Source organism: Urocitellus parryii, unplaced genomic scaffold, assembly GCF_045843805.1.
Source record: "Urocitellus parryii isolate mUroPar1 unplaced genomic scaffold, mUroPar1.hap1 Scaffold_440, whole genome shotgun sequence".
Classification (NCBI taxonomy): Eukaryota; Metazoa; Chordata; class Mammalia; order Rodentia; family Sciuridae; genus Urocitellus; species Urocitellus parryii.
Genome location: NW_027553923.1, coordinates 10,201 through 154,379, shown reverse-complemented (window position 1 = coordinate 154,379; position 144,179 = coordinate 10,201). Strand labels below are relative to the sequence as shown.

The 144,179-nt window shown below is 39.9% G+C and overlaps 3 protein-coding genes and 2 pseudogenes across 3 annotated transcripts; 3 read left to right on the top strand and 2 right to left on the bottom strand.

Annotated features, from left to right (window-relative positions):
- The first annotated feature begins 4,847 nt into the window (after nt 1-4,847).
- Nucleotides 4,848-5,252, top strand: LOC144252503 (protein FAM156A/FAM156B-like). The gene has a single exon (XM_077794780.1). It carries the CDS (start codon nt 4,848-4,850, stop codon nt 5,250-5,252), a length of 405 nt encoding a protein of 134 aa, XP_077650906.1.
- Nucleotides 5,253-12,950: 7,698 nt separating this feature from the next.
- On the bottom strand, nt 12,951-13,355 carry LOC144252502 (protein FAM156A/FAM156B-like). The gene has a single exon (XM_077794779.1). It carries the CDS (start codon nt 13,353-13,355, stop codon nt 12,951-12,953), a length of 405 nt encoding a protein of 134 aa, XP_077650905.1.
- Nucleotides 13,356-42,133: 28,778 nt separating this feature from the next.
- On the bottom strand, nt 42,134-56,607 carry LOC113178243 (protein VCF2-like). The gene is made up of 3 exons (XM_077794778.1): nt 56,486-56,607; nt 52,919-53,018; nt 42,134-42,361 (listed from the first exon to the last, which is right to left on the bottom strand). Exons 1-3 carry the CDS (start codon nt 56,605-56,607, stop codon nt 42,134-42,136), a joined length of 450 nt encoding a protein of 149 aa, XP_077650904.1.
- Nucleotides 56,608-58,741: 2,134 nt separating this feature from the next.
- Nucleotides 58,742-63,547, top strand: LOC113178242 (zinc finger CCHC domain-containing protein 2-like; annotated as a pseudogene).
- On the top strand, nt 63,547-136,284 carry LOC144249011 (zinc finger CCHC domain-containing protein 2 pseudogene; annotated as a pseudogene).
- The last annotated feature ends 7,895 nt before the right edge of the window (nt 136,285-144,179 follow it).

The window sequence follows — 144,179 nt, the reverse complement described above, 5'->3', positions numbered from 1 at the left end:
TGTCTGACGCACAAAGACTGGAGAGGAAGGAGGCTCCTGGCAGCAAAAGAAGCAGGACCTAGGTCAGAGGGCTTAGGGCCACACGTAGGTCTGAGCTCTTGCTCCGTCTTCCCTCCAGTCGCACTGGGCTACACAAGGCCCCAGAGGCGCTGGGCTCACTGAGGTTCTGTGAGCTGCGCACAGAATTTTATTTCGAGCATTATCAGTGCTCTGCTTAGCTGTACTTGTCAGGGCAGTAGCATTTAGAGAAAGTTGAAGTGAAAACTTCATAGCACCTTCAAAGCTTCAAAATAATATATCCCTCCCCAGATGTGCTCTGTTGCACTTCGCCAGGTACTTGAGAGAGGCAGAATTCCATGAAATCCTGGAGTGAGGAAACCAAACTTTCTTTCGGATAGAGAATCTTATCACTGTTCAGTGAGCGCAGGCGTTCTGAGGAGTGCCATTGAGACAGCGAGAGCAGGGGCCAAAGAGGAGAAAACACCAGAGATCAGGGCTGGGTGGAGGTGATAAGGAGAAGCTCTGGTCTTACTGTGTGAGGAGTTGATTGATTGAGTTTGGGTTAGCAATTGGTCAGGCACAGTTGAAAGGTGGTGCATGTTGGAAATGACTCTCTGATTATCTACTGCCTGGGGATCTCTCCTTTATCTTCCCCTTCTCTGCCTCTCTGCCTCTCCAGGCCTCTGTCCTCAGTGCATGCCCTAAGGCCATGTTAGGTCACGCCTCCTTTTAGGGTCTTCTCCTAGTCACAGAGCTGTGAGAGGTAGTACTTGGCCTTCACCTTCCTGTCCCCTCAACTCCCAGCAGAGTCACATGGTAACCATCAAGAGTTTGCTGACAAGAATGAATGCAACCTTAACCTGCTTCTCTGAGATATCTTGACAAAATTGAGGAGAAAAACTGAACTCCCCTTGCTCAGGACTGAGAAAGTTTTGAAAGGCTTTCATATCTTTCCTTTCCCTTTGATCCTAGGAAACATGAAAGGCCAACCTCTCTGCACACTCCTTCTACTGTGAAACCAAATGACTTCCTTCTCTCTCCCTCTCTCTTTTTGACACTAGGAGAACAGTGGGGATGTTCAAAAGGATCCTCCAACACAAGTCATTGGCTCTGTCGATGCCCAGGCCTCATGGCACATGCAGATTGCAGAAACCCATGCCCTTGCACGTTGCTCAACCTATTTTTAAATGGCGGCGGGTGGGGAGTTGGGGACCATCCAAGAAGTTTAGCAATTCTTCCATCAGGACTTTGAACATGAATGTTGCAATCATTTTCTTCAAGTTCTGAAAAGGGAAGCCGTTTGACATTTTGATTGCAATTGTGCTGAATGTGAACATTACAGATGCACTGGTTTGGAAACAAGGCTGCATCTACCACCGTGCTGGTGACTGGCCTTTGATATATGCCCCCTCACGTGCTGTAATACAATTTACCTTCCAGCACATACCACTTCCACCTCCACCACCGCATTCAATCTCCCTGTCCTGAGTCCCTGAGGTTAGAAGGACATGAGACCTGTTGCTAGAGAACCACTGCATGGAGCGGCACCCTTAATGGGGCCAAGGACCACTGCATTGTGCTCATGAGGTAGATCTGTGATGTTGGCTTGGGCCTCCTGTGGCAGTTAAGGTAAAGTCGCCTTCCCCACAGCAGCCACCACACCCACCATCCTCCAAGTAGACTTGAGTCTCTCCAATCTTAGAAATCTACTCCCGAGCTGCTCACGAGACATCGACCATTTTCTTTTGCCCAGGCTTTCAGAATTTCCATTAAGGTCCCTCAGTTGTTCCTCAAGGAGTTCTTCCCCACTGGTTCTCTTGCCTCTCCCAGGTAAACCATCAAACCAAGTATCATTCCCAACAGTATTCGTCTAGACAGTAACACAGCAGTTCTCATGGTGTGCTTTTATATTAACTCAGGGTTTGTCTTCTTACATACATTTTCTTTAAAACAATTTTCGTTGAGGTCCTTTGTTTTTGTCATTGATGCATGTTGTTTCACCAAGAGAGCCAAAAGGAAATATTAAAACTTGCATCTATTTGCAATATTGTTATATGCATGTTTATACACAATATACAAAACTGTACTTGACCTCGGCAACTTAGATGAGACACATGCCTCCACCCTCACACACAGATGTAAAAGAGTTGGCAAGATTACCCAAGGTTACCTGTGGGTTATTTCTTTTCCTCTCTTTACAGTCTAATCAATCTAAATGTTTGGATTTTGTGAACACGGACCACCTTTAGTTTTCATGTGACCCTACTTTGGAACAATCCTAAACCTTTTTCAATCAAGAGAAGATGTTGTAGAAATATGCACTCTCCCCCTCGGAGATATCATGTATGATAAAGCAGCTTCTCCCTTCAAGCACCCTTTCCTGAGCCAGAATTAGATCTTGTTCCTTCCAGAAACTTTAATCGTTTTTATTTTCTGAGAGAGAGAGAGAGAGAGAGAGAGAGAGAGAGAGAGAGAGAGAATTTTTAAATATTTATTTTTAGTTTTCGGTGGACAAAACATCTTTATTTTATTTGTATGTGGTGCTGAGGATCGAACCCAGAGCCCCACGCCTGCCAGGCGAGCGTGCTACCGCTTGAGCCACATCCCCAGCCCTCCTTCCAGAAACTTTAAAATCAGATTCCTGCACTCTCCCTCTAGAAAACGCTAGGAATTTTGCTGTGATTGTTTTTTGTTGTTGTTGTTTGTTGTTTTTTAAACCAGGAAACTGGGAAAGCCTTAAAATCTGCCTATCGCCCCCACTCCAGCCCCCAACCTTTCACTCTGATGCAGCTTTCCCCAGCATCGGCAATATTTTTATTTGAATCTTGTGATGGGAAGTTCACAGGGGCTAGAGCCAGAAGCTCCACGATTCCTGTCAATGTTCTCCTGCTCCCTGGCTCTATCAACCTTAGTCCTGTCACTACTTCTTCAGACCTTCCTTTTCCTCCTCTATGCAAAGGGCTTAGCAGTTTTTATTCCAGTGTGGACATGTTTGACACACAGTGATTGGAAACCAACACTGCCATTATCTTCCATTGCTATTTAGAAGGAAAATATGTGATTGTAGCGAAAGAAACAATAGTTCATGGAGTCGTATACGCATTGTTAATGCTCACCACTGAACACAGAGAGAGTGGGGGTTTGAAACACTTGCAGAGTGAACTTGGGACTTGGCGAGGGGTCACAGAGGGAGCTACAGAGGAATCCAGATCCTCCTTTCTGCCTCAGGGCTCCTCCTCAACCCGGCTGTAGTGTGGACCTTCTGTCTAATATGGTGGCACCTCTCTGGAGAGTGGGAGGCACCTGCTCAGCCGAGAAGGCCTGGCGGAGGCCTGGTCTGAGTGGCTAGGTGGGTGTTGGGGACCACATCCAGGTGGTGTTCTCCCTGTGTGCTTAAGCGGGGTGCACTGTTCCCTCATTGATTCTCTCCTCCCTGGCATGGCTCACCTAGGAAAGCAGCAATAACTCTCTGAGCCCCTTGTCTGTGCCGGGCACTTCATTCACTCTCAGTACAAACACCCATGGAGGGTCATCTATGAGGCAGGCGGTGTCCTAGGGGCTAAGGACACTCCAGGCCACTAAGGGGTCTGAAACGCCTGCCCTTGTTGAGTTTATATTCAAGCATGGGGGAGACAGAAATAAGCACTGCACATGACCGAACAGCAGATTATGAAGTGCAGTAGAGGGCAAAGTGTGCCATTACAAAAGGAGAGTAGGAAAGGGGGTTTGGCTGGGCCAGTGGAGAGGTAAAACACCTAACTCCCATGCAGCTCTAATCAGGGTGTTCTACTGAGCAGGGGACAGATGAGCAGATACTGGAGGATGGTAGGGGATGGAGGCCCAGAGGTATCCAGAGGAATATTTGGAACAGCCGAGGCAAACACGCAAGGTAGGAGCATGCCTGGGGTCTGTGCCACGACACACAAACAACATGGTGTGAGGCACGTGTCTCTACATCACCTGGCACAAGGAAGGTCATGAGACAGGCACTCAGCAAATAGGTTTAGGATTGGATTAAAGGGAGAGGTTGCCAAAGGGGCGGAACAGTGAGGCATGGGAAATCACTTGCCCAATGGAATCTGTGGATATGGATATTTCTCTCTCTTTAGGTTCATCTGCCTCTTCTAAGGTCTTTGACTAATATTACCAAGAGGGGCAAGAGGTTGAAGCGCACCCTTGGTAGTAGTGGGCAATGTGAGCACCTATTTGTTCCAAGGCAGCTCGGCCATCCATCATAGTGGGGCGAGGGACTGTTGCTGAGCGAAAGAGGAATTGTGAAGAGCTGAACTAGGGGAGGGAGGGCACCTTTATAGCTTCTGTTCTTCTGCCTACCCGAGTGGCAATGCAAACACATCACTGTCCTTGATGCCCCACCTCCTGTATCAGGGGTATATTTAGTCACCGAGCCTGAGAATCTCAAGGTGCCCACAGAGATAGGATTGCCTCCTGTTACATTTCATGGAAGTGACGGAGGGAACACGGCTTTAAGAAAAGAGTCTAGGAAGGGGCTTTGTGTGGAGGGGTGCCCCAAAGACATGGGTGTTCACTCAGTGTGACATGGTGAACTATGCACTCCACTGAAGGAGTGGGATCCTGAGTCTCCTGTGGCATGTGTAATCCAGTAGTGAGCACATTGGCTTCGAGCCAATGTTCCAAGTGTGCAGGCTACACTGTTTCCTTATGTTGGTGCCCGCGACTGGAAATGACTGAACAGATACCTTGCAATATATAGATTTCAGTGGCTAAAATCATCAGGGGCTCTTTCTGGAAGGTGTGCGGGTGTGTTAGTGGGTGTTACAGGAGTGCTGAGCTTTGTGTTTGTAATATATGCCTTTTTCTTTGAGAGGATGGAAGAGGAGCAGCAATGGGGAAGTTCAAGATTACCTCAGAAGAAAACAAAGTTAGTGGAACGCAGGAGACAGCAATACGTCAAACCCAGAGCACCTTATCAGGTGGAGAGGAAAGCAAAATCCACATCTTCACATGATACAGATCAGGAGAGGTTCAAATGCGAATGTCCCTACTGCCAGAAGTGTATGGGGAACACTTCCGGGATCTCCACAGGAAAGAAAGCAACCTCTTGTTCTTCCTCCTGGGATAAGCTAACGCAAGACCTCAGCAACCTGACCCTCAACCCTGGTACCACCCAGCCCCCTCTTGTCCAAGGAAGGTTACAGGAAAGGGAGGAGAAGAGCCAAAAGCAGGTGTGGTGGAAAAGCAAAAGGAAGTTTCAGAAGCTCCTCCAAGAATAGACAGAATATCTCTGAGACTGTCACCCTCAGGGGAAGGCAGATCAGAACAGATGAGACCAGGAGTGTCAACATCACCAACTCCTAGGAACCTTTTGGACACATGGTCAGGAGGAGTAACAGCATGCAGCCCGACGACCAACAATCCCAGCAGCCAGCGATTCAATCCAGCTCCAGAAGTGTAGCAGCCTTTCCCCCAGCGGTTTTAACATGCCCCCTGAGGCATGCTGGGAGGAGTTGCTCCTTGGCAAGAGCAACCAGACAGCAATGTTTCTACACCGTCCTTAGCATTGCTCCCATGGTGTCAGCTGCCACTTGCCCTCCTTGGGTTTCAGTGGTTTCTCCCCACTTTTCCTGGCTGCTAATATGGTGCACAGCATCTATGTGGTGTCTCTGACTTGTTTTCAAAATGCATTCTTTCCATTTTAGCCATGAGAGCCCAGTGGGATCGTAAAGTCTGATAGAATGTGACTCTGTGTGTGAGTGTGTGTGTGTGTGTGTGTGTGTGTGTGTGTGCGCGTGCGTGTGCGTGCGCGTGCGCATGTAGTTTGTAGTTTGAAATCATCGTAGATGCAGAGGAAGTGGCAAATGTAGTACACTCTTCACCTAGTTTCCCCCCAAGAAAGTTGCATCTGACATCACTATGGAATGACGTTAGAACCAGGACATTGATACTGGTGCCTCGGGACTGTCAATCATGATAAGTGTACATTTGCGTAGCCGCCACTACAATCAAGTTTCAAAATGGTCTTATCACCACAAAGATCTTTCTTGTGCTACTCCTTTGTAGTCACACCCACCACCTGGCCCATCACAATCCCTAAGCGCAGGCAAGCACTTAATTGTTCTCCCTTTGCTACAACTGTTTTGTTTTGAGGGTGTTACACAAAACGCAATCACTCACTATGGTGACCTTTTGGGGTTGGTCTTTTCTACCGACCTTCATGCCCTCAGTTCTGTACAATCTGTTCTGTGTATCCAAAGTCTGTTCCTTTGGGATGTAGCTCACTGGTAGAACCCAGCATGCACAAGACCCTGAGTTGGATCCCCAGCACTGCCAAAAGAAAATCTATTCATTTTATGGCTGTGTGGCATTCCCCAGTTTGGATGTACCTGCTGTAGGGCATTTTGGTTTCCAGTTTTTGGGTGATATGCTACTTATGTTTTGAAAGAAAAGAAAATGTGGCCTTGTCTTGCAGTTACTGGGCCAGCGCCAGTGCAGGAGGCTTGAGGGTGGCGCAGGACAGGTCTAGTCCAGAGGGAAGTGGGGGTGTCTGCTGTGCTTTGCTGTGCTTGCGGGGTGAGGTCCTCTCAGTGTTCCACACTCGGTGACTCATTCTGCTGTGTGCTTGCCTGTGCAGTTGGAAGACCAGCTAATACCCAGCAGAGAAAGCAGTGAAATGGTCACAGCAGGTTGAACAGCATAGAGAACATCTCATTACCTGCATTAAACTTTGGAGAATAACACCGTCTCTGACCAATTGGTTTATTAATATTGCATCTCCTGTGATAAACATGCCAGTGGAAGGTTTCTTTATTGGCCCTTTTCTAGACGTCACTCCTCCCTCTGTCGTGGCCATTAAAGCAGGAACACTGTGCCAGCTTACAACAACAGGGGCGTCTATTTCCTGGAACTCAGTATTTATTGTGATGATTTGTGTTGTTCTTTCTACTCTGCCAGCCATCTTCCAGGAAAACACTAATGCAGAAATTTGAGTGAAAGATCATCTGGGTTTTAGTTTTCCTATCATCCTCATCATCTCAGGATTAGCGGGTGCTTTATTTCTGATTTTAGATCTCCTCAGTAATGGAAACAAGGAATTTGTCAAACAGAATTTCCCGTCAGACCATAAAATATTGCAGAGAAGTGGCAAGGGGGAGGAGGAAAGCAGAAACGGAACCTGGTGTACTCTGAGAAGGCTTGCCATCAATATTTACCCCAGACGTCAATTACTCTGTTGGGGTTACCTATAGGTAATTAATAGTAGCTTGGTAGGAAATGTTGGGACAACTGATTCACCCAATTAATATTATTCTTTCTCTCGTGTCTAACTAATAATTAGATAGTGGCACGGTTCTTGCTAACATTAGCCTTCTTTCAGAGAGTGAACTAGATAACTAAAGCTTAAAAGAGATTTACGTTTTCTTTCTCTTTTTACCTTTCAGGTAACAAATTTGTTTCAAATTCGCATCTTTGTAGACCACCAACTATGGAAAGGGTATCAAGTTATCTATGTTGCCAATTTTCTTTTTATTTCTCTTCTAGGTTATTCCCTAGATTAGTCTGGCCATTCACATCTTGGCCAGTCTGTTTTTATCCCTTTTTCTAGCTTCTACAATATCTCCACCCTCATATATGTAGTGAGAATGACGTGAGGACTGCGCCATAGTGATGTTGATAAGTTCTATTCAGATAACATTTTTGTTACAGTGAGTCTTTGATATCTCAAAAGGGGCTCAAAAAAGCAAACACTGAAAGCCTATAGTTCTTAGACATCGAATAATGATTTTACATTGTGAAACAAACAATGGCAACACGGGCACTAGTGGTTAAATGCAGTTTATTTGTTCCAATGACTGTAAAACTTACCTCACTTTTTTATCAGTCTGGCCATTAATGAATGCATTATGTGATCAGCCTTTTTATGCATGACACACCTATGAGAATGTCTTGTTTTCTTTTTATCAATGGCTCTTCAATCTTTAAATAAAGACAATCTTTGTTTCATTTGGTTTTTGATTAATGCTGTTTCCTAATTTAGGGTTTTCACTTTCCTAACTCACCAAGTAAAGTTGACCTCACATGTGTGTTGTAACTCTTCTATTTAAACAGTTCTGGGCAAACATAACCATTTCTTGCTGCTTGGTTAGTGGTAATGCCTTTGGTTCCTTGATTCCAGAAAACAACCAATCTAAAGTACTCCGTAAGTATTAGCTTCACCCCAGGGTCACTTTTTTTGTATCACTTTTTTTTTTTTTTTAATGTTGAAAAGTGTATTAGCTGTGTGAAAATTCCTTGTATGTTTTCACGGTGAGAGGATCATCCTCAAAGCCTGTTTCTATTACATAATGTGAACAGATTTGGTTTTTTTTCCATCACAGTATTAGCAAATAGATTTATTGGAAATGCCAAGAAAATACACTGATCAATAATAATAGTCTTATGTCACCTGGCTTTTAGTGCAAAATCATTGTAATTTTCAGCAGGGGTTTCTTTCTTATTCAAACAATATGGAAAATTCAGAAAAAGCTCAAGACAAGTGCAACTAACTGAGGTTTAAAAAAAGTGAAAAAGCAATTAAAAAGAGGTTTAGTGAAAGAAAGTCTAAAACAAATCATGTGGAACAACAATAATTCCATGGACAGGGAGAACCATGAAACATACTCTTAACTAAATCCCACAGTGCTTAAGAAAGTAACAAAAAATGGATCACAGATTGAAATGCAAAATGTAAAACCATATGACTTCAGAAGGAAACACACACACACACAAATCATTTGGACTTCGGACTTAGTGAATTTTTCTTAGAAATGAAAAAAAAATCATAGGTGGGGCATGGTGGTGCATACCTCTAATGGCAGAGACCCTGAAGGATGAGGCAGCAGGACTGAAAGTTCAAAGACAGCCTGGGAAACACAGCTAGACCCTGTATTCAAATAAAAAATGAAAGAGCTGGGGATAAAGCTCAGTGGTAAAGCAACCCTAATTTCAATACCCAGTACCAAAACTGAAAATTATAAAACAAACACTAACAAAATCCCTGTTAATGGCAAAAAAAAACCCTTAAACTACATGCTGAGAGAACAGATATAAGAACTCTACTAAAAAGAACTCATGATGAGGACTGGGATTGTGGCTCAGTAGTAGCGTGCTCACCTAGAACACGTGAGGCACTGGGTTCGATCCTCACCACCACATAAAAAAATGAAATAAAGATTGTCTACCTAAAAGGAAAAAAATAAATTAAAAAAAAAAGAACCCATGATGAGATTTTTTAAAATTTCAACCTCTAAGAGTTAAAAGTACATCAAAGTGGTAGAAGCCAAGAAAGTCAAGAGGAGACATCACAAAAGAAGACATACCTATGCCAAAAATGCACGAGAAAGAATGTTGCACAAAACAGGTCGTGAGGGACATGAACATTAGTCACAAGATGTAAGTAGTTGATTACTGAAAAAGCTAAGTTATTAATAAATGACAATACAAAATGCAGGAGAAGATTCAGATCCAACACATGCCACATGCATTGACGGTGGATGTGTAATATTGGAAGTGCCGCTCTGGAAATTAGTTCCAAATTTTTTTTAAAAAAATATTCATTTATTTTTTAGTCCAACCTCTTACTTTGATTTTTTTAAAGTCTGATAAAATTTACTCAATTCCACTTTATTCAGTAACATTAAGTGAAATTTGTCTCATAAGGCTGTGTTTGAAATTCATTTGTAAAAACAACAGAAGATTCACTGCTCAGTCTCCGGTGAATAAGAAAGAAACCCCTGCTGAAAATTACAATGATTTTGCACTAAAAGCCAGGTGACATAAGACTATTATTATTGATCAGTGTATTTTCTTGGCATTTCCAATAAATCTATTTGCTAATACTGTGATGGAAAAAAAACCAAATCTGTTCACATTATGTAATAGAAACAGGCTTTGAGGATGATCCTCTCACCGTGAAAACATACAAGGAATTTTCACACAGCTAATACACTTTTCAACATTAAAAAAAAAAAAAAAGTGATACAAAAAAAGTGACCCTGGGGTGAAGCTAATACTTACGGAGTACTTTAGATTGGTTGTTTTCTGGAATCAAGGAACCAAAGGCATTACCACTAACCAAGCAGCAAGAAATGGTTATGTTTGCCCAGAACTGTTTAAATAGAAGAGTTACAACACACATGTGAGGTCAACTTTACTTGGTGAGTTAGGAAAGTGAAAACCCTAAATTAGGAAACAGCATTAATCAAAAACCAAATGAAACAAAGATTGTCTTTATTTAAAGATTGAAGAGCCATTGATAAAAAGAAAACAAGACATTCTCATAGGTGTGTCATGCATAAAAAGGCTGATCACATAATGCATTCATTAATGGCCAGACTGATAAAAAAGTGAGGTAAGTTTTACAGTCATTGGAACAAATAAACTGCATTTAACCACTAGTGCCCGTGTTGCCATTGTTTGTTTCACAATGTAAAATCATTATTCGATGTCTAAGAACTATAGGCTTTCAGTGTTTGCTTTTTTGAGCCCCTTTTGAGATATCAAAGACTCACTGTAACAAAAATGTTATCTGAATAGAACTTATCAACATCACTATGGCGCAGTCCTCACGTCATTCTCACTACATATATGAGGGTGGAGATATTGTAGAAGCTAGAAAAAGGGATAAAAACAGACTGGCCAAGATGTGAATGGCCAGACTAATCTAGGGAATAACCTAGAAGAGAAATAAAAAGAAAATTGGCAACATAGATAACTTGATACCCTTTCCATAGTTGGTGGTCTACAAAGATGCGAATTTGAAACAAATTTGTTACCTGAAAGGTAAAAAGAGAAAGAAAACGTAAATCTCTTTTAAGCTTTAGTTATCTAGTTCACTCTCTGAAAGAAGGCTAATGTTAGCAAGAACCGTGCCACTATCTAATTATTAGTTAGACACGAGAGAAAGAATAATATTAATTGGGTGAATCAGTTGTCCCAACATTTCCTACCAAGCTACTATTAATTACCTATAGGTAACCCCAACAGAGTAATTGACGTCTGGGGTAAATATTGATGGCAAGCCTTCTCAGAGTACACCAGGTTCCGTTTCTGCTTTCCTCCTCCCCCTTGCCACTTCTCTGCAATATTTTATGGTCTGACGGGAAATTCTGTTTGACAAATTCCTTGTTTCCATTACTGAGGAGATCTAAAATCAGAAATAAAGCACCCGCTAATCCTGAGATGATGAGGATGATAGGAAAACTAAAACCCAGATGATCTTTCACTCAAATTTCTGCATTAGTGTTTTCCTGGAAGATGGCTGGCAGAGTAGAAAGAACAACACAAATCATCACAATAAATACTGAGTTCCAGGAAATAGACGCCCCTGTTGTTGTAAGCTGGCACAGTGTTCCTGCTTTAATGGCCACGACAGAGGGAGGAGTGACGTCTAGAAAAGGGCCAATAAAGAAACCTTCCACTGGCATGTTTATCACAGGAGATGCAATATTAATAAACCAATTGGTCAGAGACGGTGTTATTCTCCAAAGTTTAATGCAGGTAATGAGATGTTCTCTATGCTGTTCAACCTGCTGTGACCATTTCACTGCTTTCTCTGCTGGGTATTAGCTGGTCTTCCAACTGCACAGGCAAGCACACAGCAGAATGAGTCACCGAGTGTGGAACACTGAGAGGACCTCACCCCGCAAGCACAGCAAAGCACAGCAGACACCCCCACTTCCCTCTGGACTAGACCTGTCCTGCGCCACCCTCAAGCCTCCTGCACTGGCGCTGGCCCAGTAACTGCAAGACAAGGCCACATTTTCTTTTCTTTCAAAACATAAGTAGCATATCACCCAAAAACTGGAAACCAAAATGCCCTACAGCAGGTACATCCAAACTGGGGAATGCCACACAGCCATAAAATGAATAGATTTTCTTTTGGCAGTGCTGGGGATCCAACTCAGGGTCTTGTGCATGCTGGGTTCTACCAGTGAGCTACATCCCAAAGGAACAGACTTTGGATACACAGAACAGATTGTACAGAACTGAGGGCATGAAGGTCGGTAGAAAAGACCAACCCCAAAAGGTCACCATAGTGAGTGATTGCGTTTTGTGTAACACCCTCAAAACAAAACAGTTGTAGCAAAGGGAGAACAATTAAGTGCTTGCCTGCGCTTAGGGATTGTGATGGGCCAGGTGGTGGGTGTGACTACAAAGGAGTAGCACAAGAAAGATCTTTGTGGTGATAAGACCATTTTGAAACTTGATTGTAGTGGCGGCTACGCAAATGTACACTTATCATGATTGACAGTCCCGAGGCACCAGTATCAATGTCCTGGTTCTAACGTCATTCCATAGTGATGTCAGATGCAACTTTCTTGGGGGGAAACTAGGTGAAGAGTGTACTACATTTGCCACTTCCTCTGCATCTACGATGATTTCAAACTACAAACTACATGCGCACGCGCACGCACACGCACGCGCACACACACACACACACACACACACACACACACTCACACACAGAGTCACATTCTATCAGACTTTACGATCCCACTGGGCTCTCATGGCTAAAATGGAAAGAATGCATTTTGAAAACAAGTCAGAGACACCACATAGATGCTGTGCACCATATTAGCAGCCAGGAAAAGTGGGGAGAAACCACTGAAACCCAAGGAGGGCAAGTGGCAGCTGACACCATGGGAGCAATGCTAAGGACGGTGTAGAAACATTGCTGTCTGGTTGCTCTTGCCAAGGAGCAACTCCTCCCAGCATGCCTCAGGGGGCATGTTAAAACCGCTGGGGGAAAGGCTGCTACACTTCTGGAGCTGGATTGAATCGCTGGCTGCTGGGATTGTTGGTCGTCGGGCTGCATGCTGTTACTCCTCCTGACCATGTGTCCAAAAGGTTCCTAGGAGTTGGTGATGTTGACACTCCTGGTCTCATCTGTTCTGATCTGCCTTCCCCTGAGGGTGACAGTCTCAGAGATATTCTGTCTATTCTTGGAGGAGCTTCTGAAACTTCCTTTTGCTTTTCCACCACACCTGCTTTTGGCTCTTCTCCTCCCTTTCCTGTAACCTTCCTTGGACAAGAGGGGGCTGGGTGGTACCAGGGTTGAGGGTCAGGTTGCTGAGGTCTTGCGTTAGCTTATCCCAGGAGGAAGAACAAGAGGTTGCTTTCTTTCCTGTGGAGATCCCGGAAGTGTTCCCCATACACTTCTGGCAGTAGGGACATTCGCATTTGAACCTCTCCTGATCTGTATCATGTGAAGATGTGGATTTTGCTTTCCTCTCCACCTGATAAGGTGCTCTGGGTTTGACGTATTGCTGTCTCCTGCGTTCCACTAACTTTGTTTTCTTCTGAGGTAATCTTGAACTTCCCCATTGCTGCTCCTCTTCCATCCTCTCAAAGAAAAAGGCATATATTACAAACACAAAGCTCAGCACTCCTGTAACACCCACTAACACACCCGCACACCTTCCAGAAAGAGCCCCTGATGATTTTAGCCACTGAAATCTATATATTGCAAGGTATCTGTTCAGTCATTTCCAGTCGCGGGCACCAACATAAGGAAACAGTGTAGCCTGCACACTTGGAACATTGGCTCGAAGCCAATGTGCTCACTACTGGATTACACATGCCACAGGAGACTCAGGATCCCACTCCTTCAGTGGAGTGCATAGTTCACCATGTCACACTGAGTGAACACCCATGTCTTTGGGGCACCCCTCCACACAAAGCCCCTTCCTAGACTCTTTTCTTAAAGCCGTGTTCCCTCCGTCACTTCCATGAAATGTAACAGGAGGCAATCCTATCTCTGTGGGCACCTTGAGATTCTCAGGCTCGGTGACTAAATATACCCCTGATACAGGAGGTGGGGCATCAAGGACAGTGATGTGTTTGCATTGCCACTCGGGTAGGCAGAAGAACAGAAGCTATAAAGGTGCCCTCCCTCCCCTAGTTCAGCTCTTCACAATTCCTCTTTCGCTCAGCAACAGTCCCTCGCCCCACTATGATGGATGGCCGAGCTGCCTTGGAACAAATAGGTGCTCACATTGCCCACTACTACCAAGGGTGCGCTTCAACCTCTTGCCCCTCTTGGTAATATTAGTCAAAGACCTTAGAAGAGGCAGATGAACCTAAAGAGAGAGAAATATCCATATCCACAGATTCCATTGGGCAAGTGATTTCCCATGCCTCACTGTTCCGCCCCTTTGGCAACCTCTCCCTTTAATCCAATCCTAAACCTATTTGCTGAGTGCCTGTCTCATGACCTTCCTTGTGCCAGGTGATGTAGAGACACGTGCCTCACACCATGTTGTTTGTGTGTCGTGGCACAGACCCCAGGCATGCTCCTACCTTGCGTGTTTGCCTCGGCTGTTCCAAATATTCCTCTGGATACCTCTGGGCCTCCATCCCCTACCATCCTCCAGTATCTGCTCATCTGTCCCCTGCTCAGTAGAACACCCTGATTAGAGCTGCATGGGAGTTAGGTGTTTTACCTCTCCACTGGCCCAGCCAAACCCCCTTTCCTACTCTCCTTTTGTAATGGCACACTTTGCCCTCTACTGCACTTCATAATCTGCTGTTCGGTCATGTGCAGTGCTTATTTCTGTCTCCCCCATGCTTGAATATAAACTCAACAAGGGCAGGCGTTTCAGACCCCTTAGTGGCCTGGAGTGTCCTTAGCCCCTAGGACACCGCCTGCCTCATAGATGACCCTCCATGGGTGTTTGTACTGAGAGTGAATGAAGTGCCCGGCACAGACAAGGGGCTCAGAGAGTTATTGCTGCTTTCCTAGGTGAGCCATGCCAGGGAGGAGAGAATCAATGAGGGAACAGTGCACCCCGCTTAAGCACACAGGGAGAACACCACCTGGATGTGGTCCCCAACACCCACCTAGCCACTCAGACCAGGCCTCCGCCAGGCCTTCTCGGCTGAGCAGGTGCCTCCCACTCTCCAGAGAGGTGCCACCATATTAGACAGAAGGTCCACACTACAGCCGGGTTGAGGAGGAGCCCTGAGGCAGAAAGGAGGATCTGGATTCCTCTGTAGCTCCCTCTGTGACCCCTCGCCAAGTCCCAAGTTCACTCTGCAAGTGTTTCAAACCCCCACTCTCTCTGTGTTCAGTGGTGAGCATTAACAATGCGTATACGACTCCATGAACTATTGTTTCTTTCGCTACAATCACATATTTTCCTTCTAAATAGCAATGGAAGATAATGGCAGTGTTGGTTTCCAATCACTGTGTGTCAAACATGTCCACACTGGAATAAAAACTGCTAAGCCCTTTGCATAGAGGAGGAAAAGGAAGGTCTGAAGAAGTAGTGACAGGACTAAGGTTGATAGAGCCAGGGAGCAGGAGAACATTGACAGGAATCGTGGAGCTTCTGGCTCTAGCCCCTGTGAACTTCCCATCACAAGATTCAAATAAAAATATTGCCGATGCTGGGGAAAGCTGCATCAGAGTGAAAGGTTGGGGGCTGGAGTGGGGGCGATAGGCAGATTTTAAGGCTTTCCCAGTTTCCTGGTTTAAAAAACAACAAACAACAACAACAAAAAACAATCACAGCAAAATTCCTAGCGTTTTCTAGAGGGAGAGTGCAGGAATCTGATTTTAAAGTTTCTGGAAGGAGGGCTGGGGATGTGGCTCAAGCGGTAGCACGCTCGCCTGGCAGGCGTGGGGCTCTGGGTTCGATCCTCAGCACCACATACAAATAAAATAAAGATGTTTTGTCCACCGAAAACTAAAAATAAATATTTAAAAATTCTCTCTCTCTCTCTCTCTCTCTCTCTCTCTCTCTCTCTCTCTCTCAGAAAATAAAAACGATTAAAGTTTCTGGAAGGAACAAGATCTAATTCTGGCTCAGGAAAGGGTGCTTGAAGGGAGAAGCTGCTTTATCATACATGATATCTCCGAGGGGGAGAGTGCATATTTCTACAACATCTTCTCTTGATTGAAAAAGGTTTAGGATTGTTCCAAAGTAGGGTCACATGAAAACTAAAGGTGGTCCGTGTTCACAAAATCCAAACATTTAGATTGATTAGACTGTAAAGAGAGGAAAAGAAATAACCCACAGGTAACCTTGGGTAATCTTGCCAACTCTTTTACATCTGTGTGTGAGGGTGGAGGCATGTGTCTCATCTAAGTTGCCGAGGTCAAGTACAGTTTTGTATATTGTGTATAAACATGCATATAACAATATTGCAAATAGATGCAAGTTTTAATATTTCCTTTTGGCCTCTTGGTGAAACAACATGCATCAATGACAAAAACAAAGGACCTCAACGAAAATTGTTTTAAAGAAAATGTATGTAAGAAGACAAACCCTGAGTTAATATAAAAGCACACCATGAGAACTGCTGTGTTACTGTCTAGACGAATACTGTTGGGAATGATACTTGGTTTGATGGTTTACCTGGGAGAGGCAAGAGAACCAGTGGGAAGAACTCCTTGAGGAACAACTGAGGGACCTTAATGGAAATTCTGAAAGCCTGGGCAAAAGAAAATGGTCGATGTCTCGTGAGCAGCTCGGGAGTAGATTTCTAAGATTGGAGAGACTCAAGTCTACTTGGAGGATGGTGGGTGTGGTGGCTGCTGTGGGGAAGGCGACTTTACCTTAACTGCCACAGGAGGCCCAAGCCACATCACAGATCTACCTCATGAGCACAATGCAGTGGTCCCTTGGCCCCATTAAGGGTGCCGCTCCATGCAGTGGTTCTCTAGCAACAGGTCTCATGTCCTTCTAACCTCAGGGACTCAGGACAGGGAGATTGAATGCGGTGGTGGAGGTGGAAGTGGTATGTGCTGGAAGGTAAATGGTATTACAGCACGTGAGGGGGCATATATCAAAGGCCAGTCACCAGCACGGTGGTAGATGCAGCCTTGTTTCCAAACCAGTGCATCTGTAATGTTCACATTCAGCACAATTGCAATCAAAATGTCAAACGGCTTCCTTTTCAGAACTTGAAGAAAATGATTGCAACATTCATGTTCAAAGTCCTGATGGAAGAATTGCTAAACTTCTTGGATGGTCCCCAACTCCCCACCCGCCGCCATTTAAAAATAGGTTGAGCAACGTGCAAGGGCATGGGTTTCTGCAATCTGCATGTGCCATGAGGCCTGGGCATCGACAGAGCCAATGACTTGTGTTGGAGGATCCTTTTGAACATCCCCCACTGTTCTCCTAGTGTCAAAAAGAGAGAGGGAGAGAGAAGGAAGTCATTTGGTTTCACAGTAGAAGGAGTGTGCAGAGAGGTTGGCCTTTCATGTTTCCTAGGATCAAAGGGAAAGGAAAGATATGAAAGCCTTTCAAAACTTTCTCAGTCCTGAGCAAGGGGAGTCCAGTTTTTCTCCTCAATTTTGTCAAGATATCTCAGAGAAGCAGGTTAAGGTTGCATTCATTCTTGTCAGCAAACTCTTGATGGTTACCATGTGACTCTGCTGGGAGTTGAGGGGACAGGAAGGTGAAGGCCAAGTACTACCTCTCACAGCTCTGTGACTAGGAGAAGACCCTAAAAGGAGGCGTGACCTAACATGGCCTTAGGGCATGCACTGAGGACAGAGGCCTGGAGAGGCAGAGAGGCAGAGAAGGGGAAGATAAAGGAGAGATCCCCAGGCAGTAGATAATCAGAGAGTCATTTCCCAACATGCACCACCTTTCAACTGTGCCTGACCAATTGCTAACCCAAACTCAATCAATCAACTCCTCACACAGTAAGACCAGAGCTTCTCCTTATCACCTCCACCCAGCCCTGATCTCTGGTGTTTTCTCCTCTTTGGCCCCTGCTCTCGCTGTCTCAAATGGCACTCCTCAGAACGCCTGCGCTCACTGAACAGTGATAAGATTCTCTATCCGAAAGAAAGTTTGGTTTCCTCACTCCAGGGATTTCATGGAATTCTGCCTCTCTCAAGTACCTGGCGAAGTGCAACAGAGCACATCTGGGGAGGGATATATTATTTTGAAGCTTTGAAGGTGCTATGAAGTTTCACTTCAACTTTCTCTAAATGCTACTGCCCTGACAAGTACAGCTAAGCAGAGCACTGATAATGCTCGAAATAAAATTCTGTGCGCAGCTCACAGAACCTCAGTGAGCCCAGCGCCTCTGGGGCCTTGTGTAGCCCAGTGCGACTGGAGGGAAGACGGAGCAAGAGCTCAGACCTACGTGTGGCCCTAAGCCCTCTGACCTAGGTCCTGCTTCTTTTGCTGCCAGGAGCCTCCTTCCTCTCCAGTCTTTGTGCGTCAGACACCTCCGTACCCTGGTCCACATGTGCGGAAGGGTCACTGAGCCCACAGTGGTGGGCTTTCACGTTCCACGAGACAGGAACTGGGGAGATTTGAAGGACTGTCTTCCACTCCCAGCTTCAAAATCCCCTCGTGTTGAGGAGAAGATATCGGCCCGGGGGCAAGTGGCAGTTGTGCAGTCCAACGGGTCTCTGTCTAGTGACGGTGCTGGGAGCACCTCACACATTCCTGCCTCTCACCTTGGTGAGAACAAACCCTTGCTGTTGAGGGTGTTCAAGGCTGTCGTTCCCCAAGAGGACTCACTGGGAAAGGGATCTTTTCAGGCATTCCTGGATCCTGGGGTAAGAATTTCTGCACTAGAGATTCATGAGCAGAACAAACCTTACATTTTGGGGAAAGAGGTTACATTGTGTCTTCAGAGAGTTATCATGACTAAACCTGCCTATGATCATTTCCTCATCCCAATGAGCTTGTGCCCAATTTGTTTGGTGTGCCAGGCTCCTGTGTGTGAAAGAGCACAGGAAAATGTATGGAAAGGTGTACCTACAGTTGGTGGGAGTAAATCCACAGGAACCACCAGACTCAGGAATAGATGTGAGGCAGAACAGGGTTTGCCTGGAAGGTGACAGTGACCCAAAGGACCCTAAACCAGAAAAGGGAAAGGGAAACCTCCATTGTCTGGTGTCTTTCCTAATCCCTGGAGCTCAGCGAGAAGGAGAGCAACTAGTGAGATAGAAGAAAACTCACAAGAAATATCTGGCTACGGGCAAAGAAAGCACCACAAATCTGATACGCATCCCTTTTCTCTGGGGAATGCCTGGCTCTGTGTGTAATGAGGGAGATCCGTGTGCTGCGAGAGACATGAATGGACAGAGACTCCATCAGATCTGGGCTCTTGATGATGGCCTAAACAAACAGGTGACTTGTTGGATCAGGATTCCACTTCAGATCAATTAATGCAGAATCTGAAGTGGAGTCTCTGGATTCCAACCAGGATGGGAAACGTCAGATGAAAGAAGGTGAGTTTCATCAGGGTATTGTGTCTCAGGGAGGGGAGACCAATGCAGAGCCATTGGAAGAAGATCCTGAGACTCTCATAGCTGACCCATGGGAATGAATTTCCTCCCCTTCCACCACATTTCAGCACATGTGGGGCCTTTGTTAGAAGGGAAAAGCCCTGAGAACTCCAAACAGGAAACCAGCACAAGAGGACTTGGGTGTGCTGATGGCGTATAGACCACAGTGAATTCTTGAAGACTCGTGTATTGAGGGAGATGGTGATGAAAGCAGAGAAGCCTGCCAAGCCAGAGAGATAGAAGAGAGAGAGAGAGAGAGAGAGAGAGAGAGAGAGAGAGAGAGAGAGAGAGAGATGACTGTTCTCAGCCAGGCACTTTCATTAGCCAGAGGGGAGGGGGATGAGCTGGACAAAGAAGACACTCAAGACAGAGGAGAATGTGGAACCCAGTCTCCCCCATAATGCCACTGAACTCTGTGATGTGCCACCATCCACCTAAACCTGGTTGCGTTGACCGTGGCAATCAGGATGTCCAATGACATGCTTCCCATATGCAAAGAAGGTGGAGAGAAGGATAAAGTCCCACTGAGGGTGCAGGCAAGCAGTTCATATGATCCTGCCAGCTTTTCTCAAGTGCTTGACCTGGCCATGAAAGCAGAACTGTACGTTTCTCACCATATAATCCCAATGATGTAGATTGCATGGTTCCTATATTTAGTTACATATAGCTGAGTGACAATGTGTCTCAGTTCACGTGGGCATCTAACCTTCAGGGTAAATTTCCTCCTTTTGGAAGGGGAACGATGAACATTGAGCTCCTTTGGGGGAAATTTCCCTTCTCTCTTATAATTTACTTGGATTTCAATGTACCTTGCCTTGGATGTAGAGCTCCTACTGGACCCAGCCCTCATATTTTAAACAATTTCCACTTTCTCTTAAATGAAGAGTATCTGACTTTCTTTACTAAGAAATGAAGAGGCAGGACATTTAAATGGAACCTATGGGTGCTAGGTTAGTAAAAATGTACTTCCTATCCTCACCCCCATCTTGGTATGTGTAGTAAAGGACAGTGGGTGATGATGTCATCAGCTGAGAACAGCCATTATTTCCCCACAGGACGAACCTTTTTTTTTTTTTTTTTTTTTAGGACGAACCTTTTTAATGCTCCCTGGTACAATGCAGCATCATCCTAGCACCACTGCCCTAGGATCACCTGATGTACCAAGCCCTTTCCCATGCCTGACTTCCAGATTTCATGGACTCTATTGCTTTCCTCTGGTTGAAAATCAACTCTCTAAGTCTCTCTGAAGTACCTTCTTGGGCTTGTTCACCCATTTCCTTGTGGTTATTTGGAATAGTTTTCACACCTCTGCTGAAGGCCAGATTTAGAAACTGCTCAATTCAGAAATATCAACTCAGAATTGCGGCAGACAGATCGGTTCATTTTCAGGCTCTCTGGAAGGGTTGTCACTTCTCTCTGTGTTATCCCCCAATTTTTCTTTGGCATCCCTAGAGAGTGACAAGGTCAGAACAAGGGATTCTAAGTGACAAGGTCAGAACATGGGGTTCAAACCGTATCGATCAATTTCTCAATTTATAATTAAACGGGCATCTTCGCAAAATAAGGGAAGTAACCGCCTTCACTTCAGTTCCAGTGTTTCTCTCCCATTATGATGCTTGTCCATTGGCTGTTGAAGGCAGGAAAATTGACAGGTCTCTAAGTTTAAAACAGCCACGGGACACGTCTATGTGTGCCAGGAACTCTGCGTGCCAGTCACAGAACGTTGTTGGTTTAAACTTTGATCATAAACAGCTACACACCTGACTTATTATGTATCCCTGTATGATTAGGAAACAAGTGGCTGGAGGAAATAGTACTTTAAGCTTTGGTGGTCCATAAGAACCAAATTTGAAATTTCTAACTCTTCTTTGTCTGGAATTCAGAAGAATCCATCTTCTCATGAATTTGGAATTTCTAACTCTTCTTTGTCTGGAATTCAGAAGAATCCATCTTCTCTCAGGAGAGTTGGTAGCAACAAATGCGTGAAGGAATGATGTACATTAAAGGTCTAAGCATGTTGCCAGGTGTGTTGGTGCATGCCTGTCATCCCAGCTGCCTGGGAGCCTGAGACAGGAGGATTGCAAGCTAAAGGCTAGCCTCAGCAACTTAGCCAGGCCCTAATCAACTTAGTGAAACCCTATCTCATCTCAAATGAAACCCCAAAGAGGTGGGGATGTAACTCACTGGCAAAGTGCCTCTGGGTTCAATGTCCATAACCCCCGAAAAAAAGAGAAAAGAGAAAAAGTATAGGTGTGTAAAGATTCTGGTCTACAGGACATTCCAGTCTATGCTAATGGAGTCTCATTCCGGAGGCTAATGAACTCCTAGTGCAGTCTCCTAGTGTCTGAATCTTTAGGTTGAATACACATGTATTACTTAAAGGTTTTCAAATGCAGGATTTATTAAATGTCTGTTAATAATAATAAAGGAAACGAAATACATAAACATTCTGCACAGTCTCATCATGCACAGTCTCATCAATATGTCAGGACAACTACATGGATAGAGCCTCACCTAACACCCTATGCAAAAATCAACTCCAAATGGATAAAAGACATAAACGTGATATATATGTGATACGTGATATATATATATATAAAACTACTAAAAGTAAACACAAGGGTAAAGCTCCATGACATCAGTGTGGGCAACGATTGTTTGGATATGTCTCTGAAAGCGGGTAACGACATCGAAAGTAGACGTATGTGGTAGATGCATCAAAGCTTAAAACTTGTGCACAGACGTGGAAGCAACCAGCGATCAGAAGGCACAGCCGACAGAATGGGACAACTACTTGCAATCCTGACCTGTGATGAGGGGATTCATTTCCAATCACACAATGGACTCAACTCAATTGTAAGGAAGCAAATAACATGATGAGAAATTGGGCAAAGGATATGAGCAGATGGCTGACAAAAATACAAGATGTACCAACGGCCCACAGGTATCTGGTAAAATGCTCCACATCACGAATCATCAGAGAATGGCAAACGAAAACTCCAAAGAGACCTCGTCTCACACCTGTCAGCATGGCTGTTATCAAAATTACCCTGGATAAGAGATGTCAGGAAGGATGTGCAGAAAAGAGAACCCTGGTATGCTGTTGGTGGTAATGGAAGTTAGGACAGCCATCAAGGAAAACAGATTGAAGTCCCTCAAAAAGTTGAAACTACAACTTCCAGGTAATCCAGCCATCCCACTACTGGCTACAAATCAGCCATTGACGACATGAACTAATTTCTACTTAGTGTTTGGTTGCAGTATGGTATGGGCTCTTTTACATAAAATTGTCTTCCAAGGATAAACCAGCTCTCTAAATAATATATCCACTGCTGCCTGTTGGCATGTTTTAACAAATCTGGGTAGATGAATGCATAATAGTGCAGAACACAGTGTACTAAATTGGATGGAATTATGAGTTTCACATTGAATATTCTGTCTTACGTGCACACACACACACACAGACACACAAATACACGAGAATGTGGACACACACACACAGATTCACACACATTCTAGGAAATAACAGGAGAAAGGTGTCTGATGAAACCAATACTGGAGATGTGTATTTAAGCAAGTACTTCAGTTATTATTAGGGCAGAGGTGATAGTAGCAGCGATGTGGGGGAGAATGGTACCAAGGAAACTTGTTGCTAAGCAACAACTGTGAGGAAAGCACAGCTGCGGAAGCAAGAGCACAGCTGACGATGGGCACTATTGTGAGTACTTCACGTGCCTTCTCTGATTTACAGGAATGCAAATCATAAAAGACCAATAAGTGATTCCTAATCCTTGTATTTGCTCATCTTCTGCCTCAGAATTGAATGTCTGTGTGCCCACTGGCCATGTGGTCTTCTGGGTATGACGTTGCCCTAACAGGTATCTGGCAGAAAAGCTACCGAATGTTTGAGTGCACTGAGCAGGAGGAGGAGGAGTAAAAGAAGGTGGACTGGCTGACACCTTGGGGCTTCAAGGACAACCCCTTGGAACCCCACAGAGCTGCCTGATACTGGCGGAAACACTCACAGGACCTAGAGCTTCAGCCTCAGTTCCCCCACCTTTCCAGCTTGAGACTTCTCTGAAAAAGAGAAGTCACTTAAACATTCACAGCTCTAGTGTGCAGTTGAGGATTTTATGAGACGAGAAACGTCAATGCAAGTATTCCAGTGTAACCACACTTAAGGGATTGATGTCCATTTCTTTCAGAGTCACTGGGTGGAAGACCCCAGGACAGCCGCCTCAGGGGCCATCAAGCCTGTGTTGGTATCTTGGCTTGCCCATTGACACCATGTGCCCTTAGGCAAGATGTGTGACCTTTGCAGACAGACCTTGGAATCTCATAATGATAGTCCCTTAGGGAGATATTGGATGTGACCAAGTGAGATTCAATAGGGGAAATGCTCTGCAGAATGCCTGGTACGTGGGACGCAACCACTACACCTCAGCTCGGTCATCATGTTCAATAACATGTCTACACGTCATGCACACAGCCTGAGTCCTGTGTGCCAATTTAGGGCCATGACTCGGGGGTAAAATTCCAGCACCACCCCCCCACCAACCCCCAACACACACACACACCATCCCAGAGATAAGGGAAGGACTATTCTAGGGTCACTCTAATTCTCAAGATCTCCATTGAGATCCAAGGGGGCGGAAGCCAGTTCACATGAACTTACCTGGTCAGAAGTTCTTTCCCACTAGGCAGAAGTCAGTGACTTTCGCTGCAAGGGAGCTCTGGATTTGTCTAGGCAAGCAATTGTTCTCGTAATGTTCTGCTCTCACTGGGTGACTATTATGGGGACTGTTGAGCAGTTTTCCGGGGACTGTGTGGGGAAAGCAGATTGAATGCTTTATAGGTCATGAAAAAAAGGACCCACATGTTAACCTTGATACCATTTGGTAATCACAGAGAGATGCTCTGGGCCCCTGCTGGAGGCGTGACCGCACCATTCATATTCTTTGCAGAGAAGGCACTGGAGAAGAACAGATGGAGCAAGGGGCCCTACCCAAGAGACAAGAGCACCCCGAAGAAGATGGAGATGCTCACACCTGCAAGCAAGAGCCTCTACTTCCAACTGCTTACCATGGTGGGGAGTGGGCTGCCATGGCCTGGCTGCCCCCACGCTGTTCCTACTTCATTCCCCTCATTTCTGAACTGGCCGTGAACCCCGCTCACCCTTAGAGCTCCCCCTTGTACCATTGCGTACTCTTCTGCAGCTCTCCTCTGCTGTGCCCCTTCATTGATTGCTTGGGACTCTCTGAAACAATCTCCTCCCCTTATCACTTTTTTTCGTTTCATTTTTTACGTTTTCTTGGCGTGTTATAATATTTGATAATACTGGGGATTCATCTCTCCATATTTGCACATGCACATAATATCATTCGATCAATGTCACAACAGCTTGATTCTTTGCGGGAGAGTGAAAGGATAGAATCTCTTCTCTGACCACCATTTGAGTTACCAAAACCAGGTAGGTTGAGAACTGGAGTTTTCTGAAAATCTTAGCTTTGGTGAGCAAGTGGGCTTTGGGAAGTTTTGGTATCCCTGGTGGCAGCACTACTGGATTGCCACACTGGGTGGGAAGACCTCTAGGGACTGCTGCCACACCCAACGTCACGAGAACCTAAGGGCAGGAAGAGGAGCTGGTGAAACAGATGAAGAGTCCCCTAAGGAACAGGATCAGAACAAGGAGAGAGACCTTGTTGTAGAAGTGACAGAAAGAGGTCATCTGGACGTCCCAGGCTCATCTCCTTGAACCTGAAGAGATAGGCCCATGTGGCATCCATGTCCCCCACCCCCCCCATGTATACCATAAACCAACCTGTTTCGTAAGGCTGTGTTCTTCAAGTAAGTATTCCCTGGGGACCTGCTCTGCTACATCAATCCCTTGCAGAAGGGACGGCTTACTGGACTGCTCACTACAGACCCAAACTGCATCGATAAAGATACATCACAAATGGGGGAATGAGCATGCTGACATGGGTGCGATAGGCTTCTACACAGTGTGGGGATGACAGCTACCAATCTGGATTCCCAGAAAATTAAGGCAAGATATTTTCCCAGGTGACTCCCCTGCAAGATATCACTTCCACAAGCAAACTGAAAGCATCAGCATAGTGGCTCTACCCAGATCAGGCAGCAGAGGCCTTGCCACTCTCAGGAGTGAGGTGTCTGAGCACTGGCTGAGCACCAGACTGAGCATCCAGACTCTGGCATACTTTGTACACCTGGGAAGGTCCCCTGCAGGCTGAGAGCCAGCCAGGGGCTCACAGTGCGTGGGGAACGAAGCAGTACCCAAGATGCTACTAAAAGCAGCCTTGAAAGCCACAGCAGGCCCTAGGCAAGGGAGCCTGGGAACATGGAGGAGAGCTTCTCGGTCCCGGTGGCCAGGGAGGATTCTCCCAGGGCAACTCTCAAAGATAATTTTTAAAATGTTTTCATTGGTGTGGTACAGTCATAACATGACCATGGGGTCCATGTGCCATCTTCAAACAAGCACAAAACAATTGGATCATTTTCATTTCCAGGGACTCACCTTTTCCATCACCTCCTGCCTCCCCTCAGAACCCTTTGCTGTATTTGACTGTTGCCCCTTCCCCTTTGTGGCAGTTGATGTATCATGATTAGACATGAACGTGGGGTTCACTGTGATAAGTTCCTGCATGCACATAGCACAGTTTGGTTGTTTTCACTTCCCAGTATGGCCCCTTTCTCTCCCCTCCTGTCTCCCCCTCCATCCTCTTCCCCTACTCTTCTGCCTCCTGTTTCCCCGAGGATCCCGTTTTATTACCTTTTCCTCTCTAGCTTCTGCACAGCAGAGAGAGAGCCGATCCCTGACCTTCTCTTTTCCCCACTTTCAGATGAGGCAAACAAAGATCAGAGAGATAAAGCAATTCACAGGAGTGGTGGACCCCGTTTTGAAAGTATGTTGAAATATCAAGAGCTATGTAATGTTTTGAACAACTAATAATAATAAAAAAAAAAAGAAATTCAAAGTCTTCCCTCTGTGAATGCTCCAGTCTCCCCATCTTGATTCTGTCTTCTGACTTTGTTCACATGCGCCACCCATCCATTCCTTTCCCTCCTCTGCTTTAGTCCTTTCATCTTTGGACCCGCTCTCTATCTGAGACCACTTTTGATTCCATTGGGGCCTTTCCAGTGTGGACTGTTGCTGCCTTGCCCTACACCACAATATGGCCAAAGTGAATATCAAACACACCCCCCTAAGGCTCTATCCACATGCAGTTGCCAACTGGAAAGCCACCACTCCTCTGTAAATCTAGTCACACCATCCTATGAGAACGTTGTTCATCAAATGCCAGGGGCTCCCGTGAAGAGATGCAGGAGAGGATACCTCTAAGAATTTCCATATTCATGCATGCCAGTCATTAGGATGAGTGAGAAATACAGCCTGTGACCATGGTGACCATTCTTACTTTTTCTATCTCCATCACTAATAACAGAGTGATGAAGCTAAGTACGGCCCTGAACACACGATCGTTTTGACCCATCTGTTTTACGTCCACATTTTTAATCAAGGTGCAATTCTGATGGCCTCACTAGAGATTCCTGACAAGCTTGTTCAAATAAGTATAACTGAAACACAGGAGCCAAGAACATCACTGTTAAAACTGCCTAATAACACTTTGCATGTTCCAGAATGAGATTCTCTGACGTCTTCCAGAGTGGCAGTGTGCCTTTCTATACTGAATTACTTCCTGCCAGTGTCATAAAGATTGACCACAAAAACCCTGGAAGCAGATGATAGAAATTTACTATCGCCCAGTGTCTGTGTGTCCGGAGGCCAGGTGAAATTGGCAACATCCTTGGTTTGGGGTCTCACAACGCCCAACTCAAGATGCCCCAGGGCCCAGTACCCCAGTGGAGGATCTGAGTTAGAACGCACTCCCAGGCTCCCCCAGCCTGAGGGTGGAGTTTAGTTCTTTGTAGCCCTGGAAGTAAGGTTCCCCTTCCTTGGATGCCTGTCACCTGACGTCCACTTTTGCTCCTAGAGGCCCCCCAGTTTGTTCTTCTGCTCTGCCTGTGGCCTCCTCTAGTGTCCCATTCTGATAATTCAGCCCAATTTCCCTATCTTAAGGTCAACTGATGTGTACTTTTGGAGTCCCTACAGAGATATGTGTCTGGCAGCATATCCAGGGTATCAGAGCCTTGGGGGTATGCCATTCTGCCTTCCTCACATGGACACCTTCCCATTATCTTATCTTTTCCAAGGGTGATTGTGAGTCATGTGGCAGACACCAAGGAGACCATGCTCTCTGACACTGGTTCAGAACCAGTTGGCTATGGAGTGCCACACACAGTCCCAAGATCCTGTATTTCCAACCAAGAGAAGACCAAACATTCTGGACTCGGGGAGTAAAACGGCAGCTGTGAGACTAACGATGGTCTATATGGGGAATAGGATTCTCCATATGGGGAATACGATTTCTCCCACAGGAATCCCCACAAGTTAGCTTGAGACACTCACACTCACCTGTCCAGTTTTTAGGAGATGGTCTTTCTGTGTCTCTCTGGATCGCATCCGTGTCAACCTTACCACTAATGATGCTTCAGTTCTCACTATAATATGAAGTGCGCCGTGTGAGCATACAGCCGTACGATCTTCCTGATTAGAAGTCCTGCCGATCTCTTAGGGGAGCTGGATCCTCCTGCCACCATCACTCAGAAAGTGGTGGTTGGATGTGGCAAGAGATTCGTGGGAGAAGGTAGAAATCTTTGGCAGAGAGGATCTTTCCCTGTGGGGGGTGAGACAAGTTAGATGATACACAGTGTCCTCAACTCTCACCCTCTAGGCCTGGAGTGATGGGAGAAGAAGTCCAGGCCCTTAATGGTGATCAGGTTCTTAGTGTGACAAGCCAGTTGGATTCTTTCTTTCTTTTCATGTGAAATCAAGCACTGCTCCCTGATCCAACACACCCCCACCCCCACCCCCTCTGGACAGTGTGGCAGCACTGGAGGGGACCTTCCCCAGGTGGTGATGGTTAGCTGGGACTCCTGATGACCAAAGAATTGTTACCAAGGTACTGCAGGTGATGTAACAGTGAAGTGATGGGAAAACTGGTTATAAATTCCAAATCCTTCTGGTGGGGAGGGGCAAGAGTGGGGATCAGGGGTGTGTCCAGGCAGGAACAGGCCATGGGTCAGAGGCACTAAAAAGGAGCTGGGCATGTCTGGGTGACAGCCTGGCTGCGGAACTTAGCTCTTTCAGAGCGCACCTCAAAGAATAACATGTGCCTCCCTTCGTTCACCTCTGTTTCTCCCAGGAACAGAGAGGCCTAGGAGACTTCTGAATACACCCTGTATGCACTCTCAAGAAATATAAACCCAGGGCTTCCCCTTTTGCCGACGGCCTACCTCACAATTAAAGAGCCATTGGTAATGTTCAAAGTGGAACATTACTTTCCACGGAATGATCACAGCAGGACTGCCTCATGAAAGCAGATTACTTTCACTATCCTCCCACTTTAGATTATGCAAATGAGTCACAGAGCACTTCAGTAGGCTCCTCTAAGTAACAGATGGAAGGAGTATTGGAACCTAGGCACAAACCTAGGTTTGTATTTTATCCACAACGCTGTCCTGTGATAGAAGACTTCTTGGGCAGTTGCCTTTGGCACTTTTATGGAAGTTTTCTATTCCCCCACAAGCAGCCTGTGAGCTCTGAGAGCATGGGAGCCCCACATTTCACGAGCATCACAGTTACTGGCACCCCATTCTGAATAAACCCTATCACGTTTGAAAATCAGATGATGAGATGGTACGGTGAGCAGGGATGAAAAGAGCCCCCGGGTTGCTAAACTTCCATGAAGGTCATTGCCAGATGAAAGTCAGAGGGGAACAATGCGAAACTGTTGCTTAATGGAGTGTGACGGAAGCTCTTACACGCCCCCCACTGGACTGACACATGGCTCCTTCTCAGAATAGGCTCAGTCTGCTTGTTTCTAGCAAAGGGTTCTTTGGACTCAAAAGGAAACACACGGCTGGGGTCTGTGCAGCCTTTTCCACATCACGTTACCATTCCTGACAAGGTCCCTGGGGACTGACTGTGCAATGAAGTATGGTAGCAAGTTGCAGAAACTCTGAGTGCTTTATGATGTCAACCTGACTTTGATTTGAATGGCCCACACGACAGTCTTCCCATGGACATTTTGTTACAAGACATAACGATTGCCCATCATGATTATGATGGGCTACTCAAGATGGTCATTATTGGCCAAACAAAGTGGCACATCTGAAAATTCCCACTGACCCAGGACTGGTAGGGGTGTTGGGGTGGGTCTATCCGTTCACTGTGTGCTACTGGGAAGGCAGGAATCAGATGCCTGCTAGCCACTTGACCCCTACTCAGACCTGACCCACCACAAGAGTCCTCACAGAAGGTATCACAAAGCCATCGGGGGTGTGGTGCTAGTTCCTGCAGTGGGACATGTGAAACCCACCTGTGAGGGCATCTCTTGACCTCTGTCATTTAATTGAATGCCTCTCTGCACAGCACACCTAAGAGTGATAGGTTATAGAAAGAAATCAAAATGACATAAATGGCACAAACCCTGCACCTTAACCCATACATATCCCTCTGCCCAGGCCAGGGATGGTCTGGATCCCCAGGAGACCTGGCCGGCTTCTCCTCCACACTAAGAACTGGCTTGCCCCAGAGAATGGCGGGGGTTTGTGCATCTCCATGTTTCCCTCCACAGAGAGAGACAGAAGAATAGAATTAATCCTCTGGTCCTCACCCAGACACGGCCAAGTGATCACTGGCTACATCCAGGACAGGAGCTCCAAATGTATTCTTCAGAGAAGACCCCTGAAATCCCTGATCTAGGAAGCATGGAATAGCGTGATGTGGATCTCACCCATGCCATAACTCAAGTATCCTAAAGGACACTTCTTTTGCTTCCCACTCAACATCTGTAATGTAATGATCACATTATGTAGAGTATATTGGCCTCTTCCTAAATGATGGGACGTCTCCTTCTGATGCCTCAGCTGCTGCTCCATTACTACCACCATGGATATTAAAGCCATAACGATGGCCATAGTTTTCATTGCCTTACTGCCATATCCCTGATACAGTTCAGAGTATGGATGGCCCCTCATCTTTCCATGTGTAAAACAGCTGCTGCCACCATCCCCAACCTACTGAACAGGAAATGAAGGGTCACATAGGTAGTCACTTGCCTGTGTTCACACACCTTCTAATTGCTAAATCTCATATCCTAATTCACATCTCCCTCTTATGAAAACTAGGGGTCTCATTTCCAGGAAAGGTGAACTCTGGCAGAAGACTCTGGTGCCTGTTCTTAGGGATCTGGATGAGGATAGCTTTTCCTATTTCATTAGGCCTGTCATCTGAGATCTAATCAGGAGTCCTGCCTGAGTTCATTCTTTTATAAATCAGGACACAAAAGATACCCTACACACATAAGGATGGAATGATGATCTTCCTCTTTCTCATACCTACTCCATGGGGACAAAATATTAAATGAAAGACAAACAGAGCCTGTGAGCGATCCAGGCATTTGTCACCATGTCCAAGAGAAAAGTGACACTACACTTGGTGATATCAGCTGGGTGGTTTTCACTTGTGGTCTGAGGTGTGGTTCTAGTCAGAAGAGCCACCATGTATTAATTTACTTCTGTGCTTGCTCATTGCCTACGAGGCTCCCAAAGCTGCTCGTGATAGATGTCATCTCCTCAAATCTGGCGTCATCAGCCTTTCGTGTTCACTGTTGTGAAGCCAGAGGTAGCACAGTGCCTAGAGCACTGTGTGGGTTGTCAACAGGGAACTGTGGCCTTACTGAATGGGTCCCTCTTCTGATGTTTATGTTTCCCTAGATGGCCAAGTGTATCTATTAGAACTGGTATAGCTTTCAGTGCTCATGTGTCCATGCCTGATGCATAACAGAAATGAGTATTTCTTATGGTTTGCATCTGGAATGTCCCTTGAAAACTCGTGTCCCTGTATCCTGTGATGTAGGAAACAGGTGTCAGGACAAAGGTCATGAGGAAACCCTGAAGTTCACACATGTCAACTCGTGTGTTGAAAGCTTGATCCCCAATGTTCCTACATTCAGGTTGGGGATTTGGGGGTCTATTTGGACCACGAAGTCTCTGATCCCATTGGATCAGAGCATTGAATCGATGGAATTGTAATAGAAGGGACTCTTGGGAGGTGATAGGAACTTTAGGAGGTAGGGACTAACTGGAAGACAAGGTCACTAGGGGCCCGTCCTGGGGTGGGTATATATTTTGGCTCCCACATGAGCAGTCATCTCTCTCTCTCTCTCTCTCTCTCTCTCTCTCTCTCTCTCTCTCTCTCTCTCTGGTTTTTGGCCACAGGAGGTGAGCAGCTGAATTCCAACACATCATCCCCGTCATGATTTTGTGGCTCACAGTATTGGACTGAAACTTTAGAAACAGGGAACTGAAATAAGGCCTTCCACCCATAGGTTGCTTTTCTCTGGCATTTTTCACAGTGACAGACAGGTGACTATTATATTACTGAAGCTAGACAGAGGGAGGTTGTAGAGACTCAGCAATAGGTTCAGGTGACCTGGAAAGGCTGAAGTTGAGCCTTGCTGAATGTGGTGCCAGCCCCGACCAAAGCAATCATGAAATTTTGTTGTCTCCTGCCAACGTTCCTTAGAAGAACCCACAGGTATGCTAGCAAAGGTTGGAGGATTGAAGATAGTGCACGAAGGGCATTGCCCTCACCCACACTGGCTGAATGTCACACTCACTCATTCTCCATGCACCTCCCACTGACCATAGATAACAATGTGTTGCTGCCACAGGCAGAAATTGAACTCATTTGAGGAATATCTGCCTCATCTCCCCAGACAGATAGACCCCCACAAATGTGGACTGTGCAGCCCTACATCTGTGCTTAGAATTGAGCTCAAACCTTAGAGTTTGTAAAGAAACTATTCACAGGGAAGGGTATGCAAATCCTTCCAAGTTGTTTCACATCTTCAGTTCTCTGCTGAAATCACTTTGACATTCAATTCACCTCGATTAATGTGTTCTGCATTCTCTCCAGGGCTCGCAGCACTTTGTCTGCTTGTTGCTATAACAACCTCTGGAGATATCAATATGCACAGGATGCCGTAGAGCTGAACTGAATTTCCCTTCCAAAGAATGCTATGATCTCTTTGGCCATATCCAAGAGGGGCTCTAGTTTGAAAGATGAATATTTTGGCCTCACGACTAGGGTAGCAACATAACTGCTTGTCAAATATTGGGACAATGCTGCAATGCTCTGGTTCCCACCCAGGAAATTGGAAAGGGTCCATCTTGGGCATCACTATTGCGGTGCCAGTAAACTAAGGACTTCACTGGCAACACTGAGGCCAGAGGCACCAGGACCTACACACAGGCCTCCCCCTTGCTTTCTCAATGAGAAGAGGCTTCAGTCTCTCTGCACTGTCTGATGGCTATTGCCACCTGCCCCTCACCTAGTGCCTAGAGACTCTGCCTCCCATCCTCCTCTCTGCTCTTGCTTCTCATAAACATGTTCAGCACCCCGAGGCAAGTCCTAACATTGTCATGCATCTGAGCCTTTGGGTGATCCTCTTCAACACTCCTACCCTAGGCCTGGATGCCATCTTTACCAGAATGAGGCTGGCCACCTTCTTGTGATATTCTCACATCGACATGAAACTCTGATAAGCACTGCATGCCCTTCAGTTGGGAAAATCCCCCTGTCTTCCAAAGCATTCATTCTCATCTGGGTCCTGTGGGACCAGAAGGAGGTTAGCTAGCTCCTTTGTTCAGCGTCTTCACATGCCCTGAAGTTCACACATGTCATTTCAAGGGACCATGCCTTCATCATCCTTCAAGTGAAATCTATAAGGATAAAATGGGAACATGTGTAGTGTTTCCCTGGAAGGGATATGGGGGGGGGCGTTGCGTGATTAAATCATAGAGGGAAATCATGTTCGATCTTCTTTCTTAGGTATTTCAAAAATAGCTTAAGTCTTTAACAACAACCAAGGGAGAATTGGGGAACGTCATGGAGCCATCGCCTTTACCTGTTGTTGTAGCCTTCAGAACAGTAACAGTAACTAACACATAAGATGACGAACAGTGTTCATGAAGACTCTGCTTTGGGAAAAGTTGCAGAAATATATCCTGTGATGTAGGCAACAGGTGTCAGGACAAAGGCCATGAGGAAGCAATTGTGTGTGTGCTGCATGAATTCCCTTTCACAACACGAGAAGACAGATAGTAGGATTCAATTAGTTAAAGTTGGATAGTTCAACCCAAGGGCAAGGACTAAGAAATGAAATTGACAGAGGTCACCTTGATGATTCAAGAGCAGTGACCAAGTGAAAGGGTAAAGAATACTCAGTGAAGCCAGGGAAATGTACTTGGGGCTGCCTCTCCCGTAGAGAAGAGGACTAGGTAAGGGAATGTGTTTGTCGTCTTTTCATCACTGTGACCAAAAATGCCTGGGCAAGAATAACTTGGAGGATGAAACATTTATTTTGGTTCAGGGATTCAGAGCTTTCACTCTCTGTTCAACAGGCTCCATTGCTCCAGGCTTCAGGCCAGGCAGAAGAACATGGCATGAAGGCTTGTTGAAGAATGCCGCTCAGTTCATGGAAGACATGGATGGAGAGAGAGAGAGAGAGAGAGAGAGAGAGAGAGAGAGAGAGAGAGAGAGAGAGAAACATAAGATGAAGAAATGAAATGTAATACCCAAAATTACACCCCCAGTGACCTCCTTCCTCCAGCCATGTTCTTCTTGACTCAAAAGAGCTCCTAACAATGCACTTAAATTTGCACACCATCAAATGCATTAATCCACTGATGTAGGTACCGTACTCATAATCTAATAATTTCCCCTCTCCACATTCCTGCGTTGCCTATCATGAGCTTGTTGTGGGAAGACTTTATATGGAAACCATAACATTCTACCCCTGCCACCAAAAGGTCATTTCCATCTCAAAGGTCAAAACATCTTTAGTCTCTATAAAGCCCAAAATCTCCTCTGAGAATCAAGGCAGACACTTGTTTGTGAACCTGTGAAAATCAAATCAAATTGCATAAATCCAATATTATCTAGCAAGATAAAATACTTTAATTTTGCAAAGGGGAGAAATTAGAGTGCAGACAGAAGGGGTGGGACAAAGAAAAGACCAAAATCCAACTGCACAAACAAATTGTGTAGCTCCTCGTCCAACAACTGGAGCATATGGTGACAAGATGTGCTCTCCAAAGGGCTTGGGCAGCCCTAACCCTACAGCCATGCTGGTTGCAGCCCACATGGCCTGTCCCATAGACTGGCTATGTCCACAGGCAGCACGTGTCTTTGGTAGGTGTCCCGAGTTACTGTCATCTCTTAATCTCTGGGCTCAGCGTTTCAGCTTTGGCTTCCTGTGGGAGACCAACCTTACACGTGACTGAGTCACACTCCCCAGCTGGGTGCTGAGGCGCTCAGTCACAGAATTGTGGCAGAGCTTTCCGCACCCTTCTTGGGTTCGTGGTCAGTGTCTCGTGCATGGGTGTGTCTTGCTACAGCCCCATGGGTGAAGCTATGCTCACCTGTTCCATCGTAATCTAACCCCTTGCCCTGTTTAGGATAGAATCTTTCATGGAAGTGCCTTGTGTGTGTCCCCTTCTCTTACTGTGCCCTTGAGTGTGGCCTACCCAGGTGTCAGTCAACCTGCTGACAGTGGACATCATGAAAATAGACTCAGCCCCCTGAAACCTGACCCCTTGCCTCGTTTGAATAGCTTCTCCTCAATAAAAGGGTCAGCAAGAGCTCTTGCTCTCTCTCTTTCTGCGGACCCTTAAGGTCGGAGGAGCCATTACAGTGACCCCAAAGAAAAAGGTCTTTGTGTCTCTTGTGTGGTTATTTTCCGCAGCCCAATTAAGGTCCTTGTGTCTCTTGTGTGGTTGTTTTCCACAACCCCATTACCCAATTTAACTGGGGTGACCCCTGAGCCTTTTAGTTGAGAGAACAGAAACCCGGTAGCTTCCTTCTCACAGCTTTGGGTAATGCCCTCTCAATGGCAGCCTGAAAGGAAGTAACCCTCTACACATTGCCTGGCCTCTAAAACCTTCCACTGAAATCCTGATGACGACCTCTGTGACCCCTGAACTCAGCATACTAAATTCCTGCAGAATCAGCACCACATGGACAATATCCAATGTCTGCACCCAGCCCAAGCAATAGCCAGGCACCTTGGACCATGGCTGAGTGGCTTCCGAGTGCCTGGGCAGTTGGTCATGGAGAAATTAAATGTGCAGAAAAGACTTCCCGAGTCCCCTTTTACAGGCAGGTGCTCGTGGTTCTCTTATGCCGCAGTCTGGCTGGGCACAATTCAGGAGCCACTTGTCAAAAGAAACAAACTTTATTTTTAGAACCACACAGGCCAAACAAAACAGCTCCTCAGGAAAAACCCTCAGAGCCCAACTGCCACCACCGGCTTCCCACAAGCCTCTCTCTCAACCACAAGCCTCACCACCTCCCACAATCCCCCTGCTCTTGAGGCAGATTGGTTGGGTCGTGTGGGCGGAGCCAAAAAAGTCCCCCAATGAGCAGCTCCGTGGTCTGAAAGGGCAGGGAAACAGCCCAATGAGCATCACCACAGAGGAGCCAATCAGCTAGATGTTGCTGGGGCCGCTGTGAGCCAATCATCAGCCGGCAGCTGGAAGTTTGCTGGGGCCCCTTCGGCTGTGGCTCTCAACACTCTTAAATTAGTTTTCACTTTTATCCACTTGAGTCTGCTATGGTTGTGGTCTTGCTAATTCCTGATATGTCTTCTAGACAAATTTCCAGTATTCTGTGTGAACAGGACTTAGCTTCTCTGTAGTGGCAGCAAATTCTTCAGCAAACACAGGATTTCTGGGACCCGTTCTACACACACTTCTCTGGCCATCATGCAAGTTTTTATTCCACATTGTTTTTAGCTCCTCATTATCAGACTGGACAGGGCTAAAAGCCCCAGCAGTACCCTTGCCAACACCAGAATGCTCTGCTTCCTTGAAATTCCCTCTGATAAATTAATTAGTCTATCAAGTTATCATTGATCCTTACAGAAAACCTCAGGACAGGACAAAATTCAGAAAAGTTCTTTGCCAGGGTATAACTAGAATGCCCCTGGTCCACCAACCCTCATGCCCTGCTAAAGCTTGTGAACATAGCCATGTCTCTATGCAGTCCTATCTGAATTCTGAGCTTCTGAACTTCCACCTGAATTACCCAGTATACTCCGCCTACAACATTATAATTCCCAAGGTCATTTTGTCAGTCACCTACTTCCTGAATCCATGCTCTATGTTGATTATGTTACCATCAGTAATTCACTCAAATTAGTAATCCATCAAATGGATTATTCCACTCTTGAGGTTGTTGGTCTCATAATTGAACCTCTGCACATTCCTGCATTGGCTCATGAGCTCTGGGGGGGGGGGTCATTCCATATCTAAACCGTACTAAGGGAAGTGAGAGTTGAAGGCGAGGGTTGGCGCAAACACTCAGGACATTTCATTCCAAACCCCGTCACAATGGACTTGGCTGAGCAGTTGGTTTGGTTACCTAAAAGATGAAGCTTTCCACCACGTTAATTGGTGATGAGTGGACGAAACTGGAAGCTGAGTCCCTGCCATCCAGCCATCAGGAAAGCGGGCACAGAAGGGGCTCATGTTGTTCATACATGTGGCTTATCCAGGGAAACAGAGCTGTGGGCAAATGGTTCCAAGCACCTCCTCTGAGTCAGTCTGTTGTCCATCTACAAAACTTTGCCCACAGAGGAGTCCCACCCAGCCACCATATATGCATGTAACAAGAGAAAAGCAGGAAGACCACCAACCAGGCAAAGAAATGAAGAGGAACACCAGGTAGAATGAGGAAGAAAGTACAGAAGAGAAATATAGCTCTCAAAAAGTGGAGGGGCGATGTGAAAACACACGGAATGAGAAAAAGAAGAAGCACTGCAGTCTGCACAGAGGCAAAATTACTATAAGAGAACAAAGTTGTGCTTAGCTTTAAAAGCAAGTATCATTCTCTCCATGGCTGGTGTCATGGCTACTGTAAAAGCACAGCAACCTCAAGCGTCAAACTGTTTGTCCTCAGATTTGTGGGGAGGTTGTTGGGATTTCTTTGCCTCTTAAAGTCTCTGAAGAGAGCAGAGGATGAGAGTCCTGTTCATAGTAGCTAGATCAGAAATCAGGTGCTTCCAGCAGAGAAACCATTCTCACTTGTGCAAGAGGCTGTTTCACCCAGTCTGGTACAATCATGGGACTCCAGAGGGAAGACTGGGAAAGGTAATCTATGAAATGCTGCAAAAATTAGCATATGTTCCTGAACCCTGACACATTTCTCCAATCAGAGATGTGTGTCCCCAGCACGGTGACCTCATGTGGGGTACCTGGGAATGAGGAGTGACAGGGACAGCAAGTCTCAGGTGCCTGTATAGGGCTCTCTTAGGAAGAGATTCTGCCTCCCACTGCCCACGAGCAAGAAGGACACTTTTCCTGCCAGGCTGCTTCCAATGGCATTGCGACTAAGGCACCACAATGGTGATCCAACTCTCCCAGCCTCCTCCTTCCTTTATCACTCAGCATCTTCACCTTTGGAAGCTCCCCTGAGAAATTGGGATCACTCAGCCCACCATTGTCATTGACACCACTTGGCTGTCAGTGGCAGGACCAATGTAACCTATAGGTAAATATGAGGTTCATTTGCTGCACATGTCCATTCAGAATTCACCATTGAGTTAGCCCATCATACATTTCTTCAAGGGACCATAGGATGACCTTCCTTGTTAAGGGGAAAAACAACTTGACTCACATGTACGTCACCGTCATTGAATGCTTAACTCCAAATGTACAATATTTTGGCATCCCCTTGCAGGTACTGTAGGCATCCCCTTGTTTCAAGGGCTGCTGATTGCAACTCCTCTTCTCCTCACTTCCTCTCGATAATCCAACTCCCTGACACACATGTTTCATCACACCTGATGTTTTTCCTTGCTACAGTCAGTGAGATGATCAAAAGTGCATGGGATCAGGAAGGCACCTGCACTCTCTAGTCTTTGTCCACTTTTGACAACAGGATAGGGAAAATGAGTTTCCAGAAGGATAATGACAAGTCACATTGGGTGGACAAAGAATCCTGGCTAGCGAGTCATCCTTTGTATAGACTAACACTCTCCCAATACCCCACAGACATGCTAACAGCCCAAGCAGGGAGATGAGGCCCAGCCTGGGAGTGGAAGGAATCTCATGCTAGTGGGATTCCAATCCTAACCCAGGTCTTGGGATTACTGGAGGACAGCTCACTGTTTGTTGCCCCAAAGGAGCCCACTTTCTGAATCTGGCAGCAGGGCATTGTCTGAATTCCTCCATGCCTCCACCCCATGAGGGCAGGACTCTCAAGATTTCTTTCAACCACTGCTTGAGCAGCTGCTTCTCCAGTTGGCACATCTCCTTTTGCTCCTGCTGCTGTTGCTGGTGCACCCTTTCAGGCAAAGGCCAGACTGGGTGGTGCCCAGACTGAAGATCAAGCTGATGAGACCCTGCACTAGCATTTCCCAGGATACAGAGTGGAGAGCAGAAATGCTCAGCCTATAGCTGGAAATAGTCACATGCACATGGGAACCAATTCTGAGCTCTATTGCTTGTGGAGTAGACTCTGTCTCCCTTTCCACTGGGTAAGCTGCCACATCATGGCAGTACCTGCATCTCTGGTGCCCCAGGAATGCTTTCTTCCTCTGAGGGAGGCCCAGCAGCTCCCCCTACTGCTCCCACAGGGTCTTCTTCTCCCTCTGTTGCTGCTGGAGCTGCCCATCTGTCAGAGGGCATGGAGGCTGGAGTCAGAATGGGATTCAGACTTCTGAAGCCCTTCATTAGCTGTTCTGTGGAAGAACGCTGAGGAGCTGCCATGCCCTCCTTGGAGGACTCTGCAATGGTCACCTGAGAAGATCCTGAAACCAATGCTGGGTTCCATTTATGAAGTGGATCCACGGGGACTGAGTCAGAGCTAAAAGCTATGTCTTACTCTGGTGTCTAGCCTTGAGGGTGAAGCTGGGGGTTTTCCCATTGCTAGTAGACAGGTAGGAAAGTGTGCAGCTAGAAGGTGCCAGATTGTGACAAAGCGTTCTGCCATTGCTTCATACTCTCATGTCCTTTTAAGACAATGTCCAGCTTTACCTCTTCACTTAACCTTCCTTCCCTTCTTCAAATTCCTAATCTTGGAAATATCTATCAATGTCCATTTTTTCTTGTGTTATTCATAGAAAACACCTGTACTCCAAAACCTAAATATGCTGCTTATTCTTACACAGAGTTTTAAGGCCAGAACATCTACTCTGGTTTATATGTAAACAGGTATAAACATTTCAAAAAGTTATGTTGGAAATGGCATATACAATTTGTAGGATAAGAGGTTTTCACTGAAGTGCTTTGACCATGATTGAACCCACATTGGAAAATACTGTGATTCTTTTTTTCAGTTGTAGATGGACACAATACTTCATTTATTTTTTGTGATGCTTGGAATCAAATCCAGTGATTCACACATTTTAGTCAAGTGCTCTTCCACTGAGGCACAACTCCAGCCTAATATTGTGCTTCTTCATGTTTATAGTTTCATGTTTCAAATCTTTAAATTAATGGAGAATGAAAGAAAATTTACATCCTTAGGTTTTCAATGACAATGTGTTTCTTATGCATTATAAGCAGGATACTATTTTGTTGTTTTATTTAGTTATATATGACAGTAGAACGCACCTTTATATATCATATATATATGCAGATATATATACATGTGTATATATAATTTCTCATTCTTCTGGTTGTACATGATATGGAGTCACACTGGTTGTATAGTTACATATGAGCATAGGGTAATTATGTCTGTTTCATTCTATTATCCTTCCTAGCCTGCAAGACTTCCTGAATCATGTTGTTTACCTGTGAATTCAGTGTTCAAACACCCTGTCTTCTTTCATATTTTGTCCACATTATTTTTACAAAGGAAAACATAGCCACATATTATTTCTCTATTCTCTGCCAGGAAATTGTTAGGATTCAAATTTCTTCCTTTCAATCTTTTGGTTTTCCACCTATGGAAACATGAGCAATAGAAAACAATGCTCTTATACAAAGCATCTCAATGATAAAGAAGAGAGGGACCAATGCCTACTCCTCCATTTGAGGCCAGTAGTGTTGCCAATGTTCCCCCATGACATTAAAATTCCACTACAAGTGTCTGACCTTAAAGTCTTATCCACACTAAATGAAACAACCATGGAAATTTGGAAAATGTGTGAGTGTGTGTGCACATGCCATATCATACATCCTTTTCCTAGTACTATTTTCATTTTCAAACATTTGTCCTGTCATTTTAAAAAAAAATCTCATTCTTATCTCTTTATGTCTTTTTCAAATCTGGCCTGATGACAATGACTCCTCTCTTGGCCTCTCCATAGTTCTTATGTCTGCTAGTTTCTGCTTTGTTCACCTCCAAATAGCAAGAGAGCACTTTTGGACCTTAAATCACTTTCCTTTCAATCTGCTGACAAATTTTACCCTGGCATCTCAGCCAGATAACCTGAGGCATCATTATTTCCACACCTCACCATGGAAGCCGACACTGCTATAAAGTCACTACTCATTCTTTAAAATGACCAAAACATGGGGACATATCCCTCTGTAAATAAAGAATACTGCCTGTTTCTTCTAATGGCACTTCAGCTCATTGGGGCACTGTTTCTAAGCCGCTTTATTATGTCCATTTTAGTGATGGCAACTGGCCCCATAATAATTTTGAAAGGGTTCTTATAACATAAAATGAATAGTTTCATAATTATTGTTCCATTAGTTAACAGTTCAAATAGCTTACACTTTATCAATGTGAACTCTTGCTATAATCAGAGGAATTGTAAAGGAGATCACATGAGCTCCTAATCTCATTTGTTTAAGCCAAACATTATTAAGCACTTCTGTGACAACCTTGAGCAGTGTTTTCTAGCAAGCCTGATATACACACTCTGCAGGATTAATGATACTATGCTATCTGAGTTTTGTAGACCCTTAGAAACACTCTCCTTGTAATTAGGAACAGTGAAGTCAGAATTTTTCACTTTTGTGGCTTATACTGGGTCTATTTGTTGGCATTACTTAAGAAAAGAAATTTCAGTTCAACATCTATCTTGTGAAGGGCAGCATGGCAGTTCATTTCAGTGCAACAATGAATGAAGTTTTCTAAATTTTGCAATATAAATTACATTTGGGGGGCTATTAGTATTTAAATGAAAACTACATATACTTTACTGGGCTACTGAATTTGTAAAAATAAAAAGTCATACTTTTTTAAGAGAGAGAGAGAGAGAGAGAGAGAGAGAGAGAGAAAGAGAGAGAGAGGGAATTTTTTTAATATTTATTTTTTAGTTTTTCGGCAGACAAAACATCTTTGTTTGTATGTGGTGCTGAGGATCGAACCCGGGACACATGCATGCCAGGCAAGCGCGCTACCGCTTGAGCCACATCCCCAGCCCAAAAAAGTCATACTTTTTAAAAAAAGACATTTGACATGGAAAGTCTCACTGACAGGTGTGGATACCAGTCTGAATGGACATAGAATGGATTTAATGCGTAGGTGAGGATTCCTCATATTGTTACTTTAATGTGAATTTGACACCCAACTTGAAAAGAATATCATAAGCATTTTATTAAAGCCTTTTTGAAATTGCATGGGTGCAACAAAATTGGCCCATAAGCCTGTCATTAAAATATAGACAGAAACCTCAAAAGATCTTTTTCGTGTGTATGCAATTGCTTTTATAAACACATTTTAAGTTGGAATAACGGGCTCCTAGTTCATCAGGTTGGGGGCTGTCCTCGCTGTTGTAAGCTGTAGAAGTGAGCTTCCTTCAAGATCTGATTAATTTGGTAGTAAGGACCTTGGGACAGCATATTCTCCTCATGCAAGAACTGACAGGTGCTCAGGTCGTGTTCAGCAGCAATCCGATTTATGTTGCTTTCTGGTCCACCTGCTCTCTCTGGGCTATGAATGCTGCTGATGTTCCTTTCAGTAACACTGCTTGAATACTGTAAATAGAAAGGTAGAAATAGGTTCACTATTATGCCACAGTCACATTTGTTTTATATTCACCTTGGAGAATTGCAGCATCAAAGTCTATACAAGGCTTAAAGGTTTAGAAAGTACAGTCCCTGATGGTAGTTAATTCCACCCTCACATCAAACTTATGAATAAAGCTAGGGTTAACACTCCCATGTTACAGATGAGGAAACAGATCTCTGATATGCCCAAGTCCCATAGCTAGGAAATGATAGGGTGAGGACAAAGGCCTTCTAATTCCAAATCCTTCCATATATCCTCAGCTCCTGCTTGTACCATTCATTCCAAACATCAGAGAAGTACTTTCTCTTCCTCCAAGGGAAATCACCAATTGGCTGGGCATGATGACACATGCCTATAATCCCAGCGGCACGGGAGGCTGAGGCAGGAGGATCGCAACTTCAAAGCCAGCCTCAGCAAAAGTGAGGTGCTAAGCTACTGAGTGAGACTCTGTCTTTAAATAAAATACAAAATAGCCCTCACAATGTGGGCCAGTGGTCAAGTACCCCTGAGTTCAATCCCAAAAGAGAGAAAGCAAAATTAAGGCCATAAAATGTAAGACAGACTGTGGGTTAAGATGCAAGACATAAATTGTTTGATACATATATTCATTCACATTCATATATCCACATGTACATGCAAATATGTGATAACTCTGCACACGTCTCCTGATGGTGGATATATACATTCTTCCTTTATCAAGTCAAGATCCACATGTGTGGATATATACATTCTTCCTTTATCAAGTCAAGATCCACATGTGTGGTGACAGGCTGTGGACATTTTTTAAAAATGAAATTTAGGTTTACAGTTGGCCTTTGTGGTACTCTGCATTCATAGATCTTCTATCTGTGGACTTGGTTTTGTTTGTGTCTCTTTGCTCTTAATATTGTTTTTCATAGCTGGGCATAGTGGTACATGCCTATAATACCAGCTGCATGAGAAGCTGAGGTAGGAGGATCATAAGTTGAAAGCTAGCTTCACCAACTTAGTGAGTGCAGCCTTTAGCAACTTAATATGACCTTGTCTCAAAATTAAAAACATAAAAATAAAACGGACTGGAGATGTGATTCACTGGTTAAATGTCCTGGGTTAAATTACAAAAAAGAAAAAAAATGTTGTTGTACATTGAAATAATATCACTCACAATCTTTGTTTTCTCACAGAAGCTACTCAGGGATCCCTGAACCCAATTATCGTCAATAATTTTTTGCCTTTCAATGTTAGGATTCCCAAAGGAATAATTCATGGCAACGCCAATCTGAATTATGATATTTAACAATGTTAGTATTGTACTTCTCACAAGGTCATCCTTTCCAAAGTTAGCAGTAACAAATTTTATACCAAGAATCGTCATTTAGAGCTACTCATCTTAAGTTATACACTACATTGCCCAGAAGATTTGATGAGCATCCTATGTTGCTCTTTATGCAAGTAGATTCCTATGTTAAGAAGGGTAAATGAAGCCACATGTGAAAATTGTTAGCAAGGGCTTTAAAACAGACATAAGGACTAGTTGTCAAAACAATTCCAAAAGAATATTAACCAATTATTTTCCTAACCATGAAAGTAAAAATCTGGAACTCCATTGTAACAATGTGGTTTAATTGTAAATTTTCAAAAATTAAGTAAGCTAATATATTGGATAAACAACCCACCACATACATCTGGTTTCCACTCAATTGGCTTTCTGAATTGCTTTTTCTTTTAAGTATTGTCTGAAAAATAAGATAAGAACTAGAAATCATTTCCAATAAATTCAAGTTTGGATTTTTTTTTTTTTTGTACTCAGGATTGAACCCAGAGGTGCTTAACCACTGAGCCACATCTCTAGCCCATTTTAATATTTTACTTAAATACAGGGTCTTGCTGAGTTGCTAAGTGCCTGTATAGTTTGCTGAGGCTGGTTTTGTGCTCTTGATCCTCCTGCCTCAGCTTCCAGACCCACTGGGATTACAGGTGTGCGCCACTGCATCTAGCTTCAATTTTTGTCTCACATTACAAACATCTAGTTTACCACGTCATTAAGGTGACACCATGATGAGAAAGGTGAATAATACAGTAAAATGCATAGGGAGAATAGAATTCTTTAGAATCATTGTGAATAAAAACTGGATCTCTCCAATATCTGTGCGACTTAAACAGTTTTCTTTTTACCTTATTTGTGTAGACATAACTACAACTGTTCATTGACATATTACTATAACATCAGCAGTTTTTTTGTGCTGCTGTGGATGGAATGCAGGGCCTTGCATATGCTAGGCAAATCTCTACCACTGAGCTACACCCCAGCCCACATAAATTTTTTTTAATAAATGAAAATAAGAATCAGTAAAGCTTCAAAAACAGTACAGTAGTTAAACTGCACTGAGACTCTCATACAATAGACTTTTCAAAGCATTTTAAAATGATGATGTAGTTGTATTTTCCTGACATGAAAAGATGTCTCCAACATCATTTGGGAAGATGGAAATCAGTGCATGTAGATTTTCATGTAGTTTTAAAACATTTCTTCTGGCTGGATATGGTGGTTCACATATGTAATTCCAAAAGGTCAGGAGGCTGAGGCACAAGGATCACAAATTCAAAGCAAGCCTCAGCAACCTAGTGAGATCCTGTCTCAAAAATTAAAGAATAAATTTTTTTAATAAAAGAAAAACTGGGGATGTGGCTCAGTGGCCCCTGGGGTAAATCTCCAGAACCAATAAAAATAAATTCTGGTGAATGTGTAAATCTTAACAACATGTTGTTAAAGATTTCAAATATTTTTTAGTTTTATTTTGGGGGTATCCTCAAATTCTAACTCATGTACAACAGATCTATTACTTTGGGGAAGAATAAGATTTTATTCATAAGTAAACTACAGTATGCTACTATAACACCAAGGAAAATCTGCTTTATAATTCAGTCACTTCTGAAATCGGTGCCAAGAGTTTTAATGAACTGTTATGCTATAAATGGGATTTTTAGGAAGAAAGTTTATTCTTCTTTAAACTACTAAAGAACATCTAAAGCTCATATACAATAACATCACCTAGTCCAAGAGTGCAATCTATGTAATAAACATAGCCCATACCAGATAATCTGGGCTTTGTTGCACTTTACCTTTGTGAATGTCCTTCCTGAGAGATATCCAGCTGCATGAATTGTTTTACTCTCAGATTTATTGAGAGAAAATGTTTGCTCCTTAACAGTATATGGTTTTAACTGTCATAACTTCAGTCTTTATTAAGAATCATTTAACCTTGCTAAGCTTGATTTAAGAAAGGAAACATTTTTTTACCAGGATGAATGAGATACTAAAGGCTTCATGATGGAGAAAGACTCATAAAATAGGAATCCTTCTCATCCTTCTCTTAAGTGCTCATAAAAACTTCTCATCAGAATGCCTATCCGACTGGACAGCTACAAAGATCACTGCTTTTCTTCTCTGATTTAAAAATATACACTTAATGCTGATCTCTGTGCAAGGCAAATATAGTATAGAAGTCCTCATAAATTCATGTATGTGGCAAAATATTATCACATCCGTGAAGACTCTGAAGAAGGACAGCTCAGCAAGCAAAATTCACAAAGGCACATCACAGAAATCCTAGGGCCCAGGTCTGTGTGCAAAGTTGGGAATTTAGGTGTATTGGGGCCGTAATGAAATCTACATGTTTACCCCATCAGCAGAGATGCTTTGAGGCCAGCAGAGATTTGCCATATTCTATTTGGGATAAGTAGCAGAATCACATGTGGGGCTTTTTGTCAGTTGGACTCACAGTTAAATGTCAGGGCCCCACTTCTGAAAGGCTCTTGAGTAGGTACAATTCATTCTGATCTCCAACCATTGTCTGAACAGGTACTTGCATATCTGTGTGCAAGGATGAACTTTGCCAGGACTATGTAGGGATTCAATAGGTAGTTCCTGAGCCAAATCAAGGAGAATGCTTAGAAAATGACAGCACTGTATTTATTTCCAATGAAGGGGAATGCAGCAAATGCAGAATGCAGCAAAGAATGCATTGCATTCTAGAGAAAGGGGAGGTTTCTTAAAATGAAAGGCACCTGAAATAGGCCTTGTAGGGTGGAGACCAATGGGGAGAAGAAGAAGACCACAAGCTGGAAGAAGATTACTTGAGGAGACGAATTTAGTACCATGTTGTGGCTGGTGCCTCCCAGAGAAGAGAGACTGGGAGACAAAATATGCAGGAGAAGAAATGGCTATGTCATCAGGGTCCTTGTATGCCATGCTAAGAAGTCTGCAGGGACAGCTATTTGCAATTCAGAGATCAGCTCAGATCAACATTGAGAAGACAGTGAAATAAGAGGAAGTGAATGCAGATTTCAGCTTGGAATAAAGGTGAGTGAAAAGACACAAGAGAGACACAAGGTTAGCTTGAAAGTGGAGTGAGCACCTTAGCAGGCTAGTGGGAGAAACGGTGTGATTAACTGAAGCAGTAAGTAAGAATACCGATTATACAAAAGGGATAAAGAAGTACACTTCATACTGCTCAAGGGAACCATACACCAACAAGACATAACAATCATAAATATATATGCCCCAAACAACGGTGCTGCTATGTTCATCAAGCAAACGCTCCTCAAGTTCAAGAGTCTAATAGACCACCATACAATAATCATGGGAGACTTTAATACACCTCTCTCACCACTGGACAGATCTTCCAAACAAAAGTTAAATAAGGAAACTATAGAACTCAATAACATAATTAATAACCTAGACTTAATTGACATATATAGACTATACCACCCAACATCAAGTAATTACACTTTTTTCTCAGCAGCACATGGAACCTTCTCAAAAATAGACCATATATTATGTCACAGGGCAACTCTTAGACAATATAAAGGGGTAGAGATAATACCATGCATCTTATCTGATCATAATGGAATGAAACTGAAAATCAATGATAAAAGAAGGAAGGAAAAATCAAGCATCACCTGGAGAATGAACAATAGGTTGCTTAATGATCAATGGGTTCTAGAAGACATTAAGGAGGAAATTAAAAACTTCCTAGAGTCAAATGAAAACACAGACACAACATATCGGAATCTATGGGACACATTGAAAGCAGTTCTAAGAGGAAAATTCATTGCTTGGAGTTCATTCCTCAAAAAAAGAAAAAAACAACAAATAAATGATCTCATACTTCATCTCAAAATCCTAGAAAAAGAAGAGCAAAACAACAGCAAAAGAAGTAGAAGGCAAGAAATAATTAAAATCAGAGCTGAAATTAATGAAATTGAAACAAAAGAAACAATTGAAAAAATCGACAAAACTAAAAGTTGGTTTTTTGAAAAAATAAATAAAATTGACAGACCCTTAGCCATGCTAACGAAGAGAAGAAGAGAGAGAACCCAAATTACTAGCATACGGGATGAAAAAGGCAATATCACAACAGACACTTCAGAAATACAGATGATAATCAGAAATTATTTTGAATCCTTATACTCCAATAAAATAGAAGATAGTGAAGGCATAGATAAATTCCTTAAGTCTTATGATCTGCCCAGATTGAGTCAGGAGGACATAGACAACCTAAACAGACCAATAACAATAGAGGAAATAGAAGAAACCATCAAAAGATTACCAACTAAGAAAAGCCCAGGACCGGATGGGTATACAGCAGAGTTTTACAAAACCTTTAAAGAGGAACTAACAACAATACTTTTCAAGCTATTTCAGGAAATAGAAAAAGAGGGAGAACTTCCAAATTCGTTCTACGAGGCCAACATCACCCTGATTCCGAAACCAGACAAAGACACTTCAAAGAAAGAAAACTACAGACCAATATCTCTAATGAACCTTGACGCAAAAATCCTCAATAAAATTCTGGCGAATCGGATTCAAATACATATCAAAAAAATTATACACCATGATCAAGTAGGATTCATCCCTGGGAGGCAAGGCTGGTTCAATATACGGAAATCAATAAATGTTATTCACCACATCAATAGACTTAAAAATAAGAACCATATGATCATCTCGATAGATGCAGAAAAAGCATTCGACAAAGTACAGCATCCCTTTATGTTCAAAACTCTAGAAAAATTAGGGATAACTGGATCATACCTCAACATTGTAAAAGCCATTTATGATAAGCCACAGGCCAGCATCACTCTGAATGGAGAAAAATTGAAGGCATTCCCACTAAGATCGGGTACAAGACAGGGATGCCCTCTCTCACCACTTCTGTTCAACATAGTCCTTGAAACACTGGCCAGAGCAATTAGACAGACGAAAGAAATTAAAGGCATAAAAATAGGAAAAGAAGAACTTAAATTATCACTGTTTGCAGATGATATGATTCTATACCTAGCAGACCCAAAAGGGTCTACAAAGAAGCTATTAGAGCTAATAAATGAATTCAGCAAAGTGGCAGGATATAAGATCAACACGCATAAATCAAAGGCATTCCTGTATATCAGCGACAAATCCTCTGAAAGGGAAATGAGGACAACTACTCCATTCACAATATCCCCCCAAAAAATAAAATACTTGGGAATCAACCTAACAAAAGAGGTGAAAGATTTATACAATGAAAATTACAGAACCCTAAAGAAAGTTATAGAAGAAGACCTTAGAAGATGGAAAAATATACCCTGCTCATGGATAGGCAGAACTAACATCATCAAAATGGCAATATTACCAAAAGTTCTCTATAAGTTCAATGCAATGCCAATCAAAATCCCAACAGCATTTCTTGCAGAAATAGAAAAGAGAATCATGAAATTCATATGGAATAATAAAAGACCCAGAATAGCAAAAACAATGCTAAGCAGGAAGTGTGAATCAGGCGGTATAGCGATACCAGACTTCAAACTATACTACAGAGCAATAGTAACAAAAACAGCATGGTACTGGTACCAAAACAGGTGGGTGGACCAATGGTACAGAATAGAGGATACAGTAACCAATCCACAAAACTACAACTATCTTATATTTGATAAAGGGGCTAAAAGCATGCAATGGCGGAAGGATAGCATCTTCAACAAATGGTGCTGGGAAAACTGGAAATCCATTTGCATCAAAATGAATCTGAATCCCTATCTCTCACCATCCACAAAAGTTAACTCAAAATGGATCAAGGAGCTTGATATTAAATCAGAGACATGGCATCTGATAGAAGAAAAAGTTGGTTATGATCTACATACTGTGGGATCAGGCTCCAAATTCCTCAATAGGACACCCATAGCGCAAGAGTTAACAACTAGAATCAACAAATGGGACTTACTCAAACTAAAAAGTTTTTTCTCAGCAAAAGAAACAATAAGAGAGATAAACAGGGAGCCTACATCCTGGGAACAAATCTTTACTCCGCACACTTCAGATAGAGCCCTAATAACCAGAATATACAAAGAACTCAAAAAATTAGACAATAAGATAACAAATAACCCAATCAATAAATGGGCCAAGGACCTGAACAGACACTTCTCAGAGGAGGACATACAATCAATCAATAAGTACATGAAAAAATGCTCACCATCACTAGCAGTCAGAGAAATGCAAATCAAAACTACCCTAAGATACCATCTCACTCCAGTAAGATTGGCAGCCATTAGGAAGTCAGACAACAATAAGTGCTGGAGAGGATGCGGGGAAAAGGGCACTCTTGTTCATTGCTGGTGGGACTGCAAATTGGTGCAGCCAATTTGGAAAGCAGTATGGAGATTTCTTGGAAAGCTGGGAATGGATCCACCATTTGACCCAGCTATTCCCCTTCTCGGTCTATTCCCAAAAGACCTAAAAAGAGCATGCTACAGGGACACTGCTACATCGATGTTCATAGCAACACAATTCACCATAGCAAGATTGTGGAATCAGCCTAGATGCCCTTCAATAGATGAGTGGATAAAAAAATGTGGCATTTATACACAATGGAGTATTATTCTGCAGTAAAAAATGACAAAATCATAGAATTTGGAGGGAAATGGATGGCATTAGAGCAGATTATGCTAAGTGAAGCTAGTCAATCTTTAAAAAACAAATACCAAATGACTCCTTTGATATAAGGGGAGTAAACAAGGACAGGGTAGGGACAAAGAGCTTGAGTAGAAGATGTACATTAAACAGGGACGAGAGGTGGGTGGGAAAGGGAGTGAGAAGGGAAATTGCATGGAAATAGAAGGCAATCCTCAGGGTTATACAAAATGACATATAAGAGGAAAGGAGGGGTAAGACAAGATAATACAAAGGGAAGAAATGATTTACAGTAGAAGGGGTAGAGAGAGAAAATGGGAGGGGAGGGGAGGGGAGGAGAGGGGAGGGGGGATAGTAGAGAATAGGACAGACAGCAGAATACATCAGACACGAGAAAGGCAATATGTCAATCAATGGAAGGGTAACTGATGTGATACAGCAATCTGTATATGGGGTAAAATTGGGAGTTCATAACCCACCTGAATCAAACTGTGAAATATGATGTATTAAGAACTATGTAATGTTTAAGGGTAACTGATGTGATACAGCAATCTGTATACGGGGTAAAATTGGGAGTTCATAACCCACCTGAATCAAACTGTGAAATATGATGTATTAAGAACTATGTAATGTTTTGAACGACCAATAATAAAAAAAAAGAATACCGATTATAGAATATCTTCATAAAACAGAATAGGAATTCACGTTCATATTTATGATACATTGCGATGCATAATGCCTCCTAATTGTAAAAGCAGGTGAACCCAGGATTTTGCTTTCTTTCAGGTCCTTGCTCCTCTCTCCATTCCCTATACCTCAGAGCTATTTATTTTTATGAACCCCAACAGAAAAACAAAATCCACTCAGTACATACTGCATCCCTGTAATTGTAATATGAGTCTTATTCAAAGTCATCTGAAGAACCTAGATTAGCTGAAACCAATAATCCCAAAGAAATTCATTATAACACTTGAAGTATGTGCTCCAAAGTTCCAACACAGTTAAACTGACAGGCTCCTGCTCCCTAATACCACTGAAACTGTGGAATCCTATGAAGCTTGAGATTCCAAATTAGTTAGGCCAGTAAATTACAACCACTTTCCAAATCAACAAGGCAGTGATATTCATGTTTTAGCATCTCTGTACTGATGGGTTAAATTAACTATGCTTTCAGTGGTTTAGTTTCTCTCACAAGAAGATGTTGGACCAGACATTGAATTCCAAGTGTTTACCAGCTCATCAAAGCCCATTTTTTGACCGAACAAAAGCTCCACCCCCAAAATCTCCCAGAGCACTTCTTTCTCTTGGAATGCATGTAGTCAAGGGTGATGAGAATGACTACTAAGAATCCAATAGAAAAGTGATTTCAAAAACCCATCAAATGTTTCTATTATCTTCTGAATTTATACTACCTTAAGTAATGAAATGACCAGGAGACAGTTTACTAGTTGTGAAAAATCAAGGATTCCTAGAACTCTGATTCTATGTGTGTGCAGGGCCCTGTTTTCATTTTTCTCACATTTGTGCTGCTTCCTTGGAATTCCCCCATTAGGACACCAAATCCTTTTCTATATCAGCAGGAGACAAACATTTTTGGTGGCACTTTGTTCAGTAAGTCACTGGTTTTTATATCTACATAATTTTTCACTCTCATGTTTTGTACCACTCAGTAATCAGAAAAACACTATGAAATCAATATTCCTGGAAAGAAAAACAGAAATATATATTTCTTGGGTCTTCATGTTTGCACTACTAGAAATCTTATACTGATCTCCTCAGAGACAGATTTATTGAAAAAGTGGTGCTATAAGTTTGAAGGTGTAAACATTAAAAATAAAGTGGACTGTTCATACACGTCACTATATGTAATAAGTCCATCAGCCAAGAGAATAAATCACATGATTTATGTAATTTTACCCATCCAGTGGCTGCCCAGGATATGGAAATATCTCTACCTGTGTCTAAGTCCCAGGAGGAGGGCATGAATTAGTAATCCTTTCATCTCTTGCTCATGAACACTAAAAGTAAGCAATACTTAGTCATAAACTAACAGGATTCATTGAGAAAATCTTTAAAATTCTCTTTTAATACTTTACTGGTAAGCTATATCTCAACTGAAGGAAAACCTTACTAATGAACACAAGTCATTAAGGTTAAGTCTCCTGAAATTAAAATTCAAACTCTTCAATTCCAGCACTGTTCAAGTTTTGCAAAATCACTACAACCACCCCTCAACTGCATTTTCACTTTTTCCAAGGAGGAATCAAGAATTATATTTTATTTAATAACATATGTGCTTGAAAATATATTTTCCATCTAACATAAGGGCAGTAAAATTTTTATGTCTTATATGAGTAGAAAAAATGTCTAGGGCTTAATTCCTACTGATTGCGTTTAGCAAAATCTGTTTTTCCTCTCCATCTTTCTGTAGGATACTGATAATCATTGCTGAATATCTGAGGCTCAGAAACCTCTGCATTGAAGAAACAATGTTTTTAAAATGCTTTCTTGGAAAAATAATCTTCTCATTGCAGAGATCTAACTGAATCATTTAGTTTAGGAAATGAATGAAATAGAGAGGCTATCTGACCATACTTCCTACCTCTTTATCTTGAGAATCCTGAAAGAGAAGGTTTCTCCGAGTCCTTTTGGAATGGAAGTAGTGATGGTTGTCTTCTTGGTTTCCATCTCTTTTCCTTTTCCTGCAAAGAGATTGCAAAGGGTGAGGAAAATATATTGATCTTTTGAACACCTAAATTGTAAGCCTTTGCTAAGACATATTTTTTACATCATGACTGAGAAATTATGTCTGTATCTGCTGCTTAAATAGATTTACAGCTGTAGATACATCCCAAGGCAAACAGAAGAAAAACCCAAAACAGGAACATTACGCATATTCAAGCTCTTAGTTTCCCTAGATGAGTTTCAGAAGTCACTGATGCTTGCAAATAAACACACAAAGAGTTTTATGGCCAAGTTTTCAAAATTTACCTAAACACATTCATTGCCTTTATTCTCTGAAATTACAGTTCCAGGTTACATGATTTTAACCCCCTCCATATGATAACTCTTAAGACTGTGTAGCTTCTAGTGTCTATTTGCTATTAAAGCTCTTATGAAATGGTGTAGAGATACTAAAGAGACATTCCCTTTGTGCTGTTAAGATACTACCGTTGCTATATCAGCAACTATTATGACATAGTGGTTACTTCAATTGACTGTTACCATGAGATTGTGGCTAATGACATCTTTAAAACATTCATTTTTCAACATATTTTTAATGGTTGGTAAGATTACATCTTTAGCCTGAAGTCTCAGTAAGCAATCAGATTGCAGTGTTTTACATCATAATTCTGGTAAATACCCTGTAACTCATCACACATTCTGTCCTACCATCTACTTTGACATTTCTTTTTACTGTTTGGTACTCCTGAGGATGGCTGAGACAACTCATTTTCATAACTTCTTTACTCTTCAACTGTCATCTGTGGGAAACTGTATTTCAGGTAGTCCAATGATCTCAACTTTTTTTAAAAAAAAATTAAACTCATTTATTTTATCTTTTCTTTTTAAGAAAAGCAATGTATAATAGGAAATATAGGAGTTCCTGTGCCTGAATCTGCCTCCCAGCCATCCATTTATTAAGCCTGACCTACTGTCTTATAGTTGAAGAAATAGCAAGATCAGAGAAACAAAGTGACTCAGATAGCAAAAATAAGTAAGGCTGGTAGAACTGGAACTGGAAGGAAAGTTGTCTTGAGTCCTGTCCCAACACCCTCCATGTGAGCCTTCAGGATGTAAAAAATGGTAAAAGACTGCATGTCCAAATCAAACAATCCCTTTATGATAAAGAAGTTGCCAGTATATATGCATTCAGATTACTTGTCTACGATGTTATTTCCAAGGAAATTTTTTATAGTACACATGGGTCCTCCCACCCCATGATAAAGGATGTTCTGGCACTTTTAACTAGACTTGGGAAGTGAAAGTCCTTTGCAGCCAGAGCATACTTGTTTCACACATACTGTCTGCTGTCAAATTACCATGTTCTTAATTCCAATACGTTCATAATTTGGCTCCTAAATTCATAATTACTGCATTCTTCATATCCTAAGGTCTTCATTACATGACACAAGCTAAATGCAGCAGGTCAGGTTTACTAGCTTTTTACCACTGTACTAAATAATGTTAGGATATCTTCCCGAATCTCAGTTTTATGAATTCACTTGAGCCATGGCAGGATCCTTGTGGAAAGACATGCAATATTAACAGCTGATCAAAACATGGAGCAATAATTAAAAAATCTATCATATCTACAAAGGGGATTACATACTACATATCTTATTCATTTAATGTTCATTGAGATTATTATGGAATAAAGGAAGACCTGTGAATCTGGAGATTCAAGCTTTGTCCTGAGTCTGCTACGAGCTTCCTAAATGGCCTTCACTAAGACAAATGAACCAGCTAAATGCAGTAAAATCGATTTTTATATATATTTGTATCTATGTGTACACATGTGTTACAGGGCACTAGCCCTGCTTCAAAGCTGAGGCAGTTGCTGAGGCCCTCTCTTCACTGGTTCTTTGAGATCAGGCCAGAAACATTTCAGATGTGTCTCTCAGATAGTAGGCATGAGTTTATTAGAAAACATAGGAAAAGGGGACACTCTCAAGGGAGACAGTGGGTCTTCTCATAGTGAAGGATGGTGAAGGATGGTGTGTCCTTTTGCCCTCTAGTTTTATTGGGGGTCCCAGGGACTTTCCTTTAAAGTCACACCCACATCCATATTTTGACTTTTGACTAAGAACTTCATGGATCACCTCCAAGACAGAATGATTTGTTGCTCACAGATTTAGAGTTTTAAAGGAATTGAGTTCCCCTGTTTTTGCCTCAATTTCCTGCACTCTTATTTGGGTTATTTCCCACCGAATTGCCCTCAGCAAGCTTTCTTTGTGAGGGTCTTGATATTTTGGTTGCCAGGGTGACTGGGGATCCAGATAGATTTTGTGATGAGCGGTCTAGGCTATCTGCTAGAGTGTGACATGATCTTAGAACAAAGGTTTTTCTTAATGGGATGTAATTATGGTTGGGGAGGTTTCCACATATCAGGCCCCCACCTTCCAGGTGCTTGCCTGTCAGATAAGGTAATCTGGTTTTCAGTTGTCCTCCTCCATCCTTCACCTTCTCCCCCATTCAGGGCTGATTAGCTACTTAACATTTGTGTATGCATATGCATACAAATGAATGTAGGTGCATATATTCGTATATACATGATAGGATAGAAATGCTAATTATTTTCTTACACAAGGTTTGTTGATCACCAACTTAACTAGGTATACCCCCCCATAAAAAAGTGAAAACACACACACACACACACACACACACACACACAAAACAAAACAAAACAACTCCTGCCCTCACAGAGCTGTCTGGTGATGATTGTGTTTGGATAATAATATTTTGAGTATTTTAATGTTTTGAACTCGTTTTACTGAAACTCTCAACATTTTACAATAGGTTGCATTTCTTTAAAAAAAAGTGACCAATAATATGAAAATGATTTTTCAAAACGTAAAACTGAATATATAAAGTGGAGCGTTGAAATCACGATGTAATATTAATTTTATTGGTTTTAAATACATCTTCCTGAGTGTAAAACCTCTAAACAAATTTATCAGAAGATATTATTAATGGTTATGGCTTAGTGATAAATCATGGACAAGGTTAGCTTTCTTTAACACTCTTTATCCACCTAACAAATGTTCTACAGTAAGATTTAATGACTCATATAAAGGATGAAAAATATGTTGATAAAGGTTCATAAAACCCCAAGACAACCTGGAAAGAGAGAAGATCAGAGAAGGAGAAATACAATCTAGACAGAACCTCCAGAGAATTGCTAATTTGAAAATCAAAAGGATTTTGTTCCCAAATGGTGAGTTTTCCTGAGGGACTCTAGTAGAAGCCACAACCAACTCACAGCTTCAGGTCCTGTGTGACTCAAGACAGAGGAAAAATCAGCCGGTTCACCAGAAAAAGGCTCCGTGGCGTTTTTTTCAAGCACGAAGGGAGGGGGAAGAGCCGCTCAGAGCCAGTGTACGACGCAACACTGCCATCTCCAGGCCGGCGAGAAAAATTATCACCAACTTTGGAGGAAAAAACCCACCTATTCCGCTGTTTATCTTCCGAGAACTCGGAGACATTGGCTGAAGAAGCCAAGCGAGACCAAAGGATGGTCCAGTATCGCCAGAAGTGGGTCAGGCAACCTGACCCCAGCGCAGAAGCCATCTCTAGTATCACCCTCGTATCCACAGCAACACCATCAAGAAAAAGACGCAGCTCAAAGGCGGTTGAGGAGCGCGGGGTGGGGTGGGGGGAGTTGGGGGTGGTGGTGGGGAAGCTAGTCTAGGATTGGCGGGTTCTGGGCCTGCGTGTAGGAACCCAGTGAGGTCGTAGCCAGTCTCTCGCTTTGTGTTGGCCTCCATTTTCTTTCCTAGTGAGGTCGTTAACTGTCAGTTAAAGGAAGGACTGGTGGTGTTTTGAATCTGCTGCCAGGCTGCCCCAGCCATGCCTGTGTCTTCTCTATTGTCTACTTTACCAACAGCAGCCCTTCTCATGATATTCTCTGATATTTCCTTGAGAAAACAAAACCAGATAGGAACTCTTACCGCCTTCCAACAATACTGAGTCTATATTTGTAATCTGTGGAAGAAGTGAGTTGATCTTATTTGAGGTCAAGCCCTTCACCAGGATCCTGTGCATTTCCATCTTCTTAAGGGATGGACTTTTGCAGTTATAATTTTCTCCTTTGTTATCATGTTCTCTATGTATCTGTACTGGATTATACTATTATCTGTAAAGCCAGCAGTTCGGTGTTTAGGAATTTAGCTTTTTGGAGCAGATCTTGGTTCCTGCTGTGTAGTGAGACCCCAAGGGGTTACACTGGAGCCAGGGGAGCTATCATGAAGGATGGCTAGGGGCTAGGTGACCCTATAGCTGAGGCTGTGGAGCAGATAACTCTAGACAGGGGTAGGATGGAGTATGAGACCCAGATTCAGAGGGGTCTGCAAATACCAGCAGAGATGAGCTTGAGGCTTAATCACCCAGGGAGCACTGGTTTTATTTATTTGTGGAGGTTTCCCAGTTTTAACTAATTTCCAACATATTTTCCTTTAATTTACTAAATATTTATTTCTTAAATTTGTTGCATTAAAATCTCTATCTTCTAAATTCAACTTCTAGTCTCACATAGAGTGAAATTCTAGTAACTACTTTATTTTGAAAGATGAACCTTATAGAAATCATGTTGTAGCAATTCCATTTTAGTTTTGTTTTTCTTTCTTTGTTTCTTTCTTTTTGTGGTGCTAGGGATTAAACCCAGGGCCTTGGGCCTGCGAGGCAAGTGCTTTACCACTGAGCTACATCTTTAGCCCCAGTTTTATTTTTCTTGATGTTGGGTTTTTAAGTTTCATTTTAGATGGGAATTATTGTGGCCCCAACTCTATTCAAACTAAGAAAACAGACTCTTCTATAATCTAGACAACATTATCTCTATTCAGCCATTTTGCATACTGGAATACTGGAATCTTGCCTTCACCTTTCTATTTTTTTCATCATCCAGTAATTGGAGTAGAGTGTGTGTTCAGATATGTAAAGCCTGTGGTTGTCAGATAAAATACAGGAAGCCAAATCAAATTTCAATTTCAGATAATGATTTTTTAATGCATCTTAAATTCAAATTTAATTGAACATCCTATGTCTTCTTTGCTAAATCTGGTGGCCTTACTGGCTTGCCAACTCAAGCTATATGAAGACTGAAGAACACATTCAAAGGTGACAGCTTTGTAAGTCTTTCCAGACTTTCAGTTATTCCTGGCTCACTGGAATATTTATGTCCCCTATACATGAATAGCTTAGCAATCAGAGTGTAAGGTATAGAGAGTTGAACAACTGTTACTGACTTACTTTTTATCACTCTACTTCAAAACTTCTCCTGTAAAACTTCTAACTGGCCTGCCAACATCCCCAAACCTAGTTCACTGCCTCCACATAGTAATGCTGTAAATTTTTACCATATGAACTGGAGAATGGACATGAAAACAATTCTCATTTAAAAGGCCACAAACCCACCCTTTTACCCAACAGAGTAGCAGTTTTCCATAAGTAAATACTTCGCAAGTTATTGTCTGTCAGTTCCATAAAATGATTATTTTCAATAATTTTGTACAATTTTCCACTTTTGTCCTGTGGAAATGAATTTTCCAAACTCTTCATACTACTCTTACTGGAAGAATAATCCCACAGGGTCTATTTTTAAAGACATACAGAAAGCCCTACTAAATGAGTCAACAAATGCTACTTGAGTACCTACAATGTGTTTGACATTTTACTGAATGTCAAAGGTACACGAGAATGATGCATCATGGTCAGTGTCTCCAAGGGACCTATAAACAAGCTGGTAATTAGTCTATAATGACATCATGTATTTTGTACATTGCTTGAAACTAAGTAGATTGAGTACAGAGGATTTTTAGTCACTTATTAATTAAGATGGATTTTATATAATTAAAGGCTGGAATATGCTCCCCTAAATATTTTTTTGGTACTGAAAACTGTGATTGCCTCTGTGTGTGGTGGCAAAGCAAAGTTCTGGTCATGCAACATATTGATGACTCAGTGCAAGTCTGTCTAGTGCCTGATACCAAAAAAAAAAAAAAAAAACCTCTCACATTTGATGTCAATATAGATAAACTCTGGATTACTATTTATTTCTATCAGGATCATTACAAAAGGTGAATAAATTAAGTCAGGAAGCATATAGTGATGCCCACCATGTTTCAAGGAATATTCTGGAAATGGCAAATTAAATAAGAATGACTCATAGTCCTTGACATCTGGGATCTCACCTAATTTTGATTTGGAAGGAAATGAAAGAAGTAAAAGCATATAACTTTTTAATATCACTTTGAGGAGTCATTGAGGCAAGACTTCATACTCTGGGTTCTGCTTTATTTTTTTAAATTAAAAAATTATTTTTAATTGTTGATATATCTTTATTTTATTTATTTATATGTGGTGCTGAGAATTGAACCCAGTGCCTCACACATGGCAGGCAAGTGCACTACCACTGAGCCTCAACCCCAGCACCTCTGCATTGTTTTAAAATTAAGAATTATCTAAAATAGAATTAGAATAAGATGTCTACCTCCAAAAAGTTGAAGAAAAGTAGGATTGTATATTATTTTATGTATAATAAAACTAGGAAAATATAAAGAAGTCAAGTACAAAAGTTAAAAGTGAACCACAAAGAAAGCTATATTCACCTGCCATAATATGTTTAGATTAATTAAATGATTTTTTTCAATATCAAAAATTTTGTGGTTTATGTATTTTGCTTAACACAAATTTTGAAAAGAAGTAAAGCAGTTACCAGATTTGATATAAAAATATTCTCTGCACAATAACCACAACTATATAATTATAACTGAAGCATTCCTTGTCTTGAAACTCCAAACATGCCTTTGCTATGGTCCTCAGACCAAACAGGAGAATGTTCCAATTTATAGGGCTTCCTACCTGTTCTACAACAGGTCTCATTGCACAGATGCTAAGAGCTCTGGCTTTGAGGAAAAATGGATCTGTAGTAATATCACAGTTCTACGACTTACAAAATATGTGATCATAGAGAAGTTACTATAGTTTTCAGTAAACTAGTTTCATGATACCTATTTGAGAGGCATGAAGTATAAGGAGTCCTAGACAAATTTTGAATTCTGGTCATGGACTTTATCATAGCACCTAGTATGCCATATATTTTGAGATGATAGGACCATGTAGCACAACTCTACTCCTCTTATTCTCCCCAGTATGGGAAATCTGATAATACAAACTGCTTAGTTATGATCTAGGAGAACCCATTAACTCCTTCCTATGTGAATTACATATTAGTGAGGAGGGGGAGTATGCCAGGACCCCTGAAAAATCTCCTTTAGTTTGATAACACTCAGGGATGTGCTAGATCCAACTCATACCAATTTATGAGTGGATCCATAAATAACTAAACATCTTAGAAGGCAGTTATTAAATTGTTATGAATTCAAGCAATTTGAAAATTTTGAGCTTTGATTTCTTGGCTAGCCCTAAAGATCCACAATGAGCTTCTAGCTCAGACTATACCTCCATGGATCCACCATAGAGAGTTGTGAAAGGAGCTGGGGTTGTGGCTCAGTGGTAGAGCACTGGCCTTGCACGTGTGAGACACTGGGTTTGATCCTCAGCACCACATATAAATAAATAAAGGTATTACGTCCATCTACAATTAAAAAATTTTAAAAAGAGTTGCAACAAATTTGAATTTTTGTTCCTTCCTGAGTTCAAGTAAAGAAATATTCCAGGGGTTACATCAAACTCCCAAACATCATTTTCCAAAATGCAAAAGACGGACCATAATAACTTCAACCCTAGTCCTAGGAGTGAACAATTTTTTCACTCCACTATCAGAAAGACTGCTTCAACAGCAGTACAAAGATAAGACAATACAACAAGAGAGACAATAGGAAAAGTTAGAATTCTCTCAGAACAAAGCACGTTCATGGGAAATTTGGAGCAGAAAACCCTCAATCACATAGCAACTTGTTTCATCAAAAGAGAAGGAAGAATCTTTTCCTTAAAAGATGAAGAATGGATGGAAATGTCATTACTTCCATAGATCCATAGGATAAGAAGTATATTTCTGCAAACTCTAAAGGGTAGAATCCACTATCTTGGAAAATTCGAGTATTTACCCAGGGCCTTAGCAAATTAACCCTTAGCCCTTCAGAACTATGCAGTACTGTCCCACACCAGAAGAGTTGCAGGGAAGTAAAGTCCTCAGTGGAGAATTAGACAAATTCACAATTATAATTACAGGATTCAACAAATTCTTCTGAGAAATTTATAAAACGACTAAATAGAATATCAGGACGATATTTAAGCTCTGAAAAACACAATCAACCAACAGGATCTAGTTGCCATGTATAGAATATCTGAGTCTAATCAACATATATAGAACATTCCAGTCAGTAACAGCAAAAAACTTATTTTTTAATGTATTCATGGAAGATTCACTAACATAGACTTATACTGAGCTATAAAACAAACCTGAACAAGTTTGAAAATAATTAGTATTATACTGGGTGAGGTGGTGCACACGTGGAATCCCAGCATTTTGACAAGATGAGACAGGAAGATCATATGTTTGAGGCCAGCCCAGGCAACTTACAAATTCTCTGTTTCAAAATAAATAAATAACATGAGTTAGGGATTCAACTCAATAGCAGAGTGCTTGACTAGCATGCAAAAGGCCCTGGGTTCAATTCCCACCACCATCACCACAACAAAAAGTTTGATATCATGTTCTCTGACCATAATAGAACCAAGTGAGAAATCTAAACATGTAGAAATGAAACAACATATGTATATATAACCCATGGCTCAAGGAGAATATGTCAAAGGAAATAAAACAATAAAGAAACAGAATTAAAATAAAACTATAACACATCAAAATGTTTGGGATATAGCTGAAGCAATGATGAAAGAGAAATTTATAAATTTAAGTTCTTATGTTAGTAATCTAAGTTTCCACCTTAAGAAACTAGAAAAAGAAGAACAAATAGAAGTCACAAGAATGATAATAATAAATATTAGGATCTCAAATTGAAAACATAGAAACTATAGGGAAAAATCAAAGAAACAAATGTTATTTTCAAAACTATAACTTAAACAGATAATCCTTTAGCAAGACGGAAAAAAATATATGAAACAGATGGTTCCAATCCCCAGTGCCAAGGAATATCACTCCTGATTCTGCAACTCTTAAAAGTATAATAAGGGGGTGCCCATGGAGCTCTTGCTTCACAGTGGGGGCGATAGCCTTGGTTTGCATGCTCTGGGACAGCTTGTCAGTGATGATATCCTAAGAAAAGGGAAATTTGTGGAGCAGCCCTTTGCTGCCCCAGAAGTAACCTTGTGGTGACAAAAGGATACTGCTCTTGGTGATTACTTGCAAAGTAATGAGAGTAGTTTGATAGAACAAGCCCCATTACCTCAAGTTGAACTTATAATAATTAGTATTATACTGGGTGAGGTGGTGTGGCACCTCACAGAGCTCAGCGAAAAGCTGTACACATTGAGAAAATAATGTTAAAAGGAGTCCAGAGAAAAAGGACTGACAAATATTGAGAGTGCATTTTCAATGTAAATTGGTCTGATCTTTTGTTACAACAGTAACAGAAACCCACCTGCCGCAGTCTGGCTGGGCACAATTCAGGAGCCACTTGTCAAAAGAAACAAACTTTATTTTTAAAACTACAAACGCCAAACAAAACAGCTCCTCAGGAAAAACCCTCAGAGCCCAACTGCCACCACCGGCTTCCACACGCCTCTCCCACTCACCAACCACCACCTCCCACAATCCTCCTGCTCTTGAGGCCGATTGGCTAGGTCGCGTGGGCGGAGCCAAAGAAGTCCCCCAATGAGCAGTTCCGTAGTCTGAAGGGCAGGGAAACAGCCCAATGAACATGACCGCAGAGGAGCCAATCAGCTAGATGTTGCTGGGGCCACTGTGAGCCAATCATCAGCTGGCAGTCTGAAGGGCAGGGAAACAGCCCAATGAACATGACTGCAGAGGAGCCAATCAGCTAGATGTTGCTGGGGCCACTGTGAGCCAATCATCAGCCGGCAGCTGGAAGTTTGCTGGCAGCTGGAAGTTTGCTGGGGCCCCTTTGGCTGTGGCTCTCAACACCCACCAGGAACTACAGGAATTCCTACTGAAGCTTCCAAAGAAATTGTCTTCAGAGACTTCTGACAAGACCATTTTAAGAGCCCTGAATCAGAGTGCCTTGAAAAGGAAGGAGAGGCAACACTCTGACCAGAAGCCTATCCTAAGGTAGCTATTTTCAATTTCATCACATGCTTTTCTACAGAGTCAAAAAGTACACAGCTTTTTTTGTTCTGTATCATCAGACTCTCTACACAATCTTAATAATCCTCTCTGGAGACTTCTAAGATACTAGAAAATTTAAAAGAAGCTTCGAGTCAAGAAGAAGATATCTTGCAGTACACCATAAGCCACAATAAACATACCAGGAAATGTTCCATTATGAATATTGATACAAACTGTGTTAAGAGCCACAGCCGAAGGGGCCCCAGCAAACTTCCAGCTGCCAGCAAACTTCCAGCTGCCAACTGATGATTAGCTCACAGCAGCCGAGCAAACTTCTAGCTGCCAACTGATTGGCTCCTCTGCGGTGATGCTCATTGGGTTGTTTTCCTGTCCTTTCAGACCACAGAGCTGGTCATTGGGGGACTTTTTTTGGCTCTGCCCACTCGACCCAGCCAATCAGCCTCAAGAGCAGGAGGAGAGGAGAGGTGGAGAGGCTTGTGGGAAGCTGGTGGTGGCAGTTGGGCTCTGAAGGTTTTCCTGAAGAGCTGTGTGGTATGGTGTGTGTGTGTGTGTGTGTGTGTGTGTGTGTGTGTGTGTGTGTTCTAAAAATAAAGTTCGTTTCTTTTGATAAGTGGCTCCTGAATTGTGCCCAGCCAGACTGCGGCATTATGAATATTGATACAAACTGTACTAGCTGAGTCACATTCTGTTGAAAAATGGAGCTTATCTTCAATAAAGAAAAAGAAAAGAAAGCCACAAATAGAAAAGGAGAAAATTAAGAAAATGGACAACAGAGTGCATAGTAAAAAAATATGGTATTATCAGCATAACTATGGTGGTACTGTGAAAAAATGTGAATTTGGATATTGAATCTGGATGTTACGCATGTAGAGAAACATCTTCTGAGAGTTACAGTTCTCCATCTAGTCCATAACATGATGGAAGAGAAAATTTTGAAAGTGAAGAAGAAAAAAAATAGAGACACAGACAGCAATTCTGAGGATTCTGAGAATTCATCAACATCTAGATGTGCAGGTTATAGTTCTGTTAACCAGACAGATGGTCACCATCAAGCCACCTGTTCAGATTGCATCACTAGGAAATGAGAATGAAAACATTATAGAAGATACCTTGAACTTGCCCAAGTATCCACATATTCTTTTTATGCCCACTTAATACTGTGGCATGCACAACGATGCCTAGAATTCTGAAATTGTAATCCCTCTTTCCAAATCTGCAGATTGCAAAAAAATAGGGATGCTTGTTCCTAGTCCTTTTGCTATTTTTGCAATAAGGGATTCCACAAATTCAACCCTTGTGGAATCCTAGGACCAACAGCTTCTACTGGAGAATCAGAAAAACACCTTGAATTGCTGGCTTCCCCTTTACCTATTTCATCAACCTTCCTTTCACATAGCAGTAGTCCTGCTTTGTACCTAACATTTCAGAGGCTAAAATTGCAACCACCACAGGGATCTTCTGAGATTTGCACGGTTAATATCCCACAACCAACTGAAATTCTGGGCATCAGATCACCAAACACTGCCTTTATTCCTGTTCATAACCCATGTAGTTTTCCAGGATCTCCTGTGGCTACTACAAACCCCAATACAAAATCTACATCCTACAGTGATACAGCCACCTCAATATTCATAGCAGCTCAATTCACAATAGCTAAACTGTGGAACAAACCTAGATGCTCTTCAATAGATGAATGCATAAAGAAACTGTGGTATATATACACAATGGAATATCAGTCAGCCTTAAAGAAGAATGAAATTATGTCATTTGCAGGTAAATGGACGAAGTTGGAGAATATCATGTTAAGCAAAGTAAAACAATTCCCCCAAACCAAAGACCAAATGTTTTCTATGGTAAATGGATGATGATCCATAATGGGTGTCACAGTCTGGCTGGGCACAATTCACGAGCCACTTATCAAGCAGCAACCAACTTTATTTTTAGAACACACACGCTGCACCACATGAGCTCTTCAGGAATTCCCTCAGAGCCCAACTGCCACTACCGGCTTCCCACAAGCCTCTCAACCCCGCCCCCTGCTCTTGAGGCTGATTGGCTGGGTTGCATGGGCGGAGCCAAAAAAGTCCCCCAATGAGCAGCTCCATGGTCTGAAAGGGCGGGGAAACAGCCCAATGAGCATCACTGCAGAGGAGCCAATCACTTGGCAGCTAGAAATTTGCTGTGGCCGCTGTAAGCCAATCACCAGCTGGCAGCTGGAAGTTTGCTGGCAGCTGGAAGTTTACTGGGGCCCCTTCGGCTGTGGCTCTCAACATCTCCCCCTCTCTGTTTAAACAACAAGCATATGGCTTAGGGACTGTGCCTGCCTTAGGTTGTCAAATACTACATATTGTCCTTACCCCTCATCGGATGAGCTGACTTCAAGGTGTCAGCCTCCTGTCTTAGGTTGCAATTGCAATTGGATCTTACCTGTCATTGACTACCGGTCCAGTATACAGCCACACCTGTGGAGAGGTCTTTGTACCAGTTGGGGGGGGGGTGAGGTTCTTTGCCTCACCTCTGTTGGCCCCCAAATTTTAGCTGAATGACCATCACAAGCAGAAGGGAGGAGGATACACCAAGCCAATTGACGGCTCTTGTTGGAAAAATTGTACCACCGATGACACCATCAGCAAAAATACCCCAACACTACCACAAGTCGCTGCACCAACAGATAGTTCACAATGCATACAAGTGAGTTCACAATGCATACAAGTGATATATAGTCCAGGCAAGTTCTGCAAGCAGTTCAGTGATGGCTCTTGCAGAAGCTGTAGATTGATTTTATCTTTGTCTTCACCAGCACTGGGATGAAGATAGGAATTCTAGCAATAATGGCTAAAGAAAAAAATTATGTAACATTCCAGAAGGCACTAAAAGAATATAATTTTCTTAACAATTTACATTATCTTGAACAGAATTATTAAATATAATGAAAAGGAAAGGTGAAAGTAAACAAACAGATTTGTTAAACTCCTTTTTTGTTCACATATTAAAACAATCCTCAACAGCTGTTTACCCAATTTAAATTAAACCATTTAAATCATGTGAATAAAAAAATATTTGGATCCATTTTTTCATGAGCGCTCATCGTATATGATGTATGGACATACGTACATATAAACATACAACACAAAACACAAGTGTGCACATATAATATAATACATACAACACATAACATAATAGTAAAGGCCTTATAACTTTTTACAGGTGAAATCTCCATTGCAATGTTTGAAAACTCTATAGTCAAAAAAATAGAACTGATCAGCAAAACATTAACCTAGGTCTGTATGAGCTCAAAAAACAAAATAGAACTTCATGATGTGGGAAAGGGTAATAATAAAATAGATATTGAAAAAAGCATCCTGGTTCTGTCGCAGATGTAAGGATAGCCAAACTGGAGTTTTAGATATCAGCTGTTATGGATTTGAGCCAAATCATCTACTTTTTGGTCTGTAGAAATCGCTTTAGTTAATCTTTCTGGAATCCAAATAGGCTGCTGTTCTCCCTGTGGAAACACAGAAACAGACCCCTGACTCCAGACAATTACTGGGTCAGGACCTTTCCATTGTCCTGTTAGAATATCCTTCCAAAGTACCTTGGGCTTATGTACATTTTTGGACACATATGCCTTTCTGCAGCACTAAGTCCTGATGAATCCAAATTTAAAAAGTTTAGAGTAAAAAGGGTTATTTTAAGTTTATCTTTGGGGAATATATACCCCTTCCTAATTCCCTCTTTTTGCTTTAATAAGTACATTTTAATAATTTGATGAACTCTTTCAAGTATGCCTTGTCCCTGTGGATTGTATGGGATTCCTGTTATATGAGTAATGCCAAATGATGAGCAAAATTGTTTAAAAGAGGTAGAAGTATAACGAGGGGCATTATCTGTTTTTAACTGTTTTGGAATGCCCACAGTGGCAAAATTTTGTAAGCAATGAGCTATAATATCTTTAGTTTTTTCTCCAGCATGAAGGGAGCTCATCAAAATCTGGAAGAAGTATCAACTATAACATGCAAATATTTTAATTTTCCAAATTCTTGCAAGTGTGTGACATCCATCTGCCAAATATGGTTAGGTATCAGTCCTCTAGAATTGACTCCAAGATTAACTTGTGGTAAAAAGGTCACACAATTTTGACATTGTTTTATTATTTGTTTACCTTGTTCATTAATTATTTTAAAACGCTTTTGTAAAGTATTAGCATTGACATGGAACTTTTTTTTTAATATTTATTTTTTAGTTCTCGGCAGACACAACATCTTTGTTGGTATGTGGTGCTGAGGATTGAACCTGGGCCGCACGCATGCCAGGCGAGCGCGCTACCGCTTGAGCCACATCCCCAGCCCGACATGGAACTTTTTATGAAAATTTGTAGCTTCTTCTAGTGTAGAGAAAATATGTATGTCATGTGTAGTTTTATCTGCTAAATCATTGCCCAAACTAAGTGCTCCAGGCAATCCTGTATGTGCCCTGATATGTCCTATAAAGAATGGATCTTTTCTGTCCCAGATTAGACTTTGTATACTGGAAAGCAAAGAGAAAACAGTAGAGGAAGGGGAAATCCTACCAGCATCTTCAAGGGATACTATAGCATTAACTATATACTGACTATCGGAAAATAAATTAAATACAGAATCTTTAAACATCACAAAAGCTTGTAATACTGCATTAAGCTCTACCTTTTGAGCTGATTGTTTGGGTGCTAAAAATGTAAAAGTGTGATCAGGTGTAACTATTGCTGCTGTACCATTATTTGACCTATCAGTGAATATATTTGGAGCATTCATGATAGGTGTTTTTCTTGTCATTTTTGGAAAAATTACAGGATGTGATGACCAAAAAGACAATAAAGGATTAGATGGTAAGTGGTTATCAAATGAAACATTAGATTTGCACATGATTATTGCCCAAATATTTAACTCATTAGCTAACTCATCAATTTGATTCATAGTATATGGAGTAATAATTTTATTGGGAGAAATTCCAAACACTCCCTTTGCTGCTTTTATTCCTTTGAGTATTAATTGTCCTACAGCCTCAGGATACCTAGTAAGAATAGTGTTAGGAGAATAAGATAAATGTATCCATAATAATGGACCTTCTTGCCAAAATACTCCTGTAGGAATATTTTTTGTAGGTAGTACAATAAATAATAAAGGCAAACATATCAATTCTATCCAAATGCATATTTTCCATATATGTTTCAATGATTTTTAATGCCTTTCTTGCTTCAGACATTAAATTTTGGGGTGAATTTGGATCTGATGGACCTTTTAGGATATCAAATAAAGGTCCCAACTCTCCTGTTGGTATACCTAGATAAGGCCTTATCCAATTTATGTCTCCTAATAACTTTTTTTATTATATATAATATATATGGAGAGAGAGGAAAAAAAGGGTACTGGCGATTGAATCCAGAGGCACTCCACCACTGAGCTACATCTTCAGTCTCTTTCATTTTTATTTTAAGACAGGGTCTACAAAGTTGCTTAGAGCCTCACTATGCTGCTGAGGCTGGCCTCAAATTTGTCCTCCTGCCTCAGCCTCCCAAGTCCACCAAGCCCAGCTAAAATATTTTGAATTTAGAAAATGAAAACATAAAACATGAATTGAAATAAAAGCAGTACTTAGGAAGGGAAATTATAGTTTAATTGTCTTATAGGAAAAGTTCAAAAATTAATTAAGCTTCCATATAAAATTTAGCTAAAAAGAAAATATTAAACAAATTAAATGGAAAGTGTAAAAAAAATAAAGAATATAAATCAATGAAATAGAAATGGACAAAGAAAAATAAATAAAACCAAAAGTTGATTTTTTAAAAAGAACAATAAAATTGAAAAAAAATTTGTTGCTAGAGTGATCTAGAAAAGAGAGAAAATACAAATTACCAATTTAAAAGACAGAGGGAATATCACTATGGATATTATGAATTTTAAAAGTATGAAAAGAAAATAATTCCAATAACTTTATGCCAAAAATTGACAACTTAAGACTTTCTATTTCTATGCCATCACATACAATTGAGTAAAACTGTCTTAAGAAAAACATTTTAAGCTAAGTACAACGGTCAACATCTGTAATCCCAGCAATTTGGGATGCTGAGGAAAGAGGATTGAAAGTTCAAAGCCAGCCTCAGCAACCCAGTGAGGCTCAGAGCAACTTAGAGAAATCCTGTCTCAAAAAATAAAAAGTATTTATTTCTGTCTTTTACTGAATAACTGGGAAAAGACAAAACAAGTAAGTAATGAAATGCAGCATAGAATGAAATGGTTTCAAGTTGGACAGACAGAACTCAAAGATACTGTAATGGTTTTGGTGATTAATTATATTTCTAAAAAGCCACACCTTGACCTTTTGGGGCAAAATATATTACATTCACCCTAATGAAATAGTCCCCCTCAGACATATTGAGATTCATTAACATTAAGTAGAAAAATCAAAGAACAGTTTTCTCTTCTAGTTCACACCACCCACAAAAGAAAATAATACCTATAAGCCCTTGAACAAGATACAGAAAGAAAAGTTTTTAAAAAAATTATTATCAAACTTTCTACATTTTTATTTATAAACTAATAATATTCACCCCAGCATTTCCAAAGTGCCAATTGCATTATCCATTGTATAATGCTTTGTTAATTTATTAAAAACTGAACTCTGCATCTTTTTTTAAAAACTACTTTAAATATACATTTTTTGTAACTAGGTTTCACATTTCATATTTAACTTGCAGTAATTGCATTGGTTAAAACTAAATTGATGCCTACTAAACCAGTGGCAGGATTAAATTTATTATTTATAGCTGTGTAAGGTGGTTCATACCTGTAATCCCAGCAGCTTGGGAGGCTGAGGCAGGAGGGATGTGAATTCAAAGCCAGCCTGAGCAACAGTAAGGCACTAAGCAACTCAGTGAAACCCTGTCTTTAAATATAATACAAATGGGCTGGGAATGTGGCTCAATGGTTGAGTGCCCCTGAGTTCAATCTGTGGTTTTAAAAAATTTCTTGTTTTTATTCCTCTTTCTTCATGAAAACAACAAAAATCTGTGTTCCGTAGGCTATGGAACATGAAAGGAAAAAAAATGAAAAATATATGTAGAAGAGCATATTAATTATCTCTTTGAAGATATTAACAATTCTTAGAAAAATTATGTTTGTTGTTCAAAATTCAGTTTAGTGGCTTCATTATATTACATTCTGTGTAGTGCAGTGATTTATTATATTATTTTGCTGTGTGTATCAACATTTTGTATGTTGTACATTTGTATAAAAGTAGTTATGCTCCTAAATAAGCTAATTTCCATGATGAATGATATTTTATTTACTTTTAGTGCATAGATGGGGTGTATCAATGATCCTTTTTAAATTGAGGTTTCTAAGAAACAACTAACATAATGAATGATAATTGTCAGGTCTACCACATATTGATCTGATCTTACTTAGGAATAGCCTTCCTTTATGGCCTATCTCCTTTATCAGTATGATGTCTAGAGTAAGGCTTAAAAACTAAAAGTCCTAAATCAGTCTCCTTTGGTTCCTAGCTTTCTTATGTCACCTTGTTAACAGATTATTTAGCCTTAATAACCTTAATAACCTTATTTTCCTCGTTTTAATCTGCAAACAATAATAATAAGTTATATATACATAAATGACTTGACCTGGGGACTTAAGCCTTTTCTCCATAAATAGGGGGATTGGGTTAATTCATCTAAATATTTTATATTCCATTTCTTTCAGAGAGTTGCTCAGCAATATACACCATCTCATTCTTTCCCCTGACACTCTCCTGTCTTATGTACAGACATATAAGGTGATCATTAGCCTTATGACAGGAAGGCCAAGTACCCTGTCAATGTTATTAGTTTTGGTACTGAAAAGTATAAACATCTACGACTTTGAAGCAGAAGTTTTTGTGCTGCCCCAATAGCTCTTAAAAAGAGGGATAAGACATACAAACATATAACTTGCCACCATATTCTGGGTCCTTTGCTCCAGAAAGTCTGCTTTCCTATCCCCCCTCCTCATTTTCAGTCCCCTGTCCTAAGCTTGACACATGTAAGAGCTTCCTTTTTTTCACCACCATATCAGGAGTTCAAGGTCCCACCTTCCTGTGGTAACTCCTATTTCTCCAAAATCTTGATATGTTTTCTTAGATCACACTAAAGATTTTCAATGTTTGGCCCTTCTTGTATCCTCACACTGAAGTCACCCTCATCTTTGACTGGATGCTATTCTTCAAGCTTTAAGATGTAGCTCAGAAGTTCTCGCTTCTCAATTCCAGGGTCTTAGTCCCTAAATCCTTTTTGACTTCGAAGCCCTGAACACCAGTTTTTATCTCCTCAGCCCTATAATAATGACAATATCTCTGATTGTCACACTTTGCAATATATATATTTTTTAATTTCCATTGAAAACATGGCAATTATCTTGAGAGGAAGCAAGGGTTTCATACTTCCACCAAGACTTTAGCTAACGAGGGTAAAAAATCAAATTTCTAAGGGCAAAACAAAAGTTTTATGTGTAGTGAAGTTTATAACACAGAGGATTCAAAAAATTGTCAATATTAATGAAATATTTTACATGACAGTGGTTGTGTTAGTCAACTTTTCATTGCTGTGACCAAGTATATGACAAGAGCAATTTAGAAGAGAAAAGATTTATTTTGGTTCATGGTTTCAGAAGTCTCAGTTCATAGTCAGCTAGCTCCATTGCTCTGAGCCTGATATGAGGAAGAATATCATGGCAGAAGGGTATGGGAGGGGAAAGCTGTTTAGCTTATGGCATCCAGAAAGAAGAGAGTGAGGAAGAGGCCAGAAACAGACAAAGTCCCCAAGGTCACACCCCCAACTGTGACCTATTTCTTCAAGCTATGCCCCACCTGCCTATAGTTACAACCCAAAAGTCCATTCAAATAATTAATCCATCAAGTGTATTAATTCACTGATAGGGTTAAATGCCTTGTAATCTAATGATTTTACCTCTGAACATTGCTGCATCGCCTAACACATCAACTTTTAGGGGAACATTTCAGATAAAAACCATATCAGAGGTATACACACGTTTACATTACACTGCAAATTGATGAGAACATATCCTATGGGAATTAGGAGAAGAATCTCAGAATACTTGTTTCTTTATAGGCATTCTTAAGGAACTTCTTGATATATTTTGTTAGTCTTCCCTTATCTTCTCTATTAGAATCCATGGTGCTGGACAAATGAAATTATAAATTTCTCATTTTTCCATTGTCCTTAGTGTCTAGGATAGGGCTAGAGTCTTAAGAGTAGATGCTCCAAGGGCTGAAGATATATCTTAGTGGCAAAGTGATTGGCCAGCCCTGAGTTCAATTGCTAATAGTGCAAAAAAGAAAGAAAAAAATAGATGTTCCCATTAATAGTTGTAGAAGTAATCAAAAGAAGAGGGTAGAAACATCCGAAATTGTTATGGATCAAATGTTTATGTCTTCTTAAAATTTATATTTTGAAATATAACCTACAATGGTAAGTTACTTGGAATTGAGGCCTTTCACAGCTGATTAGGAGAGTGGAGTCTCATGAACATGGTTAGCCTTTATAAAGAGTCCCAAGAAATACCTCACTCTCTTCCTGCCATATAAGGATATAATGAGACATTGGCAGTTTGCAACAGGAAGAGGATTGTCACTAGAGCCTAACCATGCTGATATCTTGATCTTAGATTTCCTAGCCTCTGTAACTGTGAGAAAGACAAGTTGTTTAGGCTAGTTTGTTTAAGGCAATTTATTATAACAGCCCAAAAGTAAGACAAAAGTGTTGAGAAAAAGTAGGGCCATATGGTAAACATCTACAATAAGATCTGGAGTTTAAGTCCTGGAAAAAAAAATCTAGGATCCAGGAGTTCTTTATGGATTGAATAGAGCATCAGCAAGAGGGATGCAACTGGGAGCAAGATCCAAAGGCAGAGAATGTTTTGCCCCAGACCTCCTTTAGCATTCTTTCCATGAATGTGCATCTCAGAACAAAAGTATGATAGAGTAACTGGGAACCAGGTATACTTGGCTTATGACAGGCAAAGACATCAGAGTTAGAGAGTTCTTATGAATGGTACTTATGGACCAAACAGGTACATTGGACTAAAAGCAGCAATTTCCCCCTGTGTGTGTATATATATATATATATATATATATATATATATATATATATATATATATATATATCTTATAATCCAAGTATGACAGGGATTTATATTTTAGGATGGTCTTAAAAACATACTGTGTACATTTTATACATAATTTTAGGATTTGTAACAGATTACACTGTGGGTAATAAATTTTAATATTTTTTCATTATAGTCTCATGGGAAACACATTCTAATTTTCTTTTTAAATGCTTTTTATTGGTGAAACATAATTATACATAGCAGTGGGATTCATTGTGATATATTAATACATGTACAAAACATAATTTGATCAATTTTACTCCACAGTACCTCCCTATTCCCTCCTCTCTTTCCTTGATCTTGTTTCTCTACTGGTTTAACTTCTATTTGTTTTCCATTGGTGAATCATAATTATACCTAATAATAGAATTCATTGTGATATATTCATATATGCACATAGCAAAATTTGGTCAATTTCATTCCCTACTACTTCCACCTTATCTTCCCTGCTCTTCCCTTCCATTCCATTCTTCTACTCTACTGTCCTTTCTTCTATATTCATGAGGTCCCTTTTTTGATTCCTTCTTACTCTCTAGTTTCCACATATGGGAGAAAATATTAATTCTCAACTTTCTGAGTCTGGCTTATTTCACTTAGCAAAGTGTCCTCCAGTTCCATCTATTTACCAATTCAATGGAGTTGGATGAAACTCCATTATGTGACCACATTTTCTATATCCAGTCATCTGTTTATTGATATCTAGGCTGATTTCATTATTTGGCTATTGTGAATTGTGCTTCTATAAGCATTGGTGTGCATGAATTGCTATAGCATGATGATATTAGCTCTTTTGTATAAATACCAAGGAGTAGAATATCTGGGTTACATGTAGCTTCCATTCCTATATTTTGAGGAATTTCTATAGTAGTTTTAGTAACTTGCAGTCCCATCAACATGGTACAAGTGTTACTTTTCTAGCATTTATTGTTATGTCCATTCTCACTACTTTTACTCAATATCGAACTAGAAATTTTAGCTAGAACAATCAGGCAAGAGAAGGAAATTAAAGGGATACAAATAGAAAAAGAAGAAACTATTTCTGTTCCTGTGATACTATCTTATAGTTTAAAAGAACTACAATCAAAACAACAACAACAACAACAACAAAAACTCCAACAGAAGATTTCTAGAGCTGTTAAACAATTCAGCAAAGTAGCAGGATACAAATAAAATTATAAATATCAATGAATTTTTTTCTGTGCACCAACAATGAACCCACTGAAAAATCAGAAAAGCAATTCTAAGCCAGATGTGGTGGCACATGCCTGTAATCCCAGCAATTTGGGAGGCTGAGGCAGGAGGATCATGAGTTCAAACTTAGCCTTAGCAACTTATAGAGGCTCTAAGCAACTCAAGAGACCCCCTGCCTCTAAATAAAATAAAAAAGGGCTGGGGATGTGGCTTGGTGGTTAAGCCCCCATGGTTTCAATACTTGGTAACAAAGAAAAGAAAAGAAATTCTAGATGGGGCGGAGGATTGGGATGGAAAGGGAGGGGGTAAGGGATTAACAAGGATGGTGGAATGTGATGGACATCATTATCCAAAGTACATGTATGAAGACACGAATTGGGTGTCAACATACTTTATATGCAACCAGAGATGCGAAAAGTTGTGCTGTATATGTGTAATAAGAATTGTAATGCATTCCACTGTCATTTATTTTAAAAAAATCAATAAAAAAGAAAAGAAATTCCATTCACAACAGCCTGAAAAAATTAAATATACAGGAATAAATCTCATCAAAGAAGTGAAAGACCTCTATAATGAAAATTATGTAGCACTGAAGAAAGAAATTAAAGGAGACTTTAGAGGATGATAGGCAGAATTAATATTGTTAAAATAGCTATATTACCAAAAGTGATCTATAGTTCAATGCAATAACCATAAATATAACAATAAAAATGACATTTTTCACAGAACTAGAAAAAAAACAACATAAATGTCATATGGAATAATAAAAGACCCAGAATAGTCAAAGCTATAATGAGCAAGAAAACAGAGGCTGGTGGCCTCAAAATACTTGATTTGAAACTATACTAAAGATATATAGTAACAAAAACAGCATGGCATTGGCATGAAAACAGATATGAAGACAAATGGAATAGAAAAGAATGCACAGAGACAAATCCAATTAGATATAGTCTTCTAATCCTTGATTAAAGTGTCAAAAACATACATTGAAGAAAAAAACAGTCTTTTAAAACAAATAGTGTTGGGAAAACCAGATAGCCAAATATAGAAGAATGAAACTAGATTTCTGTCCCTTATCTTGCATGAAAGTCAACTCAAAATGGATCAAAGACCTAGGAATTAGACCAGAAATTTTGCAGTTTCTAAAAGAAAACATAGGACCAATTCTCTAACACATAGGTGTAATCATCAACTTCCTTAATAAGATTCCTAAAGCTCCATAAATAAAATCAAGAATCAATAAATGAGATGACATCAAATTATAAAGCTTCTTCACAGCAAAGAAATAAGAGTGTGAAGAGATATTCTGTAGAATAGGAGAAAATCTTTGCTAGCTGTTTTTCTGAAAGAAAATTTATATCAAGAATACATAAAAAATACTTAATACTCTAAAACAAATATCCCAGTCAATAAATAAGCAAATGAACAAAATATTTATCAATAGAAGACACTGAAAACATTTATCAATAGAAGAAATACAGATAGTCAACAAATATGTGAAAAAATACATTTTTAAAATACATCATTAAAAATCAGGGAAATTTGGGGATAGGGGATGTGGCTCAAGTGGTAGTGCTCTTGCCTGGCATGCGCAGGTTGCTGGGTTCAATCCTCAGCACCACATAAAAATAAAATAAAGATGTTGTGTACACCGAAAACTGAAAAATAAATATTAAAAAATTCTCTCCCTCTCTCTCTCTTTAAAAAAATTAGGGAAATGCAAACCAAAATTATATTGAGATTTCATCTCAGAATGGCAGTCATCAAGAATACAAAGAGTAATAAATGTTTTTGAGGATGCAGGGAAAAACTCATTATAAGTTTTTTGGTACTAGGAATTAACCTAGAGGTGCTTTTAACACTGAGCCATATCCCCAGCCTATTTTTAATTTTTTAAAATTTTGAGACATGTCTTGATAACTTGCTTGGAGTCTAGCTAAGTTGCTGAGACTGGCTTTGAACTTGAGATCTTCTTTGCTTAGCCTCCTGAACTTCTGGGATTATAAACATGAAGCACTTTATCCAATCTGATTATCATTTATGATGTCAACTAACTATCAAATAATATTTATATTTTATTTCAACTTGGTATTCGGATTTTTTTGTTACTTGATATGATGTTTTAAGTGAATAATCATTTTCTCACTTTTATTTTTTGGTACTGGGGATTGAATCACTTTACCACTGAGCCACATCCCCAGCCCTTTTTATATTTTAATTAGAGATAGAGTCTCACTGAGTTGCTTATGGCCTCTCTAGGTTGCTGAGGCTGTCTTGGAACTCACGATCCTTCTGTCTCAGCCTCCCAAGTCACTGGGATTACAGGTGCGTGCCACCACGCTCTACTCACATTTTGTTTATATAATTATGGATAATGTATTATCTAAGAGATAGAAAAATTAATATTCTATAAAATATTAAATATCTTACTAATACCCCAATATTTACATATTTAGTTTCTTTATAATCATATCAATGTCACAGATCATTTAAAACTAAATGATAATTAAGAATACTTAGTGAATTCATACACACTTTAATAAATTGCCATAACATTTTATCTACCTAAGTGTGAAGACCCATAAAGTTATCAATATATATGATTTGAGAACTAAAATATAATAGTTTATGCTTAGTACATTATTATTCTCACTTTTTTGTCAAGCTACCAAATGCTTCAGCAATAAATAACAAATTGTATATATTCATATATGAGATTGTAGAAGATGTTTTTTTTGGGAGGTAGATGTTTGAACTTTTATCAGGGATCCTTATTGAAATACCAGTGATAATTGTTTTCTAGTTACAATCAACATTTTTGCTAGCCACCATTTATTTTATTTAAGTAGTATTTATTTAATACACATAACATTCTACTTGTTAATGTATAATAATTAAAACAACATGTTATGAAGGATGTGTGCCAAGAATTTTATGGCTTCACATAACAATCATTACCTAAGACATAGCTACTTAAAAATTATAGTTGTAGATGGACAGCATGCCTTTATTTGTTTAGTTTTTTATGTGGTGCTAAGGATCGAACCCAGGAGCTCACACATGCTAGGCAAGAGCTCTGCCACTGAGCCACAGCCCTAACCCAGACATAGCTACTTTTAATCTAATTTTTAAATGAGAAAACTGAGGATTGGAGTTGTTGAATTACTTTCCCAAGAATACACAGCTAGTAGACTCAGATTTACATAGACCACAATGTCCAGATTCTCAATTACTATTCTGCTTACTATACATTTTGGGAGTGAATTCTACTCAACTTATAGATCTTCTTTCCACAAAGATCTTAGCTTAGAGGAAGGATACCTCTGTAGATTAGACGAGGTTTGGGACAGATCATACTTAATACCTGGGACATTTACTGTGTGAATACAGTTGGTTTTAGGATGGTAAAATCAACAGAACCTCCATAATGTATCTTATGTATCTTAGGATGTAAATCATATCCACAAAACATCCTGCAGTCTGGGGTAATTTTTTACTCCATAAGCCAGGAGATTGCTATTGCTACAAACATCACCATGATATTTGGCAGGTAATTCTTATTGAAATAGAAACAGGGGGCAAGTACTATAATAACTTTACTTTTTAAACTATTTTTAATCCTTCGTATTATTTATTGATTTATTTTTTGTGGTGCTGGGATTTGAACCCAGGCCTTTGCACATGCTAAGCACATGCTGTATCAACTAAGCCACATCCACATCCCTTAATAACTTTCTAAATGAGTAAACAGACAATAATTTACAATATTAGTTCTTGCTATGATTATTTATGTTCTTGGTGACTTATATTAAGTTAAAAATCAGATCTTTTCAACATTAAAAAAAAAAGATCCTTCAGAGGCTGGGATTGTGGCTTAGTGGCAAAGCACTTGCCATGCATGTGTGAGGTACTGGGTTTGATTCTCAGCACCACATATAAATAAATGAAAAAGATAAAGGTCCATCAACAACCAAAAAACATTTTTTTTTTAAAAAAGATCCTTCAGCAGAGGGACGGGAGGGGAGGAGAGGGAGTGTGGGTGGGAAGGTGGTGTAATGAGTTGGATATTATTATCCTATGTATGGATATGTTTGCATGAACGGTGTGACTCTACATAATGTACAACCAGAGAAATTAAAAGTTGTGCTTCATTTGTGTAAAATATTAAATGAAATTAAAAAAGAAATATTTATATTGATAGAATGTTATAAGTTTAAATGTTTAATCAAGGAATTTGCAGGCCACTGCCATTTGTTATGCAACTCTGAAATAAATCAACTGCATCAATTTAGTGCCTTCCTTTATTTTTAATTAAGATTGTGCTTAGCTTCATTTCACTTCATTTCAGACTTCTCAAAGATGCAATGTTATATCCTGTTCATGGACTTTAAGAAGTTCATAATAGATATATGCTTTAATAACATTTATTCTTAGAATCTACCTAATGGATACAAAATTCAGATTATAAAATTTGGTGATACTTACAGATGAATTCCAACTGCGATGTTTGTAATCATATTTAATGGTCCCATCATTAAATAGAAAGAACTACGGTAGTATGCATAAGAATGTGTAAACCATGGGGCTGGTTTGTGGCTCAGTGGTAGAGCACTTAACCTAACATGTGTGAGGCACTGGGTTCGATTCTGAGCACCACGTATAAATAAATGAGTAAAATAAAAATCCATCAACATTTAAAATATTTTAAAATTTTTTTAAAGAAAGAATGCATAAACAATTCTTAGTTCTTCAGGAATCATCAACACTGACACACAACTTGACTGAATGTGATCTTTATTCATTAAATTAACCTTTAATTGGGGAGCTGCTATGATATTATGTGTTCCTTTAATACTCCATTTTCTCCATCTCCTGTAAATATGCACTCTTAGTTCATGCTAATATATGGATAGAAAGGGGACACATAATAGGAAAAACTCCCCAATTAAACATAGTCCTGAAATGTACTCTCTTCTGGAAGCAGTGTGGTTACTTGCCTAGGTAATAATAATATACTGCAGAGCACATCAAAAGGACAATTCCCCTATAATTCAAGAAAATGCATTGGTAAATGGAAGTACAAATCAATGGCACTTCAAAATATTTCAGAAATAGTCCAAATATCTTTAACCTTGAGCTTAGATACAAACCCATCCTATACAGAAACTGAAATTGAATGGGCAAATTAGCAGGGACATGAATTAATAGATGAGTAGTGGACCAGAGAATGACATCAAGGATTTTTATTACACCAGGCTGACCAATAGCAGATTATTAAAGGGCCCAGGACTCATGGAAGGAGAGACAATGGACAATTTGGAGAAAAAGGCCTTGAGATTACCAATTGACTAATTAAACATATACATATTAATAAATTACAATCTGGGCACCTGTACCTTTGGTGGCAGCAGAGTGCCACTCAAAAGAAGAAATACAAATTGCCAACAAATATATTAAAACTACTGAATATCTTTAGTAATGAGGGAAATGCAAATCAAAACTACACTTAGGCAGGGCATGGTGGTGTACACCTGTATTCCCAGCAGCTCAGGAGGCTGAGGGAGGAGAATCCAGAGTTCAAAGCCAGCCTTAGAAACTTAGCAAGGCTATAAGCAACTCAGTGATACCCTGTCTCAAAATTTCAAAATAAAATATAAAAAAAGGCTGGGCAGGGGATGTAGCTCAGTGGGTTCAGTCCCCATTAGCAAAACAAAACAAAACAAAACAAAACAAATCTAATATGTGATACAAGCTGGAGAATGTTTCATGGCTACTTGAAAAGAATGTGTATTTTGCTCTTGTATGGATTGTTCTGTGTATGTCTGTTAGAATCATTTGGTCAACAGTTCTAAATCTTGTTTCCTTATAGTCCGCTCAGGATATTCTATCCATTATTGAGACTGGAGTATTGAAGTCTCCTACTACTATTATTGTACTGGTACTGCTATTTCTCCCTTAAGTTTTATGTTTAAGTGCTCTCATGTTGTGTGCATTTATAAGTATTATATTTTCTGGAGTATTGATCATTTTATCATTATATAATGTCCTTTTTCTTATCATAGTTCTGAACCAAATGTCCATTTCACCTAAACATAACAACCTTTGCTATCTTTTGTTGACCTTTGCATGGCATATCATTTTACATTTCTTCACTTTCTACCTACATGAGATGTGTCCCTAAAACTAAAGTGAGTTAGAGGAAAGAAATTAAAGGGATATGTATAGGAAAAGAAGAACTTAAATTAGCACTATTTGCTGACGATATGATTCTATACATAGAAGACCCAAAAAGCTCCACCAGAAAACTTCTAGAACTAGTAAATGAATTCAGCAAAGTAGCAGGATATAAAATCAACACCCATAAATCAAAGGCATTTCTGTATATCAGTGACAAATCTTCTGAGAAGGAAATGAGGAAAACTACCCCATTCATAATAACCTCAAAAAAAAAAGTTAAGTTGGGAATCAACTTAATGAAAAAGGTGAAAGATCTACACAATGAAAACTATAGAACCCTAAAGAGAAATCAAGAAGACCTTAGAAGATGGAAAGATCTACCTTGCTCTTGGATAGGCAGAATTAATATTATCAAAATGACCATATTACCAAAAGCACTATACAGATTTAATGCAATTCTGATCAAAATCCCAATGGCATTCCTCATAGAAATAGAAAAAGAAATCATGAAATTCATCTGGAAAAATAAGATACCCAGAATAGCTAAAGCAATCCTTAGCAGGAAGAGTGAAGCAGGTGGCATCACTATACTGGACCTTAAACTATACTACAGAGCAATAGTAACAAAAACAGGATGGTATTGGCACCAAAACAGACTGGTAGACCAGTGGTACAGAATAGAGAACACAGAGACTAACCCACAAAATTACAATTATCTTATATTAAGACAAAGTTGCCAAAAGCATGCTCCGGAGAAAAGATAGCATCTTCAACAAATGTTGCTGAGAAAACTGGAAATCCATATGCAACAAAATGAAATTAAACCCCTATCTCTCACCATGTATAAAACTTAACTCAAAATGGATCAAGGACCTAGGAATTAGACCAGAGACTCTGTGTCTAATAGAAGAAAGAGTACTCCCTAATCTTCATCATGTGGGATTAGACCCCAACTTTCTTAATAAGACTCCTAAAGCACAATAATTAAATCCAAGAATCAATAAATGGGATGGAGGGCTGGGGATGTGGCTCAAGTGGTAGCACGCTTGCCTGGGTTCGATCCTCCCCACCACATACAAATAAAAATGTTGTGTCTGCCGAAAACTAAATATATATATGTATATGTATATGTGTATATATAAATTCTCTTTCTCTTTAAAAAAATAAAAATAAATGGGATGGACTCAAATTAAAAATTTTCTTCTCAGCAAAAGAAACAATCTTTGAGGTGAACAGAGAGCTTACATCCTGGGAGCAATTTTTTACCCTTCACATATCAGATAGAGCACTAATCTCTAGGTTATATAAAGAACTCAAAAAGCTAAGCACCAAACAAAAAAACAAATAACCCAATCATCAAATGGGCCAAGGACCTGAACAGACACTTCTCAGAGGAGGATACACAATCAATCAACAAATATATAAAAAAATGTTCATCATCTCTAGAAATTAGAGAAATGCAAATCAAAACTACTCTAAGATATCATCTCACTCCAGTCAGAATGGCAGCTATTATGAAGATAAACAACAATAAGTGTTGGTGAGAATGTGGGGAAAGAGGTACACTCATACATTGCTGGTGGAACTGTAAATTGGTGCAGCCAATATGGAAAGCAGTATGGAGATTCCTTAGAAATTTGGGAATGAGGGAGATCCAACATGGCTGTGGGTGCGGAGAGATCAAGTTTCTGACCTCTTCAGCTGCGCGGGCATAGGGAGTCGTAAACCATCTAAATGCTGTTTGCTCAGGATCACTAGGCAATGCTGAGCTGACGTGGATCTGGGGCGAACAGTCTGGGCCTCTCAGAACACACACTGAGCCCAGAGCGGCCAAATTCAGGCTCCCGTTCGCCTGCTTCCGCAGACAAACTGCTGTGACTCAGCACTAAATGATCCCGCTGAAACAACTGGTCAGCCCTTCTGAACCTACGGAGGTAAATGCCAACCGAGCCTTCATAGGCAGTGGCCACAGGATTGAAACGGGGCTTGGGAAAGCCAGTCAGGACCCACCCATTGCATTGGTCACCCGGCAAAGGGAAACGAAATGTCACCATTTGCATGGGATACCACCATGGCAGAGAACTGATGTCACCAGAATGTGGCGGAGGAGATAACTTCATTGAAACCAGTGGCCACAGGTGTGTAACCCCCTAGCCTTCCCTCTCCACACAGCGGGGAAACCTTAAGGGCCCCTCCCAGCTCTCCCGTAAGGGCCCCTCCCAGCTCTCCCGTGAGTGCGATAGCCAGACCGAGGGAATCAGGAGTGGTGCAGGAGCCACGGCGCGGAACTCCCGGCTACCGCTCCCACCAGTGCTGACAACTGAGGTCTCTTGCACCAGCTACCGGGGGCGTGGCTACAGGAGGGCAAGCAAAATTCGGTGAGCATTCTCAGCCCCAAGCTCTACAAACTTAGGGTCTGAGGGAATGGCAAACAGGAAAGTGTGCCCAGTTGTTCATGAAAACAGGGCTCCTGGGAGCAGCACACCTGGCGTGTAGCCAGTATTGTGGTGAGCGTCACCGGTGAGTGGGGCCTGGCTTGAGGAAAAGTGGGGAAGTGACTAGACACAAGAGAAGGCCCTAGGCACTCAGGATTGGAGACCCTCCCAGTCTGGGAGGAGGAGCTGCTGCACAGTGATTGGTTCCCGCATATTGAGAGGAGAAGCTTGGCCCGGTGGGCACAGCTCCACCTACTGGAAGAGAAGTTAATCAAACTCTAAGACTGCATTTATTAATTTTGTTTTTAATTTATTTTTTTTTCATTTTCACTTTTCTGTTGTTTTTTAAATTTTATAAAATTTTTATTTATTTATTTTTTAATTTAAATTTTTATTTTTTTCATTATGTTTTTAATTTCTTTTTTCTTTATTTATTTTCTATTTTTTCTTTTGTCTTTTCATTTCTTTTCAATTTTCTTATTCCCCCTTCCTTGAATTCTACCTGCTTACTCTCATTCTCTTTAGTGACTTCTTCCCTTCCCTTCTAATACCTTTCCTCCCAAGCATCAAATAAATTTATAGGAGTAAACAGTAACTCAGCAGTCAAACAGAACAAGAAGTAACATGAGCAGCATGAAAAACAAGGAAGAAAAGGAGTACAAACAATGCAGGACAGTCTAAATATTCAGGAGGACCTAGAGTCATCAGAAAAATGGTCAAATAAAGAACTCAAGGAATACCTTAGACAGATGGAATGGAACATTAAAGAGGATATGAGACAGAAAATTCAAACAGTGAAAGAACACATTAAAATGAATTACATAAACAGATAAAAGAAGAAGTTAAGCATCTTTATCAGGAGATAGAGATTATAAAAAAATCAAACAATAATTCTAGAAATGAAGGAAACTATAAACCAAATTAAAAACTCAAATGAGAGTATCACTAACAGAGTGGAGCAAGTAGAAGCCAGAATGTCAGATAATGAAGACAAAATATATCATCTTGAAAAGAGTCTAGCCAACTCAGAAAGGCGGGTAAAAAATCATGAGAAAAACATCCAAGAGATATGGGATAACATAAAAAAACCAAACTTAAGAGTCATTGGGATAGAGGAAGGTATAGAGATTCAAACCAAGGGAATGAGTAACCTGCTGAATGAAATAATTACAGAAAACTTTCCAGAAATAAAAAAGGAAACGGATATACAAATTGTAGATGCATACAGGACACTGAGCATACAAAATCACAGTAGACCAACAACAAGACACATTGTTATGAAGATATCCAATATTCAGAACAAAGAGAAAATATTAAAAGCTACAAGAGAAAGGAGGCAGATTTCATTCAGGGGCAAACCAATAAGGTTAACAACGGATTTTTCATCAGAGACACTGAAAGCGAGAAGATCCTGGAACAACGTATTTCAAACACTGAAAGACAATGGATGCCAACCAAGAATTCTGTATCCAGCAAAATTAAGCTTCAGGTACAACAACAAAATAAAAATCTTTCATGATAAACAAAAGTTAAAAGAATTTGCAGCCAGAAAACCAGCATTGCAAAGCATCTTGAGCAAAACACTACACGAGGAAGAAATGAAAAACAATAACCAAAACCATCAGTGGGAAGTGCCTCAGTAATGACAGAGGGTGGGGGAAAGCTAATCATGGGGAAACAAACTAAATTAATAAAAAAGATAAATAATCAAACATGGCTGGAATACAAACCATATATCAATAGTAACTCTAAACGTTAATGGCTTAAACTCTCCAATAAAGCGACATAGGCTGGTAACATGGATTAAAAAAACAAATCCAACAATATGCTGCCTCCAGGAGACACATCTGACTGGAAAAGACATACACAGGCTGAAGGTGAAAGGTTGGGAAAAAATATACCAAGCACATGCACACACTCCTCGTAAGCAAGCAGGGGTGGCCATCCTCATATCAAATAAAATCGACTTCAAGACTAAGTTAATCAAAAGGGATAAGGAAGGACATTATATACTGTTAAAAGGAACCATTCACATACAAGACATAACAATTGTCAATATTTATGCACCAAATAATGGTGCTGTGACGTTCATAAAACAAATTCTCCTCAAGTTCAAGAATCAGATAGACCACAACACAATAATTATGGGTGACTTCAACACACCTCCCTCACCATTGGACAGATCCTTCAAACAAAAGTTGAATAAAGAAACTATAGAACTCAATACCACAATCAATAACCTAGACTTAACTGACATATATAGAATATATCAACCATCATCAAGTGGATATACTTTTTTCTCGGCAGCACATGGATCCTTCTCAAAAATAGACCATATATTATGCCATAGGGCAACCCTCAGTAAATATAAAGGGGTGGAGATGATACCATGCATTTTGTCTGATTATAATGGAATGAAACTGGAAATCAGTGATAAAAGAAGGAAGGAAAAATCCTGCATCACATGGAAAATGAACAATATGTTACTGAATGATCAATGGGTTACAGAAGACATAAAGGAGGAAATCAAAAAATTCTTAGAGATAAATGTAAATACAGACACAACATATCGGAATCTATGGGACACAATGAAAGCAGTTTTAAGAGGGAAATTCATCGCCTGGAGGTCATTCATCAAAAAAACCAACAAATAAATGAGCTCACACTTCATCTCAAAGCTCTAGAAAAGGAAGAGCAAAACAACAGCAAATGTAGCAGAAGGCAAGAAATAATTAAAATCAGAGTGGAATCAACGAAATTGAAACAAAAGAAACTACTGAAAAAATTAACAAAACTATACTACAGAGCAATAGTAACAAAAACAACATGGTACTGGTACCAAAAGAGGCGGGTGGACCAATGGTACAGAATAGAGGACACAGAGACTAATCCACGAAGTTACAACTATCTTATATTTGATAAAGGGGCTAAAAGCATGCAATGGAAGAAGGATAGCATCTTCAACAAATGGTGTTGGGAAAACTGGAAATCCATATGCAACAAAGTGAAACTGAATCCCCTCCTCTCGCCATGCACAATAGTTAACTCAAAATGGATCAAGGAGCTTAATATCAAATCAGAGACTCTCCATTTGATAGAAGAAAAAGTTGGCTCCAACCTACATATTGTGGGGTCGGGCTCCAAATTCCTTAATAGGACACCCATAGCACAAGAGTTAAAAACAAGAATCAACAAATGGGACTTACTTAAACTAAAAAGTTTTTTCTCAGCAAGAGAAACAATAAGAGAGGTAAATAAGGAGCCTACATCATGGGAACAATTTTTTTTTAAAGAGTGAGAGAGGGGGAAAGAGTGGGAGAGAGAGAGAGAGAATTTTAATATTTATTTTTTTTTAGTATTTGGTGGACACAACATCTTTGTATGTGGTGCTGAGGATCGAACCCGGGCCGCACGCATGCTAGGCGAGCGCGCTACCGCTTGAGCCATATCCCCAGCCCATGGGAACAAATTTTTACTCCTCACACTTCAGATAGAGCCCTAATATCCAGAGTATACAAAGAACTCAAAAAATTAAAAAATAAGATAACAAATAACCCAATCAACAAATGGGCCAAGGACCTGAACAGACACTTCTCAGAGGAGGACATACAATCAATCAACAAGTACATGAAAAAATGCTCACCATCGCTAGCAGTCAGAGAAATGCAAATCAAAACCACCCTAAGATACCATCTCACTCCAGTAAGATTGGCAGCCATTCTGAAGTCAAACAACAACAAGTTCTGGTGAGGATGTGGGGAAAAGGGTACTCTTGTACATTGCTGGTGGGACTGCAAATTGGTCCGGCCAATTTGGAAAGCAGTATGGAGATTCCTGGGAAAGCTGGGAATGGAACCACCATTTGACCCAGCTATTGCCCTTCTTGGACTATTCCCTGAAGACCTTAAAAGAGCATACTACAGGGATACTGCCACATCGATGTTCATAGCAGCACAATTCACAATAGCTAGACCGTGGAACCAATGCAGATGCCCTTCAATAGATGAGTGGATAAAAAAATGTGGCATTTATACACAATGGAGTGTTACGCAGCACTAAAAATGACAAAATCATGGAATTTGCAGGGAAATGGATGGCACTAGATCAGATTATGCTAAGTGAAGCTAGCCAATCCCTAAAAAACAAATGCCAAATGTCTTCTTTGATATAATGAGAGCAACTAAGAACAGAGCAGGGAGGAAGAGCAGGAGGGAAAGATTAACATTAAACAGAGACTTGAGGTGGGAGGGAAAGGGAGAGAAAAGGGAAATTGCATGGAAATGGAAGGAGACCCTCATTGTTATACAAAATTACATATAAGAGGTTGTGAGGGAAATTGGAAAATAAACAAGGAGAGAAATGAATTGCAGTAGATGGGGTAGAGAGAGAATATGGGAGGGGAGGGGAAGGGGGATAGTTGAGGATAGGAAAGGTAGCAGAATACAACAGTTACTAATATGGCATTATGTAAAAATGTGGATGTGTAACCGATGTGATTCTGCAATCTGTATTTGGGGTAAAAATGGGAGTTCATTACCCACTTGAATCTAATGTATGAAATATGATATGTCAAGAGCTTTGTAATGTTTTGAACAACCAATAAAAAAAAAGAAATTTGGGAATGAAAACCACCATTTGACCCAGCTGTCTCTCTTCTCAGTCTATAGCCAAAGGACTTAAAAACAGCATACTACAGGAACCCAGCCACATCAATGTTTATAGCAGCACAATTCACAATTGCTAAACTGTGGAGCCAACCTAGATGCCCTTCAGTGGATGAATGGCTAAAAAAATGTGGCATATAAACACAATGAAATTTTACTCAGCAATAAAAGAGAATAAAATCATGGCATTTGCAATTAAATGGATAGTGTTGAGAAGATAATGCTAAGTGAAGTTACCCAATCCCCAAAAAACAAATGGTGAATGTTTTCTCTAATATAAGGAGGCTGATTCATAGTGAGGTAGGGAGGGGGAACATGGGAAGAATTGATGAATTCTAGTTAGGGAAGAAGGGTGGGAGGGAAAGGGAGGGGGCCGGGGATTAGCAAGAATGGTGGAATGTGATCGTCATCATTATCCAAAGTACATGTATGAAGACATTAATTGGGTGTCAACATACTTTATATACAAACAGATATGAAAATTGTGGTATAGATGTGTAATAAGAATTGTAATGCATTCCACTGTTGTGTATTTAAAAAATAAAATCAATTAAAAAATAGCATATAGTTTAATTTGGCTATTTTTATTCATTCATCCTCTCGGTGTGATTGGTGAGTTTAAACCACTTACACTTAAACTCGTATGACCATATTTTCTCTGTATCTTTCTTCTGTTTATGAGAACTCTAGTTGTACTGAATTAAGGATTCAACTTACTCCATGACAAACTTACTTTAACTTAAAAAATTATACCTGTAACAATTCTATCAAATAAGTTCACATTCTGGTGGACCAGGTATTAGGGATTCAACTTGTCTTTTCTGGAAGACATAGATTAACCCATAACACTATATATCAACACATTTTTGTTTCCTAAGACAAAAGGAGAAAACACTTTGTCCTAAAACAGAGTGTCTGTTTGTTCTTTGTATGAAAGGGCATGGAAAATAGCAAAAATTTCTTTTCTTACTTTTTTTGAGGTATTGGGGGTTAAACCTAGAGCCTCAGGCACACTGGACAAGTGTTCTTCCACTGAGATATATTTTCATTCCCGAGAAAAACAAAATTTGAGGATATACAGCAACCTCTGAAAGGTTTCATGGTAATTGAATTTGATTTTCATTGATTTATGAAGCCTTCATCTAATATTATTATAAAAGTTCTAAAATTATGGTCAAGTTTACGCAGTTTTGGTGGAAGTTTCATAAACTACTTTAAAAATGGAATTCATAAATCCCTTGTTGCCAATTGATATAGTAATGCAAAACTGGGACTTGGCTTTCCCTTTGTCAGCATAGTGCTTGATACTGAAGTATTTGGTTTTCTCTTAATAAGAGGCAAAGCTTATTCCCTAATAAGTAATTTTCCTGGGAAGCAAAGATTCTATATCACACAAGAATAATTTTCTGCCATGTGTGTTTGATTTACTATACCCTTAACCTTTTAAAAATATGAGCATTTGAAAATTTGAAAATTCTATGGTTCCATCAATAATTTTGCTCACTTCTATGTTGATTAAACTACTTTTAAGTAATTTATTTTTATTCAGCTTAAATAAGTAGTCAAGAACTGTTCGTTGGGCACCCATGGTCTTGTTTTTATCAAACATCCTTTGATAGCTATTTTTAATTATTCCATTCCCTGGTAACATTCTACATTTAGGAATAAATAATTTGGGATATCTTTTATACTTAAAACTGTCTTTGAGATTAGAGAGCCTCTGAAAAATCACAATGATTTTTTTCTTTTTTAAAATAAGAAGACAGAACTTAGAAATAAATAGGCTTATTTGTCATATTTCATATTTCTTAATTAGCCTAACACTTTGGCAATAGTTGAATGGGAAATGGTGTTAATGTAGTATAGATGATCAATCTTTATATATTTATTTTGTAAATGTAAAATACCATAGATATAAATATTTCAGAAAACATACCTTTTTTGGAATGTCTTAGAAATTTGGCAATGCCCTTATTTCTCATAACATTTTCTTACCCTTGGGGAAAAATATTGCCAAACATGCATAAAATTGTTATATACCAATAGATAAATATACTTTTCTCTAATTTTGATTACTGGGAACTGTGATAAGCTAACTACAGCTATTGAACCTTTATTACCTACATATAGTTCCTGTTTTACTCTGATGATTTTCTGAAAACTCTGTTATAAGCCACATAAGACATACTATGATTAGAAATAGAAATTATGTTTTCATCCAAGAAGGACAGTCTTAGAATATCATTTAAAGGATTTCATCAGGTACTATAAAATATTGATGCTTGAAAGAATAGATTCTTGGGTATAGACTCCTACTTGATGTCATTCAAGCAGCTTTTTAAAAAATTTATATCCATAGACCTTGCCATTTTTCCCACGACTCTTTTTCATTTTTTTATTTGTTCTAATTAGTTATACATGACAGTGGAATGCATTTTGACACATCGTACACAATGGAGCACGACTTCTCCTTCCTCTGGCTGTACATGGTGCAGTTATACCGGTAGTGGTAGTATAATCATATGTGTATAAAGGGTAATGTCTGTCTCATTCCCATGTCCTTCACATCCTTGCCCTTTACTCTCCCCTTACTCCCTTTGCACATTCCAAAATTCCTTCATTCTTTCCTATCCCCCTGCCCCATTATGGATCAGTATCCACTTAAAACATTTGACCTTTGGTATTTTGGGTTTGGCTTATTTCTCTCAGTATGATATTCTCTAGCTCCATCCATTTACCTATAAATACCATAATTTCATTCTTCTTTAAGGCTGAGTAATATTCCATTGGGTATATTTGCCACATTTTCTTTATCCATTCATATATTGAAGGGTTCCACAGTTTAGCTATTGTGAATTGAGTTGCTATAAACATTGATGTTACAGCATCAATGTAATATAATGATTTTAAAGTCCTTCGGGTATAAACTGAAGAGTGGGATAACTGGGTCAAATGGTGGTTCCATTCCAAGTTTTCTGATGAATCGCCATACTGCTTTCCATAGTGGTTGCACCAATTTGCTGTCCCATCTGCAATGTATGAGTGTACCTTTTCCCCCATATCCTTGACAACACTTATTGTTGCTTGTATTCTTGATAATTTCCATTCTGACTGGAGTGAGATGGAATTTTAGAGTAGTTTTTATTTGCATTTATTTAATTTCTAGAGATTATGAACATTTTTTTCATTTGTTTGTTGATTGATTGTATTTATTCTTCTGTGATGTGTCTGTTCAGTTCCTTTTATTGCTTGGGTTATTTGTTTTTCTCGTGTTAAGTTTTTGAGTTCTTTGTATATCCTGGAGATTAGTGCTCTGAGGGATGTGTAGTAAGGATTTTCTCCCATTCTGTAGGCTTTCTCTTCATGTTCTTGATTGTTTCCTTTGCTGAGAAAAAGCTTTTTAGTTTGAATCCATCACATTTATTGATTCTTGATTTTACTTCTTGCACTTTAGGAGTCTTGTTAAGGAAGTAAAGTCCTAAGCTGACATGATGAAGATTTGGGCCTTCTTTTTCATCTATTAGGCACAGGGTCTCTGTTCTAGTGCCTAAGTCTTTGATCCACCTTGAGTTGATTTTTGTGTTGGATGAGAGATAGAGGTTTAATTTCATTTTGATACATATGGATTTCTGGTTTTCCCAGAACCATTTGTTGAATAGGCTAGCTTTTCTCCAATGTATGTTTTTGGTGCCTTTGTCTAGTATGAGATAACCATATTTATGTGGGTTTTTTCCTTTGTCTTCTATTCTGTTCCATAGGTCTACATGTGTATTTTGGTGCCAATGCCTTTTTAGTTTGGAAGGACATGAGTACATGGAAAAATACTACTGACCAGCTATGTTTTGAATGTTTGTGGCCCTTCCAAATCATATGTTAAAACCTAATCACCAATATAATAGCTTTAGAAAGTGAGGACTTTGAGAAGTCATTAGGTTAGAAAGGCTGAACCCTCATGAATGGGATTAGTGTCCTTATGATGAAGCCCAGAGAAACTCCTTGCTTTTTCTATCATGTGAAGATATAGTGAGAAAGCAATATTTCTGTACCAGAAAATGGGCCTCCAGCAGACACAGAATTACTGTCACCTTGGTTCTGAAATTCCCAGATCCATAACTTTGAAAAATAAATCTCTATTGTTCTATGCCATTAAGTTAATGGTATTTTTCAGAATAGCAGTTCAAACAGTCTAAGACAGGACCCAAGATCCAACATAACAAAAATTAATTACATGGGTTAGTGCTATGGCTTGAATGTGCTACCTCCCAAATTCAGGTGTTGACAATGTGATAATATTAAGAGTTGGGGCCAGCACGGTGGTGCACACTTGTAATCCCAGAAACTTGAGAGGAGGATGGCATGATTGAGACCAGCCTCAGCAAAATGAAATATTAAAAATAAGATATTTTAAAAATGTGGGCAGCTGGATGGGGTGGCAAATGCCTGTAATCCTAGTGGGTCAGAAGGTTGAGACAGGAGGATTGCGACTTCAAAGCCAGCCTCAACAATGGCGAGGAGATAAGCAACTCAGTGAGACCCTGTTTCTAAATAAAATAAAAAATAGGGCTGGGGATGTGGCTCAATGGTCGAGTGCTCCTGAGTTCAATCTCCAGTACCAAAAACAAACAAATAAATAAATGAATAAATAAATAGAGGTGGGCTGGGGATGTTACTCAGTGATAAAGCAGCCCTGGTTTCAATCTCCAGTACCAAAAAAAAAAAAAAAAAAGAATTGGGACCCTTAAGAAGTGAGTAGACCAAAAGGCTCCCCTCTCTTGAGTGAGATTAGAAGTTTTTATAAAAGGGTTTACTGGAGAGAATTTTTTTTCTCTTATCCTTCTGTGTTCTGCCATATGAGGAAACAGCAAGAAGGGCCTCACTAGCTGTGGTATCTTGATCTTGCACTTCCTAGCTTCCAAACCTTTGAGAAATAAATTTGTATTCTTTATAAATTTACCAGTCTGATATTCTATTATAGCATCACAAATAATCTTAAGACATTGTGAATGAAATGAAGAGGGGAATTTAATAATATCTACTTCTTTGAAATATGTTGATGCTAGTTTTAAAATATTCTTTATTTTATGATGCATACATGAGGAAACCCCTTCTATCTCAATCAATATCTAACTCTAAATTTATTTGACTTTGTTTTCGTAAAATGAAATGAGCCATTTTAAAGTGATATCTGATTCTCACTGAGCTAACAGGATTCAGAAATAACTATTTATAACTGAGTCTCCTTAGTTTTCATAGCAGTGCCTCTATTTATATGGGTTCAGTAAGGATCTGTTTTTCTTTTGTCAATATTTAATTGGACAAACCAATTGTGAAACCAAGGCAAGAGGTAATCTTACAGAAAACTGATAGTGCAAATGACTCTTGTCAAAGAAAATACGCAAATGAATTTTGTTTGGTATAATTACCATTATCACAGAGACAATCACTTAACTTCATATAGAAAAAACAATCCCAAATTATATTATTTTTTCAAGTTATACCAGTTTTACATTTACTAACAATTTAAGAATGTCTCTTGACTATATGAATCCCTGTTCTTCAATTTCTCCTTTGAACCTGTAGCAACAGTTTCTTTAATTGTCTCTTATTTATTAATGAGTTGAAAAAAATCATTGATATATTCTGTCCAGTAAAAATTATGTGTCCTTTAGTTGCATCTTTCCACTGAGGCTTAAACTGGAAAACTAATGATATTTTCTTATTATTCTCATCATAACAGCAAAATTGTTATTTTTTTTCAAAACTGCGTGCCAGAAACTCTGGAAGGCACTAGGAATTCATGGAAAAGCAAGACATAATGGTTATTGGAGAAGGTGACAATAAAACAAAGAATAACAACAAACTGAGAAAAGTGCTCCTTAAGATTTTCTGTGGGCTAAGTTCAGAACATAGCAGGAAAACTTAAGATTGAGCAGCTACGATAAATCTCTCAAAGAGATATACGAAAATAAAGATTTCTGGCTTGGGAAAATTCGATTGAGGGTCGTGCCGATCACTGTGTTAGGCAACACTAGAGAAATGCACATTTTCAGAGTGGGGGAAGGTGAGTTCTTTATGCATGTGTTCAGTGTAAGTTGCCTGTGGTAACTACAGTTGGCCAGGAAGCCTTTCTTTAGCTTATGAGACAGACTGGGCTGGAAATGTGAAGCTGAGGTTCTTCAAGATATGTTTCCATCACCAGTTATTCCTTGTGTAACTTTTAGAGCTTGTTAGGAGGTTCTATCAGGGTAACACAGCTACTCATATGCCCTTGACCAAAAAAAACGTTGCTCAACTATCTGGGTAGTTCATTCTCTTTGACCAAATGTGCAGCGGGGATGGATGCACATGGAGTGGTGAGGGAGGAAGGGAACACCTATCTAGTCAGCCAGATCAGTGGAATCAACCCTGGTTAGGCACATTCATCATTGCCTATGCAAAACAACCTCACAATAACAAGTATTATTCTTATGAATGCATACTAGGATAAATATATTATTATTATTATAAAAATAATCTTACTTGTCTGCCAAACAGAGAAGTCACATCCTTCTAAACGTTGTGGTCCTAATCCTATGGCCCTGAACTTAGGGATCTAGGAATCATTTTATGTAATGATCCCATTTCTTGTGATGTTATCTTAATTTCCATGCCACTCTTCTTTGCTCCACAGGAAATGTTTGTTCCAGCCAATAACATCTGTTGGAGAGACCCATTCCCATACTGCTCCCATTTTCATGTGGGATGTGATATATTTCAGAAGCTCAATGCCTTTGTTCCTGGGGTAGAGCTTTGTTTTGTGGGTACCCAGAGATGTTACTTCGCCTCCACACTTTCACCTCTCTTTCTCCAGCCTTTACCAGCCCAGGTTTGAGGAACGAAGCTAAGATGTTCAGTTTCTATAACAAGCCCGTTTCTAGTGGTCTGATCACCAGGGTCCAAAGATTCATGATTCATTTTTTCTCCCCCTATCATTTAAGGAAGTTTAGGAATTCCAAAGGAGTGCTTTTCTAATGTAACTTATGTCTCATCTATGGGGTGGCAGTGCTTAATTTTTTTTTCAGTACTGAGAATCCAGTGCTACTTCATCACTAAACTATATCTATAATAACATCCCTACTTTAAAAGATTTTTGAGACAAGGGCTTGCCAAATTGCCTAGGTTGACCTCAAACTTGTGGTCTTCCTGCCTCAGCCTCCCAAGTAGCTGGGATCACAGGTTTGTGCCATCATGACAATCTAGTAGTGCTTAATTTTGGAGATGTGGATAGGTAATTTGAAATAGGCCTTCAAATGAGGAGAGCTTGTTCCTACTAGACAGACATAAAGGGAGATGTGTGTGTGTGTGTGTGTGTGTGTGTGTGTGTGTGTGAGAGAGAGAGAGAGAGAGAGAGAGAGAGAGAGAGAGAGAGGAGAGAGAGAGAGAGAGAGGAAGAAGAAGAAGGAGGAGGAGGAGGAGGATGAAGATGAAGAAGTCGGCAGGTAGGGAGTGCTCAGGTTTCTAAAACAGTGTGATTAAACATGATCTTTTTCTTTTGCTACTTTTTGAGTTGTAATTTCTAAGTCATCAATTATTTTATGGGATATCCCCTTTCCTCAATAACAGAATTTTGATTTATCATTTTAATGCAATATTTCCCTTTCCAAGTTGAGGATTTTTTCTTCAGTGGATAACCAGGATTTTAAAATGTCCTATTACTTCTTTCAAGCACAAGGACACAATTGTTTTATAAAGAATTCTCAGTAGGTACAGAAATAACTCTTTCTTATTATCATGCCACAAAACTATCTCCAACTCCATCAAAAAAATGTAGAGTACTTGAAGCATTCCTGTGGAAATTGATAATTCACATATTTAAATAATCAGAAAACCTCTTTCTGGAATGTGTTAGTGTGAGTGGACACTTGTTCAATCTGTTAGAATATAACTAATTTACATGATAGTAGAGTTAAGAATTACTGGTCATGAGAAATTTCCTTCCATCTTTAGCTACTGATGTCTATTGCATTTCATGGGCAATTTCTCTACATAGTATAGCTGTGAATGAAGAATTTATTTGTTCTTTTCACAAAATCAAGTATCAGTGTCCATGCTTGCATGACCTATTCACTATACCAGAATTAGAACGAGTGAAATGATTTCAATGTGGTAATAAATAGAATGTTTAGGAACTCTCAATGCATATATAATGCACAAAATGTGAGTAATCAAAGGGGTATTTGGTGAGAATGTTCATTCATGTAGTTCCATAAAATTGCATATAGTAATTGTTATGGTTTGGATGTGAGGTGTCCTTCAAAAGCTCATGTGTGAGACAATGCAAGAAGGTTCAGAGGAGAAATGATTGGATATCTTAACCCAAACAGTGAATTAATCCCCTGATAGGGATTAACTGAGTGGTAACTGGAATGGTAGGGTATGGCTAGAGGAGGTGGGAATTGGGGTGTGGCTTTGGGTATGTATTTGTATCTGGCAAGTGGAGACTCTCTGCTTCCTAAACATCATGTGAGCTGTTTATATGTGTCACACTCTTCCTCCATGATGTCATACCTCACATTGACCCCCAAGAGGTCTAGGGAATGAGACCTCTGAAATCGTGAGCCCTTAAATAAACCTTTCCATCTCTACAATTTTGCTTTTCAGGACTTTTAGTCACAGCAGCAAAAAAGCTAACTACAACAGTAATGTCATTTGAAACTTTTTTTAAAGAAGTTCAGTTGTCTAAATGTTGTATGCATGTTGATTAAGTTTTAATTTGTGTTTATGATTGGGTAAAAGAGAGTTTAGAAGAGAGAGAGATGGCAGAGTGGATTTAGGCAGCAACCCTCAACTCCTCTGCAGCCCAGAATCAAAGTAGTGAAAGTATAGCTGATCAGAGAGATAGGTGACAGAGTGAACACTCTAAACTCAATATTAAACAGCTTGAGACATGGATGGACTTGGAATTTCGTTACAGGATTATAAAATGAGGAAAGAGTTTTTTGACCTTGATCCTTGTCCAGGATGTGGTTAGGGGGAAGGGTAACAAAGGGAGAAAGAGGGACAAGAAAAGCCCATAAGCTTACTTAATTAATAACAAAAAGAATGGCAGACCAAGTTAAAATGAGAAAGGAGCAGCAAAGACAGTAAAAGATATTACACAATTTAGCTCAAATTGCTGGCGTAAATCTGCGTTGAACTTGGCAGCCATTTTGTAGATGGGGTTGAGTTACATTCACCTGCCCCCTTGTAATCCTACCCCTCCTGCCTTTTTTCTGGATAGAACTTTCCTAGAAACAGCATCCTCCCAAATAATAGCTCACTTCCGAATGTGCTTCTCTCTCTCTCTCTCTCTCTCTCTCTCTCTCTCTCTCTCTCTCTCATCAGCCTCTTGTGACTTTCTCTTGCTCTCCCTTTTGGGAGGCTTGAGACTGGGAGCTGGGGAAAGCAGTCCTGAAGCTTGTGTAAAGGAATTTCATGTCTGTGTTTTATTTTGCATCACCCCAAATTCATACCAGTGACCTTAGTTCACCCATGGGCTGGGGCAGCAGCACACCTCACAAAGGGGTCTTACAGAAGAGCTTCCCACAGACACCAGCCACCATCCAGAGTGCCTAGATATAAGCCCACAAATCTGTATACTCCAGAGAGGGGCTGCAGCTCTGTATCTCCCATGGACCAACTAGTGTCACTTTAGTGAGACCACTGCAACTCTGCTATAGACTGCCACATCCTGCATACTCTAAAATGTACATGCATTTGCTCCCATTCTGTAGGCTCTCTATTCACCTCACTGATTGTCTCTTTTGCTGAGAGGAAGCTTTTTCATTTGAATCCATCCTATTTTTGATTCTTGATTTTATTTCTTGCACCTGCAATCCACCTGCCTCAGCCCCCCAAGTTGCTAGGATTACAGGCATGAACCACAAATATTCTTCTATGTATAGATATCCAATTTTTCAATCACCATTTGATAAAATGGTTATCTTTTCCCTAACTTATGTTTTTGGCACCTTTGTCAAGGACTGTATCTTTGTGGATTTTTCTGTGTGTTCTATTCAATTCCATTGGTCTTCATGTCTGTTTTCATGTTAATATCATGCTGTTTTGTTACTATAGCTCTGTAGTATAATTTGAGATTAAATATCCTTATGTCTCTAGCATCGTTCTTGTTGCTCAGTCTTGCTTTGTATATTATGAGTTTTTTATTCTTCTTTGCTGGGTCTAATATTACCATCAGTCTCTTTTATCCTGTTATTTCTTAATTTTAGGTTAGTTTGTTCATGATTCTTGCTGTTATTGCTTTGTGGATACCTTTCTTCTGTTCTTCCTTTGTACTTCAACTGCTTTTGTTTAGTTACCTTACTGCCTTACTAGAGTGTGCTAATGAGGTGGCTGTATTCCTATCACTAAGTAACACTGCAAAAAATAAAAGCATTTGTAGGGGATGTTGTAGCATTCCACTATGGAATTTGTGGCATTAGTTCTTCTTGGTCTCCTCACATACTCAATCAAATGGTTTTATATACTAACTGTAATTTTTCATAGCACAATAAAGCAAGCATTTAATATTTAAAATTTGTTTTTGTATAACTAATTTTACATACAGCACCATAGTGCCACATTTGGTGAACACTTTCATCAAGGGTAAAACAAAGGCTTTAAAGTCAAATTATGAGACTGACAATAAATCAGTAATTTTAAATTTTTATTAAATGCCAGATTACCACTAAGATCATAATATAATATTTACCATTATTTGTAGAGGAAACAGACTTGTTGATATTCCCCATCTCTGAATCACTGTGAAGACAGGAGGGCAGTGTTTCCCCTGATTATTGTGACATTTCTCATTTTTTGTTATTATATGTTTCTACCTTTATTTTATTTGTTTATTTTTATATGGTGCTGAGAATCTAATCCAGTGCCTCACACATGCTAGGTGAGTGCTCTACCACTGAGCTACAACCCCAGCCTCTCTCCTGGGGTTTAAGACACCTCTGTCACCTCACAGAAAGTCCCAAATGATTTATTTATTTTTTTTTTAATTTTTTTTTAAATTTTTTTTTTATTGGTCGTTCCTAACATTACATAGTTCTTAATACATCATATTACACCGTTGATTCACGTGGATTATGAACTCCCGCTTTTACCCCGGATACAAATTGCTGTATCACATCAGTTTCCCTTCCATTGATTGACATATTGCCTTTCTAGTGTCTGATGTATTCTGCTGTCTGTCCTATTCTCTACTATCCCCCCTCCCCTCCCCTCCCCTCCCCTCCCCTTTTCTCTCTCTACCCCTTCTACTGTAAATCATGTCTTCCATTTGTATTATCTTGACTTACCCCTCCTTACCTCTTATATGACATTTTGTATAACCCTGAGGATCGCCTTCCATTTCCATGCAATTTCCCTTCTCACTCCCTTTCCCTCCCACCTCTCATCCCTGTTTACTGTAAATATTCTTCTCAAGCTCTTCGTCCCTACCCTGTCCTTGTTTACACCCCTTATATCAAAGGAGTCATTTGGTATTTGTTTTTTAAAGATTGACTAGCTTCACTTAGCATAATCTGCTCTAATGCCATCCATTTCCCTCCAAATTCTATGATTTTGTCATTTTTTAATGCAGAGTAATACTCCATAGTATATAAATGCCACATTTTTTTTATCCATTCATCTATTGAAGGGCATCTAGGCTGGTTCCACAGTCTTGCTATCGTGAATTGAGCTGCTATGAACATCGATGTAGCAGTGTCCCTGTAGCATGCTCTTGTTAGGGCTTTAGGGAATAGACCGAGAAGGGGAATAGCTGGGTCAAATGGTGGTTCCATTCCCAGCTTTCCAAGAAATCTCCATACTGCTTTCCAAATTGGCTGCACCAATTTGCAGTCCCACCAGCAATGAACAAGAGTGCCCTTTTCCCCGCATCCTCTCCAGCACTTGTTGTTGTTTGACTTCCTAATGGCTGCCAATCTTACTGGAGTGAGATGGTATCTTAGGGTAGTTTTGATTTGCATTTCTCTGACTGCTAGCGATGGTGAGCATTTTTTCATGTACTTGTTGATTGATTGTATGTCCTCCTCTGAGAAGTGTCTGTTCAGGTCCTTGGCCCATTTATTGATTGGGTTATTTGTTATCTTATTGTCTAATTTTTTGAGTTCTTTGTATATTCTGGTTATTAGGGCTCTATCTGAAGTGTGTGGAGTAAAGATTTGTTCCCAGGATGTAGGCTCCCTGTTTATCTCTCTTATTGTTTCTTTTGCTGAGAAAAAACTTTTTAGTTTGAGTAAGTCCCATTTGTTGATTCTATTTGTTAACTCTAGCGCTATGGGTGTCCTATTGAGGAATTTGGAGCCCGATCCCACAGCGTGTAGATCATAACCAACTTTTTCTTCTATCAGATGCCATGTCTCTGATTTAATATCAAGCTCCTTGATCCATTTTGAGTTAACTTTTGTGCACGGCGAGAGATAGGGATTCAGATTCATTTTGGTGCAAATGGATTTCCAGTTTTCCCAGCACCATTTGTTGAAGATGCTATCCTTCCTCCATTGCATGCTTTTAGCCCCTTTATCAAAAATAAGATAGTTGTAGTTTTGTGGATTGGTTACTGTGTCCTCTATTCTGTACCATTGGTCCACCCGCCTGTTTTGGTACCAGTACCATGCTGTTTTTGTTACTATTGCTCTGTAGTATAGTTTGAAGTCTGGTATCGCTATACCGCCTGATTCACACTTCCTGCTTAGTATTGTTTTTGCTATTCTGGGTCTTTTATTATTCCATATGAATTTCATGATTCTTTTATCGATTTCTACAAGATATGCTGTTGGGATTTTTATTGGCATTGCATTGAACTTATATAGGACTTTTGGTAATATCGCCATTTTGATGATGTTAGTTCTGCCTATCCATGAGCAGGGTATATTTTTCCATCTTCTAAGGTCTTCTTCTATGTCTTTCTTTAGGGTTCTGTAATTTTCATTGTATAAATCTTTCACCTCTTTTGTTAGGTTGATTCCCAAGTATTTTATTTTTTGGGGGGATATTGTGAATGGAGTAGTTGTCCTCATTTCCCTTTCAGAGGATTTGTCGCTGATATACAGGAATGCCTTTGATTTATGCGTGCTGATCTTATATCCTGCCACTTTGCTGAATTCATTTATTAGCTCTAATAGCTTCTTTGTAGACCCTTTTGGGTCTGCTAGGTATAGAATCATATCATCTGCAAATAGTGATAATTTAAGTTCTTCTTTTCCTATTTTTATGCCTTTAATTTCTTTCGTCTGCCTAATTGCTCTGGCCAGTGTTTCGAGGACTATGTTGAACAGAAGTGGTGAGAGAGGGCATCCCTGTCTTGTACCAGATCTTAGAGGGAATGCCTTCAATTTTTCTCCATTCAGAATGATGCTGGCCTGTGGCTTATCATAGATTGCTTTTACAATGTTGAGGTATGATCCAGTTATCCCTAATTTTTCTAGAGTTTTGAACATAAAGGGATGCTGTACTTTGTCGAAAGCTTTTTCTGCATCTATCGAGATGATCATATGGTTCTTATTTTTAAGTCTATTGATGTGGTGGATAACATTTATTGATTTCCGTATATTGAACCAACCTTGCATACCAGGGATGAATCCTACTTGATCATGGTGTATAATTTTTTTGATATGTATTTGAATCCGATTTGCCAGAATTTTATTGAGGATTTTTGCATCAAGGTTCATTAGAGATATTGGTCTGTAGTTTTCTTTCTTTGAAGTGTCTTTGTCTGGTTTCGGAATCAGGGTGATGTTGGCCTCGTAGAACGAATTTGGAAATTCTCCCTCTTTTTCTATTTCCTGAAATAGCTTGAAAAGTATTGGTGTTAGTTCCTCTTTAAAGGTTTTGTAAAACTCTGCTGTATACCCATCCGGTCCTGGGCTTTTCTTAGTTGGTAGTCTTTTGATGGTTTCTTCTATTTCCTCTATTGTTATTGGTCTGTTTAGGTTGTCTATATCCTCCTGGCTCAATCTGGGCAGATCATAGGACTCAAGGAATTTATCTATGCCTTCACTATCTTCTATTTTATTGGAGTATAAGGATTCAAAGTAATTTCTGATTATCTTCTGTATTTCTGAAGTGTCTGTTGTGATATTGCCTTTTTCATCCCGTATGCTAGTAATTTGGGTTCTCTCTCTTCTTCTCTTCGTTAGCATGGCTAAGGGTCTGTCAATTTTATTTATTTTTTCAAAGAACCAGCTTTTAGTTTTGTCAATTTTTTCAATTGTTTCTTTTGTTTCAATTTCATTAATTTCAGCTCTGATTTTAATTATTTCTTGCCTTCTACTTCTTTTGCTGTTGTTTTGCTCTTCTTTTTCTAGGATTTTGAGATGAAGTATGAGATCATTTATTTGTTGGTTTTTTCTTTTTTTGAGGAATGAACTCCAAGCAATGAATTTTCCTCTTAGAACTGCTTTCAATGTGTCCCATAGATTCCGATATGTTGTGTCTGTGTTTTCATTTAACTCTAAGAATTTTTTAATTTCCTCCTTGATGTCTTCTAAAACCCATTGATCACTCAGCAACCTATTGTTCATTCTCCAGGTGATGTTTGATTTTTCCTTTCTTCTTTTATCATTGATTTTCAGTTTCATTCCATTATGATCAGACAAGATGCATGGTATTATCTCTACCTCTTTGTATTGTCTAAGAGTTGCCCTGTGACATAGTATATGGTCTATTTTTGAGAAGGTTCCATGTGCTGCTGAGAAAAAAGTGTAGCTACTTGATGTTGGGTGGTATAGTTTATATATGTCAATTAAGTCTAGGTTGTTAATTGTGTTATTGAGTTCTATAGTTTCCTTATTTAACTTTTGTTTGGAAGATCTGTCCAGTGGTGAGAGAGGTGTGTTGAAGTCTCCCATGATTACTGTATGGTGGTCTATTAGACTCTTGAACTTGAGAAGAGTTTGCTTGATGAACACGGCTGCACCATTATTTGGGGCATATATATTTATGATTGTTATGTCTTGTTGGTGTATGGTTCCCTTGAGCAGTATGAAGTGTCCTTCTTTATCCCTTTTGATTAGCTTTGGCTTGAAATCTATTTTATTAGATATGAGTATGGACACTCCTGCTTGTTTCCGTGGTCCATATGAGTGATATGATTTTTCCCAGCCTTTCACCTTCAGTCTATGTACATCTTTTCCTATCAAATGCGTCTCCTGTAGACAGCATATTGTTGGGTCTTGTTTTGTGATCCATTCTACTAGCCTGTGTCTCTTAATTGGTGAGTTTAAGCCATTAACATTTAGGGTTATTATTGAGATATGGTTTGTTCTTCTATCCATATTTGTTTATTGATGTTACTAAACCTGATTTGTTATCCTCTTTGACTACTTTCCCCCCTTTACTGTCCTACCTCCCATTGTTGGTTATCAATGTTATTTTCCATTTCCTCTTCCTGTAATGTTTTGCCAAGGATTTTTTGAAGAGATGGTTTTCTAGCTGCGAATTCTTTTAACTTTTGTTTATCGTGGAAGGTTTTAATTTCATCTTCTAACCTGAAGCTTAATTTCGCCGGATACAAGATTCTTGGTTGGAATCCATTTTCTTTAAGCGTTTGAAATATGTTATTCCAGGATCTTCTAGCTTTTAGAGTCTGTGTTGAGAGATCAGCTGTTATTCTGATTGGTTTACCCCTAAATGTAATCTGCTTCCTTTCCCTTGTAGCTTTTAAAATTCTCTCCTTATTCTGTATGTTGGACATCTTCATTATAATGTGTCTAGGTGTGGTTCTCTTATGATTTTGCACATTCGGCGTCCTGTAGGCTTCTAGGATTTGGGATTCTGTCTCATTCTTCAAGTCTGGGAAGTTTTCTTGTATTATTTCACTGAATAGATTGCTTAATCCTTTGGTTTGGAGCTCTGTGCCTTCCTGTATCCCAATGACTCTTAAGTTTGGTCTTTTGATATTATCCCATAGCTCTTGAATGTTCTGCTCATGGTTTCTTAGTAGACTTGCTGAGCTATCTATGTTCTTTTCAAGTTGAAATACTCTGTCTTCATTGTCTGATGTTCTATCTTCTAAGTGATCCACTCTGCTGGTAGTATTCTCAATTGAGTTTTTAAGTTGGTTTATTGTTTCCTGCATTTCTAGTATTTCAATTTGTTTGTTTTTTATTACCTCTATCTCCCTGTGAAATTGATCTTTTACTTCCTGGATTTGTTTGTCAATGTGATCTTTCATTGTCTGATTTTGCTGTCTCATGTCTTCCTTGAGACTCCAGATCATCTGAAGCATGTATGTCCTGAGCTCTCTATCTGACATTCCATCTGTTGCAGCTATTACCTCTTCTAAAGTTGAGTTGACCTGCATTGCCTGTGGTCCTTTCTTTCCTTGTCGTTTCATACTGCTGGCGTTTCTTTCTGCTTGGTGAAATTGTTGTGTCTTTGATATTTTCCCCCTCTATTTATTTATATTGCTCTTGTATAGTTGAAAAATCACCCTTGCAGGGCAGGTAGTGGCTGTGATCCTCCTCCAATTAGTGTGATCCATCTACCATGCTGGCAGGCCCTAGGTCTGCTTTGCTGGTCGGTCAAAGGTCCACCTACCCAGCAGGCGCCAGGGGCACCTGTGTCACTCCATAGGTTGCTGGGCCTAACCTCCCGATGGGTTGCAGGTTCGCCTAGCTTGCAGGCACTGGGGGAGGGGCCGGTTCCGCCCCTCAGCAGGTTTTGGGCCCACTCTGCTGGTGTTCACAGTCCCGCCTACCTGCAGACACTGGGGGAGGGGACGGGCCTAGCCCTCAGCCGTCCGCCGGACCTGTCCTAGTGGGTCCAGTCCGTGTTCCCCGCCGGCGCGTGTAGCCGCAGTCACTTGGCTGGTTGCTGGGCCTGACCCGCCCGCCCGTGGCTTGCAGGTTGGCCTAGCTTGCAGGCACTGGGGGAGGGGCCGGTTCCGCCCCTCAGCAGGCTTTGGGCCCACTCTGCTGGTGTTCACAGTCCCGCCTACCTGCAGACACTGGGGGAGGGGATGGGCCTAGCCCTCAGCCGTCCGCCGGACCTGTCCTAGTGGGTCAGGTGCGTTCCCCGCCGGCGCGTGTAGCTGCAGTCACTTGGCTGGTTGCTGGGCCTCACCCGCCTGCCCGTGGCTTGCAGGTTGGCCTAGCTTGCAGGCACTGGGGGAGGGGCCGGTTCCGCCCCAAATGATTTATTATATGAGTTATGCCTTTGTGTAGCACAACAAAACATGTAATTATTTTTAAAATGTTTGTTTCTATATTAATTTTTTTTCATCTGGGACATGCTGTGTGGTTTCTGAGCCACATTTTGGAAAACACTTGCTTCAAGATAAGAACAAATGATTTTAATTATAAAAACACAAGCATACATACATGTGATACATTACCACTATAATCATTATATAATGTATAGCATTAGTTCTTTTATATTTGACACTTTCTGAACTATAACTTTGAGAAAGAGGAAGGAGTTTTGGCATAAAAATAGAATCTCTAAATCTGCTTCTTACTGAAATCAGTCATTGTCAATTTTATGAAAACTCTGATTAACCTTCCTTTGGAAGATTCAATGAGGGTGTACACATATGGCAATTAGCCCTGAGAAATAGCTAACACCCAGTACATTTGAATTTTTATAATGTTTCCTGTTATTTTCAAGTAACTTAATAAATGGGTTTATTGTAATAACTGTACACAGCTCTAGTGTTGATCAGCCCATTCAAAGCCATATTGTACACATCACATTACCTAGGCAAATAAACAGAGTGATTAATTTTAACTTCCTGTGTACAGAAGATTAATATCAGCATGGACACAGGAGCAAGTAGCTTTTCAGGTGACTCCAAGATTTGAGGCATCTTTCAGGAAAAATATGTCTTACAATTTGGAAGGAATGGAATGTGGAGCTGCCCCTTCTGGCTGTGCCCTTTAAGTTCAGCCCAAACATAAAAGAGAAGCAATCTAGAAACATCTGCTCAAAGGAAAACCCAGCCTTATATAACCCACAGCCATGCAGACACCTCAGTTCAAGAGAAAAGAGAAAGGAGTTTTATGTCACTTTATTTTATAAAACTTGCATAATTTTTAAAAGTTTTTAGTTGTAGATGGACACAATAGCTTTATTTTATTTATTTATTTTTATGTGGTACTGAGGATTGAACCCAGTGCCTTACATGTGTGAGGCAAGCATTCTACCACTAAGCTACAACTCCAGCTTCAAGCTTGCATAATTTTGATCTCAAATTCCAACAATATGAGTATCTGAACTAAGTTGGGTAACTTGGCACACACCCATAATCCCAGTGGCACAATAGGTTGAGGCAGAAAGATCACAAGTTCAAAGCCAGCTTCAGAAACTTAGTGAGACCCTGTCTCAAAATAAAATATAAAAAGAGGCTGGGGATACGGCTCAGTGGTTAAGCACCTCTGGGTTCAATCCCTGGTACAAAAAATTAAAGTATATGAAATAAAAGCATAGGATAATCTCACTCCTGAGGATAGATATAAAAGTTCCAAACAAAATATTAAGACATAGATGACACAAAAAAGAAAATATATCATAATAAAATTATATTTACCTTAAGAATTTAAAGATGGTATGAATGTAGAAACTATCATTGTAATTTACCCTATTAACAAATTATTGGAGGAACAATCATATGATCATCACAGTAGTTACAATGCAAGGGTTTGATGAAAGTCAACATATATGTTCAAGATACATATTCTTGGCATTTAGGAATAGAATGGAACCTACATAACCTGACAAAGTGTCTCTGCCTGAAGAGTACAGTAAACTTCAAGGTGGAGTGTTGTAATTTTCCCTTTCTGATCAGAAATTAGATAGTTTTCCATCATTGGCAGATTTATTCAACACTGCTCAGCCAGTTGTCTCATGATATAAAATGAGAAAAAGAAATGTGTTATAGTTTTGATATAAGGTATCTTTCCAAAGCTCCTGTCAACTCGGGAATTTTCAGAGGTAAAATTATTGCATTATGAATGTTGTAACCTAATCATTCCATCCTAATGTGAATGAATTGAGTGGATGGCAACTAGAAGCAAGTGGGGAGCGATGGAAGGAAGTGGATCACTGGGGACATGCACTGGAAGGGTGCGTCTTCCCTGTGGCCCTCTTCCCCTCTCTCTCCTCCTTCTGCTTCCTGACCCTGCCATCAGCTGAATAGATTTCCCCTACTGGGTCCTTCCACCATGATGTGCTGCCTCACCTTGGAACCAGAACTATGGGATTGGCCATCAATAGACTGAGGTCTCTGAAACCATGAGCATCAAATAAACTTTTCCTCCTCTAAATTGATTTTGTTACATATTTTGGTCACAGTAACAACAAGCTAACTAAAATAAAATAATAGGTATAATGTTTAAAACAGCAATAATAAAATTGTCATTATCCAAATAAAATATTCTATGCATGTTAAAAATCAAAACATAACTGGAAATAAATCTTTGGCATTTATAAGCATATTTATTGTGATTGCTAGCTAGGAATTGAACATACAAAATTTATATCTCTAAATACTAGCTCAAATGGAATATAAAGCTTCAGAAAATACACAATTTTAAATAGTATCAAATGAGAATAAATTTAACAAAAATGTTGACGACTTCTATGAAGAATAATGTAAGATTTTGAGAGAATTTTAACACATATCCAACAAGAGAACAGGATATGTGGTTTAATCTCGTCTTTTCAAAATCTATAGTTATTCTTTAACTATAATTGAAATGTGTTAGCCAAAAACATTAGAAATAAAACAATAGCAATAAAGCATTTTTATATGACACTAACATTACACAGGCATTGCAGTTTGGGTTTTATAAAATGAACTGATTCTAGAACTCTAAGGATGACTCTTTGACTTAGAACAAGGTAAACAAATGTATATTCTCTGAAGGCAAATATTCAAGCATATTAACAATATCTTTAAACAATGTTTTTTCTTAGTGGTATAAAGGCACATAAGGAACTATTTTAGGTTCAGAAAAAATTACAAATGTATTTGTTTAAAGAAATTTTTCAGTGGAAAACAGAATTGTCTATATTTATGAAGAAGATCTAATCAAACAAACTAAAACTTAAGAAACAAGAAAAATTTTAAAATAAGTATAATAAATTATTTCCTGGAAATAATATTCAGAATATTGGCTAGATGACACAGTAATGTCACACTTTGAGGGCTTAAGTAAATAGAAAGGCTAGTAGTATAATTTTTGTCTCTGTTAAAGAATGGAGCAAAACAGTAACTTTAGGCTAGTTTAGAATTTGTGTGATGCTATGTTGGGTAACCATTGCTCCTGTTCTCACCTGGTCTATTTTAATGACTGCCTTTCTACACTCTTAAATATGTTACAGTAGTACAAGAAATTATATGGTTATAGAATTTTCCAGACATTACCATATCAAGTGACACCAAAATGTGTGTAATGTTTCTTAAAAGCAGACCTCTATAAAAAGTACCTACAAATTATTACTTTTTGCTTAAATTATTTAAATAGAATACATAAAAATGTTCCCAAACTTTATAATCCAATCCAATGATATTGAAAAAAAGTATTCATATCTGATGAAGTCAAGCATTTGGGGTCTGAACTACCTTTCATAAGAGTCTTTATACGTAAGCTCCCATTAATGTAGCAGTAATGTTAACTCAATATTGTGAAGATGTAATATTGTAGAAAACTTACTGCTCCCCACATTTATTTTTTACTCCTCTCTCATTTCCTAGCTGTCCTCTTCCTCCTGAAGTCCTATGCTTCTTCAGAAGAAGCAATATTATGGTGGCCATGATCCCCATATTATAATTCATATATACTTCCTATGTGGCTGACATGCAATGTGAATAGTGTCCACCCTCCAGCTGTACCACTCAAACCCTCTGTCTCTCCTGATTCAAAAGATTTCACCCCTCTTTTAGAAATTTCAGGCATGAGTAAGATAGTGGTATCAGGACATTTCCCTGGTTCTCAAGTCTTTCCTTTGTACAATGAGAATAACTCCACCTTTCACAGGTTGTAGAAAAAAGAATTGCTAACACCAACTGGCTTTCTTTGAGTGCTATGTGCCAAAATCTCAAATGCTGAGAGTATCACAAGAGTCTTTGGTATTCCAAGAATTCATGAAATAGGTTTTCCAGTCAAGTGTATTTAGTATTCCTTCTGCCCAGGATTTTCTCCAGGTAATCACATGGCTTGCTTCCTCAAGGTCTGCTCAATCATCTTTCAGAAAGGCCTTCCTTTTTCATCCTGAATGAAAGTATTCTCCATACCTTTTCCCTGATCTTCCACATCATTCCACAGAGCACTTGCCACCCTATATATATATATATATATATATATATATATATATATATATATTACTGGTAAATCCTATGAGGCTAGATATTTATAATTTTTCTTTTCAGCTTAATCCACAACAATTAAAACAGTGCATAGCATTTGCTCAGAAAATTCTTGTTGCTGGATGGATGGATGGAAGCCAGTTCTTTTACCCATGTGGCTAAGGTGCACAGATGTTTTTTTAGGTAGGCATTGGCCCCACCTTACCAATTATGTGGATCTGAAGGTGGAATACAATGAATATGTAAAACATGGAAACATTGAATTATTAAATGATTTTAACCATCAGTTTCTCCCTAATTATACCCAGAAGCATAAACATGATATTATTTTACCTATTTTAAACAAAATAAAACAAGGCATGAAGAAAAATCATCACTTAACACATGTTCCCTTTGTACTGCAGGAAAAAAGTTAAAAGTCAATTAGTAAATTATTTCAGACTGGGGAAAGTATTTGACAGACAATAATCAAGGTTTTAGGATAGAGGCTAACGTATGAAGGACACCATATTATCAGATCATGTTAAATAAAGCTATAATGAGAAATAACTCCCAGATACAATTTCCTCAACATCATGAAGATCAATCTACTACTGATACTGTATTTTCATCTTGGGGCAATAATGGCTCTGTAGTCAGTCAGGGACCAATGTTTTTTTTTTTTTAATTAATTTTATTTTTTAAATACATGACAGCAGAATGCATTAAAATTCTTATTAAACATATAGAGCACATTTTTTCATATCTCTGTTTGTATATAAAGTATATTCACACCAATAATGTCTTCATACATACTTAGGATAATGATGTGCATCACATTTCACCATCATTGCTAACTCCCTGCCCCTTCACTTCCCCTCCCACCCCTCTGCCCTATCTAGAGTTCATCTATTCCTCCCATGCTCCCCCTCCTTACCCCACTATGAATCAGCCTCCTTATATCAGAGAAAGCATTCAGCATTTGTCTTTTTGGTATTGGCTAATTTCACTTAGCATTATCTTCTCTAACTGCATCTATTTACCTGAAAATGCCACAAAATTATTCTCTTTTATTGCTGAGCAATATTCCATTGTGTATATATGCCACAGTTTTTTTTTACCCATTCATCTACTGAAGGGCATCTAGGTTGGTTCCACAGTTTAACTATTGTGAATTGTGCTGCTATAAACATTGATGTAGATGTGCCCCTGTAGTGTGCTGTTTTTAAGTCCTTTGGGTATAGACTGAGGAGAGGGAGAGATGGGTCAAATGGTGGTTCCATTCCACGTTTTTCAAGGAATCTCCATACTGCTTTCCACATTGGTTGCACCAATTTACAGTCCCACCAGTAATGTATGAGGGTACCTTTTTCCCCACATCCTCGCCAACACTTATTGTTGTTTATCTTCATAATAGCTGCCATTCTGACTGGAGTGAGATGATATCTTAGAGTAGTTTTGATTTGCATTTCTCTAATTGGTAGAGATGATGAACATTTTTTCATATATCTGTTGATTGATTGGATATACTCTTCTGAGAAGTGTCTGTTCGTGTCCTTGGCCCATTTATTGATTGGGTTATTTGTTTTTTTGGTGTTTATCTTTTTGAGTTCTTTATATAACCTAGAGATTAATGCTCCATATGATGTGTGAGGAGTAAAAATTTGCTCCCAAGACTCTCTATTCGTCTCGCAGATTGTTTCTGTTGCTGCGAAGGACTTTTTAGTTTGAATCCATCCCATTTATCCCATTAATTCTTGCACTATAGGAGTCTTATTAAGGAAGTTGGGGACTAATCCCACATGATGAAGCTTAGGGCCTACATTTTCCTATATTAGACTCAGAGACTTTGGTTTAATTCCTAGGTCCTTGATATACTCTGAAGTTAAGTTTTGTGCATGGTGAGAGATAGGGATTTAATTTCATTTTGTTGTGTATGGAATTCCAGTTTTCCTAGCACCATTTGTTGAAGAGGCTATGTTTTCTCCAATGCATGTTTTTGGCACCTTTGTTTAATATAAGATATTTGTAGTTTTGTTGGTTAGTCTCTGTTTCCTTTGTTCTGTACCATTGGTCTACCAGTCTGTTTGGTACAAATACCATGCTGTTTTTGTTACTAGTGCTCTGTAGTATAGTTTAGATGGAATGAAGGCATTCCCTCTAAAAACTGGAACAAAGTAGGGATGCTCTCTTTCACCACTTCTATTTAACATAGATCTTGAAACACTGGCCAGAGCAATTTGACAGATGAAAGAAATTAAAGGGATATGTATAGGAAAAGAAGAACTTAAATTAGCACTATTTGCTGATGATATGATTCTATACCTAGAAGACCCAAAAAGCTCCACCAGAAAACTTCTAGAACTAGTAAATGAATTCAGCAAAGTAGCAGGATATAAAATCAACACCCATAAAATCAAAGGTATTTCTATATATCAGTGACAAATTCTCTGAGAGGGAAAGAGGTAAACTACCCCATTTTCAATAGCCTTAAAAAATAAAATAAAATACTTGGGAATCAACTTAACAAAAAAGGTGAAAGACCTATATACAATGAAAACTACAGAACCTAAAGAAAGAAACCAAAGAAGACGTTAGAAGATGGAAAGATCTACCTTGCTCTTGGATAGGCAGAATTAATATTATCAAAATGACCATACTACCAAAAGCACTATACAGATTTAATGCAATTCTGATCAAATTCCCAATGGCATTCCTCATAGAAATAGAAAAAGAAATCATGAAATTCATCTGGAAAAATAAGAGACCCAGAATAGCTAAAGCAATTCTAAGCAGGAAGAGTGAAGCCGGTAGTATCACTATACCAGACCTTAAACTATACTATAGAGCAATAATAACAAAAACAGCATGGTATTTGCACCAAAACAGTCTGGTAGACCAATGGTACAGAATAGAGGAAACAGAGACTAACCCACAAAACTACAATTATCTTATATTAGACAAAGTTGCCAAAAATATGCATTGGAGAAAAGATAGCCTCTTCAACAAATGGTGCTGGGAAAACTGGAAATCCATATGCAACAAAATGAAATTAAACCCCTATCTCTAACCATGCACAAAACTCAATTCAAAGTGGATAAAAGACCTAAGAATTAATCTCTGTCTAATAGGAAAAAAAGTAGGCCCTAATCTTCATCATGTGGGATTAGGCCCCAACTTCCTAAATATGACTCCTATAGTGCAAAAATTAAAACCAAGAATCAATAAATAGGATAGATTCAATCTAAAAAATTTCTTCTCAGCAAACGAGACAAACTGTGAGATGAATAGAGAGCCTACATCTTGGGAGCAAACTTTTACCCCTCACACATCATATAGAGCACTAATCTCTAGGGTATATATAAAACTCAAAAAGATAAACACCAAAAAAACAAATAACCCAATAAATAAATGGGCCAAGGACATGAACAGACATTTCTCAGAAGAGTATATCCAATCAATCAACAGATATATGAAAAAATATTCATCATCTCTACCAATTAGAGAAATGCAAATCAAAACTACTCTAAGATATCATCTCACTCCAGTCATAATGGTAGCTATTATGAAGACAAACAAGAATAAGTGTTGGAGGTGGGGAAAAAGGTACACTCATACATTACTGATCGTACTGCAAATTGGTGCAGCCAATATGAAAAGCAGTATGGAGATTCCTTGGAAAACGTAGCATGAAACCACTATTTGACCCAACTATTCCTCTCCTCGGTCTATACCCCAAGGACTTAAAAACAGCATACTACAGGGACAAATCTACATCAATGTTTATAACAGCACAGTTCACAATAGCTAAAGTGGGGAACCAACCTAGATGCCCTTCAGTGGATGAATGGATAAAAAAATGTGGCATATATACACAATGGAATTTTACAGCAATAAAAGTGAATAAAAACATGGCATTTGCAGGTAAATAGACGTAGTTGGAGAAGATAATGCAAAGTGAAGTTAGCCAATCCCCAAAAAACAAATGGCAAATGTTTTCTCTGATATAAGGTGACTGACTCATATTGGGGTAGGGAGATGGAGCATGGGAGAAATAGATGAACTCTAGATAGGGCAGAGTAGTGGGAGGAGAAGGCAGGGGGCAAGGGGTTAGCAATGATGGTGGAACGTGATGGACATTATCATCCTAAGTATGTGTATGAAACATGAATTGGTGTGAACATACTTTATATACAGAGATATGAAAAATTGTGTTCTATATATGTAACAAGAATTATGATGCATTCTGCTGTCATGTATTTAAAAAAATAAAAGCAATTAAAAAAAGAAACTGTGAGCTCTGATATTTTTATGTAAAAATCTATATATAATGAACTGACAAATCAGATGAATTTAATCATTTATCGTATAAAATAAACACGTTATATGCCTTTTCCGTGTTTTTACTGAGATAATCACCTACAGAGTCAGGACACGGACTTTGAAAATCTACCTTGGGAGCAGGGATCTAAGATCTGGGGAGCTGAGAGCAAGACAGTGACCTTCTCTTATTCTCCTTTTTGTCCGCATTCCATGGCATGTTTTCCATTTTCCCTCCTTTGTTCCAGGCCAAGAGGAGTTTAGCTAATGCACTGTAGAACTAATCTTTATGGTCAGGCTGCAGCAGGCGGGAAATGTAGTGAAGGATCACCCTCCAGTGGACATTGTAGGAATCGGAACATCTTCACAAGGTTTGTTATGAAATGTTATCCAAAACTTGGAAAGAAGCAACAAGTTTTTCACTGGTATATTCTTTTTTGTTTATTATTTTTATTTGCTTTTATTAGTTAGACATGACAGTAGAATGTATTTTGACATGTTACACATATATGTAGTGTAACTTCCCATTCTTCTGGTTGTACATGATGTAGAATTACTTTGCGTATTCATACATGTACATGGAAAAGTAATATCTGACTCATTCTATGTTCTTGCCTATTCCCATTCCCTTTTCCTTCCCTTCATAACACTTTCTCTATTTCAAACTACTTCTATTCTTCCCTATCCCCACCCCTTTACACTAAGTTAGCATCCACATATCAGAGAGAAGATTTGCCCTTTGGTTTTTTGGGATTGGCTTATTTCACTTAGCATTTCTCCTTATGGCTGAGTAGTAATCCATAGTGTGTACATACCACATTATCTATTACACTATTGAAGGGCACCTAGGTTGGTTCCATAGTTTAGCTATGATGTGTCTGTGTCACTGTAGTATGCTGATTTTAAGTCTTTTGGGTATATGCTGAGAAGAGGGATAACTGGGTCAAATAGTGATTCTGTTCTAGGTATCCTAGGAATCTCCATACTGCTTTGCATAGGGGTTGCACCAATTTGCAGTCCCACCAACAATATATGAATATACCATTTTCCCACATCCCATCAACGATTATTGTTGCTTGAGGTCTTCATAGTAATCATTCTGACTGCAGTGAGATGAAATGTCAGTGTAGTTTTAATTTGCATTTCTCTAATGGCTAGTGATGTTGAACATTGTTTCATATATTTGTTGACCAACTGTATTTCTTCTTCTGTGAAATAACTATTCAGTTCTTTTGCCGTTTATTAATTGGGTTAAGTGCTTTTATGGTGTTAACTTGTTTGAGGTTTTTATATATCTTGGAGATTAATGCTCTATCTGAGGAGCAGGTGGCAAAGATTTTCTCCCGTTCTGTAGGCTCTCTCTTCATGTTCTTCATTGTTTCCTTTGCTGTTTTCACAGGTATATTCTTTATTGACTGTTTAATAGTCCTACAATTCTTCAGGTGTAAAAACATGAACATTATAGTAATTGAATTACAGCAGAAATAATTAATGCCTAAGAGAAAGACAAATAGTCTATCTGTAGCAATGCAAAGGGATCTTGCTAAATATAGATAATAGAGAGGACTTGTTTTATTTATGATAGAAAAGATGACCCCCAAATGTACTGTATGGCCCTGGAGCGTTTCCATTTCTCACAGAATTATGCTCAGAAGTTTATATACTTTCTTTTCAAGTATAACTAACTAAGAATTGTGTCTATTTAAAATATGCAATAGGGAGTTTTAGTGTACATGTACATTGTTTAATGGTTACCACAACTTAGTTTAGTTATCATATCTATCATCTCACACACTTACCTTTTTTGTTGAAAGTACTTGAGAGCTACTCTTTAAGCAAATTTCAAGTATGAAATACAATATTGACTATAGTCCTCATGCTTTGTATCAGATCTCCAGAACTTATTTGTCTTATAATTGAAACTCTGTGCCCTTTGACCATCATGTCCCCCACCTTTAAGCTCTGGGCATCTACCATTCTACTCTCTACTGCTGAGTTGAACTTCTTTAGATTCCACATATAAGAAAGATCATGCAGTATTTGTCCTGCTGTGTCGGGCTTATATGACTTCACATATTTTTCTTTGGGTTCATTCACATTGTTGAATATTATAGAACTTCCTTTTTTTATTCTTAAAAGCTATATTGCATTAATATATAAATATATGATACATATTTATATATGATGTGTATACATATTCTCTCTCTCTCTCACACACACACACATTATATTGTCTTTGTCCATTTATTCATCAATGAACATTTAGATTATATCCATATTTTGGCAATTGTGAACAATTCCACAATGACATAGGACTGCAGATATCTCTTCAAGATAATGATATTATTACTTTATTAGAGATTTAATATTTCTGCATGCTCATTTGGGTCTGGAATGTTCCCCCAAAGACTCATGTGTTAAAGGCTTGGCCCTAGTGGGGTGCTATTGGGAGACAAGGGAATCATTAAAAGGTGGAATCTAGTGGAGGTCTTTGGGTCATTGGGGACACAACCATAGAGGGCCCTTCCTCTTTCTCACTTTTTCTTCCTAACCTTGAGCTAAGCAGGTTTGCTTTGCCACATGCTTCCACCATGATGTGCTGCCTTGCCAGAGGCTAAAGCAGTGGGGCCAATTGATCATGGACTGAAACCTCCAAAACGGTGAGCCCAAATTTACCTTTTTCTGTGATGGAAACCTGACGAACATATTGAAGCATATACTAGTTTTACTTATACCTTTTTGAGAAACTTGCAGACTGATTCCCTTTATTTGTGCAATTTTATATTCCCCCAAAGAATGTACACGGATTCTCCTTTCTCCTGCAACTCATGAATGCTCACTATCTTTTCACAGCTTTTCTAACAAGAGTAAAGAGACTTCTCATTGTGGCTGTGAAAGGTATATCCCTGATTTTTAGAGATGTGAGCACATTTTTATATACCTGTTGGTGATTTGCATGTCTTCTTTGGAGAAACATTTATTCAGAGCTTTTGCTTATTTTTAAAATGGTTTATTTACTTCATTTAGTTGTCTGAATTCTGTATCTATATGCCTTATCATCCGTTGTAGTATTTGCAAGCATTTTTCCCATTCTGTGTGTTGTCTCTTCATTCTATTTGTGTTTCCTTTGCTGTGCAGAAGCTTTTACATCTGATGCAGCCTCATTGTCTCTGTCTGCTTTTGTTGTCTTGTGCTTTTGGGGTTGTAGCCAAACAATCATGGTCCAAAACAACGTCAGCAAACATAAAAGTAAAGTGTTGTAATGTTCCCTTTTTGATCAGGAATAAGATTTTACTGTCACCCATTTCATTTACTGGGTGAATTGTCCCATACCATAAAATGAGAAATGGAAATAAAATGTATACTATTTAAAATTGCAACAACAAAATTGTTAACTAAATAAAATGTAATTGTGCATATATTGAAGCATAAAATCTATTTTGGCTGGGGCTGAGGCTGGGGCTCAGAGGCAGAGCACTTTCCCGGTATGTGTGAGGTACTGGGTTCAATACTCAGCACTGTATATAAATACATAAATTAAGGATCTATCTACAACTGGGGGAAAAAACTATCTAGAGGTGCTTGGGCTTTCCTTCAGTGGCAGAGTGCTTGCCTAGCACGTGTGAGGGACTGGTTCAATCCTTCCAGCTACATTAAAAAACAAACACACAAATAAAATAAAGGCATGCTGTCCATCCACAAGTATAAAAAATTTTAAAAACATATATAGAAATAAATCTTGGAATTCATAAGTATTTGGGGAGTCGATATGGAAAATTTCTGTCTCTGAGTACTAGCTCAAATGCAATATAAATCTTCAAAAACTCCAGTATTCAGTGGAATCAAATAAATTCAATGAAATTAACAAGAAATAAAATAAGTTAAATCAAGTAACTAACTGAGAGAGTTTTAAAGGTCTATTTTCCAACAAAGGAAGAACACTGTGCATGGTTTCTGCTTGTCTTTGTTTAAATTGTGGTTGCCCTTTACCTATAATTAAAACATGTAGGCCAGGAACATTACTTAGAATTAAAGCATTACTTAGTAAGAAATCATTTTATATGATACCAAAGTTATCTAATAAAATACAGTTTTTGTTTTCTAAAATGTAAGATGACCCTTGACCTATATAAAGGCCAAGGGAAGCTCTGAAATTAGACTTTCAGGCACAATAAGGATAGTTTTTAAAACACAATGCTCTTTCTTTTGGTAAGAGGAGACATAAGAGACTGTTTCAGTTCAGGCACAGATTAACTCAAATGAACTTGTTTAAGTTTTAAAGAAAGCAAAATTGCTTATGGTTATGGTTAAAACTCCAATCAAACAACACATTAACGTAACAAACAACAACCAGAAATTAAAATGAATAACATTTACATGATTTCCTGGTAACAATATCAAAGGTAGGATAGTTATACAATAACATCACACTTTGGAATATTTAAAGAATTAGAAAAGCCAGTGTTACATTATTTTGTGCAATAGTGCAAAATTATATTGACTGATGATTCAATACAGATGTATAGTCTATGCTGATCAAATCACATAGCTAATATTTCCACCTCCTTATTTACGTATTAAAGTTTTATCAATATACAATAATTGTATATATTTATGTGATATGGTATGGCATCTTAACACCCGTATATAATATGCACTACTTAAATCTGGATAATTACATGTCCATACCCTTAACTTCTTGTTTGGAAACTTCAAGTTCCTCTCTTCTGGTTTTTCATAAAGTATACATAATATATATACTTATTGTGAACTATAGCACACCATCATTATGCAGAACGCCAACATTTCTTAATTCTGCCTAACTGAACTTGGGTGACCATGGTCTTACCTCCCACTATCCCAAGTCCTCCTGTAAGCACTATTTCCCAGCCTCTATTAAGCACTCCCATATTCCAACAGCCTTTAGTGTCATTCACATATCAGAGAGAATGTGTGTAATTTTTTCTTCTACATCTAGTTTACTTGTTTCTTATCTCTGATAAAGTCAAGCATTTCCAGTCTGAACTACCTTTCAAAAAATCTTTATATGTAAGCTCCTGTTAATGTAGCAGGAATGTTAACTCACTATTCTGAAAGATACAATACTGAAGAAAACAGACAACTCATAATCTGCATACTTCATGGATGACACACTTCTGGTGCTTTCAAAGTCTCTAGGTTTGGTAGAATCTCCTTCTTGACATCAGCGCCATCTCTGTATTTACCCCCAGTCTGGGCCTGAACAACTTCCTGTTGGTCTATTTCCAGGTCAGGCCCATGAGAAAAATGGTGTCAATGGAATCAGTAAAAGATGAAATCTAAATAAGGAAAGTATAGTGTACACTCTCATTATGAAAGAAGAGCTTGTAGGCTAGTGTGGTCAAAAATGTGATGCAAAAAAAAAAAGAGAGAGAGAAATGAATTACAGTAGATGGGGTAGGGAGAGAAGACGGGAAGGGAGGGCATGGGAGGGGAGGGGAGGGGAGGGGAGGGGGGATAGTAGAGGTTAGGAAAGGAAGCAGAATACAAGGTACACTAGTATGGCAGTAGGTAAAAAAGTGGATGTGTAACCGATGTGAAACTGCATTATGTATACGGGGTAAAAATGGGAGCTCATAATCCGCTTGAATCAAATGTATGAAATATGATATGTCAAGAACTTTGTAATGTTTTGAACAACTAATGAAAAAACAAAAGAATCACAGGACGATCATTCTAAGAGTCTGCTGCCATAATAAAAGGAAAATAGAGGTTAGATTTTTAATCACGGGAATCCTTGGCTGTTATTCATTGAGCTGTCTTCTAGAATTTCCTACGGTTCCACTGAACTGCTTCTATTCATGGGCCACTACTGAGCTAACTGACAGATAAAAATTTGAGCACCAAATATTTCAAGCAAAATCATATGACTTTTTCTTGTAGTAACTGAGGTAGTAAGAAGAATACAGACTCTACCTGCTCCTCAGATAGGGCATTAAAATCCAGAATATTCAAAGAATTCCAAAAATGTAGTGACACAAAAAGACCATATAAACAAATCAATAAATGGGTAAAAGAAATAAGCAGACACATCTCCAAAGAAAGAAAATGGCCAACAAATATATGACAAAATGTTCATCATCTCTAGCAATTAGAGAAATGCAAATGAAAACTACACTGAGATTTCATCTCACTTAGCCAGAAAGCCACTTTTCAAGAATACAACTAACAATGAATGACGGTGTGGATGTGGGGAATAGCTACACTCATGCATTGCTGGTGGGACTGCAAATTAGTGCAACCACTCTGGAAAGCAGTGTGGAGATTCCTCAGAAAAATTACAGACCCAGTTATTCCATTCCTCAGTTCATACCCAAAGGACTTAAAATCAGCATACTACATTCATGCCGCCACATCGATATTTGTAGCAGCACAGTTCACATCAGCCAAATCTAGGAATAAATCTAGGTACCCTTCAACAGATGAATGGATGAAGAAAATGCTGTATATATACACAATGGGGTATAATTCTGTCATAGTCACATTATGGGGGCCGGGGTTATGGCTCAGTGGTAGAGCTTTTGTCTAGCACTTGCAAGACACTGGGTTTGATCCTCAGGAGCACAGAAAAATAAATAAAATAAAGGTTTAAAAAAAGAAATACTCAATCTTTAAGAAAAAAAAAAGAATGACATTATGGCATTATGGCATTTTCTGGTAAATGGATGGAGCTGCAGACTATTATGCTAAGTGATATAAGCAGTCACCAAAAGTCAAACTTGAATGTTCTCTCTGATATTCAGAAGCTAATCCAAAATAAGAGGGGAGTATAAAAACTAGAAGATCAGTGGAGTAGACAAAAGAGAATGAAGGGGAGGGAGGAGGGATGGGATGAGGAATAAACAGTGGAATAATCTTACCTGACATTCACCATCATATACACACACAAGACAGTAATTTTAAAAAACTATATGTAAATAGTAGAAATCAGGATGTGAACAGGGGGTGAGAGGAGGGAAAGGAAAGGGGAAGTACTGGGGACTGAATTAAAACAAATTATATTCCACGATTTTATAATTAAGTCAAAATGAAACCTAATGTTATGTATAACTAAAAAGAAACAATAAAAATTATAAAAAAAGAATAGACTCCAGAAGGAAATTAAAATTTCATTTCTATTGTTCAAGTGTGCTTCCATAACACAATCCCTGAGTTCAGTTGTCTAATTTAGAAAAGTGTTAACTTTCTTATGGAAATGTTCTTAACTTGGGATTTTATTTGTTTTTTTTTCTTTTATGGGTGCCTAATAGGTATACATATCAGTAGGGCTCATTTTGACAAAATTATACATGTATGGAATTTGATTTACTCCATTTCAGTCCCTGGTGACCCCCACATTCCATACCTTAATCTGTCCCCTTTTTCTCCTTATTCCACTTTACTGTCTTCCTTTTATTGTTTATTGATTTAGCTCTGATTAGCGCTATATACATATTGAATAAAGGTGGAATTCTGTGTTGGTTATTCATACATACATATAGTGTGATTTTATTAAATTCTTTCTGTGTTTTCTCCCCTTTCCAATTCCTCCTCCCTCCCTCTTGATCTCCCTCATCTTGTATTACAATGATCTTCCCTATATCTGTTTTTTTTGTTTGTTTGTTTTGTTTTTGTATGGGGGATTGAACCTAGAGTGCTTAACTACTGAGCTCCACTCCCAGGCATTTTAATTTTTTTTTATTTCGTTAAAGTGTCTCACTAAGTTGCTTAGAGACCCAGTAAGTTGTTGAGGCTGGCTTTCAACTTGTGATACTCCTGCCTCAGCTTCTCGAGTTGCTGGGATTATAGGCGAGCATCACCACTCCAAGCATATTTCCCTATATCTTCGTGATATCAGGTTCCACTGCTCTTTTCTTCTTTTCCCCTTATTTTGCTCCAGCTTCCCCATAAGAGAGAAAACATCTGACCCTTGATTTTCTGAGTGTGGTTTATTATACTTAGTATGATGTCCTACAGTTCCATTCACTTCCATCCATTTGCTGTCAAATGTTATAATTTCACTCTTCTTTGTGGCTGAGTTAAACTCCATTCATTCATCAATATCTATATATGGATCTATATTTCACATTGTCTTGATCCATTCATCTACTGATAGACATCATCTGGGCTGGTTCCATAACTTGGCGATTGGGAATTGTGGGAAAATGTTACAAACATTGATGCAGTAGTATCATTTGTACTATGCTCATTTTAGTTCTGTGGGATAAATACCAAAGAGAATGATAGCTGGGTCACATTGTGTTTCCATTCCTAGTGTGTTGGGAAATCTCCACACTGCTTTCCAGAGTGATTGCCCTAATTTGCAGTCCCACCAGCAATGTATGAGTGTACTTTTCCCACATATCCTCACCTCCAGTTATTGTTATTTGTATTGTTGATGATTGCAATTATGACTTGTGTTAGATGACATCTCAACATAATTTTGATTGACCTTTCCCTGATTGCTAGAGATTTTGAACTTTCTTCATATATTTGTTGGCATTTTGTGTTTCTTTCTTTCTTTTTGAGAAGTGTCTTTTTAGTTCTTTTGTCCATTTTTTCATTGGATTATTTGTTTTTTGGGTGTTGAATTTTTTGAATTTTTATATGTTCTGGATGTTGATTCTCTTCTCAGTGAAGTAGGTGGCAAATATTTTTTCGCATTCTGTCATCTCTCTTTTCATGCTCTGAATAATTTCCTTTGCTTTACAAAAGCTTTCTCATTTGATGCCATCCCATGTATTGACTCTGGGTTTTATTTCTTCTGAGTTAGGTGTCTTGTTACAGAAGTCGGTATCTTATCCATATAATGGAGTGTTGTTGATCCTATGTTTTCTTCAAGTAGTTGCAAAATTTCAGGACTAATTCCTTAGTCTTGATCCACTTGGATTTGACTTTTATGCAGGGTGCGAGACACAAATCTTGGTGTGTTTATATGCTATTAATAGTTTTCACTTTTGATGCAATGGCTATGAGGGCCAGACCAAAACCATTCTAAGAAGATCAAATTTAACTCTTGAAATACCATTCAGTTCTATGATTAAAAGTACACAGTCTATTGGATCACTCTGGAGCAAAGACAGTACAAGTACTATGCATGTCTATATTACAGAATATATCATGAAGAGAAAATTTTATTGTAGCAGGGCACTGTGCTCGGTTGTCAACTGTACCCTCTTTCTTTTTCCAGGAATCCTTCAGGTGATGTTTGAGCTTACCTTCTATTGTGTTTGCAGATTTCCTCACCCCCTTAGGATGTATGGCGAGGGGTGTAGTTGAGTGTCTCCCTTCCTCCTAGAAGGCTGGATACTGATAGGACCATCGCAAGCTAGCCTCTGATAAAATTATTGCTCTTTCAGGGCAGCAGGAGTTAAGAAGTTCTGGAGAAACTTGAAATGGTGAATTTTCTCCTCCTGCTACTGGATGCTCTAGATTTTTCTCCTATCTTCATCACAGAATTTGGTACTGGTAAGGGAGGTCAAAATTTCCAAAAGTGGGAGCTGCCCCACACAGGGACCCCTGTATTTTAAACTCTGAGACTGGATCTCACTGAGCTGCCAGCCACTCCTCATCTAACATGGAATTTTTCCTATCCCATTTGTGACTCTCATGAATGCTCTGCTCTAGAAAACATAGTAAGTAGTGATTTTGTGTGTCTACCTGTCTTCCCGTTTTGTGGGCAGGGGTTCAGTTCTCTGGTGGATCTAAGTAGAGCTCTTTCTCTTTAGTTTGATATGACTTTTACTTGTTAGGCTACAGTGGCAATTTCTAAGGTCCTTACATGGTGGCCTGAAAAGCAGAAATTAGAAAACTTGATTTTCTGAGACCCGTTATTTCACACAGCATGTGGTGGTGGCTACTCATGCATGTACTATGGTTGACTCTAAGGGTCTGTAGACTCTCATGAGAGATGGTTTCAGTCTTGAGCTCACAATCTAGCCTGGGAGACTCTAAGAAAACCCCAATTATTGAAGGTCCCTATGGTCAATAGTAAGCGAAGATTACAACAAGATGCATAGTCACTGATTTAATGTGGTAGGCACAATAACAAGTTCGGTAACAGTTAAGTACAAAACGGTCAGCTAAGCTGCATGGGATACTCTTGGGAATGCTAAAGGGTAATACTTGCAAAACTTTCCCTTCCTGTTTTTGGCAAAAGACTCATGAAAGTATGCTCTTGGAAGGCTTAAGCTTCAAAATTATTACCACTGCAGCTCATGGGACTGCATTAAATACCAGTTCAGCAAAGATTATCATTTCCTTTTTTATGTTGATCATTTTATTGCTTCAATTGATAATAGAAGCTCTTTTTATTTTTAAAGGCTTGGCCTAAAAACTGACCAACAGAAACTAATTTGGCAAAAGAAGGGTAAGTGCAGAGGTGGCCCTGCCATCAAGGATCAGAAGCAAACATCACATCCGTTTAGAATGCAGATATATTCCCAGTGGCTCTGGAGGCTGAGGCAGGAGGATCATGATTTCAAAGTCATTCTCAGCAACTGCAAGGCTAGGGATTTATATCAGTGGTAGGGTACCCCTGTGTTCAATCCCCGGTACCCCACCCCCCCCCCAAAAAAAAAGAATGCAGATATGAGGTTTTGTTTTCCACAGTGTTGTATAGAAAAATGAAGGTGTATCATTGCTGATATTTTCATAACAAAGTTCACATACAATAAACACATAAGGATACTTTGTCCGGTTGTTCAGATACCGTGCACCCCAAAGCACGACTTGTAGACTATGAGATGTAGAAACAAAGTGAATCAAATCTATATTGACTAACACAGTGTATCATCCCTAAAGGAAAAGAAGACAGGGAACACCATGTTCCGGAATGCCACTTTCTGTTCCCTGAAAACAAGCCAACTTAAGGGAACAATGAGAGCAGGCCTGGAACAAAAAGTCCATATATATATATTATCTTGAGGGATACTGTCTTTCTCTTATGGGTTCTGGGAACTAGGACAAATTTAGTGTTATCTGTAGAATGTTATTCTTTTTTTTTTTCCTATTATTTTCTCTTCCTTCCTTCCTTCCTTCCATCTTTCTTTCTTGGTTCATTTTTGGCATTGGAGTTCAATCCTAGGAGTAGTTTACTTTTGAGTTACATCCCCAGTGTTTATTTTGTATTTGGATACAGGGTCCTACTGAGTTACTGAGGCTGGCCTAGAACTTGAGATCTTCCTGCCTTACCCTACTGGGATTATTCACTGAGTTTCCAGGCAGAAAGCTACTTTCCTACACATACACCCAACAATTTCTCCATGGGTCATATAAGCCTACAAAGCAAGCTAGTTCTGATGAAGTCAATACTTCTGCAGTCTAAGACATAAAACCCTTCTCTGAGTGGTGACACACATGAAACTCTGGGCACCCTGTCACTCCTCCAGCAGGGTGCCACTGGACCAAGCCCAGAGAGGGAGAGGAAGTGCTGTCTGACAAAGCAATGAGGGACTGAGGTGCTTTCTCTTTACCCTGTTGCCAATGAACTCTTCTTGGAACAGCCTCTGATCTCTGCTATGCTTTCCCCAGTAACTTACCTGTCTCCCATGTTGTCTCCCGGCAATTTTGGGGGCCTGTCTGCAGCCTACTCGCTGCTCTGGACCAACAGGGCTGCAGACAAGACATACAGTATAAAAGCAGTCTCTCAACCTGGGGTGCAAGTCCTTCATTCAACAATAATTTGTATGTTTTATAAATATCTTCTTTTAACAAATACATAACATATCTGTAAGAAAATCCTTTTACATGAAATGTGCCCAGGCACAGAATTTGGTCCAAGTATCAGTCCTGACATAATTTGTAGGAGTCCAGAAGAACCCTGTAATTTTAAACACCTGGTCTCTTTGATATAAATTGCAAGTGCCAATTATATATATATATATATATATATATATATATATATATATATATATATATTCATTTTTGATTGTCAGTTCTGCATTCGCTGGTCCTATGAGAAAGAAGGCATGAAGTGCAGGCAATACAGTGATAATCTACTTGGCATCATTTATTCTTCTAACCCTGGAACAAGTCAAATTATACCCGTGAACTGATGAAAATGATCTCTCTCCCTCCCCCCCTCCCCTCTCTCTCTCTCTCCTTGACATGTCCTATTGGTATGGAAGCCTGAGTACCTGTCCTTAGATTTTGTCAAAATTTTAATTTCTCGGATTTAAAAAAAAAGTTTCATTTTCAATACTTTCCCTCAAGTTGACCTCAAATCAGTGAATAATAAGATAGAGAAACACAGTCTCATGTCAGTTTCTGTTATTTATCAGTAAGGAGTTATCACTATGCAAATCACATTACAGAAGGTATGTGGGGTTAGACCTACGTAAATCATATACCACGTCCCTACAGTCAGTCCTTATGAGCCAAGGTCTAATAAAAATGTAGACACTGTATTATAATTGTTGGTAATCCTGTGAAATGTGTCTGCTTTAAATTTCTGCTTCGAGATATTAATTGATAGGACATGAAGTCCAAAGACCATAACTGTAGTCCTTACTGTTTCATCAACTTAACTGTATCTGCATGTATGTCCCAAGTGGCTGACCATGAATTATGCAAGCTTCTGAATTTAAAGGAATCTGTAGAAGGTTAAGGAAGAGATTACCCTATATTAGTCTACAACTGTGGCGTTTTTTTCCTGTCCACATCTCTGAAAATTCCTTTAGAATATTTACACTGAAAAATATTTTTCAGATAACTTTCAGAGTACTTTGGTAGAAGTATCAGGTTAGACTGTACTCATAGAAATATCCTACCCTTCACCACCTTTATTAATAAGGAAACAAATAGTAAATTGCTTGATCATCCAATGTAAAAAAATAAGCAAACTTGTGCAATAAAATAAACCCAAATCAAAAGGAAACAGATTATAATAAAAGACAGATGAGAGTCATTAGAAAAACAAGAAATCATACAGTTAATCAACAAATTGGGAACTGCTGTCTTTAGAAAACTATGGGTAATTAGGGGATCCTCTGGTGTATGTGGTCTTGAAGAACACTGACAAAGTCTAAGAATACATCTTATGGAACGTGAGCACAATGCTCACATATATGAACACATCATATAATATAAGCAAACGCATTCTTGAGCTCTAATATTTTTAAATCTGCTTTTCCCCATTCCTTGCTTGGGTTATTGTTTTGTGGGTATTATTTGACTGGTTTATAATATGAATATGGATATGAATTCCCTGTCAGTGGAGTAACTGGCAAAGTATTTTTCCCACTCTATAATCTCTCTGAATCATTTCCTTTGCTCTGCAGAAGATTTTAATTTGATGCCATCCCACTTATTAATTCTTGGTTTCATTTTGTGAGCTTTATAGGTCTTCTTAAGGAAGTTGATATGTGTGCCAACATGTTGGAGGGTTGATCCTCAGTTTTCTTGAACCAGCTGCAGAGTTCTCAGTCTAATTTCTCCTTCTTTGGTCCTGTTTCAGTTGATTTTTGCGCAGGGTGAGAGATGATAGGAATCTAGTTTCATTCTTCTACATATCGATGTCCAGTCTTCCCAGAATGATTTGTTTAACAGGCTACCTTTTCTTCAACATGAGATTTTTGGCACCCTTGCCAAGTATCAGATGACTGTAACAATGTGGGTTTGTCCCCGTGTCCATTGGTCTTCATGTTTGGGGATAAAAGTGAAGATGTGCCAGGAAACACACTATTTTAAATACCCCAATAGGTACCTACTATCTAAACATCGCAAATGACACAGGTGCAGTTGTGAATTTTGTCAGAGTTGTCCCTCAAATGTAGCCGTCCTTCAGAAACAAACAAGCAATATCTGCATACCGGTGTATTCAACTTTTCTAGAATTAGTTCCTGAACCCATCCCTCCCATCATCCTTCCTCCCACCTCATTATCTAGACAGCAACAAATGGCATTTTTCCAACGCATTTTGAAGATACCAGTGTTGATGTTGGTTTTCAATCTATTAAGACCTTAAAATTGATGACACAAACTGCAAGAGACTGAAGCATGGAAAGAGGTGGTATTCAATAGAACAAGAATATATGTGGGGCAGGGGATGTGGCTCAAGTAGTAGCACGCTCGCCTGGCGTGTGTGTGGCCCAGGTTCGATCCTCAGCACCACATACAATAAAATTAATATTAAAATTCTCTCTCACTCTCTCTCTTTAAAAAAAATATATGTGAAAATGAAGACCCCTGGTTACCTACTTAAAATAAGCACATGGGGATAAACTAATACCACAAACACTCTTTTGCATTTGTGCACAACAGCAACATAGGAGATGTAAAATGGGCCTTGCTGTTTACTTCATTCAAAAATTCCAACTGTGACATTCCTGTGTCAGCCATTCTGGTTTATTTATTTAGTTTGAGTCAAAACATTTAAACTGTACCTATTTAATGTTCTTGTTGGTTTGTTTCTCAAGTGTTTAGTTTGCTTGGTTGGATGTTCACTAAGAGTAAACGCGATTTGGGATTCTACTTTGACCTGATTTTCAATAGGTTCCTCGGATTAGATCCACCCCTAGCTCCACAATCTTTGTGTCTATATATGACCAGAAAGGATGTTGTGCTTAAAAGGTGTTGGGATTGTGGGCTGGGGTTGTGGCTCAGCTGTAGAGGGCTCGCCTAGCACCTGCGAGGCCCTGGGCTCCATCCTCAGCACCACATAAAAATAAATAAATAAATAATGTGAGGGTATTTTATCCAATATCAACTAATATATATATATATATATATATATATATATATATATATATATAATTAAAAAAGGTATTGTTGATATTCCTGGAAGTTCATCTTCAGATACAGAAGTTTAATAGGATGTATTCCAAGGTCGCTCTTGGGATTTAGCTCATTCAATAAAACAGAAAACTATACCAGCCTTTGTACACCTTTAATGTCATCTAAATAAAATTCATCAAAATAATGTTCCTAAGTGTTGTGTTTAAATCATCAACAAACAGAAATGACAGGTTGAAGTGAAGGCAACCAAAACCATGCATGTTCTCCTCACACTGGAAATTGGACTGTTGCAATTTCCTATGTAAAATTTAACACTTTTCTCCAAGAAGTCTTTCATGCCATTTCTTAACTTTATTCCCAGGCATTAGATTCAATTGAAAAGCGTATCTTTAAAAAAAAAAAATCTGTACATGATACTTTGAGTCATATTACTAGTATCTTGCCTTTCTGTCCAGGAAATTTTCTTCTTGTGTTTGTTAATTCCACAAGTTTGTTTCTAGATCACTCTGTTGGACAGAAACACTCGGTTCATTGTTGAATGGCTGTGATAGTGTTCATCCCTGTCACGTTCTTGACAGTTAATGGACAATTTTCCACATTTCACCATATTTATTGACCTCATCTTTTAGGTCAATTTTAACAAGATAAGGAGGATTCATCCTATTCTAAGAATATTTATCTTCAACATATGGTGAGTTTCCTCAAATAAACGTACTACAATGGCAGTAGGGTTTTTCTTCCATTAATCTGATAGTGGTTTGAATTATATTGATCATACTCTACATTTGGGCCATTCTTAAACTCTCCAGGAAAACAAATTTGATCATGAGGTACTATCTCTTCTAAGAAACCTTCATATTTTGCTCGTGTTTTTTTACTCTAGCCTCACGAGAGAGATTACTCTACAATTTTATTTCATATACTCTTATTGTTGGATTATGAGATCAAAACTATGCAAGCTTAATTAAAAAGTGTAATGTAAAACTGCTTTTGCTTTTGTCTTCCACCGTGGTTGCTGTGTCCCTCTGGTGATATAAGGCTGTGTTTTCCTATGAAGAGATGTTTCTGGATTGCTTAGATATTACATTTGCGTTGAGATTAAAGGGCACACAGCCAGAAGGGGCAGGTCCTGGTTTCATCCCTTCCAGCTTTTTAAGACGTATCCTTCCTGCAAGATACCTCAAATGATGGTCTCCTCCAAGAAGCTACTTGCGCCCATGTCCATGCTGATATTAATCTTCTATATGCCGAAAGTTTAAATTGATCACTCTCTTTTCCTAGGTAATGTGCTATATGACCTTGAGTGAGCTGACCAACACTAGAACTATGTATAGTGATGACGATAAAACCATTTCTTGATTTTGATAATAATGGGGATTATTGTAAAAATGCACATTTACTGGGTGTTAGCCACTCCTCCATGCTAATTCCCATATATTTACACCCTCATTGAATCTCCCTAAAGAAGGCAAATAAGAGTTTTCACAAAATCGACAATGTCTGATTCCAGTAAATATTAGATTCAGGGATTCTGTTTCTATGTCCAAAGCCCTTCCTCATTCTCAAAGTTATAGTTCAGAAAGTGTCAGAAATAAAAGAACAAATGGTATACATTACACTATGACTGTAGTGATAATTTGGGGTGTGTGTGTGTGTGTGTGTGTGTGCGTGCGCGCGCATGTGCACATGCACCTGTGCTTTTGTAATTTAGAAGCTTTTTCTCTTTTTTATTGATTTTATTTTTTAATACACGACAGTGGAATGCATTACACTTCCTATTACACATATAAAACACAAAATTTCATATCTCTGTTTGTATATAAAGTATGTTCACACCAATTCATGTTAGCACTTGCTCTTAAAGCAAGAGTTTTCTAAACTGTGGCTCAGAAAGTGTGAAGCATGTCTCAGATTTAAAAAAAAAATCATAAAATTGAGCATTTTAGAAAACAATACCCTGTTTTTTTGTTCTACACAAAGACATAACTCCTATACCCAAATCATTTGGGACAGACTGTGAGGCGACCAAAGTAAACCGGTGTTTCAAACCCCATGAGATATGCCTCAACAACCCCTGGAAACACTGGCCTCCTGTTTCACAGTTATTCAGAGGTGGGAGGGAGCTTCACAAGTGTCTGTTTCATCTACAAATTCCTCCTTTGGCCTGCAAATCACTGAGTAGTCCCACCAGCTGCCTGATTCTGTCCTCGAGTGACATTTCTGAATGTCTGCTATATTCTTATACCCTCAAAAATAGTTCCACAGTTAATATCACTGCTCACAAGCCACTTGGTGTAGGGAAGGACAGGGATTATACACAGCACTCACGTCTCTCTCCCACTTACAGAAGTTTGAAGAGAATTTCTTGCTACATAGGACCAGAAATCTATGGTTGATGTAGAAACTAGATGAATTGTAGGATATCTCAATTTATCCCTAATTGAGGTCCACACAACGTCCTCACAGAAGTGGATAGATGGGGCCCATCCACAAAGGGAGCAAGGTGTCCATCCCTGAGCAGAACAACCTACCCACAAGAATTAGTACAGTGATTGCTATTATGATAACACCACTGTTAGCATTAACCCCAGTTAGTCTATACCAGACACTGGCTAGCCACTCTTCATGACTTCCGGTTTCTTCTCAGCAACACAGAAAACTGAGGCCCTGCTTCCTTCTGTGTTCTCATCATCCTGAGCAATTCCTTTGCAGGGGCCTTCCTGACCATCCTCTGTCCTCCTCCTCCTTGTTCCCAGGCCCAGATTCTGAATCCCCCAGTGGCCCCTGATCTCTCCATCCTCAGCCCTCAGCCAGCTATCAAATGATCACATCCTACAACACCTCCACTTCCCTTTCTCCGTGACCACAATCTCCGCCTGAGCTTCCTGATAAGTCAAAGTGACGTTTCATGCAGGGAGCCCTGAAGGAAGCCAGGGACTTCAAGGTGACTGTGCTTGCGTGGTTTGGTCTTGGTGTCACCAGGCAATGCTCAGCCAGACTGTCCACATTACAAGGATACATTTCTTTTCCAGCAGAGGGCGTCACATCTCCCAGCAGGGGAGGGCTCACAGAAGACAGAGGAGGGAGAATCTGAACAATGCACTCCTGGTATGGTCTCCAGCTTCTGGGAGCCTGAGCCCCAGGCCTGAGTGTCACTTGAAATATCTGTTTCTGCATGGACATGACAGCGTCTGTCCCTTCATCTGAGTCAGTGCTGGTCAGGGTACTTCATAGATGATCCTCTTTCCCTACTTTTCTTATTAGGAGGTCGTGTCCATAGTTAATGGGGAGTTCTCATAATTTAAAACCATCCTCTTCTCCTTTAGAACACCAATTATAGAATTTTTTCCAGATAAACCATGTGATATCTGCAAACTGGAACACAGGCAGGTCAGGCGTAGCTTGGTCAATCCCAAGGACGTGGGCCCAGATTGCCAGTGCACTAGGACGGTCCCAACAAATCTTACTAAAAGGAGTTCTGGGAAAGAGCACCAAACCCTCAGCCACAATCTGGCTAGCAACCAGCTCTGGGTCACACAGTCTGCTCCCAGGGCCTAAATGGTGGGTTAAGGATCACCAGGTGGGGTGACTTGTGGACTAGGGGGGATGCAAGCCAGGTGAGTCTCTCACAGGAGGTGGCAGTCACAAGTCTCCATATGCTGGAGCAGTTATACACCTGTGGGTTGAGCAGCAGCATACCCACCACCAGCCTGCTGACTGGCTGTGCAGCTGCAGACCCAGCTCCTCTCCTCCAGGGCCTGAGTTTCCTCGCCTGCACAATGGGCATAATTCCACTCCAGGCACCCAAGGGATACTCAGCAGTGGAGGGGAACCAGAGCCAGGAGTTGACTTCCTGGAAGTGCTCAGTGTGTCCAGGCAGGTCAGCTGCAGGGATGTGACCAGAACCATGGGCCAGAGGCCAGGTAAGGATTGCTTGTAGTGCTTCCTGACGGGCAGCACCTTCTCTCACTGGCTCCTTCCCGTTTGTTCTCATCTCTGCTCATAGGGAGCCCTGCGATGAACTCAGACAGCTCACTGCCCCCTTGGTTACTGTGACCCACAAGGTCTGAAATGCTTCTGGATGATATCTTGTTGTTTATGTCCATCAGTTGTTTATTCAGTCATTCTCTTTTTGGATGGATAGATGATGTTTGGCTTGCTTTTTCTTTGCTGTTCAATCAACTTTGATGTCATTTCAATACCTGGACTTGTCTTTTAAATTAAGATTTGCCTGGGACATCTTTCACTAACCATTTATAACATACCTATATCATAAGTGAAATGAGGTTCTTTTCCAGACCAAACAGCTGTCGCATACACACACACACACACACACACACACACACACACACACACATACACACATATATTTATATATAGACCACATTTTGTCATATTTTATATATATATATATATATATATATATATATATATATAACCTTTTCTAACTTCATTTTGGTTTGTTTCTTCTGGTTTTCATTACTCTTTCCAATTTATTGGCTTCTTTTGAATTTTTGGAACATTTTTAATATTATTTTATTTTTGACCATACACCTTACATTTAATGAACTCTACATGGACTACTTAGAATCAATATATCATCACTTCAGGTGTAATATAGAAACCTTACACTATATAGGTTTGTCTTGTCTCCCCTGGGTGTTATTTTGTATCAATAAAACAGCTGATATTTTGTAACACATTTACCATTCCTGTTGCTCTTCCTTCTTTGCAGATGATCCAAGGTCCTTCTGAAGTTATTTCTGTTCTACCTTAAACACAGTTTGCAAAATGTTTTCATTCCAATGGCAAAACATTCTCTTTGTTTTCATCGGATCAGTGAATATCGCTATTGTACCTTGCTGGTGGAAGATTGCTTTTGGTGGATGAAGGATTCCTATTTGGCAATTCTTTTGTTTCAGAACCAGAAACCCTGGGGGCATGTCCTCCTGATCTCCATGGTCTCTGATAAGAAATGCCCAGTCATTTGAATCATTGCTCCCCTAGCGGTAAGGCTTCATTTTTCTCTGGATTCTGTGAATATTTGTGTTGTCTTCAGTTCTCCAGAGTGTGATTAGGGTATATGTAGTCGCCTTTTTCCTCATGTCTGTTCTGCTGGGGATTGTTGAGCTTCTGGAATCTGCAGGACTGTGTGTTTGCCAAATTTTGGGAGCCTCCAGGAATTACCGGTTCAAAGTTTCTTCTGTGGTCCTTTATATTTTGAGTCATTCTGAATGGCATCCTGGATAATTTCTGGTGAGTTACGCTTGATTTTACGTGAGTCACTCTCAGTCTTGTGTAAATCCTGTAATTTATGTTTCAGCAGCCAGTCCACCACTCTGTACAGGTACCTACCTGCTCAGTATGCCCCTCTCCTCATAATGAGTAGGGACAAGGGAAGGATTCCTTCAAAGAGAGGGGTGATGTTAAATCTGAACAATTCTTGGGAGTGCTCTCTGAGTCCTGGAGGCACCCAGCACTACAGACAGAAGCAAATCCCAACCTCCTCTGGGGACACCAAGGGAGGGGAGAAAGGTGAGGCAGTGAAAAGGGTTCCAGTGACTCAAAAGGCTCATGGGTTCTGCAGCACTGTGAGATTTGCACTGTGACAAGCAGTAGTGCAAATTGATGTGAAGTCCACCACATTTGGTCTTTATTACAGCTACTCAACTCTGCCATTGTAGTGAGAAAAGAGGCACAGCTGATATGTAAATAACTGAGTGTGGCCATATGTTGCAATAACCATTTATTTTGTGGGGAAGAAAAGGAACCCAGTGAGTGGAGTGTGCTGAAAGAAGCAGCGATGCATTTTAAGCCTCTCGTTGTAATTTCCAAAAAGTCAGCAAGATGAGGATCCTGCAGTGAAAGTACACCTCATCAGAAAAGCCCTCTGTCATGGGCACGAGACTTAAGGTGATTTTCCTGAGTTCTTCTCCATGACAGAAACAGAGCAATATTTGGAGAGATTGAAAAGCATGCATGTTTATTACTTCTCTGATTCTTATTTTGGAGATATTTATGAAAATTTAAAAATTCAAGTTACCATTCAGCCACACAAGCATTCCAATATAGCTGTCCTCTTAGATACTGCCCTCATTCACAGATGTCTTCCCACTGTAAGAAAGAGGGCAAGATTTAAAAGGTAAGGAATGGGCCCTGTGTTGTGTGAACTTCACATGTGGAACCTGTTGCAGTGAGAGTCTTAGGGCTTAAGAGTTGACTTGGAGGACTGATATTCCTCTTCTCCAGGAAAGTAGGTAACCAATTATGGGAACACTACGGATTGAGTAATACGAGACTCAATGTTGTTTCATCGTGGTGATGTAGATGAGGGGAAAATACATATCTATTCTGCTACATTTCATCCTGAGAACAAACTTAAGACCAATTGGGAAAACTCTTCAAAGAAAAGAGTGCAGAAGCTAAGGAGATTCTGAGAGTTATTTAAGTAGACTCCAAGAAGTGGGACTTCACATTTGTCTTGGTTGTATTGACCCTAGAGAAGAAAGATGCCCATTCTGCTTAAGTTAATGTGTGAGAAAAATACAACACAAATTAGCATCCAGACAATGATTTTTGGTTGGACCAAATGATCCTCAAGTTTTTATGAAGGACAGATAAGCTTGACAAATGCCTAAAGACAGTGCCCAAGGAAACCAAAAGCAGTGAGACGGGTAATGCACTGCTTGGCATTTTAAGTATAACTAGGCAAAAGCAACTGAAAATAAGGTGGTCACAGTAAGGATAGGCATCTCAATGGAACATAACCAAAGGAACCAATTAAGTAAAAAAAAAAAAAAAAAAAAAAAACTGAATGTAAGAAAATAAAAGAGAAACAGGGATTAGACAGCATAGTGAATCCCAGGTAGTTCTCTGAAGTAAAGACACGGTTCTATGGGAGGGAGCAAAATCATGGCATGCATGATAGAAAACCCAGGTGGAAGGATGGAAATGATGGAGGACAGCATCTCCAAATATACCCATTGAAGTCCTTCAAATGTATTTCTGTCCCAGGGAGACGTTTGAGACGTAGGGTTCCCAAAGAGGAGCCTGGGACTGAGAAATGGGAGAAAGGTTGGTTGGGGAAAGGTGCTGTGCAAGCCCATTTCTCTTCTCCAGGAGACCCTGTAGTGAGGATTCTGCACAGCCAGGAAAACATCAGCCTCCTACTCAGTGGGCATGCGTGACACGAACAGCTGGCTTCGCGGGACCCCTGCCCTGCTCCCTGCCCAGGACACTGGCTCTCTGCGCACGAGCTCTCTGGCTATACACGACCCTGGCTGGCAGCAGAATTCTGTTGCTGGGCAAGCAGAGGACGGACGTTCTGTCTCCTGTGAGCACAGCTGTCAGGGAAAGTAGTGACTTTCTTCTATCTCCTACATTCTTTCTTCTTGCCTGAGAATCAGGGGACAGGTCCTTTGACCAATCCTCCCCCCAGTTTGTGATGGGTAAGGGGACTAGCCAGGGCTTCAGGGGTGGGGAGACCCTGGCCTCAGAACGTGAGGGGCGTCGAGGTCGTCGAAGTCTGGCTCATAGGAGTGGGGCCGCCATGGACCTTCGCCCCAGCAAGGGGGCGGGAAGAGGGCAGGGTGTGTTGTGGCTGGGGGCGCGCGCCACGTCGAGGAGGAGCTGGCTAGTGGTTACTGTTGAGGCGTCCCTGAGTCCAGGAGGCACCTGGCTTGGCCAGCAGGGCCAGATTCCCGAGTCCTCGGTGGGGACCCAGGCAGGAGCCTGGACCGGCGATGAGGAAAGGGCCTGGAAACCAGGACGCTGCAGGGTCCTGAGACCCCACACCAGCAGGGCACTCAGTGAGGGGGCGCCCACAGCAGGCGATGTGAACCAACTTCCCACGTCTGCCAGGACAGGAGCAGGAGAGCGCAGGCAGGGCCTGGAAAGAATGAGGGAGGCTATTCCACCCAGTGGACTTCACTCCCTGGGCCAGAGACGGGCCTCGTTCACGGGACAGTGATAAAAGCACTAGTGGCTCGGGTGCTAATTTCACGTCTCTGGTGGCGTTTTCCTCAGTGTCCCCACATGGGAAACCTAGCAGTAAACCAGTCCCCATGAGTGAACTCAGAGGTCTTTCGCCGTGTGCCTTGAGGCGATTTCTGTGCCTGTTTGACTGGGATGAAAACGTATCAGTGTGTGCTTTGATCAGAAAGCATGCATACTTACAATGGCTCTTTGAAATATTTTGAGAATCTCTGCAACATTTAAAAAATTGACAAGTCGCCCTTTCCCCCATAGAAGTGGTCAAAGATAGCTGTCCTAAGTGTGCTTTCCTCATCACGGTCTTCTACTTTCAGTTTGAAATATGAATGCAGGAATGAGAACAAGATCTCGATCTAGAGGACGGAGAGATCATCAAAAGGCCCAGGCAGCTGGGCCTGTTACTGTGAGTGCCTTCACATGTACAGGAGCTTACTAACAGGCACTATTTTTACTAGATTCAAACCATGAACTGGTAAAGATACACCCTTCAGCCACGTTACTGGCTGACGGTGGAGTCTCATGAAAGAAACATTAATCCTGGAGGATTGTAGTCACGTGTTGCAGACTGTGTATATGATATGACCTAAGACTCACCTCGTGTGCTTTTTATCAAGTTTGCACTCATCTGAGTGTCCATTAAAATAGCTTCCTAGCCTCTCTGTGGGAAGTGGGATGTTACTAAGAATAAATAGGACAAAGTTGGATCAATGTGGGGGGCTTATTTATGACAGGTACATCTGTGTGCTGCTTGTATATATATGCAATTTATATGTTATGTGTAACACATACACGACATGCATTGAGGTGTGTCCTAAATATTATTGACATGCATGGAGAACAGAAGGTTTTATTTGCACTCACCCAATCCTAGGTCCAGCAGGTCACTGTGGTACAACCTCAACAAGAAAAACCAATTGGCTCTCTTCGGGATGCTACACCTGTCCCTGAGAAAGAAGGTGAGGGAGCATGTGGAATGGGAGGTGAATCTAGAGGGAAGAAGGATGTCTGCTAGGGATAAAGGGTGTGCACCACGTGTTACTGTGAAACAGAAGTAACAGGACCAAATAAAATGTTAGACAGGGATCTTACATGTTGCCTGAAAATTGGCTGGAAAAGGGAATGGGCTACAATTTCCTGCCAGTTTCCGCCCCCTACTGTGAAGCATTTTTCCTTTTTTACCAGAGACCTGTCTGGTATGATTGAAAAACACAGTCCATGAGAGAGCATGACTTTAATATACCCAAGGAAATTATGGCACAGTCCTTGATTTGAACCATGAATGCGTACACTATGTCAGGAGTTAAAACTGGTTTCCTTAGGACATCATTGTTTGACCCTTATCCCAATTGCATTAGACCTACTTATAGTATAGAGTTCTTAATATTGAATGCTTCTCACATTTCAGATATCATGACCTTGTACAGAGCCTCTGTATCTTGTTAAAGTAACAGTGAGAAAATGCAATATTTTAATTATGGTCCTTACTGTGTGATTGGCCCATCAGTCCTGACAATTTCCTTTATAGGACCATTTTCTGGGCCAGGGTCCAGTCCTGGATGATGTCTTGCATTTACTAGTCATGTCTATTTAGCCACGCTGCCTTTTGATACCGGGTGTTGAACCCAGGGGCGCAGGGGCACTCAACCACTGAGCCACATCCCCTGCCTTTTCAATTTTTATTTTGAGGCAGGGTCTTGCTAAGTTGCTTAGGGCCTCACTACGTTGCTGAGGCTGGCTTTGAACTTGCAATCCTCCCGCCTGAGCTCTACTGCCACTGGTATTTGATCTCCTTAACCTAGACCAGTTTTCCTTTCTTTGCCTTTTAGCATACTGGAAAGTGGCCAGAATTCAGACTACTGGTGGGAAGAATGTTTATCCATAATCAGTTTAAAAAGAAATTTTTGAAATGATTCTCTTGGGCTTCTTGTTCTTCACATTTATTATTGCAGTAGCCTAAAGTCTTTAATTTCCTAAACTCTGGAAGTGAATATTGTTTACTCATTCATGTGTCATGTTTTAGAGCTTAAAAAGATCCCCCTTTTATTTGTAAGGGTCTGGCCTGGAAGCCAGTCAGCAGGAACGGGCTCCTGGAAACACTGAGAGTAAACCCAGAGATGATTCTGAAGGCAAGAAAGTGATTCCAATATGTCTACAGCCTATTACAGTGCCAGACCCAGGTACGTGTGCCACTCTGAAGGGAAATTGTGGGATTTCAATATTTCCCTATATTATTTCTTTAATAAAGTGCAGGAAACATTGCTGTTTCTTTAACACCAGATTTCCCCTGTGAAGATTCTGTGAAAGGTAACGCAGACCCCAAATGCCTGTCTTAGGCTGCTTGAGATAGAAACAGACTAGGCCAAAACCATATTAAACTATGAAAAATAAAATCACTTTCTTATTTTAACCAGCAGCTAGTAATTTCACCTACTGTGATAAAAGCCTGCTTTTCACAAATAGAAAACACTTCTGTGACGGACATTAATTTACATTGGTGTTAACTGAGATTGTGATGTCTTAAGACTACCGGGGGAATTGCATTTCTTGTGCAACATGGATAGATTTGGCAGAGGCATTCCTCCTGGGTCTGCCAACCTGGACAATGGACAAAACCAAGGACAGACCATTACCCCACTTAAGATAACTATGACAGAGCTAAAATAGCCCAAAGAAGTCTTTTTGTACTCTCCTACAATACAAATGAAGCAATCACAACACTAGCTTCTCTATATATTTCACATCAGCTATTCCAATTGTGACGATGCTCCTTTAGCTCCCTTGAACTTAGAATATTATTTCAAGTCAAAATATCTAAATGGCATTCATTTTAAAATTTCCTTTACTTTAAGTCATTTGTTGTATGGCTACTGGATTCATGTACGCTTCTGGCTCTCAACTCCAATTTCCTTTAACAGGTTCATCTGATTTAAAATGCTCTGAAATTGAAGAATCTCTTACATTTCCCCGTATCACCAGAAAGAGGGTTGGGTTTTTAAAATGTTGTTAATATACCTGAAAATTCAAATTCCATACAGAGGTTAAGAATGCACAAGACACAAAGTCACCCTTAGGGTTCTGGTTTAGCCCATTTTATAAAACACAGCCTTGGTGTCATTTGTACCACTTTTGTGTCTCTACAGGAAGTTCTGCTATGTGATATCCCAAACTGTTCTGTTTGTGTTATAGGTGAAAGGCAACCACAGCTTTAAATGAGGGCAAGCCACAACCACACATCTGCTGTATCTGTATCAGATGGTTTGCTGTTAAATTGTTCACAATAAAATGTTAGAATTTCCTGCAAAGTTTTCTTGCACATTTTTGTTCAATCGATTCCTGGTATTTGACATTATAAGAAATTATGTCCTTTGACATTCTACATTTATTTTGGGGGGATGTGGAGGCCAGTTTTGGAAATTGATTTTGTTACTCATAAACCTCACCTGATGTACTCCTTAATTTCAAAATTTTATGTCTACATTCTTTTCAATCCGCATCTACAACAATATCACCTTTGTGCTTCTTCCATAGGAAATGCAAAAAAATCCCATTACTTTCCATTTCTCATTTTACCAATAAAATTTTGAAGAGAACCGAGGAGGGTAGAAGTCCTTGTCCTATTCTGAGCAGAAGGTGGAATGTTTTGTACCTTTCACAATGATATTTACCACGTTTTTTGAAAGGTACAAGCGATCAGAATGAAGAAGTTCTGTTCCATTTCTCGTTTCTTTAGAAGATATGTCCTGAATGTTTGTTGAATTACACCAAACATTTCTAGAGCATCCATAGAGGAAATCATAGGGTTTTTTCCTCCTTTAACCTGCTAATGTGGGAGTTACATTGATAAGTTTCTGTTTGTCGGTCTCACCTCCCTCTGTCTCTTCACCCCCACCAACTACTATACCCTCTGAAAACAATCACGTCTTACAACAAAGGACCACATTCAGAATCAATCTGTTCAGCAAATGATATGAGATTATTAACAGTCATCGTATTTATGGAGTCTTTGGAATATTTGTCTGATCCCAAAATGAAAAAAAAAAAATAAATGGTCCACATAAAAATGTGACTAAATGTAGACTTGTCAATTTCTCTCAAGATCCGCAAGTGATAGGCTATGGAATCAGCTAAAAAGCACTAGGTCCTAAATAGAAGAGAAATTATAGGACCTCAACCTATATACCAAAAGAAAAATTCACTTGGATCCTACCTACCCTGTGCCTTTATAATCTCTGGCATGAAACAGCTGTGGGTTTTCATGTTGGCTGTGACAAATACTTGCTGTGTCAGAGCGGGAAATATATTCTTTGGAGTTTCAACAGAAATTCACACCATTAACACCAAGTATTTGGTGTGAGGGGTCAGTGAGACAATACATGGAGTTGGCATTACAACACAGATGGACATGGTTAAGTCGCTATATTCTACTTATTCATTTAAAGTTTTATGTTTTCATTTACCTTTTGAATTACATATCTATCAAGAGATAATGCTTTAAATGACCTTTAGTCAACCAAATTAATCAATTAAGTGACAATGTACTGTAGTTGTTTTCAGACACGCCACCAAATCCTCAAGTAACCTTTATAAATGAATGCGGTGTGGCAAATGCTGCCCTCAATTATTTTTCTTTTGTTTTGGTACCACATTAAACCCAGGGGTGCTTTATCACTGAGCTACAATCCCGGTCCTTTTCATTTTAAATTTTGAGGCAGGGACTCCCTATGTTGCTCAGTGCCTTGCTAATTTGCTGAGGTGGAGCCAGGATATGTGATCCTCCTGCATTGGCCTCCCGTGTCACTGGGAGTACAAGCATGGTTCACCATAGCTGGGCACCTCAGGCTTGTTATATCCCGCAAATGGTCCTCGCTGTGAGTATTGCCAAGGAAAGTAAGTCAATACTGTGGTCATTCAATACAACACAAGACCAGAGACTATCTGTCAAGTGGCCAAGAAGTGCCCAAGCCCCCCTGCAATGGCTAATAAGCGTACCAGGGTCACTACTGCAGATGTGAGGCTGCCTAGTCCCATTTCTATAGATTTCACTGGTCATCACACAATGAACCCAGATGAACTGGAATAGCATATTGGTTACAGACATGGCAAAAGAAAGTCAGCATTGTGTCAGACCCCTGCTTCCCTAGTCCCATAGTTTGACACTGGCTCAAGAAGTGCTTGGTGACAAAAGGCTCAGTTGCTCTGCTGTGGAGCCCACAGCCATAATCTAAGGCAATAAGAGGTTCTATAGTTCACAGCCTTGATCTAAGGCACAGCAATTTGAAATGGCCTGTGTGTACCTACAAGGAGGGAGATGGATAAGAAATGGCCTGTGCTAGCCTCCAGCAAGATAAGGGGGCAGGTGAGAAACCGCCTAGGGGCAGCTCCTCAATAAGCTGTTTATCTCTCTTTTTCTCCAGGAGGTTGCAAGGTGTTCTTTCAAGGTTCAGCTAGACTGCAGTCTAGCATTGCCCACATACACTGTGGTGACATGCCAAGACCTGAGGGCATCATGGCAGAGCATCTGCCTACAGGGTCTGTTGGAAAACCAAAGGACATACGGGGGGGGGTTGCCTGCAAATGTGACAATGACAGTGCTGACTTCTAGACTGAGGAGATGCTCCTCCTGTTTGCATCATTAGAAAAGATGAATTAAATCACAACATTCACTTCAAGAAGTATCTGGGAACTTGAAATTATAAGACCAATGCCACTTGGTCCTTACCATGGGGACTATCACACTCTGGTACTTAGGCACAATAAACAGAAAATCATTTGACAAACAAAGGAAGAACACAGGAAAGGGACCGTGTAAGAAACCAAAGAGAGAAAGGTGAATGGGGTTCAAGCACCAATCAAACACAACAGACTCACTGTCAGTGTGAAGTAGTCAACTGGACCTCTGTATCCACTGAGGAGTGGGTTCACATACCTGTGTGCTATCAAGAACCAGTGACATTTAATGTGGGCCATTCAAAAACTAAAGTAACTCGACTGGCACGGTTCTGTTCACTCAGAAAGCATTTTATGAGGTCCTAGTCTGTTTTCAGCTCTTTTGTGTATCTAGAGCTTCGGTGATCTAGCCAATGCAGTCCCTAACTAAAGGCTGATCTGAATGACTTGCAGTGTCCAAGATTTAGTATGAACATGAATGTAAGGAATGCGACAGTACTGGATGTTTCTGGACAATGTATGTGCCGAGGACACAGACCTCCTCTAAGGAAAGTATGCAAAGAGAGATTTCCTTTCACTTCCAATTTACAATATGTTTCTTCCAATAAAGAAACCATTAATACCATAAATATACTTGATTAAGTTATTAGCATGTGTTATCCTCACTCAGTCAGAAAGAAAGAGCAGAGGAAAGAAAGAGAGAAGGGGAGGCAAGAAAAGAAGGAAGGAAGGAGGGCGGGCAAGTTCGTCCATTTTATAGAATTATTCCCTTAATCTCATGTTCCCACCACTCATAACTGTCTGTCACCTGTCATTCCCCACTCCCACCCCCACAAGGACTTTGGGACCCTACATTCTTTTAGGGTATTCAACATGGACTCATTCTGGCTGTTTTCTAGAGAGAGAGAGAGAGAGAGAGAGAGAGAGAGAGAGAGAGAGAGAGGTTGGGGGAAAGTAACTGGAAGTCCTTGTTCTCCATCAGGTGGGGCATAGACAACCAAGGGTATTGAGCATCAGGACAGTCCAGAGGTCCATGGTGGCAGTTGGTGGGTAACTGGATGAGGTGTAGGTAGGGCAGTGATCATGCTAAGACAAAAAAAAAACATGGCAAAGAATTGTTAGAAACATGTACAGCATTTAGATTGATTTATGTCACAGATGTCTCTTCAAACTGAAGTTCTCTAATGCCTTGTAATTTGTGTTAAATACCTTTCTATTAGCATTACTTCAGTGTTTAACAGAGAGATCCCTTTTCCTGTATCAATTAGGGCTTCCTTGGTATAGTTGGGGCTTTTATGTGCCACATTACATCTTTAGAGCAAAATGAGGGATAAATAGTGGGGCTCGATGATTATCCAACAGGATATAGAAACATAGTTCAGGCCCACCTATATAGGATGTAAGAAAAATTTGTAGATCTGAATTTGACTCAGAAAAGCATTGGGACTCTGTTTTTGTGATAGGTATCAGGCATTCCGGTGCAAGAACCCTTCCTTTATAGCCTCCAGCTTCACTTACTTTTGGCAGGGCCAAGCAAGTGTACATCTTGTTACATTAAAAGAACCATTATCTTTCCTTTTAAACATCCAGGTGTGACTATATTTTGGTTATGCTCTCTGACTAGGTATTTAAGACCAAGTAGGTCAGAATTGTTCCCAGCTATGGTGAAGAATCAGCTGAGATTCCTTAGGGTTCACTCTTGGGGACTTGTGAGAAGGTTCCTGGCTCCTTGGCATTCCTCTACCAGTGGTGCTATCTGCCAGGGTGGGTCAGGGTCTTGCTAACCACAAGTGGCCTCGATTGGAACTGTCAGGGACAATTTTCTCTACAATGACCCCCTCTGTGCAGAATGTGTGCTGTTTTGCTTCCTGTTCTCTAGGAGCTGATCAGGAGGTTCATCAACTCACAGGAGTTCCAGGGGCCCTTAGAAGGGTTGCATCGTTCCCTGAGTGCTGGGTGGCATTAGAGGGCAAGGGCCAACATATCAGCTGATTTTCCCTTGGCCCTTTTACTTCCTTGAATTTGGTCACCAAGTGTTAGTTTCCTACATCCAGTGGGCCAGTTTCAGCCGTCTTGAAGTAGGAGTACTGGGGGTTTTAACTTTAATGTCTTAAGTTTATAGTCAACTCTCCATTTAATTGTGGTCAGCATTAATACTGGGGGTCAGCCTTATATCCTGTCTGTCCTATAGGCGATGACTTGTGA

Bases quoted from the DNA above. Each gene is read 5' to 3' on its own strand.
- LOC144252502 (XM_077794779.1), bottom strand. From the start codon at position 13,355: ATGGAAGAGGAGCAGCAATGGGGAAGTTCAAGATTACCTCAGAAGAAA.
- LOC144252503 (XM_077794780.1), top strand. From the start codon at position 4,848: ATGGAAGAGGAGCAGCAATGGGGAAGTTCAAGATTACCTCAGAAGAAA.
- LOC113178243 (XM_077794778.1), bottom strand. From the start codon at position 56,607: ATGGCTTCTGCGCTGGGGTCAGGTTGCCTGACCCACTTCTGGCGATAC. The intron at 53,019-56,485 runs GTGGGTTTTTTC...ATCTCTTTGCAG, and splicing joins GAAGATAAACAGCGGAATAG to GAAAAGGAAAAGAGATGGAA. The intron at 42,362-52,918 runs GTAGGAAGTATG...TTCTATTTACAG, and splicing joins AGGATTCTCAAGATAAAGAG to TATTCAAGCAGTGTTACTGA.